The following is a 144,179-nucleotide window of genomic DNA, read 5'->3' on the forward strand; positions in this document are numbered from 1 at the left end:
TGAATACATTTCTGATTTTTTTCTTTCAATAACAGTCCTACTTCTATACCTCCTTACTTTCCAAAAAGAAATTAGGTACAGAAAACAGAAAAAAAATATATTTTAACATACACCCTTGACCTGCCCCTAACCCCTATCTCTACTGTCCACACAAAACATAATCCCCCCCTACTTTATAGTACAATTACATAATGACCCCTATGTTATACTATCCCACTATTGCCCCCAGTAAATAATGCCCCTCCAAATGTTACCCCACACTTATAATAACCACCATTTATAACATCCCTTTTTTGCTCAGAGGCTGACGCGAGGAGCCTTCAGATAGTTTAACCTGTATGATACTCAATCATTTTCTTTATGGTGAAGTAAAAATAGCAATAAAAGGTAAAAGTCTTGGGCTGCTCTGACGCCTTGTAAGAACTGGTAGTTCTGATTGCTGCCACTATGAGGCGCAGTGTGACTAGATACGATGCATGTGCGTCTACTGAAATAATACAGTATCGCCTCGTACCTGAGTAAATAAAACCTGAGTTTTATTTACGTGATGTAAATAAAAAATAAAAATGAATACATATAACTTTATCCTCAGTACTCTATAAATTACTCGGCTGTGATGCTGATGATAAATGTCCCGCTCCCCAACCATTTTATTGTAGCCTCTCCTGATAAATAGCTTCCCCAAAATGGCGATGTCTTTGTGTCTCTTCCGGGGGGAGGAGGGGTTTGTTGTTGTCGCGGAAATATGACGTAATACAAAGCGACTCCTCATCTGGCGGATTTATTGTATTCAACGGGCACAACGTGCGGCTTCAGCTTCTCTCCGCTGTGTGTGAACGGGAAGGGAGATGACGTCAGCGCTGGAGAATTACATCAACCGTATCCTGCTGTGGCCCGGGGTAGATGTTATCTGTGGGGGCTGGCGGGGTTTGTGGTGCTGTAGTATACTGGCCCTGCACTGGGGAAGCCCTGCTGCTCCTGCTATTAGACTGCTGTTGTAGTGTGCTTCAGTTTCCAGAAACACTTATTCACCTACTTACCTATGGATAAAAAAAAGCGGGGGATAAGTTGTCTTACACCTCTTTATTATATGTGCTGTTCTGGGGCGCCACCCTAGGCAGCGCAGATGGAAAGCGTTTAGCAGATGTAAAGTTAAAAAGGTCGGGGAAAACTGATTCATACAGGTAAAGGGGTATTCTCAGTTCATTGAATTCATCAGCCATATATACATAAATTTCTTCAGTTGGACGTTATTTTAAAAAAAATTACACTGTGAAGATTATTTCTTATAATTATACCCATGTTGTCCCTTTGAAATGGAGGAGAGCTGTCCTTGGATATGGCCACCGCTGCTGGAGTGATTGGTTAAAGCCTATTTGGCAAATGGACGACACTTGCTACTAGCCACTGCCAGAGGCGGCCAATCATGGTTAGTAGCTAGGGGCATCCACACGCCCGATTGACTGTTCGGCCTCGTGACCGAACCTGAACTGAAACTACGGGTCTGCTCATTTCTATTCATTACCAGAGGATGTCATGCATTAACATTACAGTACGGGTTGCGCAGCCAGACCTGAATTTAAACTACGGGTCCACTCATCTCTGGTAATGAATGCTAAATCTACGTGGTTAGGCACCTCAATATTACATACCTGGTCACTGCATGGAGAGTGTGGCAGTGGTCATATCCAAGGATAGCTATCTTGTTTCTAAGGGATAGTATGGGAAATTTATGGGAAATTATCTTTACAAAGGTAGATTTATTTTTAAAAACATGCATTTGAAAAAAATGTATAAATATGGCAGATGAATTTCATTGAATGTGAATGCTTACATGGGAAAGAATTGTGGACCACTTCTCTATCCTCATAAAATGCTCCTCGGCAAACTAAGGCCCCTTCCACACTTGCGTTGCAGATCACGTCAGAGTTTGATCAGGGTTTGGTCAGTGAAAAATGCACATTTTGCATCAGAGTGCAATCAATTTTCAGTCAGAGTTTGTTCAGTGTCTCAGTTTTTCACGCGCGTGTTTTTGATGCAATTTCAAAGAAAATGCGCATGAAATGGACTCAGGACTGAGCTCTATCTTTTCTATGGCAATTGATGCGTGATAAAACGCACTGCACTTGCATTGCACTTGCAAGTGTCTCAGAGTGCAATGCGTTTTTGATGCATCTCCATAGACTTATATGGTGCGTTTTTCACGCGCGTGACTTGCAAAAGTAGAGCATGCTGAGATTTAAACGTGTGTTAAAAAAACGCACGTGTGTGAAAAAAGATGCAAGTCTGAAAAGACCCATTGATTACAATGGGTCAGAGTGCAATGCAAGTTCTGTGCGTCAAAAGCACGTGCAGAAAACGCGTGTGAAAGGGGCCTAAGTCTCATCTTTTGATTCTTTCTGCGACAGAAAGATTTGGTCATTGGAGAGTAGTATTTAAGCCCAAATGCTCTTAAACATTGAGGCACTGTATGACGAGACAGATTCTTGCCCTATTCGGTGCTGAGCTGGCGAGCTATCCCAGCTTCAGTGTTGAAACGATTACCCATGGAGGCTATCTGCATTATCCTTTCCTCTCTTGCATTTGTCCTCTCTAACATTGTCTTTTGAGGGTGACCAGCATAACTTTATAAAAACACAAACTGGATTACTCTGTGAGTTCATGTTGGACCCTCATCTAGTATAAGATGCTCACACAGAGATCCTTATGGGGTTACATATTTTAATGAGGATTTTTAGGACTGTTCCCTTCATGTGCTGAATACACCCTTAACAGAACTTGCAGGAACGGTTGCAGTTATTACAGCTGATGGGAGGATGATCGTGGTAAGAAACTTTTAGATATTGTTTATAAAATTCACTTTTATTTAAAGGCAATTTTAAGGTAAAAAAATATATATTTTTTCTTATTGTATTTTTCACTTATCCATTGGACCCTTTCTCATAGCACTTGTTCCTGCCCTACTGACACATTAAATTAGTATACCTACTGAATTAAATCTGATGGACCATCAACACAGATAAAACACTTTTGAAATTATTTCTGCAATGGCTGTGTGATAACAGCCTTGGGACATGTTCACACTTTAGTAAGCAGCTCCTAGTGCCGGATTTATAGGTGACAGGTCCTCTTTAAGATTTATTTCCATCACTGGTACTGACCCGAAGAATAAAGGGGAGGTGTCAGTTGAAGCGAATAGTGGAAGTCGTTAAAGCAGAGTCCACAAGAAAATGGCGCAAAAGTTCTTAATATGTATGTTTCTCTGCATCTTGGAATTTTTTTCCCGTTTCCCAGAGTATGGCATGGAATATTAAATAATGTCACTAGGATGTACAATGTATCACACAGAAATAATTCATAGCGCTCAAATAAATAAATATAGGGATTTTTTTTAGAGGGGAGCAAAAGGCAAAAACAAAAAAGGCCATCGGTGGGAGGGGGTTAAGCTGATTTATGACAAAATGGTTCTGCCATTGTTACATGTTTTATTTTTCTCCTAGGGAACGCTGAAGGGTTTCGATCAGACTATTAATTTAATTTTGGATGAGAGTCATGAGCGAGTGTTCAGTTCTTCACAAGGCGTAGAACAAGTAGTACTGGGACTGTATATTGTAAGAGGAGACAATGTGTAAGTATGTCAGGTCTATGGACTATGAGTGAACCAGATTAGTGCAACTCGGGGAAATGAAAACTGACAAAATATCTGCTCCTCTAACATTTCATTTACAAACCACAACTGATGGCTTCAAATGGGTTTTTGGTAGGGTATGTAGGATGATGCTACTGGAAGATGCCCTCCTAGTACCCCACAGCAGGGTATAAAGGGTCTAGAATGTAACTAGTCATACCTTTGTATCTAATCATGTTTAGATATGCTGCAGTTTGGTCAATGTTTTCCCAGGTTTCTGTACTAAAGATAAATTCTATTGGTCTGGATGGATTGGGTTTGGCATCATGAATCTCCAAGCCCTATAATGATAAATGGGCCAATTGTAATTCCGCAACTAATCTTCTGCAATCCTAAACATGTTCCTCTGTTAAACTCAGAAAAACTATTGTTTGAGGATAGTACATATCTATCCCATAGAGCAGTGATGGCGAACCTTTTTAGAGACTGAGTGCCCAAACTACAACCAAAATCGACTTATTTGCCATGAAGTGCCAACATGGCATTTTAAGCAGTAACTTATTGCTACGTGTTCTTCCTCCTAAGGCTACCAATACAGTTGAAAGAAAGAGGGCACATAGCTGCTCTCCAGGGTCTCTCAGTACAGGAAGAATGTTGGGTCCAGCAGGATGACCTACAAAGATATTGCAGTTCCAAACAGCCAATAAAGTGTCACTTTAAAATAGCGCTGACTGCAGCATGTCTTAAGTTGCCTGGGACTGCAGGAAGATTTGGTGGATTCGGTCCTGTTTGGTGAACTCTGTCCTGTGGTGATGGTCTGAGTGCCCACAGAAAGGGCTCAGAGTGCAAACCTCTGGCACCCGTGCCATAGGTTCGCCACCACTGCCTTAGAGCCTTTGCTTCACCACAGCAGCCTGCGGCTAACCTACTAGTTCTTTTAAAAGTCCTTGGTGGGTATTGGATTACTTCAAGGTGCCTACCATTGTTGCCCATAGTGAAATTATCTGAACATGTTAGCCAATCTCTTACATATGTGTTGGTTAAAGCAAAGCAAACTTTCAAACATAGAAGTTTTTAGCAAATTTTTTTCTGTCGCTTATTGCCGTTGGAAGAGCTGAGTCAGCATCTTGGGCAGCTAAGGGAGGCTTGCAGTCCCCTGTTCTGATGATGGTAGGGGATCTTAGCAGTCGCATACCTACTTTCAGATGACGTATAAAAACTTCTGCCTAATTCTCTTATTTACTCTAATTAGCTATCTGGAGGTGTTTAACAGCTAGCAGAGGCTTTACCTTGTTCCCACAGGCTAATGCTTTCTGGTAACCACAGGAAACCGTATTGGACAGCTAGTGAGAAGAGGAGGCTTGTTGGGTGGAGGGGGATTATGGCTGTAGGAGAGGAGTGCAAGAAAATGGGAAACGGCTTCAGGTCAACAGATAACAAACATGCAGTCCTGGTGAAAGGGCTTTGGTAAAGGCATGGTAGTGTTATGGCAAGGGACCTTGAGTGATGGCACAAGCATGTGACTCATTACATGCTTAAAGGGGTATTCTCATCTGGGCATTCACATTCAGTTTGATAAATCTGCCATATATAACCATTTCTTCAATTAAATATTATTAAAAAAAATGTTCCTGTGTGAAGATAATTTCTCATAAATGTAGTCATTCTGTCCCTTAGAAACGAGATAGCTTCCTCGGATACGGCCACCTCTGCCTGAGAAATTGCACAAATAAACAAAAATGTTTTGTATATGAAATGTCCAGGAGTTACTGCAAGTCCCACAGCCGTCCTGTGGTAATGATCACTGAGTCCAGGAGGTCAGGCAGGGCTCTATAGCGCATGTCTGGCCACTGCTGCCAGAGTGCGGGGTGGTCGTAACCGAGGAAGCTGATCTCGTTTCTAAGGCACAACATGGCTACATTTATAGGAAATTATCTTCACACAGAAACGTTTTTTTTAATAACATCCAATTGAAGAAATGTTTATATATGGAAGATTAGTGAAACTGAATATGAATGCCTAGACGAGAATACCCCTTTAAGGTTGTCAAACTTGCCCTTAGCTGAAACTATTTTTTTGTCAGTAATTTTACAGTTACGCTTTAAGGGAAAACCTGAAGTAATACAAATCATTGTAGTAACAATGTTTAACTGTCTCCACAGGGCTGTTATTGGAGAGATTGATGAAGAGACAGATTCTGCGCTGGACTTAGGGAATATAAGAGCCGAACCTCTGAACTCAGTTGTAAATTGAAGAAATAACATATGTTTTGAGCTGTACATTTTCTTTTTTTTTTAATGAATTTGGATGAATATGATATTCAGTATCTTTTTATTAGGATTGTGTTCTACCCTACTATGTAAATTAAAATGTTTATACGTTTTTATGTTCTGTAATGCTTTTTTTTGTTTTCCTTTTAAGTTTCTTAAAACTAAAGGAAATGGGAAGTGCTGTTTGCACAATTTTTGTCACAGATTTTTAGTTGGGAAAATGGGTGGCAAAACTTTTACTATTGAAATAACCTGTGAATCCAGGGACACAAAGGGTTGATATTTGTGGACTGCCTTTGTAAAACTGACTTTAAAGGGCCTTCAATGAACAAAAGTTAGGCCCTATACATGGGATAGGGTGCAGTAGAAAACTGGTGAGTTGTACTTTGCACCACCTATTAGTTGCACCACAATATTGAATTTTCTGCCTCATGGGCTATTTTTGTCCAATCACACTCCCTAGATACTGAGCACCCCTTCCAACACCTCTTTTTCAGATGAGTTGGAAAACTGCCTGAATATGGTCTAAAACCTTCAATAAATGTGGCATTTCAAGTGCATATTACTAAATTTTTCTGGTGCATACAGATTGGTACATTCCCTGTGATCAGGTCTCTGTCACTAGTCCTGTCACAACTATCGGTTGGAGCAGCTCACAAGCATTCCATCCCAATCTTTATCTAGTCAATTCATACATTAATCATTCTAAAATGATCTTTTCTTTTATATGTAAATGAGGCTGGGCACATGGAGAGAGAAAGTGATGTCACCTGTTACTCCTCCCCCTGCTCATGTCTGTCTGTGCTGTATCTGCTGACATGCTGCATCCTCCTAATACACATGTGAGAGACACAGACATCAGCTACACAAGTACCTGACATGTTCTGCTATAACATGGCTGCCTGGAGCTGTTGTATCTCTCCTATACACACACAGGCTGCAGGGGGCGAGCCCACCTGTACCAGGAAGCCCATGGAGGAGAAATGACACCATTATACAGGCTGTCAGTCATGTGTATAGGAGTATCTCGTACACACAGACTGCAGGGGGCGCCAGCACATGGAAGAGCCGTGTGTGGCCGTGCCTCCTCATGAATAAGCTGGACAGCTGAATATTATAATGACTCATTGGACAACTCTCCGGTCATTTGCATACAGCTTTACTACCTGATTGCTTAAGTCTACAGAGATGTATAGGGACAATGCTTTCTAATGGCAGTTTATGAAAATATATTTAGTTTTGGGTGTTAATTTGCCTGACAGATTCTCTTTAAAGGTAATCTACCATTTTGTATTTATGCATTATGAACCAAACATACCTTGAGAATACTGTAGCTAAACTGATGCAGAAACATATCTTGTTTAATCCCTGAACTGAGTGGTTTGCTAAAAAGCTGGGAAAGCTGGGTGCAGGTTGGCTGCCGTAGAGAAACGCATTACTTCCACATGCACAGGAGCTATTGAATTGTCCAGACAAGACTAATAAACCTGAGCTGGATGACTCGTACACAGCAGCTGGGGGATGATGCAGCAATTGATTGCTTCTGCTGGGCAGGACAAGGCTGAAACAGTGCCTAATTAGGGTAAGAGGAGAGCGCTGGGACAGCCACAGGGCCTCATCATCATCTTATAATTGTTTTTGAGCAAAAACCACTCAGTTCTGGGATTATGTTTCTGCATCAGTGTAGCTACAGCATTTTAAGGTATATTTGGTTCATAATGCATAAAATCAAATGGTAAATTTCCTTTAAACGAACAGGAACAAGCAACACGCTTTGTGTTTATTGGGAAAAAACATGGGGGAGATTTAACAGTGCCTCTTCTGGCATAGAAGCACTGAAATTATTTTTGCGCCTATTCCACCTCCATGACAGGTGGGTGTGATGGGGTGCCACCGGTAGCAGAGTGGGTAGGCAATGGGTTTTCCAGCCCAATACCTGCATACTTTCTAAAAACCTGTGAACATTCAGTCGCAAGTATTTGGCTGGCGGATAAATCATGAGTCCGGAATGTGGCCTACAGCATATGCCGACATGCAAGTTGCCCCTTCCCAAACGTATGCGTCTAGGTCTAAACCCATCTGCAACCGGGAGAAGCTCCTCCTGCTGTGATTGAAATGCTGTATCCGTGGCCTGCAGGAGTAGCACTTATTCAGAAGGTCAGTTTCCACTTGTAGTGCACCATTCTGATGTTGAAGTAACAGAGCATCCAAGGGCTATGGTCTCTAAGGTCTAAGCAGGGAGGATCAGAAAATCCCAGGGGGCTGCACACTGCAGAATCAGGAAAATAGTCTTTGCAACGTTGATATGAGGCTTTCGGTCTGGGTCCACAGCAGCCGTAATCAGAACTTCACAGGGGTGAAGTGGTACATGGGCAAACCAAAGTATTTACAGGTGCTAGAGAATGGGTTAGATGGCCAAGATGGAGGAAGGGTGAACCTCTGAGATACTGCACATTTACTTCCTGGAGGAACAGAGGATCATCAAGGTTGTGCCCGCCTCAGCGACATAGGTGGTTGTAACTCAAGGCAGTAGGCAGACCTCCGAGAAAGGAATTTTGGTCTCCAATGAGCACAGGAGGGGTCCCTAGAGGGAAATAAGGAGGCTGATGTAGATTGCCACCCGTTGTGGCCCTCAGGATAAGAGTACCCGTGCAACACAGGTGTCTCGGGGGTAGGTGAGGGTCTACTCCAAATTATGGTGTAGTGTATGGGCTATTTTGGCTAATTTGTAAACGGGATGGCCGTGGATGCAAGTCTTTTGGCAGCAGTCCTGTAAGCAAGTGCCAAAATGTATTATTGTTAAAGACTTTGCACAGTTTGACAAGACTGTTTTATGTTACTCCAGCTTGTATGATGCTGTATGACAAGTTTGGTGTAGTAGAAGACAGTACTGTGTAGTTTACACTAGAAACTTGTGCCAAAGGTCTGCTGCATTTGTACAATTTTTGGCACAGAGACCTATGTCCACGAGGCCCCTTTTAATTGTACTTTAACAGTCCAAGCACAGTGGTTTAGGATGGTTTAACCACCTGCAGATGAGTCCTGGACTTCATCTCCTGCACATTAACACCTACACTCACCGGCCATTTTATTAGGTACACCTGTCCAACTGCTCGTTAACACTTAATTTCTAATCAGCCATTCACATGGCGGCAACTCAGTGCATTTAGGCATGTAGACATGGTCAAGACAATCTCCTGCAGTTCAAACCGAGCATCAGTATGGGGAAGAAAGGTGATTGAGTGCCTTTGAACGTGGCATGGTTGTTAGTGCCAGAAGGGCTGGTCTGAGTATTTCAGAAACTGCTGATCTACTGGGATTTTCACACACATCCATCTCTAGGGTTTACAGAGAATGGTCCGAAAAAGAAAAAACATCCAGTGAGCGGAAATGCCTTGTTGATGCCAGAGGTTAGAGGAGAATGGGCAGACTGGTTCGAACTGATAGAAAGGCAACAGTCGCCACCCGTTACAACCAAGGTAGGCAGAAGAGCATCTCTGAACACAGTACGTCAAACTTTGAGGCAGATGGGCTACAGCAGCAGAAGACCACACCGGGTGCCACTCCTTTCAGCTAAGAACAGGAAACTGAGGCTACAATTTGCACAAGCTCATCGAAATTGGACAGTAGAAGATTGGAAAAACGTTGCCTGGTCTGATGAGTCTCGATTTCTGCTGCGACATTCGGATGGTAGGGTCAGAATTTGGCGTCAACAACATGAAAGCATGGATCCATCCTGCCTTGTATAAACGGTTCAGGCTGGTGGTGGTGGTGTCATGGTGTGGGGAATATTTTCTTTGCACTCTTTGGGCCCCTTGGTACCAATTGAGCATCGTTGCAAAGCCACAGCCTACCTGAGTATTGTTGCTGACCATGTCCATTCCTTTATGACCACAATGTACCCAACATCTGATGGCTACTTTCAGCAGGATAATGCGCCATGTCATAAAGCTGGAATCATCTCAGACTGGTTTCTTGAACATGACAATGAGTTCACTGTACTCAAATGGCCTCCACAGTCACCAGATCTCAATCCAATAGAGCATCTTTGGGATGTGGTGGAATGGGAGATTCGCATCATGGATGTGCAGCCGACAAATCTGCGGCAACTGTGTGATGCCATCTTGTCAATATGGACCAAAATCTCTGAGGAATGCTTCCAGCACCTTGTTGAATCTATGCCACGCAGTTCTGAAGGCAAAAGGGGGTCCAACCCGTTACTAGCATGGTGTACCTAATAAAGTGGCCGGTGAGTGTATATACCTCCTTAATAAAGCAATAGATGGGAAGAAGGTTACCAAATGGTCCACAGTAGGAGGAAATACTGTATTTCTGGTTTAAGGGGGGGATGGGGGCCGTTTTCTTTCTAGCTGTTACATTGTTCAGATTTTTTAAAACATGCAAGAAGGGACAACAGTTTATTTAAATAATTTATTTGCTTCAATGTATACAGGGTTTTTCTTTAGTAGTAACTGAAAATAGAATAATTTCAGGTAAAACGGTATAGATAAAGTAAAGTATATAAAGTAAATATAGAAAGATTTTCTGTAGAACTGAATATGTACATTTTGTAAACATCATCCTAGTTACAGGAGAACTGGCATTAGATCTATATTAAAGTGGTTGCCCCTCAGTAAATGTCATCTTCATTGTATGGATCACAAAACAACTTTTAGGCTGTATATTCAAAGTTATAGTCATTGATTTGTTAAACTGTCCTAACTTCAACATGCTCTGCTTTTTAATGGAATGGATGCCCGGGTCCGCTAAAAAGTATTAAATTTAGTGCGGCTGTGGGCCCTTCGTTCGAAAGTGGACGGCGCATTTTCCACCATCATGGGTAAATATTGCCATACACTTTGAACACCAGGTGCCATTTCTATGCTCGATACAGTGATGATGACATTCAAAGTTCTTCTTGTGGTATTGAAACAGATTTTCCACTGTTTCCAAGGAAATAGGGATTTTGCTCTTGGAAAATCTGTGGCAAAATCCACCTTGTGGACTAACCCTTAAGTTACTTTTAGCAGGTTTAAAAATGACCCAATAATCTTATCAGCTATTACTGTTGCACATGTCCAGTTAGTGGTTATCCCTGATCTCCAGGACAACAATGTGCGAAAACTGGGCTGCATTACAACTCTATGTGTTTATTTATATGCAAGAACAAAATCTGGATCCTGACAAAGGATGGTATGTAAATGAGCTCTAAAACAGTGGCAGATACAGTCGCCATGAGTAGACAATGAAACTCCTAAATATATTTTTTTCTTCAATAAAAATTTCTAATTAATGTTTTGTTTGAAATTAAGCAAAAAAAAAAAAAAGTCTGCATTTCTTTTTTCCCTAGAAATTGCAGCACTTTCTTCCATGGCTTGCGTCTGGTACTTCAGTTCATCCTCATTCAACTAAAATGCAAGATCATTTCCATAGACTGGGTGAGCCGGAAGACGGGGGTCCAACTGCTAGTAGTCCCACCAAATATATACATGGGTCCTTTCTCCTCCATATGAATTGAGCAACAGCTTGAAAATGCACTCTGCTGCTCCATTCCACTCTATGGTTCTGCTGAAGATAGCTTGGTGCTGTACTTGACTGCTCTATGTCAGTCCTGTAAAACGTAAATAAAGCAGAAGTAAATCTGTTGCTTAAAAGGGTATTCTCGTCTGGGCATTCACATTCAGATTCATTAATCTGCCATGTATAAACATTTCTTCAATTAGAAGTTATTAAAAAATGTTCCTGTGTGAAGATAATTTCTCATATATGTAGTCATATGACCCCCTAGAAACAAGACTGTGTCCTTGGATACGGCGAAGGTTGCTGAGGTGATTGCACAAGGGAACAAAAAGCTTTGGAATATTAAATGTCCGGAAGTTACTGCAGGTCCCACAGCCGTCCTGTAGTAATGATCGTTGAAGCCAGGTGGTCAGGCAGGACTCTAGCGCAAGTCTGGCCACCGCTGCCAAAATGTGAGGTGGTCGTATCTGAGGAAGCCATCTCGTTTCTAAGGGACATCATGCCAAATTCATGAGAAATTATCTTCACACAGGAACATTTTTTTAATAACATCCAATTGAAGAAATGTTTACATATGGCAAATTAATTAAATTAATTGTAAATGCCCAGATGGGAAATACCCCTTTAATCAACATGTTGTATACTGGACACCCCTTCTCGTGATTGGTGGAGATCATGGCAGCCGGACCGCCACTTTTGAATGATATCTATCCTGCATATATGTTAAAACCCTGGTACTATCTTCCATAAATAAATATGATTCCTATTCATATGAAGAACTGCAGTAACGTTTTGGCAGCAAAATACATTTGCTCTGTACCAGTAACATAGAGGTATAGGATTGACTTTCAGACCATATTTTAGTGAATTGAAATTGAGGCAGTCTAAAATGAAGGTTATTGATAACAGAAAATCTTTTGTACCTTTTCTTGTTCAGCAGCAGCAGTATAGAAATCTTTACAAAAATACAATCTGAAGCTTTCTTGGCACTAACACTTTAAGTAAATACTGATACAAAGTGAATATAAAATGATGCGACGGGTCATGACGTACCTTAAATTAGAGGAATACATACAACAAATATGGACGCTCACAATATAAAATAAGCAGCATACACAGTACTTTGTTACATAAACATATCTGAATGATGTGGTCACAGGAATGGACAGAGAAGTTAAATAAATAAGACATGAATCTTGTGGCAAGTGCAAATTGCAAGATATCTATGGACACCGTAAAACTGCTTTACAAAATGAAGACTGACACATGTGATTTTTCACTTCAGGCATTTTGGGCATATCGATCCTACATACAGTATACACTATAGTTATGACATATCCTTTGCATATGCCTCTTCAACCATTTCAAGTAAACAATGTCAGTTTAAATCATGTAGTTTTTCTTCAGGACCTCTAGATATTGCTGTGTTGCTCTTGAAACTGGGTCTTGGTCTGCATTCAGGTTTCTGAGGGAACCAGCGATGGAGCCAACAGGGGAGATTCTCGGACTTCCAGCTTCCAGCTCAGCATTGGCTATAAAATCAGAATCAATAAATGGATTACACTATGTACCTCTATAATATGCCTCATGTAGGTAAAGCCTATCTTTGTAATTTTACAAGGGTGGATGTTAAAGTGGGAGTTAAAAATGATTACTGGTTGTAGCGTAGATTGAAGAACCTGATGCATCTTATGACCTACTGGTCACATCTCAAACAATACTTTCTCAGCTAACAAAGTTATATACAACAAGGATACACCTAAACGCTATCGATCTCACAACAGGTTACAGCTCCAGAACACAGTTCATTCTACTTTTCAGAGCCCATACAGTAATTTAAGCCATAAATTAGAAAATTGTGCAGAAATATTTGCACCGCAATTTCAACTCCTTTGTGCTTTGCAGTCTTGACCAACAGGACAGTTAAAGGGGTTGTGTCACCATAGCAAATGGCTGTAATTGGGTCCAATGCATTGTGACAAGTACTTTCACCATTTACACTTATTACAAAATCTGCAGCCTTACTGAGATAACTCCTCTTGTCCTAGTTGCTGGCGCCCCCTGGTGGTAGCTGTGTCCCGTCCTGATCTACAGCTGATCTGGCCGAGTCTGCCCACAAGGAGTCAGCAGCTGCTCTGCACTACAGATCACTCCATGGGCTCACAGCTCCTCTGCACACTGAGAGATCACCCGACACACTGCAGCCAATAGGAGGTGAGAGAGGAGGAGGGGCAGAGATTGTGCTGTGATGGCCACTGCTTACCAGCTCCACATGTGCTTCCAGCAGCAGATACAAGGTAACTGCAGCCAGACATGACTATCTGCTGCACAGAGGAGTCCCCCCTAACATGGATCATAGCAATGTAACAGCCCTCTCCTCCCTCCACCATTAGTCAGGTCACACAGGAGGCTGCAGAGATAACACAAGTAACAGGCTGAGCTCTGACCTCTCCTGATGCAGTCCTGCTCCTGTACTCTCCACCATTCACTGTCCCTCCATGCTACTCTGGTCTCCTGCAAAGGGGCCCCTGTCCCTGACTAGCAGGGAAGTAGCTAAAGATCAGTAACATGTGAGAAGCTGTCACCTATTTATCTATCCAAGTCCTGTTATCTATCACCTGTCATCTTGCTATCTATCACATATCCATCTATCTATCTCATATCCATCTATCTATCTCATATCCATCTATCTAGTGATTTAGTTGCTATTCCTTACAAAATATACAGAAAGAGATGCAATTAACAGCCCCAAAGTAAAATACAAAAGTTTATTAGTAAAAGTCATAAAAACAACTGAAAAGATCCATGTTAATGCACCTAATTGTGTACAATCAATGCATACAAGTAGAGCAAAACAATGTATTCTCACAGCATCATGGTCGGTCACACGGACAGTAAAGTATAAATATGTCGGAGGTCTAGAAAAATGCAGGGACGGCAAACTCCATGCGTATCCTCACTTCGAAGTGACTTCCTTAGGGGTAAGTGTCAATTTGGAGTGACGATACACGTGGGGTTTGCCTCCCCTGCACCCACCTAGACTTCCGCCATGCATGTCAGCCTGACCGGCCAGGATGCTGTGAGAATACATAGTACACGTGTAGTGTGCAGTGTCCTGTGTAGTGTGCAGGGGGCGCCAGATTCAGGATTTCTGGCGCACGTTCTTCATGAATCTGGTGCCCCCTGCACTGCTTTGACAGACTGCACCAACTTTTTTGGTGCACTTTTAACATGGGGCGTATGACACATTTCTATTGGACTTCTATTGGATCAGTAAATGCAGGGACTATTTGAGCACAGCAGGTGGAAGGAGACTCTGAAGGCTGATTGCTAGGCCCCTCCCACATCTGCTTCTGTGTGGAGCAGAATAGAGGCTGAACAAGCATCATAATAACAAATAGAAAGGTATCTTTTGAAATATTTTAACCTCTTTGACAGCTTTTTGTAGTCAATTGTTTCAAATTCACAACCACTTAAATGTTTTTGTCTGCTCCTCTAGTCAGAGATCAGCAGACTCAAACCATGAGAAATCCCTTCCATTGGGACAGTTATTGATATTTTGGCAATCCGGCACTGCCACGCTGTAACTGGGACTAACTCCTTGACCGTTTAACAGACATACAAGCCATGCCAGTGAGATTAATAGACAATGCTACCATTTAAACATGTTATTACCTGTAATAACAGGAAGAAGTTACCATAAGGAGACTAAAAAAAAAAAACAATCCCACATGAGGTCAGATGTTACTGTGTACCACATACCTTGATCCAATTCTTTTGCAATATTTTTTTCTAGTTCCTGCTGCATCTGGAACATAGAATAGGGATTAAATTAGTAAATGCCACATAAAATACCTTGATATATTATATGTATAATACAGTAAAATATGTCCCCCAACTACATGTACGAGCATGAATAGAGCTTTGTACATCCAGAGCAATGCCTATGTGTAATCCCTGCAGTATATTCTGCACATCTTACAAAGTCATTTTATGTGCTCTACTTCTCTACATGTATGTGTTAATGGTAAAGGGTAAGATTGCCATTACATTTACACTACATATTATTTTTTGTTCAGTAATAAAATAAAAGAAGGGTTGTGTCCATCATGAGACATGATAGACATACTTGTTATTGCTTCTGTGCCCCGAACTTTTTTGCTAAAAAAGTACATTGTCATCTGGTCCAGGGGTATCCTAAGACATCTTAGGCCCATTTCACACTTGCAACAGGAGGTTCTGTTAGGCTCACGCTAAATTGCGGAGTGTAACAGAAACTAAAAACAAAAAGGTAAAGCAAAGGTCTTCCATCCACCTTCCATTCCCCATAGACCTCACAATCTGCCTCCATTATTTACAGCACAACAAAGACAACTGACCTTAGTAAAGTAAGAATCCACTTGGTTTGCAGCCAGACTATTCCCGACTGTATTGAGTAAACCTCCACTAAGTCCCAGACTCCTGTTGAATGGCAAGCTGCTGCTAAGACGTGCAAGAGGACTCGTGTCCACAACAGGACTGGCAGCCATGCTTCCGTTTAGAAAAGTACTTGCAATTAATGACTTGTTCCTTTGCCTCTCATTAAGAAGTTTGCTGTTGGCTTCTGTAAGTCTCTCATTAGCTCTGTGAATAGATAGATGGTAAATGTTTGCTGGTGATAGTTCTCACTTGGCTTATCTTACATGTCCACAGATATTACTAACCTTTCTAGTTTGGATGTCAAAGACTTCCTGGCTTTCTGTTCTTCAGCAAATAACTCCTTAAATCTGTTTAGCTCCTGCTTAGTGGAGTCTCTCTCACTAGTGTTTTCCAGCTGAGTGTTCTTAAGCCTGTGAAGTTCAGATTCTAAGTCTTGGATTCTGTGCTCCATCTGACTCCTGATAGAAGCATCACTTTCAGCTCTCATTTGTTCTAGCTTGTCTTGTGAAGCTGCGTGTGCCTGGAAATAAAGAAAAAGTTACAATTACAACTCACTTTTAAAGGGTTGGAAAGGGGCATCTTCAATACAAACATCAAGACGATACCCAGAACAGTGAGTTCTGAGTTATGTTTGGCAGTGCTAAGGGAAAGGCTGTCACTGACCTTCATTTGAGAGATGTAATATACTTCATTAACAAATTATGCTTAGTTTGTAAAAAAAGAAAAATCAAGCTACCCACTTTCCCATAGAGATCCGTATTCCAGCCTGTGTCTATGGAGTCTGCATGAGCATCTAATGTAAGGTTAAACAGCTCTCAGAAGGGAGGATTAGCCCCTTTACTTTCAGCTTTATCTTTGAAAATAGTGCTCATAGCATACTACAACCAGGGAGAGAGCAGAAAAAGTAAACGCTTATAGCTGTGTAACAAACAGGAGAGAAAAGAGAGACCTGTCTTCATCCTTGTAGATTTGCCATAACAATGTAGAAGTGACATTGTAACTAACAGGCACATTGCAGTCATTCTCTTTACAAACTATGTAGAATTTCTTGATGAAGTATGTAACAGTAATCTTTACAACACTTCATCCCCCAACCCACACAGACAATATCAAAAATAATCTTAAATAATAGTTACTCTTTAAAGAAGACCAGTCACCAGAATTTTGCCCCTCGCTCCAGTAATACTTGCTGATAAAGGGTTAAAAGTCCTCCCTATATCGCCTAAAATTATCTGCCACTGAGGCAGTGTAGCTTAAAGGGGTTGGACACTTTTCAATAAATCTCTTCCATTAGACAGGTCTCTGTATATGGACCTGTGTGTTTCCCTCTACTGCACTCTGCATCTCCACACAACTTCCTGTTTCTCACTCCTTCAGCCGGTCTGTCATGGCAGCCCCCAGTGTGTCTATTTTCTCTCCCTCCGTCTCACTGACACACACAGGGAGGTGGGAGAGCAGGATGAGTCATCATCTCCTGCTGCAGGTCCCTCTGATTTATCAGTGTAGGATCTTTGATTACATGTCTATGCAGAGTGCACAGAACAGCAATAAAGCAAGCACCAGGGATGATGAATGAATTGGTGAGCATTCAGTAAGGCAGTAAAGGCACATAGGCAATTTATGTTAAAGTGTGGCCACCCCTTTTCATTACAGCATTTTTTTTCTCATATGCAAGTAAATAGACAAAATCAATTCTGGTCATGGTTTTTTCAGGCTGCCAGCCTCCTTCTGACTGACAGCTCTGTGTATCTTCAGATCCCAGCCTAGGAGCCCTCTCCCAATTCACCTCCTGTCCTTACCAGAATGTGGTCCCTTTCACTGAATGGTTAATTTAGCAATAAGTACAGTGTAGGAAACTGCAGATCTCACACACCCTGCGGTGGCAGGAGCCAAACTGGTGGGGCGGAGCCAACGTAGACCAGGACAGAAAATGTTTAGGGGGAGACTTTATTGATGGGAGGAGGCAGATTTAAGCTGGGACACCTGCACTGCACTTTACTCACCCCCCATGGTGTCTTCGTTGAAAAGGTTATTGTGCTTGTTCTTGAGCTATAGTGATCTGCAATACCAGAACCAAAAATAGCGAAGCCTTACCTGCAGAAAGAGATTGACTTCCTCCAGTTGATGTCGTAATTCTTGCCTGCCCCGTTCATCTACTTCCTTCTTATACAAGTCAAGGTAACTTTGACTCCTCTTGCTTGAGTCAATGCATCTTTTCAGTTCAGACAATTCCTCTTCTAGTTGTCTTTTGCCTCTTTCCAACTTCTCAATATTCTTGTATAATTTCTTGTTCGTAGAAACTTCTTCTTGCAGGTCACGGTTAGCAGATTCTAATTCTATATATCTGCGGGATTCCCTTTCCATTTGAGAAGACAGTTCTTCAATCTGTTTTGTTCAAGGAAGTTGTAAGACAAAGGTCAGATGAGAAAACAATGGTCATATGACTGTTTGTATCGTCAGTGTACAGTTTGACTGTTGATTCCCTTATAAGATGTAGTACAAAGTTTCTTATATTCACGAGAACTATTCATTAAAATAATATGTGTGTGTGTGTGTGTGTGTGTGTTTGGGGGGGGGGGGATTTCTTAGAGGGCATCTACCACCATGATGAATGACTATATGCAAATGAGCCTGAGGGGCTCTAGGCTCCATAGGTGTTAATGGAGCCTGGAGCCCTATTATTTCATACTGGCGATAGATGTCCTTTAAGTCTCAAAATCCGCCCCCCCCCCCCCGCACGCGTGGGTGCTCTGTGAGCCCTCTTCATATTTTTTAGCGCTCCATGACGTATCAATACATCATGGAGGGTTAAAGCTTTTGTTTTACAGTTAAACTGAATGTAAAAATCCTATTAGACTCCTAGCTTCAAAAATACAGAAAAAAAACACATTGGGACTGTTCATAGTTTTGGGGATTTGCGCCACTGGTATTTAGCAGGGGATTGTGTCGCATGCGATCGGATTGTTGGTTATCACGCGACAGAAATCAGTGGGAAGGCCATCGGACGATCTGACGTATTCGGACTGAGCGCAGGATTTAACTTTCAATTTGTGTCGCAAGACAATGCACTTACATACACCAGGAAGAAGAAGGTGAACTCCAGTGGACCTGATCAGGGAAGCGATCTTAGTGAATTGCGGCACAGTGCATTATCGTTGGACAATGCACTTTGGATGAACTCCAGCGGCCGGGTAAGTAAATTGTCTGATTTTTAAAGAATTTATTTGCAAATTATGGTTGAAAATAAGTATATGGTCAATCACAAAAGTACATATCAATACTTTGTTATATATTCTTTGCTGGCATTGACAGAGGTCTACATTTTCTCAAAGTTTTTACAAGTTTGGCACACATGGTTGCTGGTATGTTGGCCCTTTCCTTTATGCAGGTCTCCTCTAGACATCTAGTGATGTTTTGGGGCTGGCGCTGCACAACACAGACTTTCAACTCCCTCCAAAGGTTTTCTATGGGGTTGAGATCTGGAGACTGGCCAGGCCACTCCAAGACATTGAAATGCTTCTTACGATGCCACACCTTTGTTGCCCTGGCAGTGTACCTGGGATCATTGTCATGCTAAAAGATCCAGCCACCTTTTGTCTTCCATGCCATTGGTGATGGAAGGAGGTTTTTGCATTCAAAATTTATTTAGTTGATTTCTTCGCACCAAGCTGCCGCCAATGGCATATTCAGTCTTCCCAGCCTGGTGCAGGTCTACATTTTTGTTTGTGGTGTCAACAGCATTTTGGTCTTCACCATAATGAAGCTTGGACTGTGACTGCTTGAGGTTGTGGATAAGTGTCTTTTACACTGATAAGAAGTTCAAACAGGAGCGATTACTACAGGTGTTGAGTGGAGGACAGAGGGGCCTCTCAAATAAAAAGGTACAGGTCTGTGACAGCCACAAATCTTGCTTGTTTTTAGGTGACCAAATACTTATTTTCCACCATAATTTGCAAATAAATTCTTTGAAAATCAGACAATGGGGCAGATTTACTTACTAGGTCCTGATACGATCCCCGAGGTGCTTTCTCCGACGAGGATGAAGTCCAGCGTGATTCTTGATTCTTCAAGTTCGTGCATCCATTTTCCTTCATCTGTCGCTTCCCCGCCGGAGTTCATCTTCTTCCCGGTGTATGTGAGTGCATTGTCTTTCGACACAATTTGAATTGTAAATCCAGCGCGTTGTCCGAATCAGTCGGGTTGTCCGTCGGCCACGCACCCCCCCCCCCCCGGATTTGTGTCGCATGTAAGATTGCGCCAAAATCTGATTGCATGTGCCAAAAACTCCACTTAAATCTGGTGCAAATTGGAAATAGTTGGGAAACCCGTCCAAAATGCGCCGTTCGGACCCTCAGTAAATGTGCCCCAATGTGATATGATTTTGGATTTGTTTTCTCATTTTGTCTCATAGTCAAGCTCTATCTGTGTTGTCAACTACAGGAATCTCTCATCTTTTTAACGTGCACAATTGATGGCGGACTAAATACTTTTTTTTCCCCACTGTAAATACATGATAGATGCAGGCCCCACCTTTTGTTTCATTTGCAAAACATCACTGTCGGTTTCATAGTTTTTGGATCCTTCTTTCAAACCTCTCCTAGGTTCAGATCCTTCGTAGTCTTTTATTTTCTTCTTGGCAGTTTTTAAAAGTTTCTTTAGCCTGCTCGGAACATTGGAAGAAAGTTTTCTGTGTGATTAACCAAAATCTTTTAAAGCAACACATATAAACATGTACAAAGTCCAACTAAAATACACATTAGGAAAGTGTAACAAACAGTGTTCCAAGTCAGTCTGTTCATTTTCATCATTCATATTTTGGTCTCTTGTAATAAAGAATTGTTATCGCATACTCAGTCACTTCATGCTGCAGTTTATTATTCCTCTTCATTTCTTGGTCATATCTTTCTTCTATCGATTTTTTCTGATCTGCCAATCTCTTTAGTTTCTTTTTCTCAACTGTAAGCTTAATGAGACACATGAAATATGACAATACAGGACTAAATAAACAATGAAAAGCAAAGTGAAGACACTGGCAAGAACATAATATATATGTAAAGGACAAAGCCCAATGAAGTAATGACTTTGAATAAAAGCACAACACGGAATATGTATGTATCAAATGTTGGCGCTCGTGAACCCACGTATAAAAGCCTCCGCAAAAGTCTCTTAATGTATGGGCGACGAGGCCACCGGGCAAAACTATGCCATGTCCAAACTGGCATAGTTTTGCGTAAAAACTTTAGTTCATAGGATTTTTAAAATCACGCAGAAGCAGGAACGGTGGTGTGGCCACTCTAAAAATCACAAATTCATGCGATTCTTTCACTGCTTCTACGACAGAAAACTGGCGTAGAAGCAGTGATAAATCTAACACTTTGTTCCTATTTTGTTTTTCCCTGAAAAACCAAAGTAAGTTTGATTGTAAGAAAATTTTCACCCAGGTCTAGGTTTTTTCTGGGATCTCTGCATGCCATGTCATTGTAATTGCATATTCTAATATAAATATTTGTAATATATAATATACAGTATTATTTAATATTTAAATTAGAAGGGCTATAGATTACATATAAATAAGCTTTTAAGTGAATAACTTGTTGGACATCATCATTCTTACCTGGTCAGATAAATTAGCATTTAACCCTTCAAACTCTGCCAACCGAACACCTATTTGTGATCTTGATTTTAGCTCTGCCTCCCAAAGATTTTGGGAGTCATGTGCACTTTGAGACAAAGCAGATTGTTTATGCACCTAGAACATTAAAAAGAGACAGGCACTAAAATCATAATATTGAAATACAATGAACAGAGGGATGGGGAACTTTAGTCACAATCTAAAGCCTCTTAAATGAAGAAGTAAAGCACAATGAAAAGTAAAATTTGTTATATTTTAATTTACTTCTAATTACTTCTATCAGTTGTGATCAGCACTGACAAGAAATCCCAACTTACATTCTGGTTTAACTTTTCTTCTAAGCCGATTTTTGATGACTGCAAATTTGTTACCAAATCCTCCAGCCGATTACGTATCTGTACAATTTAAGTTAAAACACAACAAAAAAAACTTTATGGACTTAGTTTGAAGCAAATAGTTTTGGAATGTTCTTATATAATGTATGACATGTTTTGTGTGATGTAACCATGATTAAGAGTCTCCAGCCAATTTATTCCAGAATATTTCAGAATATCCACTTTTCAGTGCAAAGGATTCTGGCTGCAGGTAGTGTTCAATACAAACAAAATTAGTCAAGGAATCCAGCACTTTTTTAATTTTTAATGAATGAATAATTTTTTTTTACAGAGTGAATACTTCAATTCAACGGCAACGCGTTACAAATCAATAGCTCTTGGGATGTAAAACAACTATGCCTATTATCTTTGTTACCTATATCCAGCAGTTTCCTTGCTATACGACTCAGATTACCTTAGAGCTGCAATAGTGACAATGGTTGCAGCAGAGCTGGATATGTCCAAAACTGTGGATACAGAGGTCTCATGCACAGAATAGCGAGGTACAAGATCTCCCCTGTTCCCTATGAGCCCCTCCAACCCTGTCTTTAATTCTACAGAGAATTATCTGTCTTGTCTCTGCACCTCATGCTGTTCCTTTCCCCCAACTTGTCATCTGCAGTATCAGTTCTGTGCAGATAAGCTATTGACCCTTAGTGCACACACAGCACAGGCATAGATTGTGACTAAATGGATATAATGCTAAATTACTTTGAGAGAGAACACAAGGCATGATGGGATCTGTGGGCAAGCTAACTGGCCTCAGCTTGAGGGCATAAACAGACAGACATTAGTCTCTGCCCACTTCACCTCTGGTGAGAAAGATTTTTGTCAAACACTTTGATAACAGAAAATGCCATAACTATGAAAAGAAAAAGATGAGCATCATTCTGTTTGTTTTCAAAGGGGGAATCATTTATAACAATTTGGTAAAATAACTATAACTTTACAGTTACGTTTTAAAACAAACTAGTCAGAACTGGATGACTTACTGAAATGGATTCCAGTAGTTCTTTCTGAAGGCTTTCAATCTGCCCTGCTTGCTGCTTTGCAGTTGCTTCAATCCTGGCATTTTCAATTTCAAGTCTAAATAAAATTACAGCTTGAAAGTATAAATTAAGTGAAATATAACATTACAAGAAAAAAAAGGCATCTGGCTTAGCCTTACTTCTGAATGTGCTCTTCTAGCTGTTTAATCGCCTTCTCGGAATCAGTGGCAGAAGCTGAAAATTCCTGAACTTTTTGAATTGCACTGATCATTTCTCTCTCTTTATCATCTAAAGCATTTTTCAGCTGATGGTTACGCCTTTCGGACTGCACAAACTGGTCCTCAAGATCCTGCAGCTGCAAAAACACAAAAGAAAAGTCAGACATAAAAGCATAATAAAGAAAATCTTTCTTTTTAGAAAACGATTCAGATGTAAAAACCCATATTCCACACCTTAGTTCTGAACTTTTCCAGTTCTCTTTGTAATTGTTGCTTCTCCTCCTCAAGGTCATTTCGATAGCGAGTTATGACTTCAAGAGAGGCTTCAGACATCGACAGCTTCTTTAAAGCATCCGCAAGTTCCTGCTGAAGTTGTCTTATAGTGCTCTAAGAGGAAAACGGACCTGATGGTTTATTAAAAGAATACAACCACAAGCACTTACCCTACTAAACCCTCAGGTAGCGTATGAAATATCCTTTCTAAAATTCCCTCGTATGTTAAAGAGAGCCGGTCAGGAAAATTAACCCAGAAAACAAAATATATTTTTTATAAATTGCCTTTAAAAAGCATTGCCCCTAAACTTAAACAATCAGATTCTAAAGCTGTATGCAAATGATCTGAGATGAGTCCAATGAGTCATTATCATATTCAGCTGTCCAGCCTATTAATGAGTGTGAGGCCCAGCCACACACCCAGTGGTTGACTACAGCCTTGTATAATAATGCTGGCATTCACACCCTGCAGCCTGTGTGTGTATGAGATACTCAGATACAAATAACTGAAAGCCTGTATAATGATGTGACACTCCTGGTGCTGGCTCCTCTATGTGCTTCCAGTATTCATACAGAAATAATAGTATCAATAAGAGTTCTTTATTCCAACCAAATGCAATGTGCTTGACAAAGATCACAATGGGATCGAAACATTGCATTTGATTGGAATAAAGCACTCTTATTGAGTTTATACGTCCCTGTGCTGTGGTCTTCTTTGCTTTTATTGTGGTCTTCTTTGCCATTATGCACATTATATGTGCTTCCTGGTTCTGGCAGCCTCACCTCCTGCAGCCTGTGTGTGTATGAGATACAACTGCTCCAGGATGCAGCCAGGTACTTGTGTAGCTTATGTCTGAATCTCTCACACGTGTATAGGAGAAGAGAGATGTCAGGTACTTGTGTAGCTGATGTCTGTGTCTCTCACATGTGTATAGGAGAAGAGAGATGTCAGGTACTTGTGTAGCTGATGTCTGTGTCTCTCACATGTGTATAGGAGAAGAGAGATGTCAGGTACTTGTGTAGCTGATGTCTGTGTCTCTCACATGTGTATAGGAGAAGAGAGATGTCAGGTACTTGTGTAGCTGATGTCTGTGTCTCTCACATGTGTATAGGAGAAGAGAGATGTCAGGTACTTGCGTAGCTGATGTCTGTGTCTCTCACATGTGTATAGGAGAAGAGAGATGTCAGGTACTTGTGTAGCGGATGTCTGTGTCTCTCACATGTGTATAGGAGAAGAGAGATGTCAGGTACTTGCGTAGCTGATGTCTGTGTCTCTCACATGTGTATAGGAGAAGAGAGATGTCAGGTACTTGCGTAGCTGATGTCTGTGTCTCTCACATGTGTATAGGAGAAGAGAGATGTCAGGTACTTGCGTAGCTGATGTCTGTGTCTCTCACATGTGTATAGGAGAAGAGAGATGTCAGGTACTTGTGTAGCGGATGTCTGTGTCTCTCACATGTGTATAGGAGAAGAGAGATGTCAGGTACTTGTGTAGCTGATGTCTGTGTCTCTCACATGTGTATAGGAGAAGAGAGATGTCAGGTACTTGTGTAGCGGATGTCTGTGTCTCTCACATGTGTATAGGAGAAGAGAGATGTCAGGTACTTGTGTAGCTGATGTCTGTGTCTCTCACATGTGTATAGGAGAAGAGAGATGTCAGGTACTTGCGTAGCTGATGTCTGTGTCTCTCACATGTGTATAGGAGAAGAGAGATGTCAGGTACTTGTGTAGCGGATGTCTGTGTCTCTCACATGTGTATAGGAGAAGAGAGATGTCAGGTACTTGCGTAGCTGATGTCTGTGTCTCTCACATGTGTATAGGAGAAGAGAGATGTCAGGTACTTGTGTAGCGGATGTCTGTGTCTCTCACATGTGTATAGGAGAAGAGAGATGTCAGGTACTTGTGTAGCTGATGTCTGTGTCTCTCACATGTGTATAGGAGAAGAGAGATGTCAGGTACTTGCGTAGCTGATGTCTGTGTCTCTCACATGTGTATAGGAGAAGAGAGATGTCAGGTACTTGTGTAGCTGATGTCTGTGTCTCTCACATGTGTATAGGAGAAGAGAGATGTCAGGTACTTGTGTAGCTGATGTCTGTGTCTCTCACATGTGTATAGGAGAGAGAGATGTCAGGTACTTGTGTAGCTGATGTCTGTGTCTCTCACATGTGTATAGGAGAAGAGAGATGTCAGGTACTTGTGTAGCTGATGTCTGTCTCTCACATGTGTATAGGAGAAGAGAGATGTCAGGTACTTGTGTAGCTGATGTCTGTGTCTCTCACATGTGTATAGGAGAAGAGAGCCTATCAGGTACTTGTGTAGCTGATGTCTGTCTCACACGTGTATAGGAGAATACAGCATGTCAGGTACTTGTGTAGCGGATGTCTGTGTCTCTCACATGTGTATAGGAGAAGAGAGATGTCAGGTACTTGTGTAGCTGATGTCTGTCTCTCACATGTGTATAGGAGAAGAGAGATGTCAGGTACTTGTGTAGCTGATGTCTGTGTCTCTCACATGTGTATAGGAGAAGAGAGCCTATCAGGTACTTGTGTAGCTGATGTCTGTCTCACACGTGTATAGGAGAATACAGCATGTCAGGTACTTGTGTAGCGGATGTCTGTGTCTCTCACATGTGTATAGGAGAAGAGAGCCTATCAGGTACTTGTGTAGCTTATGTCTGAGGCTCTCACATGTCTATAGGAGAAGAGAGATGTCAGGTACTTGTGTAGCTGATGTCTGTGTCTCTAACATGTGTATAGGAGAAGAGAGATGTTAGGTACTTGTGTAGCGGATGTCTGTGTCTCACACGTGTATAGGAGAATACAGCATGTCAGGTACTTGTGTAGCTGATGTCTGAGTCTCTCACATGTGTATAGGAGAAGAGAGATGTCAGGTACTTGTGTAGCTGATGTCTGTGTCTCTCACATGTGTATAGGAGAAGAGAGATGTTAGGTACTTGTGTAGCTGATGTCTGTGTCTCTCACATGTGTATAGGAGAAGAGAGATGTCAGGTACTTGTGTAGCTGATGTCTGTGTCTCTCACATGTGTATAGGAGAAGAGTGCCTATCAGGTACTTGTGTAGCTGATGTCTGTGTCTCTCACATGTGTATAGGAGAAGAGAGATGTCAGGTACTTGTGTAGCTGATGTCTGTGTCTCTCACATGTGTATAGGAGAAGAGTGCCTATCAGGTACTTGTGTAGCTGATGTCTGTGTCTCTCACATGTGTATAGGAGAAGAGAGCCTATCAGGTACTTGTGTAGCTGATGTCTGTAGGCTCATTTACATAAAAGAAAAGATGATTTTAGAACAATTAATGTATGAATTAACTAGATAAAGGGTGGGATGGAATCCCTGTGAGCTGTTCTAAAAGGTAGCAGTGACAGAAATAGTTACACACCTAATGACAGATGTCCTTTAAATCTTGTCCGTTTACCTATAAAACATTACCCCTAAAGTAATATTTTAAAAAGTTGAGAAGAGTCATATCTTGAACTCTATAGTACTTTCATGCTATTGGTATCAAATTAACGGTTTCATGATTTTTCGTTTCCATTTTTTGCTTTCCATCTTCAAAAATCCATACATGAGGCATGAGGTCTTGGATTCTGTGTAACAAAATGTACTTTTCAGTGACGGTATTTATATTCTATGTCATCTGCTGGGAAGCGGGGATAAAAAATCTAAATGTGGTGAAATTGGGAGCTATTACTGGATTCACCGCTTGGAATAACCGTTTTTATAAATTGATAGATCAGGAAAGATTTCTAGTGTTTATTTTTAGGTTTATAAAAGGGGAGTTATTTTAACATCAATTTTTTTACTATTACTATTATTTTTCAAACCCCCTATAGTACTTTAACAATTTGCCACTGCCTCGGATCTTACAAAGACGTGAGGATGCTTGACGGTTAGCGATCATCAAAGCCAAGATGGTGGCACCCATGCAACACTGGATATTACCTGCCTCTGGCTTGTAAAGGGTTAACATCTGTGATCGAGCACTGATTGCGGGTGTCAACAGTGGGTCTGCTGCAGTATGCAGCAAACACCCACCCTGCTTGGAGAGAGCTTTCATTGCATCTGACTTGACGGTGTGCCATAATAGTGCGGAATGCATCGGGAAGGGGTTTATGGCTAACATTTTAAATTTTTGGCTAGTGACATGATTATTATTTCTTTGTTTAATAATAGCTTTATTTGCTACCTGTAAGACAGTGTTGCCATAAAATAAGATATTTGCCGCAAATTTTGATCTATCCCATGTCTGTTTTAGGGTAACTAGGTGTTACATATATTATTATTATATTATTATTTTTTTCATTTAAATATATTTGCTTTTATTTTTTACATTTTGACGCTTAAAAGGTCATAATACACTTTTGGGGATTCTTTTTCTTTTTCAATTATTTATTTTTTACATTCAACTTTTACAGTTACAGGTGAACAATGGCACAGCAACATTGACAACTGACAACGTTTTGGGCTGTGCTAGGATTAGGCAGTCCCCATAGCAGCCTCTAACTACTGGCATCCTGTGATCACGTGTTTCATCTTGTGGACCTGCTGCAGCCTTTACGTCTGCACAGTGCCCTATATCGAGCACTGTGTATGAAAGAAGTAGAAGGCAAAAGCAATAAGTACATGGGTCCCCTGCAGCAGGGGAACTGATATTCAGCTCCCCGAAGTCTAGGCTGTAAATGTGTTATATGGCGCAGGCTTTGGTTAAATATAAGAATCCCATAGATCACATTGCATCAGGCTTGTGGTTCTAATCTAATACAGGCAGTCCCCGGTTTAAGTACAAGATAGGTTCCTTAGGTGTATTCTTAAGTTGAATTTGTATGTAAGTCGAAACTATATATTTTCTAGTTGTAGCTCCAGACAAATTTTTTTTTGTCCCAAAGATAATTGTAGTTTCAACATTTTTTGCTGTCATGGGACCAAGGATTATCAATAAAGGTTCATTACAGACACCTTACAGCTGATCATTGCAGTCTGGGACTATAGTAAAGCATCCAGAGAGCTTCACCAGAGGTCACAGTGGGCAGAGGGGTCCGTCTTTAGGGTTCGTCTGTAAGTTGGGTGTCCTTAAGTAGGTGACCGCCTGTAATCCCTTTCTTCTATTAAACCATATGCCACATTTGAAACAATTCTTACCTCACGATCCACTTTTTCAGTTTCCAGCTTGTATATTTGTTCCCTTAGCTCATTGGATTTCGTAATCAAATCCTTGTTTCTCTCTTCAACTATGTGAACCTGTCTTTCTGTGTCGGCCCGTAGCTTGCTGAATATGTCGGTAAACCGGTCTTGGACATCACTAACAGCCCTTTCCTTTATGAGCCCCTTATTCTGCACGTCTTCTAGCTGCTGGCGAAGCTGCATATTCTCACTAGTAATCTGGGCCAGTCTTTCCTGCATTGATTCTTGCTTCACAGAGTTTTTGTTATTGTGGTCTTTCTCCACCTGGAGGGCTTGTTCAGTGTCTCTTATTTTGGACTGGGCTTGTGCCAGGTCCCTTTGTGCATTATCATAAAGAAGGGTTTTATCTTGAAGAGATAGCCGTGTTCTATGAAGCTCATTTTCTAAGCCATTTAACTTGGATTCTGCTCGGCTAAGCTGCTGGGACAAGGTGCTATGACTTTCACGCAAGTTGGACAACTCATGGGCTGATTTGTCTTTAGAGCGCAACCAATCATCACGCTCCCTTTGTAGTGTGCGCTCAGTATCCGTTTTTACAGCTTGACTCCTTTCAAGATCCTGTAAAGTAGAGTTTAAACGAGAACTTACTGCCTCCAATTCAGTCTCCAGCCTTTCTTTGCTGTGCTTCTCGAGTTCTATTTTCGAGCACATCTTGGCAGTCTCGGTCTTTAGGACATTGTACTGAATAACAGTCTGGGTTAATGTTTCCTCGTTCATTTTAAGGTCTTTTCTTAGGTCTTCAATTTTTTCTTTTAACATTTCGTTCTCATCCAAGTATCTACTCTCATCTTCTTGATAATGAGAACGCATGTTTTCAATTTCCACCTTAAGAGTACTCAATTCTTCCTGTAGTGTCAGGTTTCTCAGGGTTAAATCTTTCTCCTTCTCATTTGCTTCGGAAGACTGGTTGAGTATCTGCTGACAAAAGTAAATGACAAAATTCTGTCAGTTTTCTGTAGGATGCAGAACACTTGTAATAAGATTGCAGCGCATATCATGACACTTCTGCTGGTGTAAGCAAAACTGTGATTGCTGTTTTTTTGTATTCAGTTTGTACCTTTCATCTAATAACCATTTACATACAGCAATGTGTAACTTGGGATCTATTCATTCAAAGTAATGGTTTATAGGAATTATTGGTCACCAAATATTACCAGTTGTTATTATAAAGTAATATGAATAGCAGTCATAGGACATACAAAATGTAAAAATGCATCCTATAAGAGGAATGTAATATGTAAAACATATACAGGCAGTCCCCGGGTTGCGTACAAGATAGGTTTGTTCTTAAGTTGAGTTTGTATGTAAGTCAGAACTTTATATTTTATAATTGTAACCACAGCCAAAATTTATTTGGTCTCTGTGACAATTGGATTTTAAAAATGTTGGAATGTCATAAGAACCAGGATTAACAATAAAGCTTAATTACAGACATCTGTGATAACTGCTAAAGCTGTTTATTGTAGCCTAAGGCTAAAGTACAGTTAATTACCAACATCCAGAGGTCCGTTTGTAACTTGGGGTCGTCCGTAAGTCGGGTGTTCTTAAGTAGGGGACCGGCTGTATGATTTATTAGAGTATGCTCACACATCACAGGTTGGCAACAGTTTATCCGGAATAAATTGTCCAAGAGGATCGAAATAATAAATATCTGAGGCTGATAATAATTTTTGCTGCAGAGTTGCCATTACTGTACCAAAGATACACTGCTTTTCATTGGTAAATCTTCTCAATGCATAAATGTACCATTTACAAACTGGTAGCAAAAAAAAAAACAATTCCATACAATGCCTGTGAGTAGGATTTCTCTCAAATCCTAAATTTCCTCAATCCTAAATCTGAGATGTGTAAACATACCCTTATAAAACACTAGCACCACTCAACTGTCAAGTCCATAGTAAAGCATTTAGCGTTTTATTTTGTAGTTTTTCAACTAGATATAATTTAACACCAACAATGTACTTTACAGGGACATTTCATTCCATGGTAGCCGCTGGTAAATGTAGTCACAAAATGTTACATTACTATGAATTCTCTACTGCAGTGAGTAACTCGAAGTATTTGGAAAGCAAGTATATAACAATTTTTTTTTACATTTTCTAATATATAAAGAAAAAACTAGACAGTCACTTGACATCTATGTTTGTCAGGTTCTGTTCCTTCCTTTTTTTTTTTTGCAACCTTGAAGTCAAGAGGAACACAAGTTGAACAGAGACTTTCCGTTCACCTACCATTCTAAGTTTCTCCTAAAATGATGTGTGTAACGGAAACCCCTGAAGCAGCTGTGATCTGAGCCTTACAGATAAATTATACTTGAATTAACGGAAACCTACCATCAGAAATCTACCTATTAAGGTAGATCTAATGGGAAGTTCCCAGTGACATTCTAAACCCTAATCTATCTTTAGCTAATCCTTAAATATCTTTACACTAAACTACAGTTTAATTAAAATGCTTATTTCTGCCAGAGGCTACTAGAGCCCCCTTAGCCTCTGTGGTCCCTGCCTACCTGCTTGTCCCTGGCCCACTGCTGCCCTGCTTCTGCAAATTTGGCTCCTTTGGAGCTCTACGAATGCACAGCAGCTCTGGCTTTGAAGCCGACAGGGTTCCGCTATGCGTGTGCGCTCTGCATAGATATGAGTCTATGCAGAGACAGCTGCACCCAAAGGAGCCAAGGACGTGGAAGCAGGGCAGCAGCGTGCCGGGGACAAGAAGGTGGCAGAGATCACAGAGCCAGGATAGGCTACCCCACACCCCAATAGCCTCTGACAGAAATCTCCATATTAGTTAGATAAACTGTAGTTTACTGTAAAAAGTATTTTACGAATAGCTAAACATTGATTAGGGTTTAGAATACAAATGGGAAGCATCTGATCAAACTTAATAGGTAGATTTCTGATGATAGCTTTAAATGAACCTATTGATAAGTTGTTTATTAAAAATTGTTATTATTAATATATTCTCAGGTGGCTACAGTACCTCGTCATGTTTATTTTTTAGCTTTTTGGCTTCTTCTTCTTCATTCTTTTTCTTTAAGTTATTTAAAACACCTTCATTAAAAACTCGAGTGTTGAGTTCCTGTGTGTATAACCGTTGTGCTTCATTCCGTTCTTCTTCAACCTTTCAAATTAAGTAAAGAATTGGTTATATAACAATATGTAATGTGACAATTTTCAACACTTTAACCTCTTGATATGCACTCCACATTAAAGTTCTTCAGAGCTCGTCCTTGTACCTGTAGCCTGTTAATTGACGTGGAGCTCTTGTGCACCGACAATGCTTCTCTGTGCTGATTTAACTCTCAGTACCCATCATCAGATCAACAGTCATCAAAGGCCCAAGGTTGTGAACACCAAGTTTATTGTAAAAACAAACGTATGCTGCCTTTGAAGCTTGTTTATTATTCCTCAGATACCTGTATATACTTGATTATAAGGCGACCTGAGTATAAGCCGAGGTATCTAATGTTCACACAAAAAACTCGGAAAACCTATTGACTCGTGTATAAGCCTGTGATAATGCATAATGGATGCTGTGATAATGCATTGGTCACAGCCTCCAGCCAGTATAAAGCTGACCATCCTATATCCCCCAGTATATACCTGCCAGCCCCTGCCTCCCCAGTATATAGCCTGCAAGCCCCTGCCTCCCCCCAGTATATAGCCTGCCAGCCCCTGCAGTATATAGCTAGCCATCCCCTACAGTATATAGCTAGCCATCCCCTACAGTATATAGCTAGCCAGTACGTAGCCTGCCAGCCCCTGCACTACGTAGCCTGCCAGCCCCCGCACTACGTAGCCTGCCAGCCCCCGCACTACGTAGCCTGCCAGCCCCCGCAGTACGTAGCCTGCCAGCCCCCGCAGTACGTAGCCTGCCAGCCCCGCAGTACGTAGCCTGCCAATCCAGCCCAGTATTTAGCCGGCCAGCCCCCGCAGTACGTAGCCTGCCAATCCCGCCCAGTATATAGCCAGCCAGCCCCTGCGGTGTATGCCAAGCTTTTAATTAAAAAAAAAAAATTTGACACTGTACTCGCCTTTCCCACGCTCTCCGCAGGTCCTCTTCTAGCTTCGGATCCTTCCGCTCCTCTTCGACTCCTCACGCATGACCGACACACACAGTGACGTCAGCCTCATTGTTTCTGAGCCACTGGGATCGCGAGGGAACCCAATGAGGAGCCGAAGAGGCACCGGAGCATCGGAAGCAAGGTGAGCAGCAAAAAGGTGAGTAGAGTGTTAATTTTTTTTATTGACTCGAGAATAAGCCGAGTTAGGGTTTTTCAGCACAATTTTTGTGCTAAAAAAAACTCGGCTTATACTCAAGTATATAAGGTAGTTATCTGTCACAGAGGGAGAATGATCTTATCTGAGCTCCAGCAGCTACAAGGAGTGCACACACAAACTGACAGACAGAAAAAAGTAAAATTAAAAAATCCATTATCTGCCCACAGTATGGTTATCTGCTAAATATAGGCAGGAGTTCTCAATTTAGGCAATTTCAGATTTTTTAAATTAATAATTCTTTTTACAGTTTTAAATTTACTTAGATTAGTATCAATTAATTAGATCAGTTAATGACGTAATCATTTAATAACTGCATATACATCAATGAAATCTAATAGATCTATATGCATATATTTAATACCCATATATACAAATTCAATTTAATTCATTTCTTTCAGTTAACATATTCATTGGCCATAGCAATTAAATAATTGCTGCTCATTAGTTGATCTGTGGGGGAGATCTTGTACTTCACTATTCTGTATAGGAAACATATGTATCTCAGCACTGAGCACACTCAATTTTGCTACACACAGAGCACAGTCACATGACTTCCCCCTCCTTCCTCTTCTGTGAGCAGGGAGCAACTCCCCCGCTTTCACTCCGTATTTTGTTTGCAAATGTATGGTATAATATGGGCTACATTCACATGACGATGTGCCCGCCGTACCATAGCACGGCCTTGTGCAAGAGCCAGGCTAAACTGAAGAGTATAGCAAAGAAACTGCTGGATGTAGGTAATCAGGGTAATAGGCAAAGTTGTTCTACATCCAAAGAGCTTTTGACTTGTAAAAAAAAAAAAATGTTAAAGTTGTGCTTTGAACAAAAAATTGAATAAGTGACACCACTATACTCAAAATGCATTCCAAAAACGTCACGCAGCCTACGCCACTATTTAACTAAACAGCCATGTCCAAACAAGGTGTCCCCAAATGAATAATTTTGAAAATTGGGATAGGATCTAACAAAAACCTTAAAAATAATTTCTTCTACTAGGATGAGGACATAAAATGTCCCGTTTTAAAGTCTATAGACGCATATGGAAAGACAGATATCCAATAAATGCTGGAAGAGTCAATACCATGTCTCTGCAAAGCTTCACGTGCGCGACAATTACATTCCATGCACAGCCGAATCTCTACAAGCTCTGTAGGCGGTATCAAGTGGGCCGAGAGGGAGAGGTGATTACTGATCATCTAGTTTTTCAACAAAATCTGCACAAGTTTATAAATTGTTCTGTATAATTAGAAGTTCTCCCGCTATTCTTACTCTCAATTCTTAAGATGGTGGATAGGGACTAGCTGGTATCATGTCTCCTGTACACTGCACAGAGAAGGTAGAGGAGAATATTTGTTCTCCAACTCTTTGTTTTTACTCAGAAGCATCAGCAGGATCACTTGAGACATCATTATAGTGACGAACTGAGCAGCATTGAACACTCTATAAACTAAGGTTATGAGTGGGGTAGAAAATATCACACAGCAATTAAAGCCAAAAACTAACATCAAAGTTAACCTATATCCAAGATTTCCTTATGTCTTAAAAAATTTTATTAAAATACATACCGTATTTTTCGGCCTATAAAGCGCACTGGAGTATAAGGCGCACCTCTAATAAATGCCTTCTTAGACATCTAGGTTCATATATAAGGCGCACTGGAGTATAAGGCGCAGGATCAAATGCAGTACCTAAAAATGACCAGCAGGTGGCAGACCTGTGCACAGTTCAAGCCAGCTACACTTCCCGGGAAACTTGTCTTCAGCGTGTCAGAGAGCTCCGATCTCAGAGGTATGGGCTGCTGGGGGTTAATGCAGGGTGATGCAGCAGGGGTTAAGCGGTCTCCCTCTGCCCCTTCTCCTTCCCTCCTCAGCCAGGGTGTTATTCCTGTGGGGTTACCTGTGGCTCCTTCTCTTTCCCCTGTTACAGGGCTGTCAGGTATGGGGGATTGTTTACTGATGATGATGATGATGATTGCCTCGTGGTCGGCACTATGGCAGCTCCGGTCTCTCCGTACTAGGGGAGGGCAGGATGGGCACAATGTTACTTGTGGTGCCATGGCACTTCAGGAGCCAGGGACCCTGTATACTGTGTGGGAAGGTGCAGGAAATTTCTGGGGATGGAGCTATTAAACACTGGTAAATGTACAGTACATCTTGTCTGTAGTACATTTCTGTATAAGTTCATATATAAGGCGCACTGGCCTATAAGGCGCACCTTTGATTTCTGCGAAAATTAAATGATTTTTGGTGCGCCTTATAGGCCGAAAAATACGGTAATTTTGCTTAAATCTTTGAATTGACTCATGAAGTGCAAATCTCAGTATATATAATATATATATACACACACACACAGTTTCACAAAAACACAATACCTGTTTCATATTATTCTTCAGGTTCCTCATTTCAAGCTCTAAATTTCTTAAAGACAGTTCAAGATGTTGCTTTTCCTCCATCTCTTTGCAACACTGATCTTCCTTCTTTCTTAGTTGTTCTTTACTCTTATCATACAACATTTCTGCGCTCTTCCGTTTTTCTTCTTCTTGCTTAAGAGTAAGTCTAATACAAATATAAGGTATGTTAACTTTTGACTATACAAAGTAGCATACAGCATGTAAAAAACCAGGATACAGGCAGTCCCCGGGTTACATACAAGATAGGTTCTGTAGGTTTGTTCTTAAGTTGAGTTTGTATGTAAGTCGGAACCGTATACTTTATTATTGTAACCCCAGTCAAAAAATTTTTGGTCTCTGTGACAATTGGATTTTAAAAATGTTGGATTGTCATAAGAACCAGGATTAACAACAAAGCTTCACTACAGGCACTATTGATAACTGTTAAAAATGTTTATTGTAGCCTAGGACTAAAGTACAGTAAATTACTAAAATCCAGAGGCCCGTTTGTAACTAGGGGTTGTATGTAAGTCAGGTGTTCTTAAGTAGGGGACCGCTTGTATAAAGTCACACGTATTAAAGAACAATTATTATTTGAACGAAAACCTGACGGATTCGGAGAAACCGTCCTGGTGGACGTCGGAGGAACTGCTTTAGTGAATCGCCGGAAGACCCGAATGTACCACAGAGAGCGCGCCGCTGGATCGCAAATGGACCGGGTAAGTAAATCTGCCCCATTATTTTATGATGTAGAAGTTAAAGAGGAACTATTATGCAAATTAACCCACACAATATGAAGGTTTCATTAAAAACTATAATTAAAATGCATTGCCCTTGTAACTAAATTGTTCATTTCCATGGCTACAAACAAAAATCAGTTTGTAAACTGCATAGTCCTGCATAGTAAAAATGTTTTACTTGCATTGCCCTGCCCCCTTGTTGGTGATTGGCAGGCTATGATATTTTGCTGTAAGGAGAGCTCTGTTAGATCATTGGGCACTTAAAGTCAAGTGACCAGGATGACATCTTTTTGATTGATATTGACTTTGGACGATACAGATACAAGAAAACAGTGATAATAATAAAACTTTTCTTTTCTTAAAGAATAACCGTCATTTCAAAAAACTTTAGATATGTTGTAGGGCAGGCAATGTTAAACCCTTTTGCAATTGGATTAGTTAACTGAATCTTGCTCCTTCCTTTTGTATTCTGCAGCCTTCCCCCTGTTGTCAGTGATCTCTCATATGGCTGTTGCTAGGCACATTCTGTAATCACTGAGGAGCTGACTACAGAGGGCGATTGTACATGTGACACACCCCCTCTCTCTTCTTTCCCTGCTCTCAGCCGTTTACCTCATAGCTGTGCTCCAGCACTCCTGTGCTGACAGAAGCCCTAACTAATGTAGTAACCAAACACCTACACTCTTATCTCTCCCTCAACTTTCCCTACACTTGTATATAAACAAATAATCCACACAGACACAAGCTGCAGATCCATCACCGCACACTCCACAGCAGGAAATGGCAGGAGAGAATCTCCATGTCTTCAAGCTGTCCCCTCATGTACTGTGCTGAAGTTTTAGATAGATATTAGATAGATAGGATATACATAGGTAGATTGAATATGCATAGATGGATATGAGATAGATATGTATATATAGATATTAATAGATATATATGAGAAAGATATGAGATAGATAGATAGATATAAGAGAGATATGAGATTTAACTATATATTATAGTAGATGCATAAACACAATATTCTCACCTTACATTGTTCAAGTCACTTTCCCATTCTACCTTGTGATGCTCTAATAAAAACTTGAGCTCCCTATTCTCTTCCATAATTTGTTGCACTTCTTTTCTTTCTTTACGTAATTTCTTTACTTCTCGTGACAGAAGCGCACGCCGCCCTTTTTCTTTTTCTATTATTCGCTCATACTCATGAAGAATATTTTGAATTTTCAATGATTTCAAGGAATCTGAAAAATATATATAAAAATATTTATATGTTTCATAGTTTATACGGTTGAAAAAAAGACACTTGTCCATCAAGTTCAACCAAGGAAGGGAAGGGATTGGATGAGGAAGGGATTTAGGGGAAACAATTCTATATAACATAACCATCAATGTTATTTAGGTTTAAAAAGGCATCTAATGTATGTAAGGCTTCTTGTACATGGCTGGAGAATGGCGGAAGGGATGAGCGCTGCTCACCTCTCCCACCTCCATAGGGAGACTTGGTGCCCAGCCATACTTACAGGAGAAGATAGAGCACCACATGTGTGCTCACCGTACCGTGGCTAGGTGCCATAGGCATCTATGAGGACGGATATCCGTATGCAAATTGTGCGGACGGATATATGCCACACAGCTTTTGCATGGGGCCTATTGCACAGGTATGCCAAGTCTGCCAAATAAGGCCCGATTCATGCTTGCGAACAATGGCTTCTATAACACACGGTTTTAACAGAGATGAAAATCGGAATATAAATAGAAGATCCTATGTTCCCCTTAGACATTATTGTACATAATGTAACCTTCCATTACAATACCATTTTACAATTTATAGTGGAAAAAATGCAACCTGATGCACATTTTTTTCTGCTATTAATAACAGAATGGGGGTCATTTACTAAGGGCCCGATTTGCGTTTTCCCGACGTGTTACCCGAATATTTCCGATTTGCGCCGCTTGTACATGAATTGCCCCGGGTTTTTGGCGCACGCGATCGGATTGTGGCGCATCGGGGCCGGCATGCGCGCGACAGAAATCGGGGGGGCGTGGCCGAACGAAAACCCGACGTATTCGGAAAAACCGCCGCATTTAAAAACCGAAAATGTGTCGCTTGGGGAGCGCTCACCTTCACCTTCTATGGGATGGTGCATTCCGGGGCGTTAAGATTATTTTCGGCGCTGCAGCGCCACCTGGTGGACGGCGGAGGAACTACCATCTTAAATCCCAGCCGGACCCGAATCCTGTGCAGAGAACGCGCCGCTGGATCGCGAATGGGCCGGGTAAGTAAATGTGCCCCAATGTGTAACAGAACCGGCCCAACACAGGTATGAACCTGGCTTCACACAACTGGCAAATTAAACAATCAGATAGTAAGATTGCCGGTACAGTCTTCAAATTTCAATGTAACCTTTCACAGTAGATACATATTTATTAGTCTATGTCACCTTTCATCTAATAAACAAAAATATTGGTAACTTATTATAACATATTGGGCAAATCTTAAATTATGCCATTACAAAGATGAGAGTAATCAGTGAGCAGACACAAAGAACTAGTATTGGACATTGCCAAGCTGTGTATGCCTGCTTATAAGCACCTCTGTATGTCACTAGCCATACTATGGTAACAAAAAAAGTACCATGTTAAAAGAAAAATCTACTCATATTACTATATAAGCGACAATATAAAAGATACAGGCAGTCTCTGGGTTATGTAAAAAATGTAGGTTTGTTCTTAAATTAAATTTGTATGCAAGTTAGAACTGTATATTTTGTAATTGTAACTCCAGACAAATTTGTTTTGGTCCCTGTGACAATTGGATTTTAAAAATCTTGGATTGTCATAAGAACCAGGATTAATAATAAAGCTTCATTACAGACACCTATTATAGCTGTAGCTTAAGGCTAAATTACAGTAAACTACAAACATCCAGAGGTCCGTTTGTAACTAGGGGTCATCTTTAAATCAGGTCTTAAGTAGGGGACCACCTGTAATCCACTTCCATTGTTACAAATGACAATAACTAACTGGGCACAGTGCAAGATATTGAGCATTATTATACAGGTGATGTATAACTAAGGTCACTTTCACATGAGGACCAGGGCGTAACACACGTTCAACTGGAAAGGAGGAGCTGTGCGCAGCGCTCCCCATAGTGCCCGGTAATGCGTACGGGGAACGATAAAGCTTGCTCTAACTTTTTCCCACGACAGCACGGTGATAAGGTTGTTTAACGGCTGGATATGTCCCCAGAACGTCTATGTGAAAGGGCCCTACCCAAACATTACATAAAAAATGAATATGACTAAATGTTATGTGCATGTACTATTCATAGTTATTGTGAGTCAGATTGTCAATGTAATCTTCTACCGTCAAAATCCAGCATGATAAACCAGGGACACTTACTCATAGATCCACGCACTGTGACTATGGTAATCTTATATTTGTTATCCATAATAATAATTCAGCAAGTATAAGCTGAGGCCCCTAATTTTTACCACAAAACCTGGGAAAACCTATTGACTCGAGTATAAGCCGAGGGTGGGAAATGCATTGTCACAGCCTCCCCAGTATATAGGCTGCCGGACCCTGCCCCCCAGTATATCACCAGCACCCTGCCCCAGTATATCACCAGCACCCTGCCCCAGTATATAACCAGCAGTGGGGGAAGCTGGAAAGATGAGTTTTGATATTTTTTTTACTAGAGTATAAGCCGAGTTTGGGTTTTCAGCACATTTTTTTGTGCTGAAAAACTAGGCTTATACTCGAGTATATATAGTAATTTAAAATTATGCTCATTAACCTAAAGGGCCATAGGGGGTGTTAACCAGAGTTCCTCCATGCTGCAGCATCATAGCATTGTCTCATCCTGCATCCCCAGCACTTCCACCCTCCCTTGGCCTGATGTAATCCCACAATGTGGAACTTCTTCTGCTGCAGTGAGGGGAAAGTGCTCCTTGCAGAATAACGGCCAAGGAATCTGTAACACGGAGGGGTTTTGGTAACAACCCCAATTTTAAAAGTTGATTTTAGAAGGAAGGAGGCCATGGATAACACATATAAGAATATTACCGCAATCACTAGCGCAAGATAAAAAGAATGACTTGTATGATGTATACTGTACATCATTCTTAAGACCATGAATACCACAAAGACTAGTGGAAATCTTCATAAGAGATGTGTACTTTCTGTTTTGGTTAAAAAAAAAAACAATGCATATATTAAAACAGAAATACATTTTATAAGGTTTACAATTTTTTTCAATACCTTGGCCATCAAGGTTGAGCTGTTTTATCAGCAGCATGGCATCTTTGAAAGATGAATTAGGCATTTCAGAATCTTCAGTGGCAGTGTCAGAGGACTCAGAAAAGTCGGCTACATTCACTTTCATCTGTATGAATTAAACATGTGATTTTATATATGATACGCAATATATAATTCACAATTAAAAAGGTATTCCCATGAAAACACGTTTCTTAAATGTACTCAGGATAACTAAATAACACATTCTCCAATTCACTGTTATATCTGTGAAATGCTGTATTTTTGTTAATAAGTCCAACCTGTCTATCAGTCCTGGTGTACACAATTTCAATTGCCTCTAGACATGACACCAACTTCTGATATAGGGTCGGGGAAGCCATCTTGCTTTTCTATCTGATGGCCATGGAACTGAGATTCCTCTTTCGCTGCCTCCCTGCAGTCCAGGACGGAGCTCTCACACTGACACCAAACTCCTGCCGCTAGCAGCAGAATGAGTGTAAAGCTACGGACAGATAAGTTCTTTATCTGGGGAAGGGTAGGAAGGCATAGCAGATCTAATGTGTTGTGGAACAGCAGAGATGATGGAGAGATAACTATTTCATTGTGTGCATCTCAGATCTGTCTCATCTCTCTTTCTATGTGACAGATGCTAGTACAGTGTTAAGAAGGTAAATATATAAACCATGTACCCTGATAATCTAACACATTTTCAGCTCACAGAACTAGATGGATCATAATGTGTCTGCTTAGAGAGTCCCCGTCAACACTCTGGAATTTTGAACTGACCATCGCTGAGTGATAGTGACGTAAAGGGTTAAAAATGATCTTTATTGTGTTAACATCACTGGGAGATTGAAATTTTAGAATTTTCTTTCATGGGAAATCCCCTTTAAGGCCGTTTAGATGTCTTTATACATGTTCCACTGACGCCTCTATGTTTTTTATATGGCTGATTAATGTGAAATGTAAATGTGGACATGGGAATACCCCTTAAAGAAAAGGTGGGTGACAAGAACCAGTATTATATAGTTCAATCTTGTCAATGATCCGGTCTAAGAATAATGAATAGACCATTATCCAAATTATGATAATGTTACAATGTGTAATACACTACAAGGCAAACAAGTAAAATGTAATTTACCTTTGGCTTTTCTGCCCGTTTACCAGATGACCTAAAAGAAAAAGAACAATTAATATCTCTATTGGTCCTTTTGTGCTGAGATATTAACCAGTTCACGACCGCCCGCCATGTATTCACGGCAGCGGTCGGGTCGCGCTGCATGGAGAGGGCTCACGGGCTGAGCCCTCTCCATAGCCGGTAAGTCTTTGCTGCATATTGCAGCAAAGGCTTACCGGTAACACCTGCGATCGGTGCTAGCACCGATCGCGGGTGTTATCACAGTAATGGCTGCCGGCAGCCTCAAAAAGATAGGGGAGCGGCGATCCGTCTCCATGGTAACCCCTTCATTACAATGTGCTGATAGCACATTGTAATGAATGAGGAGGAAAATCCCAATATACTGCCATACTGTAGTATGGCAGTATATGATAGGATCGATCAGACAACCTAGGGTTAAAGTACCCTAGGGAGTCTGAAAAATAGTAAAAATTAAAAAAAAGTTAAAAAAAAAAAAATAATAATAAAAAAACTAAAATTTCAAATCACCCCCCTTTCCCTAGAACTGACATAAATATATATAAACAGTAAAAATCATAAACACATTAGGTATCGACACGTCCAAAAATGCCCGATCTATCAAAATATGATAACGGTTTTTCAATGCGTTTAACCCCGTAACGGAAAATAGCGCCCAAAATAAAAAATGGCACTTTTTTGCCATTTTGAAAAATATAAAAATATTTATAAAAAGTGATCAAAAGGTCGTACAGTCCTAAAAATGATATCATTGAAAATATTATCAAATTTCACAAAAAATGACACCACCCACAGCTCCGTACACCAAAGTATAAAAAAGTTATTAGCGCCAGAAGTTGGCAAAATGAAAAAAAAAATTTTTGTACAGGAGGTTTTAATTTTTGTAAATGTATGAAAACATTATAAAACCTATACAAATTTGGTATCCCCTTAATCGTACCGACCCAAAGAATAAAGTAGACATGTCATTTGGGGTGCTCAGTGAAAGACGTAATATACAAGAATATGGCGCAAATGCGTTTTTTCACCATTTTCACTGCATTTGGAATTTTTTTCCCGGTACATGGCATGAAATATTAAATACCACCATTTTGAAGTGTAATTTGTTACGCAGAAAATAAGCCATAACACAGCTCTGTACATGGAAAAATAAAAAAGTTACAGATTTTTGAATGTGGGGAGTGAAAAATGAAAACGCAAAATCGAAAAAGGGCCGCGGCGGGAAGGGGTTAAGGACCAGGCCCTTTCCTGTTTTTTCATGTCCATTTTTCACTCCCCACCTTCAAAAATCTATAACTTATTTATTTTTAAACGTAAAGAGCTGTCTGACGGCTTGTTTTCTGCGTAACAAATTGCACTCCATAGTGATGGTATTAAATATTCCATGCCATATACTCGGAAGCGGGAAAAAAATTGCAAATGCAGTGAAAATGGTGAAAAAACGCATTTGTGCCGTATTCTTGTGGGCTTGGATTTTACGGATTTCACTGTGCACCCCAAATGACATGTCTACTTTATTCTTTGGGTCGGTGCGATTACGGGGATACCAAATTTGTCTAGGTTTTATAATGTTTTCATACATTTAAAAAAATTAAAACCTCCTGTACAAAATTTTTTGGGGGAATTTTGCCATCTCCTGGGGCTAATAACTTTTTCATACTTTGGTGTATGGAGCTGTGGGTGGTGTTGTTTTTTGCGGATTTTGATGACGTTTACAATGTTATCATTTTTAGGACTGTACGACCTTTTGATCACTTTTTATAGAATTTAAAAAAAAAATTTTAAATGGCAAAAAAGTGCCATTTTCGACTTTGGGCGCGATTTTCCGTTACGGGGTTAAACGCAGTGAAAAACCGTTATCATATTTTGATAGATCGGGCATTTTCGGACGCGGCAATACCTAATGTGTTTATGATTTTTACTGTTTATTTATATTTATATCAATTCTAGGGAAAGGGGGTGATTTGAATTTTTAGGTTTTTTTATTTTAACTTTTTTTTTTATTTTTACTATTTTTCAGACTCCCTAGGGTACTTTAACCCTAGGTTGTCTGATCGATCCTATCATATACTGCCATACTACAGTATGGCAGTATATGGGGATTTTACTACTCATACATTACCATATGCTGACAGCACATGGTAATGAATGGGTTAACCCGAAGTAGCTTCGGGTCTTCGTGAGACCCGAAGTTACCATAGCGACTGATCGCCGCTCCCCGATGACGTCACGGGGAGAGACGATCCACGGAAAGATGGCGGCGCATGTCTTTTTGAAGCCGCCGGCACCTTTGCCGGTGGCGATCAGCGGTAAAACACCCGCAATCGGTGCCGGCACCGATCACGGGTGTTACCGGTAAGCCTTTACTGCAATATGCAGCAAAGACTTACCGGCTATGGAGAGGGCTCGGCCCGCGAGCCCTCTCCATGTACCGGGACCCGACATGTGACGTACTATTACGTCACATGTCGGTAAGGGGTTAACCGGTTAAAGCTAGATATATACTGTTTATATACATATTCCTCTGGAGACAAGGTGCAAATAGACTTAGTACATGTAGGTTACCAGAGAGATTTAGGTCATGAATGCATATCTTCTGATTGTTGCAGTAGGCCTAGACACTACTAAACAGCTTGAAAGTAGCTAATGTCTAAATCCCTGTGCTATGAATGTCAAGCTCTCCAGGGAAGTGGGGAAAGAGACAGAAACAAGCAAAGGATCAATTTCCTGAAATCCCAGCATCTTTGGACAGAAAGGTCCAGTGAAGAATAACAAAGCAGATCATAAAAATGTGTTTTAAAAGTCTTAACACAAAAACACTTTCTGAGCCCTGGAAGCCACATTACAAGTTGCATGTTTGTTGTATGTTGAGACCTGTTGAAATTTGTGCCACAAATTTGTGTCCAGGAATTTCAACTTAGGAATACAATCTTTTGGTTGTCCCATCTAAAGTTTTTTTTCATGATATGGAAGCTCTCCATATTTATCCAATAAACTGCTGCATGCAGCTCAATAAGTACAAGCCACCACTCAGTGGAAGTAAGTAGCCACCATTTGTTGTGTTGCCTGGAGCTCTTCTTGACAGCAGGGAAGAATAATCTGACTTTTTTCAAAGTGTAAAACTGCCTTATTGCGCCCATCTGCTTTCATAGGTGTAATACTTTACCTCCCATCCTCCTCTTGGGAGATTTCACTTAGGCTACTGTCATCAAATACATCCAGCATACTGCCATTCACCAAGCGATTTTCTTTCCTATAAAATACTTTATCATCAGCTTGGCTGGACATAGACCTTTCCACTTCATTATTGCTAAAAGATAATAAAGAAGATGCTCAGTGAATTGGTTACGCAACTACATAACAGTATTTTGCATACAAGCATACACTGTACAGGCGGTCCCCTACTTAAGAACACTCGACTTACATACGACCCCTAGTTACAAATGGACCTCTGGATGTTGGTAATTTGCTGTACTTTAGTCCTAGGCTACAATAATCAGCTATAACAGTTATCACAGGTGTCTGCAATGAAGCTTTATTGTTAATCCTGGTTCTTATGACAACCCAACATTTTTAAAATCCAATTGTCACAGAGACCAAAAAAGTTCTCGCTGGGATTACAATGATAAAATATACAGTTCCGACTTACATACAAACTCAACTTAAGAACAAACCTTCAGACCCTATCTTGTATGTAACCCGGGGACTGCCTGTACTACCCTGTTTCCCCTAAAATAAGACAACCCCCAAAAATAAGACCTAGTTGTTCAAGCTTAGAAATATAAGGCCTTTTTTGACTAAGACCTAGTGGCAGACATTGCAGCAGCTCCCCCCACGCCATACATTAATATTAGTAAATCTTTTAGATGCTGCAGAAGGTTCTGACATGAGGAAGAATTCATGGAATGAAATCACTGGCTGTTGTGCTACAAATGTGATATCAGCAGCCACCAGGATAAGAAGAGGATCATTTATAGAAAAAGCGTTTGCTAAACATGAGAGACTGGGGCCAATGCTTGTAATAGAAGTAAAAGAAGGAGTCACAAGAAATACAGCATGAAATTCAGAGTTTGGAGAGTTATAACGTTGTTAGATAAACCATAAATATAAATTCTTGTTCATGGAAAAATAAGACATCCCCTGAAAATAAGGCCTAGAGCCTCTTTAGGAGCAAAAATTAATATAAGACACAGTCTTATTTTCATGGAAACAGAAGCTATGTAGTAACAGAAGTATATTTACTCGTTATGCTGAATATTAGGCCCAGCACGTAGACTTGGCTTTTTGCTTGCATCTTCTAACTTCACAGATTCTACGGTTTTACTCAAATTAGTTCCTTTTTCTCCCCCAACCTACAAAGAGCAAATGTGATCAGTGAGTTCTATGGTTGTAAACATAAATGAACAAATGGATAAAAGAAAGAAACAGACATGAAGCAAATCGCATAACGATGGATCTCCACATTTATGAGATTAATGAAAATGATCACACAACAGAAGCCTCATCAATGAGAAGAAGGTGAGAAGAAGTAATGAATCATGAGCAGGGCGCAGTACACACTGAGGATGGAAGCGCACACCACAGCCAAAGGACAGTACAATGATTATCCGCTTTTAAGAATTAGCGACAGATATACTGAAGACAAGATTGCACCCAAAGTTCACAATGTAGACTCCTATGAAACCTTCTTCTATAGGACAAGAGAAACAAAGATTAAAGTTCATTTACTCTCAGAGAGAAGCAGAGACATAGGGTCGGAAGACTGCAATCCTCTACCTCTTTCTGTAGTTGTTCTCTCTCTCTTGTCAAATTCAGGAATACCATTTGTAGCATTCCTACCTCGTTCTTAAATCTCCTCATCTCTTGATCCAGTTGCCTGTCTAGATTCTTGTTAGGATCTTCATAGACAAAGTCTTTAGAGACATCTTCACCTTTCTGCTGAGGCTGGCTATCATTTATAAACTGGTTCAATATACTTGCATGCTTCCCTGAGGGCTCATTGCTTTCAGCATGCATATTGCCTAATATTTCATAGCTTGGATTTGAGATGTTTTCTATTACGTTTTCAGAAGTGTATGACAATTTATTTCCCAGCTGCTTCTGCACAGGAGGAATGGAGTCAGAAAACTTATATGATGGTTGATTGTCTTTTTTAACTGAAGTAGAAGGCTCATTTTTAACAGTGTGACACTCTTGAGATCCAATCTCCATCTTGTTGTGATGCTGGAAAGAATAATGGTTTTCAGAACTTTTGTTCTCCTGAATAACTATGCAGCTTACATTTTTAGGCTCCGTCCCTAATGTGGGTGTATCAGAGGATAAAGTTTGCCTCTCCTTTGAGAAATGACCATGTACATTTTCCGATCCAGAGAAACTCTGTTCTTGGCTTTTATTGCTCTTTGAAGAAGTCTTTTTCTTTTTACTCCTTTCCCCAAACCTCTGTTTCAGCTCTGCAGTAATGTCTTTAAAATGTGATTTTATCTCTTTCTTCTCATTGTCAACCCAAAGATTCTCATACTTTTCCTCCCAAGGGAGATCGGATTCAGATGAAGATTCCTGATTGTCAAGATTTTTTGCTAAAGTTCGATTTTCAAGCTGCTGTTGTGCGATCACTTCATTAGTTTCATTTACCATATCATCTTTTCTTAGGCTGAACTTCATTACCATATGCTCAGTCTCCATTTTCCATAGAAATACAAGAGAAATTTAGGTAGGACATTCAAAAGTTACAGAACACCAGATTTTGAATGTGTTAAAGACATAACAAAAAACCTTCAGTATATGGTTTATTAGTACTGAGAATGATAACACTTCCAAATACATAAGACTGGATGGTAACTCTTACTCAAGTAATAATCCTTTACTCTATGGGGTCAATTTTTTTGGAACTCGTGGTGAACTCAGGAATTGCTAGTGTGACATAAAGCTATGATTATATTATGTTATTTACCACACTATGGACATTGCCACCTATCAGCCACACTTACATGGTCCTAAAAATTGGCCTAAAATAACTGCTTCCAGAACCATAGTTTTAGGGTTGAATATTGCATGTTGTTTCTTACTGGAAAGTACACTTGTATGGGTATTTTGGGGCTTCTGTCAGTCCACATTGGGGGAGGTACTTTTCACCTAAATACATGTCTCTCAACCATTCTCTTTATATACTGATAGCTGCAGAATTCTTCTATATGTGCAGCTTATATTCATTTCTTGGATGATGTCCCATTTGTGCCCAATTTTGGTATGAAACTGTAAAAATCGAAATTTGCTCCATATTCGTGAACTTTTTCTTACTCAAAATGTTAAAAGAAGATGTAAACCAATGGCATAAACAAGGTCACTTATGACAGACATAAATGCTAATTTATTTATAAAAAAAAAAAAACACAACTTACCGATGTAACATTCAAGTCTTTGGCCACCTGGTTTCCATTTGATAAAGCTGTCAAAAAAGCAAAACTTGGCTTAAGATACATTTACATGAAAACATTTAACCAAGTTAATAAATATCATACAGAATTCTCCGATTAGTAAACATGTTAATAGGCCATAAAATCCTGGCCTCATGAAAGAGGACTAGGTTTCACTATGAAATGCTGCTACACTGTTGTTTTCCCAAACTAACCGAGCATGCAGAGTGCATTGGGTGGCTTCACTGTCTTTTCCCCACCTGCCCCTGATCGATTGACAGGTCTCGCCATGTAAGAAAATAGGTGGAGACCTGTCAACCCAAACTGGTTGCGAAGAAACAAAGTGGACTAATGATAACCTATCTATGAGTAGTTTGCATCAATTATAAATGATGATCATTTATTTTTGATCATTTATGTCCATTTCACAATTACACTGGACTTTGATTACGAGTTGGGATCATATGGACAATGTGTATAATGCCCTTTATAATTAAAGTCTTATTAGATCAAATTACACATGGTGCACATATGTCAGATTTGACAGTGATGTATCGATTCTATCTATTATATTAGGAAATTCATAAATATAAAATATTCCAGCCAAATTGTTAAGTATTTCAGACCTTGTTACCCTTTGGTCCCTGCACACAAACTTGCTTAGTCTGTGGAAACGGGCCTATGTGCTGGTCAGAATACACAGATAGCAAAGATAATTTTAGATGCAAGTATTTATGTCCAAATAATATTGTCTAAATTACTAAATTACATTTAAAACAAAATAACTTTATTCATATTCTATTAAAACAGAATTTTAATAGAATATGAATAAAGTTATTTTGTTTAAAATGTCCTCAGTTTACAGGCAGTAATTCAGAATACACCATTTCCAAAAGTTCTTAAAATTTTCAGTCTCTTTCTATTCATAGAAAATCAGTTTTTGAGAAATCACAACCTATGAATTTCTGTACACATGGGAGCGGATAAATATAAAGATTGCAGATATTACAAGGATCATACCAGTTTTGCTATTTTGGGTCTCCAGATCCCTGGGGCCATTTTGGGAATTATTCTGCCTTGAATGTAGGTAATCTTCAGTTTTCTCTTCAGGTACTGAATGCAGAAACGCTTGATGTGAAGCAGCAGTATCCTTTGGTATAACTTTATTACTATGTGTTTTTGGAGAGGAGTTTTCAAGCAGTTTATGGCGAGGAGAACTGTTTGCTACACATTTATATGAATGGCTGGTGGAGTCCCAGTCTGAAGCATCTATAAAACAGAAGGTGGAAAGAATATAAGTAAACTAAAGGAAGGGAAAATGCTATGTCCAAGGTAATGCAACATATTTTATACATGTTTTGCTGCTTAGAATTTCTATACCTATAAAATTGACAAATTATTACCTTCAATATCATCTGCATCATCCAGCCCCAAGTCTGCCATTAGATCTATTAATGAAAAATAAAGAAATTAAAAATATGTTTAGAAATGACAGACTTGTTCCTGCATGAACAGTTCAGTTACTTGCATTTGGGCTACCTGGCTTATTTCTTTCACTTGTAATGTTGAACTTGTTTGAAGTCGAATCTTTATTAGTTTCCAAAACAGGGCTCTGTAGAAAAAAATAATACAACAGCGATATGAAAAAAAATAGTAACAGCTATTAACAGTATAGTTAATAAAAATACATCATACATGGTTCTACAGTGAGACTTGCATACATTGAAATATGTCTCAGTGAAAAAGCGGATATTTAAGGACATATAACAGTTTTCTGGCATACAGAAAACATTATCTCCTTTACACTACCTCCATGCCAACGAGGCTTAAAGGGGGCACGATTGGCGGCAGAGAGGGTGCTCCTGCCCTGCAAACTCGCTACAGCCAGTGAATGTTCAAGCAGAATATTTGTTAGATAAAAGGGCAAGTCTACGCCTGGCCCTGCGTACTGTAGACGGCAAAGCCTGTGTAGGAGAGAGAGAGTTTTATTGGAATATTCTAGAGAATTTGGTTGTTCTTGGAATCAACCCACTAGGCATTTGGGAGGATTCTTCCAGAGACTTCTATTAGGATGATGATGATGACGGAGTGAAAAGGCCAAAAAACACAGCTGCAGACAATGGTAGGGGATGTAAACATCTGGTGTTATGAAAGAACATTGTATACTCCAAAACATACTGTTAGGCTGTTTAGATTGTGAGCCCCATTGGGGACAGGGACCGATTTGACATGCTTTGTGCAGCGCTGCGTAATCTGTGTGCGCTGTATAAATAAAGAATTATTATTATATTATTATTTATATTGGGCTGTGTTATTAGTCTCAGTGTAACAGTGTCCACCCTGCGGTCACCCTGTGACCTGAGCGAGCCTACTTGAATCTTTATTGTTGAACCTTGAGTCTCTGCGACTGCATATAGTCACTGGTGGGTAAGTGAATCAGCACTCACACAGGCGAGAAACAAGTTCTATCATTCATATACACCACCTCAACTATGACAGCCCTGACAGCAGATACATCAAGAGGCCGGAGCCTCCCAATGTATCCAGGGCTAGATGGTTGGGATTTTATCATGTATTGTGCACGAGCAACAGCAGAGAAATGTCCCCCATTGTAACTACATGTGCTGTTGATACCTTCTTCGCTTCCAGTAATTTGACAGCTGAACTGTTGTCAGAAGCGTCTATGGAGAATACAAAAATGTATTAATTTACCTAATAACCTTCAGTAAACATGCAAAGCCATCAAGCACAGAAAAATAAGTCTTAACAATAAGCATAGAAAGTGTTAGTACTGCAGAAATCCAGGAGATGTTATTTCTGCAGAAATGCAAATGATTGGGCTTTTTACAGGAATGCCATACCCCTTTGCCTAAAGTGCCAGCCCTGATCTTGTACCTTACAGCTTCTGGATTGTTTTGAAAAAGGGCAATAATACACATCTGGTAAAGGAATAAAAATGAACATCTTAGAAAAAGCCTATTAAAATAACATGCCATACAGTACAGCAGCTCCTATTCCTGCGTGAGTTTGTATCCAGGGCAGTCATTTTCAATTGTCGGTGTATTAGTGGGGCTCACCCACTGATAACAAACAGGATGCAAACAATAGTCCACGGGAACATTGTTTGCATCCAGTATGCCCATGTTTTGTGCAGGAGGCGGTACATAGTACTGCAATGGACACAGGAATGAGTCCTGTACTGATCTATTGCATTTTTGCCATCTTAATGAATAAAGGGCTCAACTAAGTTAAGGACAACCTTTTTGGTGAATTTTGCCCTACTGTAAAAGGGGCTACAATAGGAAGGGTGCTGCAATAGCCAGTTGTATTAACCCCTTAAGGACGGAGGGTTTTTCGCCTCATTTCTCGCTCTCCAACTTCAAAAATCCATAACTTTTTCATTTTTCCGTGTACAGAGCTATGTGAGGGCTTATTTTGTGCGTAACAAATTTTACTTTCCCGTAATGTTATTTATTTTAACATGCCATGTACTGCAAAGCTGAAAAAAAATTCCAAATGTGGAAAAATTGAAAAAAAACCGCACGTGCGTCACGTTCTTGTGGGCTCAGTTTTTACGACTTTCACTCTTCGCTCCAAATAACATGCCTACTTTATTCTTTGGTTCGGTGCGATCGCGGTGATACCAAATTTATATAGGTTTTATTGTGTTTTAATACATTTTCAAAAATTAAACGAATGTGTACAAAAAAGAAAAAAAATTTTTTGCCATCTTCTGACGCTAATAACTTTTTCATACTTTGGCGCACGGAGATGTGTGAGGGGTCATTTTTTGCGAAATGAGGCGACGTTTTCATTGCTACCATTTTGAGGTCTGTGCGACATTTTGATCATTTTTTATTTCATTTTTTATGTTATGTAAAAAGGTGTAAAAGTCGCATTTCGGACATTTGGGCGCCATTTCCCGCCTCGGAGGTCACCGCCGGCCGTAACCGTTTTTATATTTTGATAGATCGGGCATTTTGGGACGCGGCAATACCTAATATGTCTGTGATTTTTACTGTTTGTTATGTTTTATATCCGTTCTAGGGAAAGGGGGGTGATTTGAACTTTTAATATTTTATTAATTTTTTTTATTTTTTAAACTTTTTTTTTTCTTTTTTTTTTCACTATCTTTTAGACCATCTAGGGTACATTAACCCTAGATAGTCAGATCGCTGCTACCATATACTGCAATACTTCTGTATTGCAATATATGGCATTTTTGCAGCACATTCATTACAATGAGCCACTGGCTCATTGTAACGAATATGCAGCTGCCAGATAGCCTCGTGTCAAAAGAAGACACGAGGCTACCATGGCAACTGATCGCCGCCCCCCGATGACGTTCGGGGGCGTGGCGATCGAAAAAAAGATGGCGGCGCCCACGCGCCGCCGTCTTTTAAACGCCGCCGGCGACTTTGCCGGCGGCGTTTAGGGGGTTAATAGCCGCGATCGGTGCAAGCACCGACCGCGGTTATTAGCGGTGGGGGTTTTGTGCAAAATGCAAAAACCCCCACCTCTGTATGAAGAGGACTCAGCCCGTGAGCCCTCTTCATACATCCCTTATACCTCTGCGCCGTAGAGCTACGGCGCAGAGCGTTAAGGGGTTAAAGGAAATCTAACATCAAAATCAAGCAAGGACACATACCCATAGATCAACAGTGGTAATATTCTTATATTTGTTATCTAATGTCTCCTTCTTCAACTTTTAAAATTATGGTAGTGAGCCTGAGGGGCTACCCTAGCCCCTCTATGATCTGTCTTCACAGGCTGTTAGACTGTCTCCTCCCCATGCTCCATTAGCACTTCCCCTACCTTCTGCCTGATGTAATCTCACTGCAGCAGTTTCAGCACACTGCAGGAGGGGGAAGTACTCATGCCCACTACAGGAACCTGTGAATCTGCAGCACGGATATATTATGAATAAATAACATATGTATGTATGTATGTATATATATCATAGAAATTACCACAGTCACAGTGCCTGGATCTATGATTAAGTGTCCCTGATTTATCAGGTATGATTTTGATGGTAGATTCCCTTTAAAGCCATAACCGGGCAGTGAGAAGTAAATAGCTGATCTCCTGAGATCCGATCAATCCATGTTTTCCCAGTACTTTAATTTAAAGCTAAATTGGATCACAGGAGATAAGAAATGTAAGGAGGGTCCAGCAGTTATTTATTCTATACTCGTATTCTAGGTTATTCTAAGCTTTCATTATAATACAGGTCAAATATTGATAGGGTATTACCTTCATGTGATTCTTCTGAGATGCACTGCATATGGGTCTGAACAGAAGGTGGAGCTACATCACTAGCAGATTGCTTTCTTGGGCTCTCTGATGCAGACTAAATAACAAAAAGTTATAGTCAAAACATACAATTAATAAATCTTCAGTTCTCACTTTTGTATTTTTAATAGGAAATTGTAGGGTTTATTTACACCGACAATCTTTTGGACTGTAAAAATCCGTTGTTTTCATCTGTGTTTATGTCCGTCTCTGTGACACCCTGTAAGTGTTATGTGGATATCCAGCACAGAAAGCATTGTCTGACATAATTCTCTGTGTCTTTTGCGCAATTTATTGTATTGGAACACGGCTCATACAACTGAACTGCACAGGGTATTCTTTGCACCATACTGGATTGTTACGATTTCCACAAAACTATCCTCTACCACTGGGATTCTAGGAAAACATTTCTAGGAGAAAGTTCCTATTCTCTAGCAACCAAACTACCTAAACACCGACTGATGCCGGAGTGATACTATCCAGTTTCATCACCATAAAGTAAATTGCAAAATGGGAAAAAGTAGTGCACATAACTACAAGGTGGCAAGTCTGTATGATAACAATTGAAATGGCATTAAGGCAGTGCCACTGACCAACAATAATAATAATAATAAAATATTCATTATCCGGTTTCAAAACAAAACATCTGAATATCAAACCCTTTAATTGTTGTCTTTAGAATTATTTGTATAATGCAAAGATTACTAGCACTTGTTTGCCTGAATTTATGACTATTATATAAAAATCTCCCATACATAATTTTAAAATAATTTTAGGCCATGTAATGGTGGGAGACTATGTACAACTGTTACAATCCTACCTCGGAGTCCCAAGGAGATTCAACATCATCATCTTCAAATCCAAGTTCTGTCATTAATGCAACTATAGATTTAAAACAGACATATAATTTGTCAGAATTACCCACAAGGTGCATAATTTATAAGAAGGTTAAGAATTTAACTCCTAATGTAACTGCTGTAAATTTACAGTAGATTTGCATTTTACAGTTTACAGATTAGCGCTAATCATTTAGGTACCTTAACACTAAGTTGTCATGGGCTGACGGTTTACAATAAGCAATATACATAGAAGATACAACAATCTTTCAGTTTCATCATGCGAATTATCATATACAAACACAAACCTTTTCTGCCAATGCCATCTCCACTAGCTTGTACCTTCTCTATATGAGCAGTATCTGCCCTAAGGGGCTTTTTAGCACTTTTATCATCAACTTCATCGTCAGAAAAAGACTCATCCTGAAAAAGAAAATAGCGATTCGTAATAAAAAATTTGAATGTCAGATTAAATAAAACTTAATAAATGAAAATTTGCATTGAAAAGACACACATACAAGCACGTCATAGGCAGAAGGATAGGATGATATCAATTAATATGTTTTGGAATACCAAGTAAGACCTAAAAGGGATTTGATATCGATGACCGATTCATAGAACTGATGAGGGTCCAACCACATCAGTTGTCATAGAAAGCGTCTGGCACTGAGACCACCCAACGGATAGTGCCACAGGCAGATAAATATGTGGTGTGTCCAAGTACTACAACTCCATTTAAGTTTATGAAAGATGAGCTCCAATATTCAAATATAAAAGGACATAGAAAATAATATAGAATGCCGAGTGTCTATACAGTTTTAAGATTAAACACAAAAACATTATCACAAAGGATAGTGTAAGACTAGAAGAGACAGCACAGAGGGAAAAAAGTCTAATCTATTACCTACTGAAAGGAAAGTACAAACTACTTCTCTAGAGAAATGTCTACGTTCAGCGTTTACTCACATGCTTCCCGACTACCCTTGTATCTGAGCCTTCCACACCCGCTGTATTGATCATACTAACATCAGAATCTAACTGTTCAATGAGATCACTGGAATTCTGAAAAGTGTCATTCTGTCTTTGATCATGAACATCTTCACTGTTTGTTACACGGTCTACAGCAATGCATGTTTCCTTATTACAGTCTTCTCTTGTGTTGGTAAAAGTAACCTGTTTATGGCTTTGTACATTTGACTTCAAACAGCTTTTTAACATGGTCACTTCGCTTTGCATTGGGGATGTTTCATTTTCATCATCTTCTTCTTCAAGTGACCCCAATATTAGAGACACTGGAACCTCATGAGTATCTGGACAATCTAACTCAATAACACTGCCACATCCAGAAGTACATGCAGCACCTTCAGGTACATGGGCAGCTTCATTCTGAGAGTCTTTTATACCAGATTCACCATCTTGGCCCACATGTTTGTCACATTCTGAACTCTCTCTATGACTTTGAGATACTTCATCTGCATTATCATCATCTTGCTCCTCTTGCTCTTCCTCCTCTTCTTCATCTTCAACTTCACAGTCTTCTTCCTCCTCTTCTTCATCTTCATTCTCTTCAACTTCACAGTCTTCTTCCTCCTCTTCTTCATCTTCATTCTCTTCAACTTCACAGTCTTCTTCCTCCTCACCTTCATCATTCTCTTCAACTTCACAGTCTTCTTCCTCCTCCTCCTCACAGTCTTTAGCTTCTTTTTCATCTTCGTCCTCAACTTGTTCATCATCATCTTCACAGTTTTCATCATCATTTTGCACTTCTTCATCCTCATGTTGTTTCTTTGTAGAGTCTAAATTACCTTCCGAGATTGTTTTTTTCCTGACTTGGGTCTCTGATTTGTCTTTCCCTTGTGAATTTAAATAGTCCACAAGCAGGCACAAGAAAAGCAAAATAAGACAAATTAATTACAGCAGTTAATACACATTTTACCTTATGTACTCCGATGAGGGGGGCAGAAGCCGGCTGGGAAGGTTTTGTAAGAGAGCCAGATTTAATGGACTCAGGAAGAGGAAAGGAGTGGGCCTGAGGGAAGGGCTTAGGAGGGGACTGAATGTTTGAACCTTCATCTTCACTATCATGAACAGAGTCTTCTTCACTATATGAGTTACTCTCCAGAGTAAAGCCTTTAGGCTGTACTGAGGTAAAACTAGCCTTCTCTATAACTACATCAAAAGAAACAAACACAAGTCAGTTACACACTACAAATTTCAAAGGAAGTTACTTGCAAATAAGTGGCCAAGTACTTACTGTTCTTCTTTGTATGTAGGAGTTGCTTTAAACTTGGTTTTTCAGTCTTCTGTTAAAAAAAAAGAAAAGTTAAGAAATTTTTTTTTTAAATACGTGCAGGGAGCACCAGATTACTGAAGACTGAGCGGCAGTATTTAATAATCCAGAGCACTCAGCACATTACTGAGGCAAACTGCAGTAGTGATAAATGTGGGCCTATGTCCCTCACAATGACTTGCATCTCCTTGTTATCCCTTCAGCAGTGTATGTGTGCACTATCCTAGAAAGCTTTTGAGGCACTGAGCTAAGATGGTATCTTTGATAGGTTTAATAATAATAATTCTATATTTATATAGCGCTGCACAGAGCTTGCAAAATCGATCCCTGTCCCCACGGGGTTCACAATCTAATCGACCTGGAGTGTGCAAGGAAACCGGAGGACCCAGAGGAAACCCACGCCAACACGGAGAGAACATAAAAACTCTTTGCAGATATTGACCTGGGTGGAACTTGAACCCAGGACCACAGCACTGCAAGGCTGTAAAGCTATCCACGGAGCCACCATGCTGCCCACATTCTCTACTTTCCTTCTCTACTTCTCCATTCACATCCCTGATGACTGAAGGTGTGATTACGCAGGTCTTGAGGTACAGTGACTGCTGTCCGCTGCATGTTTAGGGCAGAACTTGTGTTTACTTGTGTGATGGTGGTCATTTTAATTACCTTTAACACTGAAACATTAACATTAAAGGGACTCTTTCATTAGCTTCTACACTACTAAATGATCAGTCCCCTCATTTATGCTATGACATATACCTTCTAGAATCCCCTCTTTTATATTAAAACTCACCCATTTAGCTATTAAAAAAAAAAAATCACTCCATAGTCATGAGGTGAGAAGAAACCATTTTAACCATAGTCCATGCAACTATTAATTGAGAATAAAACCAATACCTTTGGACTAAAATCTAAGTCATCTTCATCAGAAGTAGGCCAAGAATCAGGTTCTTCAGAGGGACGGCTAAAAAAAGAAAAGCCGAAAACAAAAAAGTATATACATATTTTCTTGGGAAACTGCATATAGGATTCTCACAATGCACCAAATAAAATGATACATGATAAAAGGCAGTCATCAAAAAAAGAATTACGCGTCCTATAGATATGTAAACTTCAGTAACTACAGAGACTGTGTAGCTGATGTACACCCCCACTTGACACTTTATTGGAGACAACCATCTCTGTTGGCCCTTTAGTAGTATTTTGATCTGCCACCCTCAAAAAAAAAAAAAAGATACTATAATACTATATGGTGTTTTTGAATCATTATTAGGCATATGTAAATATTATTAGCTTACTAGTGTGAGGATCTGTATGTGATGGCACAAATGAATGACCAGGGCTGCGGAGTCCGAGTCGAAAAGTCAGAGACAATTTTGGTGGAGTCAGAGTTGTGATTTGCTATAAATGGCAGTTTTCCTGATCTAAGGATTTAGGCCAGGGGTGAGCAACATTTATTGGTCCAAGGGCCATTCTATCATACTGCTCAACTTTAAGGGGAAGCATTAGTAACCAGCAACCTAGAAGCACCAACAACCACAGTACAGCGCAAAATACCAACCCAGAAATTATTACTGCCACAGCAAAGCAATAAATACCATTGCAATTCTGCAATTCTCATAGCAGATCACACATAGCGCGAGAAGCGGAGACGTCACCGGCTTACTGAACACTGTGTAGGCGTGCCAGTCGGACCGGGGCGTGAATAAATTACTGGCGGAGCATTCAGTGCACCACTGGCTAAAACATACTGAGAGAAGATTACAGAAGATGGGTATGGGATGGGGAAATGAAAAAGTGGCAAATCAGACATGGTGCGTGGTGTGTAGCCATCTAAACATCAAAGGCTGCATGTGAGGTGCATAAAGTATCTAACCTAGACTGAACTACACAAAATTTTGAGGTTTGTACTAGCAGCATCAATAACCTAAAAATTTAAAAAGATATGTAAAAGATATATGTATTATCTATACATGCTTATACCTGGATTCAGACTCAGCTTGAGAAAGGTCATCAGCTCCTGGGCAAACAAAAAGAAAATAAAAGCAATTATTCAAGGGTTTACATGAATGACCAACTATTGCCCCAAAGAGATTATATGAGCTAGGGGCACACTTGCCAGGAACTCCACTCTGGCTCACTGGAGGGGTCCTGGGCACTCAGCCCCAATGCCACTTCACATTGCCAATAACATTATTTTTATTTCCCATAAAGATCTTCTAAAATTCTTTTTGATTCATTGCTTAATTGAGTTATGCAAAACATGTAAAAGTGGATGGTTTCCTCACTAAATATCAGTGAATATATTTACAATATTTATTGGTGATGTCTTGTATAATATTATAAAGACTACGTCCTAGAGAGAGAGGAGGTGCACACAGTGTACACATGTCCTATCTTTTCCCCATGTACGGAGCAGTACAGTACCGCACCATACCAATCCATGCGCTCATTGCCGGCCTTTGGGAACGTATATAAGGCCACCAGCCTGCGGCCATATATATGGGTCCCCCAACAGCCGTGTGAATGCAGCCTAAGATGGTCTCTTTTAACATGTTTTATGTGTCCATGGGAACCAATAAACTAGTAGGGGGAGAAAGAAAAAAAAAGTGCAGCACAAGCTTACTGTCAGTCAGGATCTGAGTAATAAGAGCTAATGCGCTTACTAACCTAACCTTATAATCCACTATTTCCAAATGTCAGCACATTTTCATTGGAGTCACTTTGCATTAAAAATCTAAATGAAAAGGCACACCCCCAAGTGCAGCAAATAAATGTGGCTTTTTGTCTCCATACTTGCTGGTATAAACTGTATTTCAGAGTTGTGCTTTTATAAAGCTGTCTCTTTACTCCTTTTGTACATGTAAACATTATCCTAGGACATCTCACTGAACCCATGGATGAAGAAAACAGGCTTTTCACATTCATGTCACATAGAAATACAGGTTAGTACAAATGCAAATACTCTATAAAAGCACAACTTCTATGCTACATGGCCCAAAGAAGTTTTAGTGCAGCTGGAGGGAGCCTTTGATAACAATTCCAACAATATCTATATCATGCTGCTGGCTTGTTCCTAGATTGAGATATATCAGCTCCACTTATAAAATCCTCTTCAACTTCTCCTGAAGTGGTCGGGCACTTCCTGGTTGTGATATCAGCTAAGGGCACCGAGAACAGAGCAGCTTCCCTCACTTTCCATGATGTTGAGCTCTCTTCTCTACCACTAGAAGCTCATATTGATATTCTGTGCATACTAGATTATTGAACTGAGCAGCTGCAGTAGAAAAGGTGCACCTTGTGTGGGAACATAAGAGCAGAGTGTACACTGGCCAGAGTAGACATGAGGAGCTGCTTCCTGTAATTACTGAGCAGTGACGACGACCACACTACATAGCCCCATCCCTTAACCATTTGCTGACCCTCAAGTCTGTAGAGTTGTACCCTGTGGATGGTCTTTAGCAACCAAAATGCTTGGCAGAAGGTAGAAAGACAGAGAATCAAAAAGCAGAGGATTAGCAAACAAACAGCTGCAATAAGGAAGTGAAGGTATATTGGAAAAATGTTAGTTTTATATTGCAGCTATACAAAAAATGTAATTGAACTCTATGGGGGAGAATTAGAAGGACTTATACAACAGTTTGTTTGAGAAAAAGCCCTGTAATAACCGCAATTACTTGCGAACTGGCTGGCAGCGGAGTGGCTCTCACTAAAGCCTGCAAACCATTGCATGTTATAGCTCAATTCTATGTGATGTAGAGTTTGGCACAGAATTGTATGCCAGCACTAGTCACCCCTCAGATACACTAGAATACTGACACAATGATCTCTTACAATTCAGAAAACAAAATGAAGCCGAAAAGATCACTGTACAGAGGATAATACACAACATTTATTATGCCGACATACTAATTAACTACTACTGGTTTTTATCTCCTATTACAAATGCTAATATATGTAATCATAACAACCACAAAGATAAAGGGCTGGCAACACTAATAAATATATATCAAAACAAATAAAACACATCCAAACTGAAATAAAAAGAGTTGTGTACTCAAAACCGACATGCTCCACAATTAAAAATATTTAAAATGATTAACAATACATAGAACAACACACGATGGACTGCCACTAACAAATTATATATATATATATATATATATATATATATATATATATATATATATATATATATATATATATATACACACATATATATTACACATGAAATTCAATAATCATATACACAGATGATAACAATTCCACCATCCAAAAGGTGACAAGAGTCATTTAACTTGAAATAACATATTTCCAAACCGTAATATGTAAAGACAGGCAGAAACGGTAGTCCAAGGCCCATGCGTATTGATAGAATACCCATCCCATTGCAGCAAGGATTGCAAATACATGTGCAGATGCCTTTCTGTACAATTTGTTTTAAAGGGAACCGGTCACCACATTTTCACAAAAACAGCTAGTGACAGGTTCCCATAGATCCCTATGAACTTATTGACACCCTTTTTTAGCAAAAAATTGTCTCCCTCACATTGCTGTAAAATCAACTTTATGTTATATTACCTGTCATCAGAGGGGGTGTGTCCTGCTCAACAGGCCTCTCCCATCTACTTCTCCCCATGCCTTATGCCTATTCACTAATCAGGACTTCATGTCATGTGACCAGGGTGAGGTCATCCAAGGTTCTTTACCCTTCACATTTGCAAAATGTACCCCATGTATATATCTGATCACATGATATCCCAGCATGCCTCCATGGATACATGGGGAGAAGTAGAAGTCCACAGAGGCATGCTGTGATATCATGTGATCAGATACATACATGGGGTAGATATGTCAACTTTTAGGGGGAAAAGGACCTTAGATGACATCACCCTGTTCATACGACGTACATGTAACAATAGGCACTGTGTAAATAATTTGACACAATATTTCCTATAATTAAAGAAAGCTTTATATGTCTCCCAAGTACTGGTTCCGTACAGCAGTGAGACCTGTCAATAAGAACCACGTAGACAGGGCAGTTCCTGAGATTTGAAGAGTCATAGAGCTGTCAGCCAAAATTAGGGCTCATGGTTCACTAGCAGCCTGGGAGAAAACATTCACATCTTGCCAAGCATGCCAATTTGCATATTAGAAAAATGTCTAATTAAGGTACAGTGCCTCACTGGCAGCTAATTTTAGGTGATATGGGGAGGACTAGTAACCCTTTACCAGAAGGCATTCTGGCTTTGGAGGTAAAATTCTGCTGTCATGTCTACTTTAAAGGGAACCTGTCACCACATTTTCACATAAACAGACAGTGACAGGTTTCTATAGAGCCCTATTAACTGACACCTTTCTGTTAGCTAAAAATTGTTTACCTTACATCCGCATAAATCACCTTTTATCTTATATAACCTGGCATCAAAAGGGGCGCGTCCTGCTCATCCGGCCTATCCCATCTACTCCTCCTTATGCCTCATTACTGGTTACAGTCCATGTCATGTGAACAGGGTACATCATCTTGGGTCTTTTAGCCTGTTAACAATAGCAAAGTGTACCCCATGCATGTATGTATCTGACCACATGAAGTCACAGTAGCCTCCATGAACTTCTACTCCTCTATATCCTCCATGGAGGCTGCTGTTATTTCATGTGATCACATATATTGGGTACAGTTTGCTATTGTTAGAAGGCTAAAGGACCTGCGCTAATGTCACTCTGGTCACATGACATGAAGATAACACAAAGCACCTTGTAAAAAATTGATACAATATTTACTATAAGTTAATAGAGGTTTAAATGTCTGTATTGGAATATTAGCAGATACTCCCTCAGTACAAGGAGGCAGGACAGTGATTTGCAGAGACAGAGGTGTCAGTCACAATAAGGGGTTGTGGTTCACTGCCAGCCTGGGAGAAAGTCGAGTCGGAGCCAGCAGATAAGAGTCAGTAAAATGTAAGTAATTAAGGTACAGTGCTTCACTGGCAGCTAATTTTAGGTGATATGGGGAGGACTTGTAACCCTTTGTCAGCAGGCATTGTTAGTCAGGGTGGTCAAAAGCTTTAAACATATAAAAGTATATGTTATAAATACTTGTTAGACATGGTTCCCACCTTCTCTTAAACAATTGTCCACTGACCCATTCCCATGGCTGGGCAAAATAAAGTGTTGGCCACACATGTAGCAGTGTTTGCCCAATTTTCATTCAAGTCTATAGGGGTGCCAAAAATAGCCAAGTAAATAGACTCTGTGCTCCCACGGACATAAATGCAGAGTGGCTGCACAGCAGACCCCCATTTTCAAGAGAGGTGCAGGTCCGAGCGGTCTGACCCACATCTATCATGCATATCCTGTGTATGTCAAGCACTATGCAAATACATACTCCTTAAAGTGCAAGACTCCTAAACCCCATGGTAAAAAAATAGGGCGCCATTACCTTCTTTATCTGTGGCTGGACTCCCCAGTGTAAATCCACCACCCACTGTTTTCTCTGGCCTGCCAAACATTGATATGCCCTTCTTCTTGCTAGGTCCACAATAGGGGGATATGTTATGCTTGGTCTTTGAGCTATGTTCAAAAATCAGCTGTGAACATCTGCAAAAGAAAAAACAGACAAAAAAGAAACATAAAAAGAGTAAAATATATTTAAATCTGTGTTACATATAAATAAATAAAGGATTGAAGGAACAATAAAAGATAAATACTTGATACCAGCATAACTATAATTAATCAATAATGAATTCAATTAATTTCACAACTGGTTAACAGCGTATTAATAAGTAATACAGAGTTATAGAATGTTGCAAGAACAACTAATTTTTTAATTATTAATATACCGTAGTCACTCCCCAAGATGCACGTAAGCGACACTTCTGCCACAACAACAAAATAGCAATGTAATGTGAGCGTATTAGACTTACGCATGATGGCCATCATTCACAGCGTAATCGTCTGCAGTCCAACCAGTCAGATCTTTTATGGAACTATCGGCATTGTTTTGGAGCAAGTACTTCACTAAACTGATGTGACCATTGCTTGCTGCAATCATTAAAGATGTCCTGGAATAAAGATTGTCAATTGTCATCTTTACAACTTATCAAAATCCTTAAAGGGGATGCAAGTTCTGGTCTAGCCATTTCCACACACCCTAATGGTATCAGTGGCTGCAGGATCATTTTCCATCTATAATGGCCAGAGTAAGGAAATCTCACTATGATCAGCTCCAGGAGATTCACAGCAACTGGACACCAAACAACAAAAAATAACTTTTAACCATGCTCTGTTTCTTAGATAAAGTCAAGAAGGCGTGGATGCTCAACTAGTCAAGCTCCCTCGGCCTTCTCACAGCTGTTCAGACTGCTAACCCCGTCCCACAGGGCTAAATTCACTGTATTCTCCTTGCAACTTATCTTGCATGTGATATTGGTGCAACATGTGAAGCTACCACAGATTTGTTTATTCTAAGTCACTTTTTATGTCCATCTTGTCGGGTATATTTTTACCTTCCACTGCTGTCCCTTGAATTTATATCGGCTCCTTCTTTGACTAAGAGCTCAACCATTTCTTGATGATTTTCAGTCACAGCAAGAATAAGTGGTGTACAGCCATCCTTGGAGAAAGAAATGTACAGATTTATGAAGGCACAGAACATACAGACAATCAGGACTATGGAAACTTTCATTTAGAGACATGAATGTCAACTTCATTCATTTACGATTGGTATGAGTTTACAAACATTGTGAAGGTTGAGGTTCAGGTTGTCCCACAATACACAGGCTATTATGGTCCAATTGTTAAGGAAAGCCATCCCCAAGTCCCTCATTAATGACTAGAACGGGACCCTCCACTTTACTGGGGTCACCATATTCCAACACTACGACTATACACTTGTCATGAGAAGAAAATCTATTTAGGAAGATTCAAAACCTATAGCAGTGATGGCCAACCTTTTAGAGTGCCCAAACTTCAACCAAAAGCCACTTATTTATTGCAAAGTGCCAGCGCACCAATTTAAGCAATAATGTATTTCTCCTTGTTCTTTGACAACTTTCAATTGTGGAGCCTCCTAAGGACACCAACGCAGTTGAAAAGAGGAAGGAAAATTCGTCTATCATTGTAGGAAGATTCTGCAGGAAGATTCTTTGAGTTCTGTCTGGTGAACTTCATTCTGGGGTGATGGCCCGGGTGCTCACAGAAAGGGCCCCGAGTGCCACAGGTTCGCCACCACTGACCTATAGTTTTCTCAGGAGTGTAATGATATAATGCTACACTGTACATACAATAATTTGACTTCCCAAACTAATGTAACACAATGATCACCTTATTTACTGCATTGATGTTGGCACCATGTTCCAGCAGCTGAATGGCTATAGACATTGATGGAATAAGGGCAGCAAGATGAAGCGCAGCATTTTCATTGACATCCACAATATTAGGATCAGCTTGATGTTCTAGCAAAACTGTTGCACATGTTTCGTGTTGACACTGTATAGCCTGATAACAGAAAACAACAGCATTTAGAAATTTCAAGACACATAATAGGAAGTGAACTATCCCGAGATCAATTCACACCTTCATTAGTGGAGATCGATTATCATTATCACAGACATTTAATTTTGCCTTGTTTTCCACTAACAGCTTCACCACGTCCTGATGTCCATTTGCACAAGAAAGATGCAAAGGTGTCCTAAAAAAACAGAATAGATACCGTAATTAAGTTTGGAAAATAAAAATGAGAAGATGTGAAGCAAAATTATTTAAAGCGGCTGGACATGGCCATTCTCTTTCATGAACAGCACCACACATGTCTATAAGTTGGATGTTGTACTGCACCTCAGGTCCATTCACTGGTTCATTGCTGGTTTCTGATGCATGCGGAATTACGCTACATGTGAAGTTACCCTTACTCTCACTGCTTAGCATATGAACTCTGCAGCGACACCCAGAAGAGTTGAGCATAGTGAATTAATATCATTTCACCTGGTCAATTTTAACAGAAGATCGCAACTCATGTCCACCCTGAACAGGTGCAAGGCTATGAAAACCTACATGTGCTTAGCAATACCAGATAACATAGGTATTGGTTTGGAATATGGATCTAGGGATTGCAACCTATGATAGCACAGAGATGGACCAGAAAGTCTTGTCACCAGACATATTACTTGCGTTATCTAAATAAAGAAATAGAATAGTAAACCTTTTATTCATGAACAAAGAAAAATTAAAGTTATACTTTTTTGGTTATTGGTATCGGTTTTATGGAGGCACAAAAGCATATTCAAGCTATTGTACAGAAGACATGTACCAGCACAGATGACTGAAAGACAATCAGGGTGGAGGGTTCTTATGTCAGAGTGCTGCTCCTGACACGCATTAGGTTTCTATAACAACCATGTTACATGGCTCTGCACACCAGAAGGAGAACACAAGCAAAAGATGAGGTATCTGGAGCAGATCAATCAACAAGATGATGATTTATCACATCAGATTAATATCAACATATTGTGTTACACATCGTCTATACTTGACTCTCCTAAGAGATTTTGGCGACATAATATCTTCATTCTCTAGAGTTTTTCTGAGGGCATTAATTGAATGATCTAGGTCTTCGGTCTGGAAGATGTGTCTGGAGTCCTCGGTTGTAGTGGAGTCCTGAGAGCAGCCTTGGTCCTCAGTCACAACTGAACATGACAGTGTCATTGTCCTCGTCTTCAGATTGTCGATTTTAATTCAAGTCTTGGTTTCTTACATGGAGATGTTTTAATGGCTGCTACAGAAGAAACAACTTTCTCTTAGGCTACATTCACACAGGCGTTGCCCGCCGTACCGTAGCACGGCAGGCACACCGCAGCGCGCAGGGAGAGGAGGAGGTGAGCGCTGCTCACCCCGCCCCTCTCCATAGGAACATATGGCGCACGGCGCCGTAAAACGGGAAAAGGTAGAACATGTACTATCTTTTCCCAGGCTATGGAGCGGTACGGTGCCGCACGTGTACTGCACTATACCGCTCCTGTACGGTGCCTTGAGCCCATACATCCCCCATACATGTGTGTGAATGTAGCCTTATATGAAAGATTTTAACTCATCCATGAAAGACTTTTTCTTCCCTCATGAAGTTATCAATACAAACTTTACATATCGGGCATTGAATGGAAACAAATGTTACATTTCTTTGCCGTTTTACTCTTCAGATTTCTCTGCTTTTTCGGGTTTCTCAAGCCTGCTAGCATTTTCCCCTTTATCCTCCTTGCCTTTCGCCTTAGACCCCTGGTCTTTTTCCTAGAAAGTCAAATGAGGATACTAAACCTGGTGTTCACAGCATAATCAATAGTGCATAGAACAACCCACCAACACCCACTTACAGAGACTGGCAGATGGAGGGGGCCCAGATCTGCCTTATTAGCGATGGTTGCCTGGATTGTCCCAGAGGAAAGAGACACCATATAAAGTATATAAAGACTCCGATCAGAGTGACAGACCCATTTAAATAACTTTACAGGGAGCCAATCCCCCTAAAGATGAGGCTCACAATGGAGTCTCTGCTCTCAGTGATGCTCCGGGTCTTGGAGCAAAAATCTACCACTTCCTTTACCCTCTATAAAGCACCCCCAGCACTTCTAACCTGTCCACTGGCTCCTCTCTCCTACCCCTCCTAATTGAGTCAGCCAGGTCTTGAAGCAGCCAGAAGTAGAGGGGTGGGGTATGAGGTAGCTCCAGTTGGATTACAATAGTTTAATGGGTTGGAGTTTGGAGGTGCTCTGGTTAGGAGCACTGGAGCCCTTCAACGTAATTCCCATAAGAACTAAAGTCTATTTTAACAAATCTATTACAAAGGTATTAAACTGCACTGGTGGTTAAATGAGGTGGTAGATTTCCTATAAAGGGAACCTGTCATCAAGAAAAGGCACAAAAAGCCTTGCTCATCCAACCACATGCCTTTGTTGAAAAGTGCAGTATAGCAATCCCAGCTCAAATCTGCTTCCTTCCACACGTAAAATCAGTCCCCCAATTTTTCCTGCCTTTGCCTATGTTGTTATTCTGGGGTGGGAGAAATAGTGACAAGATATGCAGTTTCCTACACAGTGCTCACTGCTAAATACAACATGCAGTGAGAGGGACAGCATTCTGGTAAGGACAGGAAGTGGACAAGGAGAGAACTTCCTGTCTGCTCAGGCTGAAATCAGAAGAGTCACTGAGCTGTCAATCAAAAGAACGAGGCAGGGTTCATTGGCATCCTGGAGAAACATCACTCTTCTATTCAGAATTTGACTCATTGTATACTCATTTACATAGTGGCAGATAATTTTAGGTTATATGGGGAGGACTTTTAACCCTATTTCAGTAGGTATTAATGGTGTAAGGGTATTCTTTAAAGGTAGTCTTTTACATCCTCCAAGTGTTAAAATTGCCATGCAGCAAAGAAATGACCTATCATTCCCAACATACATTTACGGTATTGTTTTTTAGCCATTATGCAGTTTCTGAGAAATTCTCATTTTAATCTGTATGCTAATGAGGCAGTTGGTGCAAACAGACCATATTCACCACCCAGAGCACTACTATTCCATATAGTATATGGATTCGGAAAAAAAAATAATCAGGAATTGCTCAGAAACACAGATAACTAAAGTTATGTTGGAAATCATGGTACATTGTTGCGCTATCTACTTCCAGACGATTATAGCACTTGGGGGGACCTCTATTTAAGGTCCAAAATTGAAAATAAAGAAGTTTTCCCGGATAAAAACATTAGAATAAGCTCCCTATAAATGATATGTGACATACTATTACATCATATTATCATTAAAGGATGTTTAGTAAGGGCTCTCCAGCTGAGCCCTCTCCACACAGAGCAGATGCCATATTATACAGAACACAACTGCAACTATTAATATATCTCTTTGATTGTATTGACCCAAAGAATAAAGGGGATGTCTCATATGGACAGCACAAGGAAACCTGCAGAATCAAAATCTAAAAGAAAAACACAGTTGGATTTTGGAATAAGTACCCATCTGTTCAAGCATGGGTATTATTGTCAGATTCTGTACCACATTTGATGATGGTTTTAGGGCCAACATTAGGGCACTACCATTGGCGCTTCTATGAGGAACCAGCAGTAAGGAGGAGTGCCCTGCACCAAACTTGATGTGCTGTGATCAAAAAACTATAGGTTTGTTTCACCTACTTCTTTAAAAATTGATTATGAGGGTGTTGCAGTGTAATAAGAATTACAGAAATTACTTTTCATCTACTAGAGTATAGTGAAAAAACCTAATGGCCAATCCTAGGTATATGACATATAGCGGATGTATGAAGCTTTCAGAATGCAGCTTACTGGAATGTAAGAATAACAGTGAGGATCTGTTCTGGGACAAGACAAGCTAGGGCAGAAAAACTGGCACCCTGGACAATAGAGGAGAGTGGTTACCACAGAAATGTATACACTGGAGATGCAGGGGAAGTGTCATTAGTGACACCCTGTAGCCCCATCCTGACAAGATTGCAAACTAATCACATTACAGACTTATCTGCAGATTTATGGGTCTGACCCATTTCTCTCACTCCAGAGTAATGAAGGTGTTACTACAGCGATAGCAATGTAGGAGTGTAACCCATGCAACAGTGTAACGCCCCGCTTCCTCCCACAGCGGAGGCCCACGACGCCCCGCTTCCTCCCACAGCGGAGGCCCACGACGCCCCGCTTCCTCCCACAGCGGAGGCCCACGACGCCCCGCTTCCTCCCACAGCGGAGGCCCACGACGCCCCGCTTCCTCCCACAGCGGAGGCCCACGACGCCCCGCTTCCTCCCACAGCGGAGGCCCACGACGCCCCGCTTTCTCCCACAGCGGAGGCCCACGACGCCCCGCTTTCTCCCACAGCGGAGGTCCATGACGCCCCGCTTCCTCCCACAGCGGAGGTCCATGACAGCCAGCTTCCTTTGATGGCTCCCCGGTTCCTCCAGCATCAGCACTTCTGGAGGTCTGATTATTTTCATGCTGCCCTGACACTGGTGGTCCAAGATGCCCAGATGCCCCGGCACTAGATGTCCACAGTGCCTGGAGGTATGTGGTGCCATGCTGTCCTAATGCCCCAGCACTTGTAGTCTGTGATTCTATGCTGTCCTGGCACCCACACACTAGAGGTCTGTGGTGCCACGCTACCCTGGCACTATAGGTCCTACGTTGCACTCCATTTATGAGACAGACAATCTATGAAGTATGTTGTTCACTATAATGTCAGACAGATCCCAAGTTCTTCGGTAATAACTAGAGAACACATGAGTCACATTGGCCCCATACGTGTGACTGGGCATGCTGGAGCTTGTGGTTCTTATGCTATGGACCCCCACTACTGACCTGTTCTCCTTGTCCGCCTGGTTGATGTCCTGCTTGTGCAGCAGCTGCCTGATCTTGGCCACGTCTCCGGAGGAGGCAGCTCGCTGGAACTTGCTGAGGTCCTTCTCCTTGAGCTCATAGCCAGCAGACAGCACGCTGCCGGTGTCCGAGGTGCTGGAGGGGGGGCCGCTCTTCTTCTTCCTCCCGAAGCCGAATATCTTCTTCATCTTCCCGATCACTGGGCGGCTACAGCACGGGAAAGTGCCGGGGGCAGGACGCCGCTGCTCCGCTTACAGGCAGCCAAGTGCACGGGAGCCTTCCATGGCCAGCTATCACAACAACACCCATACACTCCGCCGTCACCATCCAGCCAGCAGTTACTAAGCCCCGCCCCGCAGCGTCGCTCGGTTACTATAGGCAAGGACCAATCTGGATAAGGGACACAGCGCGCAGCAGAGCTCCGCCCACTGGAGAGTCCCTGAGCTACAGTACAACAGTATACACTGAGGGGACGGAGCTTGGAGAGGTCACGTGACTGGTCTCTTCCGGGTGCAGAACGCATGCACGGTAGCAACTGTCTTACTGTAGTGTATTGGAGGATGTTACATTGTGGTAGTTGTTAACTCCTTAAGGACCAAACAATTTTACTTAAGGCTCAGTCCCATTTTTTGGATTCTGACTTGCGTCTCTTTATATGGTTATAACTTTTGAACACTGTTACTTATCAAAGCGATTCTGAGATTGTTTTTTCCCCACACGTTGTACTTCATTTGAGAGGTAAATTTTGGCTGATGAGTTTTGCATTTATTTACAAAAAACTGAAAAAATGATGAATTTTTGATTTTTTTTTTTTTGAAATTCAAAATCATTTCGTTTTCAGGCGGATAGATTTACCACCTAAATAAGTACTGAATAACATTTCCCATATGTCTCCTTTACATTTTCTTAATTTTTGAAATGTCTGGATAATTTATTTTGATGTTGCGCGGCTTACAAATGGAATATCGGTTTTTCATGTTTTCAGAATTGACTATTTTGCGGATAAATACAGTTTTGAATGAAATTTTACATATTTAACATCAAAACCCCCTATATAACCAACCCATTTTCAGATCTGCACTCCTCAAACTATCAGACACAGCTTTTAGGAAGATTGTTAACCCCTTGAGATCTTCACAAGTTTTCTGTGTGAGGAGCAAAAGGAGGGTGAACTCTTGTTTCTTCCATCTCGGCCGAGCACTTAATGACAGGAAACGCTAAAACGCCGTCAAGCGGGGCCGCTCCCAGATAACCCGTGCAGGACGCCAAGATGGAGCCAATGATGGTCTCCGGCCTTTACTTCCATACGTTATAAATAAATGTTTCTTTTTTTTTTTTATTAAAAAAAAAAGGGTTTTGCAGCCAGATCTTGTTGCAGTGAGCTCAGCAGAGTTTTGTGGCAGATAACCTTTAAAAAAAGCATCAGAAAAGCGAGTGTGGGAGCTTGGTGGCGAGTGTGCATTGATCCGAAGTGTGTGCAGTGTCTTGAGTGTGACTTACGTTTAAGGGAAGGAGTACTTTTTGGATCCAGTAACAGATAGATAAGTGCATCTACATTTTTATTTCCTGATATTCATTGTGTGAGTTTTATTGCAACCAAGTAGATCTGAGGCCGCGGTCACACGTACCACTAGGCGCCCGTCATAACGCAACTCTAGTGCACAGGGGGAGGTCCTGGGCCCGAACGCACATGCGTTTCCAGGGAAACGCATGCAATTGTTAAGCCGATCGCATGCGTTTCTCTGGAAACGCATGTGCGTTCGGACCCAGGACCTCCCCCTGTGCGCTAGCGTCGCGTTATGAACGGATGTCTAGCGGTACGTGTGACCGCGGCCTGAAGGTATTTTACTTGCATAATCTGTATATTGTGTGGGGGGTATAGGGAGGCATTCACCTTGCTTATCTAGACAGTATAGTCACAGGTGCTGCCTAATTAATAGTGGGGTGTGGCTATCTAATTAGCAGCCTTCATATACTTCTGTGGTCAGTTTGTTTGGTGGTTTGCAGCCAGATCTTGTTGCAGTGAGCTCAGCAGAGGTTTGTGGCAGATAACCTTTAAAAAAAAAAGCATCAGAAAAGCGAGTGTGGGAGCTTGGTGGCGAGTGTGCATTGATCCGAAGTGTGTGCAGTGTCTTGAGTGTGACTTAGGTTTGAGGGACTTTAGCAGGTAACTGCTGTATTTTGTGTTACTTTGACTGTAAATTCTTCTTTCCTTCTTTCTGTGCATATTTCTATTGTAATCCCCATTAGAACAATGGACTCCATAAGTGGCATTGCTACACAGTGTACATCCTGTGTCATGTATGCTTTCCTTGAACAGCCGTTCGAGGAGGAATACTGCTGTGTGGGATGTGTGTAAATTGCTCATCTGGAAGCCCAGATTCTGGATCTAAATGAGCAAGTTTCAAGGCTGCGGGCAATTGACAATATGGAGCAAAGTTTGCTGCTCCTGGAGCACAAACTCTCTGGGGAAGATGGGTGTGGGGAGGGAAGTATGGAGGTGCAGAGTGAGGGGGCAGCTAATTGGGTAACATGTAGAGGGAAGAGTTGTAGGGAGTCTAGTCCTGATCTGGTGCACCCCAATAAGTTTGCCAGGCTGGCGGATGAGGGGGATATCAGCTCTGGGGTAGCAATGCTGCAGCAAGACATGGCCTCTAGCAACCAGGGGACTGTCTGCTCCAGTAAGAATGGTAATGGGAGCACAGGCAAGGTCAGACAGGTGCTGGTAGTGGGAGATTCCATTATTAGGGGAACAGACAGGGCAATCTGTCACAAAGACCATGCATACAGAACAGTGTGTTGTTTGCCGGGTGCTCGGGTTCGGCATGTTGCGGATCGGGTTGACAGATTACTGGGAGGGGCTGGTGAGGAAGCAGCGGTCATGGTCCACATTGGCACTAATGACAAAGTAAGAGGTAGGTGGAAGGTCCTTAAAAAATGATTTCAGGGATTTAGGCCATAAGCTCAGGGCAAGGACCTCAAAGGTAGTTTTCTCCGAAATACAGCCTGTACCAGTGCCACACCAGAAAAGCAGCGGGAGATCAGGGAGGTAAATAAGTGGCTCAAAAGTTGGTGTAGGAAGGAGGGTTTTGGGTTCATGGAGAACTGGGCTGACTTCTCTGTCGGCTACAGGCTCTACAGTAGGGATGGGCTGCACCTCAATGGGGAGGGTGCAACTGTTTTGGGGGAAAAAATGGCTAGAAGGTTGGAGGAGTGTTTAAACTAGAGACCTGGGGGGAGGGCAACTACACTTGTGCGGGGCAAATAGACAGTGTAGATAGAGAGCTGGGAAGAGTCATAGTCCATAGTCATAGTCCATGGGGGCTGGAATGAGATTGGGGAATAAGAACAAAAGGAATACGGACAGGGAAAACCATATAACGTGTATGTACACAAATGCCAGGAGTCTCACAAACAAAATGGAGGAACTGGAACTCTTGATGTTGGAGCGGAAATATGATATAGTGGGTATCAGCGAGACATGGTTGGACAGTAGCTATGACTGGGCTGTTACTATAGATGGTTATAGTCTTTTTAGAAAGGATCGTATAAATAAAAAAGGGGGAGGGGTTTGTATGTGAATTCTTGCCTCAAGCCTGTCTTGCGAGATGACATCAGTAACGCAAATGCAAACGTGGAGTCCCTATGGGTGGAGATAAGGGGAGGGAAAAAGAATAATAAAATATTACTAGGGGTTTGTTAAAAGGCTCCAAATATAATGGAGGCAGCAGAGGAAATGCTGATAAGTGAAATGGATGCAGCTTCAAAGCATGGTGAAGTACTTATCATGGGGGACTTCAATTACCCAGATATTGACTGGGGGGCAGAAACCTGCAGGTCCTTCAAAGGTAGCAGGTTCTTGTCAACTACAAAAGACAATTACCTCTCGCAGCTAGTCATGGAGCCAACAAGAGGGGGGGGGGGGCACTGCTGGACCTTATCCTAACCAACAGACCTGATAGGGTATCAAAACTACAGGTTGGGGGGAACCTGGGGAATAGTGATCATAATATCATTGATTTTGTATTACGCTTTACTAAGAACGTTAGGGAAGGGGCAACCAACACTCTAAACTTTAGGAGCTAAGGGAACTTTCAGCAACTAAGGGAAGACCTTAAAGGCATAGAGTGGGATAATGTTCTCTCCCCCCCCCCCAAAAAAATGGGACTTTTTCTCATATATTCTGAAAAAGTCCTGTGAGAAACACATACCTTATGGGAAAAAGCATAAGAGGAACAAGAAAAAGCCTATGTGGCTAACTAGTCTTGTAAGGAAAGCAATAAGCGAGAAAGATAAGGCGTTTAAGGTGCTAAAACGTGAAGGTAGTGATGAGGCAATACAGGATTATAGAGAAAAATAAATCCTGTAAAAAGCAGATAAAGGCCACAAAAATACAGACTGAGAGAAATATTGCCAGGGAGAGCAAAAATAATCCCAAATTATTTTTCAAGTATATAAATAAGAAACTAAAAACAGAGTGTGGGTCCCCTTAGAAATAACATGGGGGTCATGGTGGAAGGAGATGAGGAAAGGGCCAATCTACTGAATGTCGCCTTCTCAACTGTCTTTACCCGGGAAAATCCCCTGGTGGAAGACACAATGAGGAATAATGTAAATTCTTTTTGGAATGTCAACAGTTTAACCCAGGAACAGGTACGGCGCCGCTTCGCAACCACTAAGATAGATAAATCACTGGGGCCAGATGGCATACACCCCCGGGTTCTGCATGAACTATGTACGGTGATAGACAGACCGTTATTTTTAATATTTGAAGATTCACTGAGGACTGGTTATGTTCCACAGGAATGGCGCATAGCAAATGTGGTACCAATATACAAAAAAGGATCAAATAGCGATCCTGGAAACTACAGACCCGTGAGTCTAACTGCTGTGGTGGGTAAAATATTTGAGGGGCTTGTTAGAGATGCTATCCTATAGAGATGCTAATATTGTGTACAGTTTTGGGCACCAGTGTACAAAAAGGATATAGTAGAGCAGTGGCGTAACTAGGAATGAGTGGGCCCCATAGCAAACTTTTGGCTGGGCCCCCCCCCCCCCACCTCGCCGATGACCACGGCACCTTTTCCCATTCCCTGCCCATTTTGAACATATATAAGGGTTTTTATATTGTAAGTATACAGAGTAACTAACACAGGAATAACACATAAGGCATTTATAGTTTAACATATTTTATCACTTACCTGAAACCCAAAGCACCGTGTTTCCATCACTTCTTGCTTGATATAAATTTTAACTTTAAAACATCTAGGAAGCACCTAAGCACAAAAATGATAGTGGTTAATCTTGCATTAAGCTATATAACTATTTGTAATTATAGAATGGTATAAAATTTATTAAAAATTTGTGTCTTATCTTATATGTAATTCGTCAAAACTTACTTGGACACGAAGTATCATATTCAACTAGTTTGCATCTTCTGAAAAGATATGTTGTTTTTTTCGAACATATTAACTATATGAAAAACTCGCCAACCTGAAAAAAAAATATAAATAATCCAAATTCTGTTCATGTTTCTCCAATCAGCATTGATTATAAAATAAATTTCAAGTTTTCTAACTTACATTAACAAAACCAGAACTTTCAACGGATGATCAACCTAGGGAAATCAACAAAAATAATATTTATTAGAGGTTTTACTTTAGCTGTATTCATTGTTAAAGGAGTAGGCAAGCAAATCACAAGTTCTGCTTGTTCACTCCATAACCATAAACTTTCTGACAGATTTACCAAGCTGTCTGAAAGTCAGAATATTTCTAGTTGTCCATTGCAACCAATCAAGGCTCCCCTTTAAAATATACATGAGCACTGGCAAAATGAAAGCTGAGCTGTGATTGGTTAACATGGGCAACTAGAAAGATTCTGACTTTCAGACAGCTTGATAAATCTGCCCCAAAGTGTCATCACAGTTAAAAAAAAAAGAGACTTAGACTTCTTTCTACTCTATATAGCCCCAATGGAGCAGCAAGAGCCTGAAGTCTTTGTGACATACTGTCACTATTGTACCAGACCTAAGGGCAGGATATACAGTGTAACCTTTACATACAGACCATAATTCTTGTTCACTTTTTTTTTTAATTTTTAGCATGTTTTTCATATATTGCAATATATAACCTGTAAGAAGACCAACCCTGGAAGATCAGTTTTCAATGTAATTTTGGCCTGTCATCTAAGAAAAACAGTTGTGCTAAACCCCTATATCAGTGGTCCTCAACCTTTGTAATGCTGTGACCCCGCAATACAATTACTCATGTTGCGGTGACCCCAAACCATGCGATTTGCAGTAAAAACACAATAAAATCGTGGCTCCGAAGGCTTTAGACCCCTGTGTTTTGCTCGTTCGACCCCTGCTGGGGTCACGACCCACAGGTTGAGAACCACTGCCCTATATGATCAGCACCCCCCTTTGGGCTATCATCTGAACAAGGTTTCACTGCGTATATTCATTCCTGGCATAGTACAAAAATTGACAATAAGTGTCACTTAAAACAAAGCATGCATGGAACTGTTTTAGTAAAACTTTTTGTTAGTTGAACAGAAAACTTTTAAACTGTTAGTAGTTAAACAACTTTCCAACTCCCCAACTTCCCATAACTTTACACTTACACAGAAGAGAATTTCTTAGAACACACGCCTGCGCACCTTGACTTCAGCAAAGGTGTCCACAATGCTGTCTATGTCTAGTTTCCTAGCTCTCTCATTTTCTATGCTCAGAACCGCAAGCCCGGAAAGCCTTTGTTCAGACATGGTGCTCCGCAAGTAGTTTTTTATTAATTTAAGCTTAGAAAAAGATCTTTCAGCAGCAGCTACTGTCACAGGTAGTGTTAAGAAAAGTAGCAAGGCTACACACACGTCCGGTAGTGTAGAAGAAAGGGCACTGTTGTCTACCAGAAGGAGGTGAGCCAGATCACTGATAGAGGATGACTTCTGAATGTCTTCCTCTAATGCAGACCGAAAATTCAGCAGTTGAGCAGGAAAACTGGATGATAAATCTTCCTGGTAGATTTCTTGGAGTTTTGATGCAGCTTGGAAAAGAACATCATCAGACGCAGATGAAAGCATTGCAGGCTGAATAATATTAAAACGACCAAGAACCTTGTCCATTCCCATAAATCTGTTTAGAAGCTGAGATGTTACTATATCTAAACATGGAAAAAAAACTGTAACTTGAAAATGTTTTTCTGAATCATTTAACCTCTCATCAACTGCCCATTCGTCAAAATGACGCTTGACTTTTGGGATCCGTTTCTTTTCAAACTGCGATGAAATGCCCCACTGCTGTGCAAGCGAAACTGCAATTTGTTTTGTTTCCTCAAACTGATTCCTGTATTGCCCAAGACTGTCAGCAATGTTCTTAATCAATCTTGAAGCTTCAGACAAATCAGTGTTTTTTGCTTGCAAGACTTTAGAAACAGTATTAACTTTTTCCAAAATTGTTGTCTGCAGAACAATTAAAAATATGAATTGAAAAGACTCTATTTTTTTTTTTAACGATGCAGCCTCCTCTCTTTCTTTTGTTTTTGAAGAGGTAAGGACAATCTTTGATAGTGCTTGCAATACATTAACAAAACTAAAACGTAAAGCAAGCAAGGATTCATAGCGTGAGGCCCAACGTGTAGGGCACAACTTCTTCAATGTCAAGGTGGATTTAGTTGAGAATGAACAAAGAGTTTCCCATCGTTTTATGCTGTCAGCAAAAAATGTGTATAAATTCTGTACTACATCAAAAAAACCTGCAACTTCCTTGATATTGGCCATTGCATCTTGTAGAACTAAGTTAAGATTGTGTGCTGCACAGTGTACATAAAGAGCATTTGGTTCTTTTTCTGCAATCCTCGCTTGCACTCCAGAGTATATGCCACTCATGGTTGCAGCTCCATCGTACCCTTGGCCACGACACTTATTTAATTTCAAGCCTTTGCTCTCTATACAGGCAATAATATCCTTCTCTATTCCTGCAGCACTCTGATCTTTTACAGCATAAAAACCTAAAAATACTTCATGTATTTTCACGCTGGTTGCTCTTCCATTCTCTGCTCTGTCAACAGACACGTACCGGAAAACCTGGCTCAACTGATCAACCTTTGATATGTCCTGTGTAGTATCCATTATAATAGAGTAAAACTGTGCCTGTTGAATGTCTGAGACTATTTCTTTTTGGACTTGTCCCGCAAGAATTTGGATGATCTCGTTCTGGATTTTTGGGCTCAGATATTTTATGGATCTTTGGGGCATTTCAATTAGTTCATGAAGAACTGGATCATAATCTGCTAAAAGTTGTATTATGGAGAGGAAGTTTCCATTATTAATTTCCCCCAAATTTTCTCGATGACCACGAAATGGAAGATTGGCCATTGCCATAGTTAATGTCACATTAACAATCCTTTGTAGGGCTTGCCTCCAAAAGTTCTTCTCTCTCCTCATTTGCTTTTCAGTTTCCTCATCTATTGTGCCCTTCTTCCTCCATTGGTCATATACGACACAGGAATCAACATGAGCATTTGAGCTTTCATGAGATTGTATTTTTGTGGTTAAGCTCTTCCATTTATTGATGCCTTTTGCCCAAGCTGGTTCAAAACCCTGCTTTTTGCGATCCCCAAACAGCCAGCATGGCTCACAGTACACAGCATTCAGCTTGGGAGAATAACACAACCATGTGACAGGAAGTTTAAGGCCAGTTTGTGTGATTCGATCATAATATTTTTCTGAAAAGCATCTTTTATCTTTGTCATTGTCTCTAGGGAACGGGCCAGGGGGTCTGCATGGGCCCTGGGAAATAATGAATCTTTTAACGTTTGGGTCAGCAATCGTTACAGGATAATTAGCCCTATCGGTGACATACTCAGAAGCAGTAGCACTTTCTAATATGCTGCTGGTAGATGTGCTCGCAGTTTGACTGGTAGCAGTGGAATTGATTGGCTCATTTGAGGTGGGAGCAATTGCTTGTATTTGGCTCATATCTCTACCACACTCATCCTCAATACTTTCTTCACTACTAGTCTGGGCACACCCCTCCACCTCGGTTGTTGTAACATTTGGAAGTGGAAAATTTTCTGCACTTGTCTCCTCTACATCTGCTATAGATGTACTACTGCTTTCACCCACAGGTTTAGGGGCGGCAAAAAAGCTACTTATTTTCTGCATTTTTTGACTCTTCAAGTTCTCTTCCTTTCTTTTTTTACGCTTTTGAGCGCCACTGAGATGGTGATAAGTTGACATAGTGAAGAGATATGTGTGTCCTGTCAGCAAAACAGAGTTCCAGATATATATTGGTCTTTAATATATGTGATTCTTTACAATCTAAGACTGAGCCTTTTGCTGTTTAACAGATCAACTGTTTTGATGTGGGATTATATATGTTTTAGGCTGAGTTGTAGATGCAAACAATGTATTTAACCACAATAAAGTAGTATCTGCATGTACAAACCAGTTTTCAGACCGATGTGCACATTACATGGTGCAGCTAAACATAGGACGTCCATTATTTAAAGGAAATCTACGATCAGGATCATGGATTATAAACCAAATACACTTACTTACTGGTGTCCCCTTTATCGAGGTCTGCTCTTCTTTTAACTTCCTATTCCATAGATTAAGAAAATATGCTTTAAAAATATGCAAATGAGCCTGAGCGGCTCCAGGCTACATTAAAGGAAATCTACCACCAGGATAAAGATATGTAAACCAACTACACTGACATACTGGTGAGTGCCCCCTCTGCTAGGTTCTGCTTTTCTTTTAGCTTCTTAGGACCTTGTTTTTACAACAAAAAGGTTTCACAAATTATGCAAATGAGCCTCTGGGACTCCAGACTCTATAGCTGTCAATGGAGCTTGGAGCCCCAAAGGCTCATCTGCATCATTTTTAAAACTTCTTTTTCTTTAAAACAAAGGCATACGTAGCTACAAGAAGAGCGGATCCTGCCAGAGGGGGCGCATACCAGTATGTCAATGTGCTTGGTTTACAATCCTTCATCCTATTGGTAGATGTCCTTTAACTTCTATGGCTCATTTAGAAGCCTTCAAAGGCATAAAAAGCTTGTAAGTGTACTTGGTTTATAATCCATAATCCTGATGGTAGATACTTTAAATATTAATCTTCTATCCCAAGATCATGCTAATAAATACTGAAGTGGCTAGATCAACCCTACTTTTTACAACGTAGTGAGATATTTCCAAACAGGCAGCCCTCAATTTAAGAACACCTGACTTATAAATGAGTTCTCTGGCCACTGTGACCTCTGGTGAAGCTCTCTGGCAATTTACTTGAACTTTAGCCCCAGACTGCAATTATAGGTTGTAAGGTGTCTGTAATGAAGCATTATTGTTAATCCTTATTCCCTTGTCAACCATGAATTTTTCAAATCCTATTGTTATAGGAAACTAAAGTTACACTAAATATACGAGTTCTGACTTGTATACAAATTCAATGTAAAGGTGTTTTCCCATGATTGAAAGTTAGGCTATATTAGTGCTGAGACCCCTGCAGATCGCGAAAATGAAGGTGCCCACCGATCTCCATAGCGATTGTTCAAGCAGAACAGTCATGCGTGGCCGTCTGCTCCGTTAATCTGACAGAGCAAGGAGGGATCCGACGGACCCCTCGTTTTCGAGATCTGTGGGGGTCTCAGCACGGAGACCCCCACTGTTTAGCAAGTTAGGCCCTATCCTGTGGATAGGGCCTTACTTTCCTTCATGGGAGAACCCCTTTAAAAACCTAAAGATTAGATCTTGTATGTAACCTGGGGACTGACTATAAATGCAATCAGCACAACATCCAAAGATATAACTTTTACCTGTATTTGATTCCTACAGTATATTCAAACTGTAAAAGAAATATAGAAAGCACAAAGCTGTCAATAAAACTACCGATTCAAAACACAGTTTTAACTACTTATTTCATGAACAACACCAAACCATTATCAGGAACACCTGCACATTGCACACATGGTGGGGTAGTCCCTGCATTGGCTGGGTGGTCTTTGGGCTGCTCACTACCAGCACTGGTTGAGGACAAATACATAGGGGCAGGTTTATCAAGCTGCCTGAAAGTCAGAATATCTCTAGTTGCCCATGGTAACAAATCACAGCTCCCCTTTAAAATATTCATGAGCACTAGTAAAATGAAAGCTGAGATGTGATTGGTTGCCATGAGCAACTACAAATATTCTGACTTTCAGACAGCTTGATAAATCTGCCCCATAGTGTTAATACATAGTTTTAAAGTAAGCCATACTCACTTTTGTCCAGATCCTTCTATCTCTATAGATTGTAGGATACGTAGCTTTACTCTTCTCCTTTTCTCTTCAAGTTTTGATCACTGTTTGGCCTTCACACTTCACGTAATGCTCTTCACAATAAAATCTAGGAAAGTAGAAAAAAAGAAAATGGCTCTGAGCAAATGGGTGTTTAATATTCATAGTCTACCATAAGGATAACTCATTTTTAAAAATCAGCATAGAATAGACAGATGCGTTTAAGCTGATGACTAATAGTAATTCTTTCCATATGCATATGCAGTGACTATTTGGCCGGGTCAACGTACGGGCCTGTTTCCACTGGTTGATAGTGTACATGAACTCTTTCACATCAGAACAGAGTCCATGTGCTCCATCTAACGCATGCTCATCTCCCTATGGCTAAATAGGAGTCCATGCAATATAGTGAACAATAGTCCTGAAACATGGGGCTCCTGTGTGCCAAAAAGCAAAGGGGTTACTAATGTTCATTGGTCGATATTTGAAAGTAAACTAATGAACTCTAAAAGCTTAACACAGATTATTGAAGAGTAACAGTATGCATATACTGGCGGTCCCCTACTTAAGGACACCCGACTTACAGACAACCCCTAGTTACAGACGGACCCCTCTGCCCTCTGGTGAAGCTCTCTGGATGTTACTATAGTCCGAGACTGCAATGATCAGCTGTACGGTGTCTGTAATGAAGCTTTATTGATAATCCTTGGTCCCATTACAGCAAAAAATTTTGAAACTCCACTGGGGCAAAAATATAATTTTGTCTGGAGTGACAATTGTAAAATATACAGTTCCGACTTGTACTTAACCCGGGGACTGCCCATATACTTCTTTTTATTAACCTTTTTTAGAAAATGCTTTTCAGATCTGTAAATGCTGTATACTTTGCCTTATTAAAGGAAACCTACCACTTGTAGTGGCAGGTTTCCGATGGAAATACCGGGCACCAGCTCAGGGTGAGCTCAGGGTGAGCTGGTGCCGGAGCTTATTTTAGTTAGTGTTTTAAACCGCGGTATCGCGGTTTAAAACACTTTTTAAATGTTATAGCCGGCGCAGGCAGGTACGCGCTCGGCGCTTACCGTGCACGCAGCTCTCATTCACTTCCTATGTAGCCGCGTGCACGGTAAGCGCCGAGCGCGTACCTGCCTGCGCCGGCTATAACGTTTAAAAAGTGTTTTAAACCGCGGTTTAAAACACTAACTAAAATAAGCTCAGGCACCAGCTCACCCTGAGCTCACCCTGAGCTGGTGCCCGGTATTTCCATCAGAAACCTGCCACTACAAGTGGTAGGTTTCCTTTAAGTGGAGAACTTTAGTTATGTGGATAGTTTGTTTTAATAAAATGGTTGACAAGGGTGCGTCGGGGAGGTTTTATTTTAATAAAAAATATTTCCTAAAAAATGTTGTTTTTTTTTAACTCAAAACTTGCCTTAGTAATGGTCCTGGACTGTGGCCTTGTGTTAGCTGGTAAAGGCTGATATTAACCCCCTTATCATTACCCAGGTACCCACTGCCAACAGAGGTGCTGTAAAGAGCTGGATACAATCCAGTACCTGACCGTCTACAGATGATCCGGTACTAAGGCGGTTGCAGGCTGGTATTGGGCTCTGCCCAAAAACAGTGGGTGCTCAAATTCAAATAATATCAAGGTGCTGCAGCTGTATTGTATCTGGCTGGTTATAGAAAATGAGTCTCCATACCCTTTTTGTAAAACAAGTTTAAAAAAAAAAAAATGACGTGGGGTTCCCCCTCATTTTCATAACCAGCCAGATACAATACAGCAGCAGCACCCTGACATTACTGGGGTGTGAGTGCCCATTGATATAGGGCCATCACAGCCCAATAATACCAGCCTGCAGCCGCCCCAGCACCTGACCATCTATAGATGGTCAAGTTCTGGATTGTACCGAGCTCTTCCTGGCACCCCTGGTGGCGGTGGGTACCAGGGTAATGATTAGGGGGTTACTGTTAAGCCTTTTTTACCGGCTAACACTAGGCCCCGCTCCTAGTAATGGGCGCCGTCTATTAGACAGCACCATTACTAAGGCAAGTTTTGAGTAGAAAAAAAAACACACAAAGAAATATATTTTATTAAAATAAAAACTCCCCAACAAACCCTTGTTAACCATTTTATTAAAAAACATAATCCAGGTCATTGATGTAGTCCACCGAATCAAGCGAAGTATGAAACAGCGTACCCAGATCTGAAAAATAGAAATACAGAAAATGCATCAAATAATTATTTATATATATATATATATATATATATAATTAATATATATATATATATATATATATATATATATATATATATATATATATATATATATACATATACATATACATACATATACATACATATATATATATATATTTAAATATATGTTATTAGTGAGGGGGGACACCTCACTAAAAACACGCCCAGCAGTGGCCTCCCCTCACTAATGACATGTCCCAGCTTTACTAATAAAAAAGTCCCTAGCGGCCTCCCTTTCCTAATAAAAAGTTCCTAGGGCCTCCCTTTCCTAATAAAAAGTTCCTAGGGCCTCCCTTAACTAATAAAAAAGCCCCTATGGCCTCTCTTAACTAATAAAAAAGCTCCTAGGGCCTCCCTTAACTAATAAAAAAGCCACTGGGGCCTCCCTTGACTAATAAAAAAGCCCCTGGGGCCTCCCTTAACTAATAAAAAAGCCCCTGGGGCCTCCCTTAACTAATAAAGAAGCCCCTAGGGCCTCCCTTGACTAATAAAAAAGCCCCTGGGGCCTCCCTTGACTAATAAAAAATCCCCTAGGGCCTCCCTTGACTAATAAAAAATCCCCTAGGGCCTCCCTTGACTAATAAAAAAGCCCCTGGGGCCTCCCTTAACTAATAAAGAAGCCCCTAGGGCCTCCCTTGACTAATAAAAAAGCCCCTGGGGCCTCCCTTGACTAATAAAAAAGCCCCTGGGGCCTCCCTTGACTAATAAAAAATCCCCTAGGGCCTCCCTTCTCTAATAAAAAATCCCCTAGGGCCTCCCTTCTCTAATAAAAAATCCCCTAGGGCCTCCCTTCTCTAATAAAAAATCCCCTAGGGCCTCCCTTGACTAATAAAAAAGCCCCTATGGCCTCCCTTAACTAATAAAAAAGCTCCTAGGGCCTCCCTTCTCTAATAAAAAATCCCCTAGGGCCTCCCTTCTCTAATAAAAAATCCCCTAGGGCCTCCCTTCTCTAATAAAAAATCCCCTAGGGCCTCCCTTAACTAATAAAAAAGCACCTAGGGCCTCCCTTCTCTAATAAAAAATCCCCTAGGGCCTCCCTTAACTAATAAAAAAGCTCCTAGGGCCTCCCTTCTCTAATAAAAAATCCCCTAGGGCCTCCCTTCTCTAATAAAAAATCCCATAGGGCCTCCCTTCTCTAATAAAAAATCCCCTAGGGCCTCCCTTAACTAATAAAAAAGCCCCTATGGCCTCCCTTCTCTAATAAAAAATCCCCTATGGCCTCCCTTCTCTAATAAAAAAGCCCCTGGGGCCTCCCTTGACTAATAAAAAATCCCCTAGGGCCTCCCTTGACTAATAAAAAATCCCCTAGGGCCTCCCTTGACTAATAAAAAAGCCCCTAGGGCCTCCCTTAACTAATAAAGAAGCCCCTAGGGCCTCCCTTGACTAATAAAAAAGCCCCTGGGGCCTCCCTTGACTAATAAAAAAGCCCCTGGGGCCTCCCTTGACTAATAAAAAATCCCCTAGGGCCTCCCTTCTCTAATAAAAAATCCCCTAGGGCCTCCCTTGACTAATAAAAAATCCCCTAGGGCCTCCCTTGACTAATAAAAAAGCCCCTATGGCCTCCCTTCTCTAATAAAAAATCCCCTAGGGCCTCCCTTAACTAATAAAAAAGCTCCTATGGCCTCCCTTAACTGATAAAAAATCCCCTAGGGCCTCCCTTAACTAATAAAAAATCCCCTAGTGCCTCCCTTAACTAATAAAAAAGCCCCTATGGCCTCCCTTCTCTAATAAAAAATCCCCTAGGGCCTCCCTTAACTAATAAAAAAGCCCCTATGGCCTCCCTTGACTAATAAAAAAGCTCCTAGGGCCTCCCTTCTCTAATAAAAAAATCCCCTAGGGCCTCCCTTCTCTAATAAAAAAATCCCCTAGGGCCTCCCTTGACTAATAAAAAAGCTCCTAGGGCCTCCCTTCTCTAATAAAAAAATCCCCTAGGGCCTCCCTTCTCTAATAAAAAATCCCCTAGGGCCTCCCTTAACTAATAAAAAAGCCCCTATGGCCTCCCTTAACTGATAAAAAATCCCCTAGGGCCTCCCTTAACTAATAAAAAATCCCCTAGGGCCTCCCTTAACTAATAAAAAAGCTCCTATGGCCTCCCTTAACTGATAAAAAATCCCCTAGGGCCTCCCTTAACTAATAAAAAATACCCTAGGGCCTCCCTTAACTAATAAAAAATACCCTAGGGCCTCCCTTAACTAATAAAAAAGCTTTCCCTATACAAATAATAAACATATACTTACCCACCGGTCGGTGATGTCTTCTTCCCTTTACCTTCACCTCACGGGAGAAAATGGCGGCTCGGCTCCTCCAGGTTGCACCGCGCGCCTCTAGTCACGTGACTTACGCGACCTGACGTCAGGTCGCGTCAGTCACGTGACATGGGCCGCGCGGTGCAACCTGAAGGAGAACAGGTGGGCGGATCGCCGACGCAGGACTGGTAAGTAGTGGGGCAGAAACAGGGGCGGGCGCAGGGAGGGACAGATACAGAGGAGCGGGCGCAGTCACAGATACACAGGGGCGGGCGCAGGGACAGATACACAGGGGCGGGCGCAGGGACAGATACACAGGGGCGGGGAGGGGCCTTATCGTGCCGGATAGCAGGGCCCGGGCCTCGGTCGGACCGGGTCGGTAATGCTGCGCAGCAGACATCGGGATGTGCCGCCCCACGGGCCCCTGAAGCTCCCGGGCCCCGTAGCAACCGCTACGGCTGCTACGGCGGTAGTTCCGCCACTGTAGTAGAGCTGGAACGGGTGCAGAAGAGAGCAACCAGGATTATTAGGGGAATAGGGGGATTGGAATACACTGACAGATTAAAAAAACTGTGATTATTCAGTTTAGAAAAAAGACGACTGAGGGGAGACCTCATTACATTGTACAAATACCTGTACGGACAGTACAAGGATCTCTCGAAAGATCTTTTTATACCTAGGCCTGTGACCAGGACAAGGGGGCATCCTCTACGCCTAGAGGAGAGGCGATTTTACCATCACCATAGACAAAGGTTCTTTACTGTAAGAGCAGTGAGACTATGGAACTCTCTGCCGCAGGAGGTTGTTATGGCGGACTCTATGTACATGTTCAAGAGAGGCCTGGATACCTTTCTGGAGAGAAAAAATATCACGGGTTATAGGGATAAAACATTTAATTCTTAAAGGTTGGACTTGCGTCTTTTTCCAGCCTTATATACTATGATAGTAATTACATCAAAATGGAGGTGAAATTTAGAATTGTCAAATTGTGTCGGTTATACATTCATTTAGCCCTAAAATTGACACATTTCCAAAAGATAAAGAGAAAACCCACCATACAATTTGTTCTACAATTTCTCCCGAGTGCAGAGACCCCACCCCAGAGACCCCCCCCCCCATGTGGCCGTTAATTGTTTTATGGGCGCACAGCGAGGCGCAGAAAGGAACCTGCAGCTTCCAGGATTTTAGTTTCCACAATGGTCCCTTTTGTAGGATATAAAATTTTAGTTTTTTCGTTATTGGGGCCATGTGACAGCATTTTTTTTGCAGGATGAGATGCTTTTTCCAGTGTTACCATTTTGGGGTTGTTATCCCCTATTTTTGAAAATTTTGAAATATTTTTTTGAGGGCAGGAGTAGAAAAGCATCAATTCTGTACTGGATTTTTAACTTCACGGTATGGTATAATAATCATGTTATCTTTATTTTATGGGTCATACAATACATGAATATTTTTTCTTACATTTTACTAAATTTGCCAAATAAAACCTAATGTGGGGAAAAAATCTATCATTTTTGCATTGCCGTCTTCCAAGTGGCCAAACATTTTTACTTTTTTGGCTACGGAACGGGTTGATGGCTTATTTTTTGCGGGACATGTTGTACTTTGCAACAGTATCATTCTGGAGTACATATGTTTTTTGATCACTTTTTATTGCATTTATTTGGGGATTCAATTGTTAAAAATCATAATTTTTGTCGGGTTTTTAACTTTTTATTTAACGGCTTTCATCATGCGGGTTCAATAATTATTTACTTTTATTCAACGGATTGTCACGAACGGGGTGATATTTTATATGTGGTGGTGGTTTGACACAGCGCTATTAGCATGAAACAGCCTGTTACCTTTTGGACCTTGGCGACCTTACATGTCTGCTTGCCTGCACGCTAAATAAAGATTGTGGATTGTATCAGTGAGTGCCGTCCTGTCCTTGGATTTGAATGTTATTTATGTGGGGTTTGTGTTCTGATTTAGACTTTTTAGCGTTATGTCTCTCTATATGGGGCATATGGGCATTTTTATTGATTTCCTACTTTATTTTTTATTGAATAGCCTTTATTACTTTTTTACTATTTCCACCATGGGACATGAACAAGCAATCATCTGATTGCTTGTTCATGATAAAACTCTGCAATACTGATGTATTGCAGGGTATTAGCAGTATCAGCCTATGCTGACACTCTGCCTGTAAGATGACATCACAGACGCCATCTTTCAGGCAGTGCCTGAAGGCAGCTCTGGGGTCCAGATTCGACCTCAGAGTTGCCATAGCAATGATTGGCGCCCCCCAAAAACTGCGTGCTGGGGGTGTATCGCGGGGGAAACCATGGCATTTAACGTGTCTTACACTGGGGTGTCGGCTATTAGTTATATTTGCTATAGATTTGTAAAAGTGCGCCACTGCCACAGTGTTACATATCTTGTAATGCAATGACAATTGCTATGGAGGTTTTCATGGCAACTGATCGTCGCTCCCCAATGAAGTCACGGGGAGTCATGGTCAAAAGCAGTAGCTTCGCCAGCGGCAATCAAAGGGTCAGCACCCGCAATCGTGTTATCGGTTGGTGTTTGCTGCAACATGCAGCAAACACCAGGTCTGTATGAAGAGGGCTCAGCACATGATACCTCTCCATACATCCTTAACAGCTCCATGGGTTACATATCCATAATGGAGTGTGTTAAGAGTCTAAAAAGAACCTGTCAGGGTGATTTGGGACAGTAAAAGTCCCATAAGTCCTCATAGCCACATAAAAATCAACAAACACACATACTTACCTTATTCTGGAGCTCTGGCACCTGTGCAGTGATGCAACAAAGCCGCTATAATAATTTTGGCTGAGTACTTGTGCGGCTGCACAAGAAAAGTATGATAGAGAGACTTGCAGACAACCAGGTAGCATCAACGTCTGTCTGACAGCGGAGCGTGAGGTGCTCTCTGGAGAGGTCGTCCAAAGCACCTCAGACTCATTTGCAAATTTTTGGAAATGGATCTCGTACCTCTCGGGGTGCTTGTCCTTCCCAGCGCTCCCTCGTCCGAGTTCCTGGCTCTACTTGGGGTCTCCAGTGCTGGGCTGCCCCTTTTTTGTGGCGCATCGGTCGCCATACGACTCCTGCGGGGGTCCGCAGCGGCCGGCGCATCATCCGCTTGTACGCGCGATGCCCCACTTCCGGTGACCGGAAGTGACGTCGCAGAGACCTCAGCGCAGGAAGTGGGGCAGCCTGGGAGACGGGCTGCCACTGATGACGTCAGACGCCGGAAGGTGAGTATTTAGACGCTCGCAGTGTAGTTTCACTTCTGCTGAGGTCTGGACAACATGGCGGATGTGGCTGAGACACGATCCCTGACCCTGGGTTCTGTGAGTAAAATGTGGGAAGCTGTGGGAATGTGTGGGATTTATTCCCTGTCTATTGCCATCTTTTGGGGTCTCTTGTTGGGGTCTTTATTGATTTAGCCCTCCCTATCTTCTTAATTACAGGAGAGAGATCTCCCTAAAGAGAGAGAGAGAGACAAACCCAAAGAGAAGGAGCCAGATAAGGATAGGCCCAAAAAGGCTCCTTCCAAGCGTTGCCAAATTTGTAATGCGAAATTAGATGCCTCATACAAGAAAAGCCTGTGTAAAGAATGCTTAGACAGGATCCTTAAGGAAGAAAAGCCCTCTTTCTTGGATGAGTTAAGGACTATTATGAGGGAAGAAATTAAGGCCTCTAAAGGTCCCCCCTTTAAGAGACCCCGAGTTAGTCCTGAATTTGTAGAGGATGATGAACAGCCTTCATGCTCATATGAGATAGTCAGAAGACCAGGATGTTTTTTCACAACCTCAGGTGGTTAATGACCCAAAGTTTTTGTTTGCCAATGAAGACTTGGATAGTTTAATAAAGGCCCTAAGGGATACTTTAAGAATTGAGGATAAAGTAGAAGAGAAATCCATGGTGGATGAATTGTTTGGGGGACTGAGACAGAAGAAAACGAGGGTATTCCCTGTTATAGAAAACCTGAAGGGTCTTGTTGTTGATGAGTGGAGAGAGCCAGAAAAACGGTTAAATGTCCCTAAAGACTTAAAAAATCGCTTACTGTTTGACCCAGAAGAGACCAAATTGTGGGAGAACGTACCCAAAGTAGACATTCCTATTACCAAAGTTGTAAAAAAGACGGATTTGCCGTTTGAGGACTCCACGCAACTTAAAGATGCTATGGACAGGAAATCGGATTGTCTACTTAAAAAGCTTTGGGAGTCTTCTATGACTACAATCAAAACAAACATTGCTGCAACCTCAGTATCCCGCACTCTCCTATTTTGGTTACGGGGTTTGGAAGACCATCTCAGGGAAGGCACTCCTAGAGAGGAAATTCTAGACTCTCTGCCATTGCTTAAATCTGCCACTGCCTTTTTAGCTGATGCCTCAGCAGAGTCTATTCGCTTTGCCTCAAGAGATGCAGCCCTCTCAAATGCTACCAGAAGGGCGCTCTGGTTAAAACAATGGTCGGGGGACATTCGTTCTAAAGCGAAACTTTGCAGCCTTCCTTTTTCAGGTGAATTCTTGTTTGGATCTGAGCTGGATGAGATTCTTGACAAAGCTGCGGATAAGAAGAAAGGTTTTCCTGAACCCAAACCTACACCAAAAAAGCAGTTTTTTGGTGGCTTTAGAACAAACAAGGACCAGCCAAAGAATAAAGGAAGACCCTCCTGGAGACAGAGCTCCTGGAGTAGTTCTAGGGGAGGAAGGAATAAGCCTTTTCTATTCAGTTCCTCGAACAAACAAGAAAAGAAGCAATGACGCCAGGGTGGGGGGGAAGGTTAAAGAACTTTCTCCCCCAGTGGAAGAACATAACGAACAACAGGTGGGTGACTTCCATTATCCAAGATGGTTACCGTATAGAATTTATGTCTTCTCCTCCTCATCGGTTTTTTCTGTCCAGGCAATCCTCAGGAAGTCTGACACATCATCTCTGGGAGCAAGTATCTACCCTGCAGAATCTGGAAGTGGTTTGTCCAGTTCCCCCAGAAGAAAGAGGTACGGGTCATTACTCCCCCCTTTTCCTAATAAAGAAGCCAAATGGGTCTTACAGGTTGTTCATAAATTTAAAATTCTTGAACAAGTGGGTGACATATGTCAAGTTCAAGATGGAGTCCATAAAATCTACCACTCCCTTAATAAACCGCAATGTATTTTTGTGTACCCTGGATCTCAAGGATGCATACCTGGACTCTCAGGGTACTTTCCGTTCATCCTTCCCAAGATTCCAGACCTCCTGCACCAGGGACCAGTCTTACACCAGAACCCGGGGTTCCTTAATCTATCAGCCTGGATCCTGAAAGCGCCTTCCTGAACACAAAAGGACTTTCCTTTAAGGTAATAAAGACTTTGAGGAATAGTAGGAAGCCTGTGACCCATGCTATATATCTTAAGATATGGAAAAAATGTTGTGCCTGGTCTAAAGACCAACCTAACCAAAATTCTCCTAATGTCTGTCAGGTTCTTGATTTCCTGCAGGAGGGTTTCGACAAAGGATTACGGCCTAGTACCCTGAGAGTCCAGGTGTCAGCTTTAAGTGCATATTTTGACACAGCTCTTGCGGAACACAGGTGGGTAAAGAGATTCTTTCAGGCCTGTACCCGCTTAAGACCTACCGTAAGGGAATCTTCCCCTCAGTGGGACCTTTCCTTGGTCTTAGATGCGTTAACCTCAGACCCCCCTGAACCCAATGATTCAAATAATATACGTTTTTTAACGCAAAAGACAGCATTTCTAGTTGCCATCACATCCGCTAGAAGGTTAGGGGAACTCCAGGCCTTATCGATTTGTGAACCTTATCTATCCATCTCTGAGGATAGAATTACTCTCAGACTTGATAGAAATTTTCTACCTAAAGTTGTTTCTAACTTTTACAGGAGTCAGGAGATCATATTGCCTTCCTTCTGCCGCCAGCCTAAGAATGCTACGGAGGAAAAATGGCATTTCCTAGACGTAAGACGTTCAGTTCTTAGATACTTAGAGGTCTCAAATCCCTGGAGGAAGGACTCAAACCTTTTTGTTCAATTTACAGGAAAAAATAAGGGGAGAAAGGCCTCTAAGTCGACTATTGGTCGGTGGATCACAAACACGATCAGGGAATGCTACAGTCTTAAAGGTGTTCCTGTTCCTATGAAGTTAAGGGCTCACTCTACTCGAGCAGTCTCCACATCTTGGGCTGAGAGAGGGGGAGCCTCCATTGATGAAATTTGCAAAGCAGCCACTTGGAGTTCAAATTCCACCTTTGTTAATCATTATCGTCTGAATATAGCCAAAAGATCTGGCCTTCGGCCGTAAAGGCCTACAAGCCGTGGTCCCTCCCTAACTGGGGATAATTTGGTATGTCTCCAGGGGGCCGTCATGGGGGATGAAATGGAAAAAAGGAATTAGTCCTCACCGGTAATTCGATTTCCATAAGTCCACCATGACGGCCCTATTATTTCCCTCCCTTGTGTTGTTGGTTTCTTTTGTAAATACTGTATGTGCATATAACATACTAAATAAAACTGAGTTGAAGCCTATACCGGTGTAGTTATTTGATAAACACTGGTGGGAGGTTGGGGGAGGGCCTTTTAATACTCTCAATTTCCTGTCCCTACAGAGGAAGGGGAAGCAACCTCCAGGGGGCCGTCATGGTGGACTTATGGAAATCGAATTACCGGTGAGGACTAATTCCTTTTTTTTATTATTGTAGATCCTGACAAACATTTTTTTGCCCCGGAGTTTCATAATTGTTTTGCTGTAATGGGACCAAGGATTATCAATAAAACTTCATTGCAGAGACTTTACAGCTGATTATTGCAGTCTGGGACTATAGTAAAGCTTCCAGGTAGCTTCACCAAAGGTCACAGTGGGCAGAGGGGTCTGTCTTTAACTAGGGGTCATCTGTAAGTCGGTTATCCTTAGAGGACCACCTGTAACTTGGTTATTGTATCATAATGGTTATAAAAAGCCTTATTATTACTGTAAATTTAATATGCCTGATGTATTTGGGATTCAGAGTTATGGAAATTGAGTAATCGGAGGCTTGTTTTTTAAACTCTTTGCTAGTGTTGTGATCTAAATTTTTTGTGTTAATAAATATTTTTTAAATATTTCATGACACTTTTCTTTTTGTCATATTTATGGTTGATTTACAATGGGTCTATCCAGATAAATGGTCATGTTGAGGTAGTGCTTATCCCTTTTTCACGTTATTAAATATCAAATTAAGTCTCCAGGGTTCGCGTGTTTTGATTGTTTTTGCATGTGGATTTCCAGATTTTTGTGTATTGAGGATCTGTAAGTGTTGATCTTAAATCCACTTCCCATTTGTTAATGTTGGGTAGCTGTGTCTTATATGTAGAGTCAATCAAGCCAGAGTAAATCTCTGAGATAAGGATAAAATAACTAAGTTCAAAATATTTATAGCGTGAAGAGGCCAAAGTCATTATGTAAAGTTTCAAAGGTGAATATGCCTTCAAGAGATGGGAAGTAGTATATTCTCTGCAGACCAATGTCCATCCAAAATCTGAAAGCCCGAGGGATTCCATACCAGAAGAGAATAAGGTAGTATGCCACTGAAAGGAGGAGGGTCATATGTAGGGGTATGAGAAAATGAGAGCATCTCAAATTCAGAGAGAATACCTAAACAGAGATACTAATAAGTGGACAGCATAGGGATTTGATCCATAAAAGGGCACCTAAATGGGCCAGGGCTTACCCGCAAGGCTGCCAGAGAAAAGAGGAGGGTCCTGTTTAGAGTGTAGTAAAGCTACCACCTCGCAGCCTAGTATTACCTTGAGAATATATCCTCTCCATAAGAATAAATATGTCTTGGGACCTAAACAAGTATATGGTAGTACTTTGAAAGAAATTACAATTTAGGGGAATTAATTCAGCATATTCAGGAAATGTGGTAACATCCAGATTCTTCCAACATCAGACACTACTTTACATAAAGAATAAGAATACCTAATTATTACAGTTGTCCCTATGACCTATGAAAAGAAAGAGGACTGTAGTTGATGTATCAACTCTGTGGGAAGAATCAGATTCTTTGCTTTAGATTTAGATTCGTGGACAGGTAGGACACAGACCTAAACTTGGACTCTGAAAGGGATTTTTGGAATGAGGTCAGAGGGGATTAAAGTAACAGCAGCTAAAACTGTGGGACATACAGAGTCTAGTGTAATATCACTATTAAGGGTCTTACAAGAACTGTTTATTCTTCCGATGTCAGAAGTCCCAGGTCTAACAATTCATAATCCTATTATACCTTTCCTGAAGCAGAGTGTAATAGAGAAGCAGTATGTTCGCAATGTAAACAGATATACAGGTGGTCCCCTACTTAAGGACACCCGACTTACAGACGACCCCTAGTTACAGACAGCTCTGTCCACTGTGACCTCTGGTGAAGCTCTCTGGATACTTTACTATAGTATCAGACTGCAATGATCAGCTGTAAGGTTTCTGTAATGAAGCTTTACTGACAATCTTTGGTCCCATTACAGCAAAAAATTTTGAACTCCGATTGTCACCGAGGCAAAAAAAAAATTTTGTCTGGAACTACAATTATAAAATATACAGTTTCAACTTACATAAAAATTCAACTTCAGTACAAACCAAAGGAATCTATCTTGTAAGTAACCTGGGACTGCCTGTATATATAAGTGTCTGGTCTTTAAGCATCCTTAAGCGTCCTTAAAAAATTCCAAATGGGGTGGACACTGTGACATTTTCTAGCAGATATACCAAATTACAGATATACCATATATACCAAATTTATATAGTTTTAATAAAATTGCAAATAAAAATGTCTATACAATGTTAAATTCTGACAGCAGTAACTTTCTAATATTTCAGCACATGAAGTTGTACATGGTGTAATTATTTGTAGGATAAGTTTTCATCTATACTTCATTGAGGATTGTGTGATCTTATGATCACTTTCTATTCAAATCTTTATTATTGGACAAATTTGCAAAAAAGTTTTCTCCATTTGGTTGCATAATTTTGCCTCATTATTTTTCACATTTTTGGGATGTGGGGACACTTGACATGTCTATGGTTTTAAAATGTGTTTATATATCTAATGAAGGAAGGTGTGAATTTTCCTTCTTATATTTTTTTTAGACTACGAGATCTCTGCATACACCAATGATGACAATGGTGTTTATTTACATCATCATGCATGAAGGTTTAAGGGGCTTCAATACTTATAATACCTGGGATTATGCATTGGGACAGGGTCAACATAACAGAAAAGGATGTGGAAGCTTATCCCCTGTGCTAGTTGTCTGCAGCATTTTGTCCCTTTCCATCTTTTGCAAGTTTTCAGGTCAGTCTTGATAATGTGAGGAACAAATATAAAGACCTACATTGCCCTTTGAGTTTTTCTCAATGCCAAATCAGTTGCAATGTACAGTAAGAGCAAAGTGCTGTAGATTTTTTGTGCAGAAAATCTTATCAATCTACAGCAGCGTTGGTTTTTTAAGCCAGTTAGGTTCAATTCCGCAAAATACTTTGTGAACAATAGGAAATCAACAGCGGACTTTTAGACTGCTTTCACATGAATGTGTGCTATACCCAGGCCGGGAACTGGATGGAGGCAGAGGGATGTGCGCTACTCACCCCTCCCCTCTCCAAAGGAAGCAGTGCCGCATAGCCATACTTGCGGCCAAAGATAGAGCATGCTTTATATTTTTTAGCACGGTATGGTGAGACACATTGTGCTCGCTGTACCGCGGCTGTGCACCATAGTTGTCTATGGGGGTGTATATACAGCCTCAAATTGTGCGGGTGGATGCATGTCCTCACATTTGTGTGATAGGGGCCCTACTCTTGGCCAGGTACACCAGTAGGAGTTTCCCATAGGTGGAAACTCTTTTTAGAGGTTCAACTGCAGTTAGAATATTGGGAATCACTATAGGGCCAATAGCTATTAGGAGCACATACTTACATATAAGCTTGTTTAGTAACAAAGCCTTTATCTACAGACGGAGCTTGCGTTCTCACTGGGACCAACGTGTATCTTTGTAAGGGCTCTTTAACATTTGTGTTTTTCTTCACATCAGAAATTTGTCCTGAAGAGCATTTAGGCTTATAAACACATACATATTTGTTTTTCTGTTGTCAGTGAACACCAAATGGACAGGTTTTACATTTTTATCTACTGATCAGTGGGAAAAAATGAAACTTGAAAAAGCCCATTGAAAAGAATTGGTTCAATAAGGCATCAGTAAAAAATCCACTGATGTGAAAGAAAAACGCCTATGTGAATCTGCCCTAAGAGAAGTATTTGGTAGAGCTGGTTGTTCTTAGTGGAGCTGCCTTGGCGCACTAATAAGTGTCTTATTACTGTTTCTGAAATGCACTGTTTCTTCTTATGAGCAAAAACTTCTTTTTAATTATTACGTTAGACATATCCCTCCACCTCTGAAATTGAAGGGGAGTGTAAGGTATTCATGTTTGCATTGTGCAAAGAGAGCTGTACAAGTTCAGTGAACAAATTACTTCTATTGTGCCACAGTCTTCTATAAAATAAAAGAACTGCTAGAATATGTGTTGTAATTCATTGTTAACAGAGCGGTTACAACCTACTGCTAGAGAGAAGTGCATGTATAATTTGCTGCTTCCTGATTTATTCGGCACAAAAACAAAATATTCAATTTAGCCCAGAGTTGGCCGTATCTGCTATCAGCCTAAATATTCATTATATAGGAACTGGGATGTAAAATCATGACCCCTTTCAGGAGGGTTAATTCACAAACACCCACATTAAATTCTGTTGTTTAAGGGGCATTCCAGGAGTAAGCATAATTCATATACAAGTGGGTACTCAAAATATAAGCTAATGTGTAATTAGTTGTTTTATAAAATTTTGCTCCCCTTAGCAGAAAATGCTGGTGACATACACTCTAATGAAGAGTTAAAATGCTACTGGCCCTTTAATCAGTCCGTTAATTTCCTCCACGCGGTCCGTTGCAGAGCATACACAGGACAGAAGATGGCCGCTGGTCACATGTCCACATCACATGTCCTGCACCTGCCTGGGCAGGTCATGTGATCAACGCTATGTTTGGCTGTAGTGGGTTGGTTGCAGTGCATCCAGTATGGCCAGTGTTGTGGTGATGTGCAGGGATGGCAGTTACGCATCATAACTATGGTAACAGAGCAAGAAAATGTGTTAGATCATCACCAGGAGGAGTTACTGAGAACTAAAGGATCATGGAACTTGTAGTATCCAGTGGCGGCCATCTTAGTGATAACTCCACCTACTTTAGAGAGGCCACAAATTTTGTAAATCATAAAATCAAACTATTTAAGCTCCGTTTTGTGACTAATGACATTGAGTATTGTTGTATTCATTTATTTATATCATCATGGGTTTTTGTGTCAGACGATCATATTCCCGGAATACCCCTTTAATGTTCAGCAAAAACCCCAGAGAGATCTATTGATGTTTGCACTTGCAGCTATACTATACATTGCAAGTGTACATCAGCCAAAGATAAACCATGTTTACTAGGTTTGTGAGGCACACCTAAATAAATGATATGCCAAAAAAAGCATATGATTGGTATATAAACCTATAAATATGTTGGATATTGATAACCAAAGGTAGGTTATTAATATTTTCCGGCCAACGACGTGTCTAACATTCCCTCACATGGTGGCACCTTAGTGGCCAAAGAAGTATCTGATATGCCCTGGCTTCTAAGAGTCATAACTTTGGACTGGTGAAATCTAGAATCAAAATTCTGATATCTAAAAACTGAGAATCTCCTTTTTTATATGACAAGAGATGTTAATGGTTAAAGTGAAATTTGGGTGAAAGTTGGGTTACTAAGTGTGTAAAATAATATAGCTGTGTGATTCTCTGTAAAAATACACATGTGAGGTATGTCTGAACTCCTCACACCGTACTGTTTTTCTTTTTATAAGTATATTGTATTTGTATATATTTTGTATTTTCCTGTAATTTTTGCATTTTATCACAGTTTGTTGCAAAGTTGCATGAATGTGGCCATGTGCATTAATTGTAAAGTTATATTTTTAAACATGGTAGGCTGTGCCTTAATTTGCGCGTCATATATCTTTTGACACATTTTTGGGTTATAACTAGAGATGAGCGAACATGCTCGTCCGAGCTTGATGCTCGTTCGAGCATTAGCGTACTCGAAACTGCTCGTTGCTCGGACGAATACTTCGCCCGCTCGAGAAAATGGCAGCTCCCGCCGTTTTGCTTTTTGGCGGCCAGAAACAGAGCCAATCACAAGCCAGGAGACTCTGCACTCCACCCAGCATGACGTGGTACCCTTACACGTCGATAGCAGTGGTTGGCTGGCCAGATCAGGTGACCCTGGGATAGACTAGCCGCTGCCCGCGCTGCTCGGATCATTCTGTGTCTGGATGCCGCTAGGGAGAGAGCTGCTGCTGGTCAGGGAAAGCGTTAGGGTGTTCTATTAGCTTACTGTTAGGCAGGAGTGATTCTCCAAGAACCCAACAGCCCTTCTTAGGGCTACAATAACGTTCTACTTTTTTTATTTTTTATTTGCATCTAGTACCATTTTGTGAGGAATTAGCAGGGGGACTTGCTACCGTTGTGTTTAAACACCAAAGTGGGAAAATTTAGTAGGGGTTGGATTTCAATTAGGCACAGTCTGCCATTTGTCCTTTTTTATTTTACGTTTATTTTGTTTAATAACTCAGCGTCATCTCATCTGGCATAGTAGTGTGCTTTCATACTTGGCTAGAAAATAGCCATAGGAGAATCCAAACGGCTTACGCCTACAGTAGCGTTATATATTTGATTTCTGGTTGATCTGCTGGTGGCTGTACTTGCTGCAGTGCATCTAGTAGCCAATTGTGAGCAATTTGTAGTGAGACTTGCGACCGCTGTGTTTTGCGCTTAGTGACGCACATATCCATTGCAAAGACCGAAGTGGGAAAATTTAGTAGGGGTTGGATTTCAATTAGGCACAGTCTGCCATTTGTCCTTTTTTATTTTACGTTTATTTTGTTTAATAACTCAGCGTCATCTCATCTGGCATAGTAGTGTGCTTTCATACTTGGCTAGAAAATAGCCATAGGAGAATCCAAACGGCTTACGCCTACAGTAGCGTTATATATTTGATTTCTGGTTGATCTGCTGGTGGCTGTACTTGCTGCAGTGCGTCTAGTAGCCAATTGTGAGCAATTTGTAGTGAGACTTGCGACCGCTGTGTTTTGCGCTTAGTGACGCACATATCCATTGCAAAGACCGAAGTGGGAAAATTTAGTAGGGGTTGGATTTCAATTAGGCACAGTCTGCCATTTGTCCTTTTTTATTTTACGTTTATTTTGTTTAATAACTCAGCGTCATCTCATCTGGCATAGTAGTGTGCTTTCATACTTGGCTAGAAAATAGCCATAGGAGAATCCAAACGGCTTACGCCTACAGTAGCGTTATATATTTGATTTCTGGTTGATCTGCTGGTGGCTGTACTTGCTGCAGTGCATCTAGTAGCCAATTGTGAGCAATTTGTAGTGAGACTTGCGACCGCTGTGTTTTGCGCTTAGTGACGCACATATCCATTGCAAAGACCGAAGTGGGAAATTTTAGTAGGGGTTGGATTTCAATTAGGCACAGTCTGCCATTTGTCCTTTTTTATTTTACGTTTATTTTGTTTAATAACTCAGTGTCATCTCATCTGGCATAGTAGTGTGCTTTCATACTTGGCTAGAAAATAGCCATAGCAATAGGATAGCATCGTTTGGTTTTAAAAACTCAAAAACACAAAAAAAAAAAAAAAGCACAAAAAAAAGTTAAAAAAAAATTAAAGCTATAACTCTCATTTTAAAAATGTTTAACCCGAGGGCTAGGGGTAGAGGACGAGGGCGGGGACGTGGGCGTCCAACTACTGCAGGGGTCAGAGGCCGTGGTCCTGGCCGGGGTGAGACACCACCTGCTTATGAGGGAGCAGGGGAACGCCGCAGAGCTACACTCCCTAGGTTCATGTCTGAAGTTACTGGGACTCGTGGTAGAGCACTGTTGAGGCCAGAACAGTGCGAACAGGTGATGTCGTGGATTGCTGACAATGCTTCGAGCAATTTGTCCACCAGTCAGTCTTCCACGCAGTCCACCCATGTCACCGAAATCGCCACTCCTCCAGCTCCTGCACCTCAGCCTCCTCCCCCCCAGTCTGCCCCCTCCCAGGAAAATTTGGCATTTGAACCGGCATACTCTGAGGAACTGTTTTCTGGACCCTTCCCACAGTCACAAACCACTTGTCCGGTTGCTGCTGAGCAATTTTCCGATGCCCAGGTTTTCCACCAGTCACAGTCTGTGGGTGATGATGACCTTCTTGACGTAGTGGAAGTGTGTAAAGAGGTGTCCGACGATGAGGAGACACGGTTGTCAGACAGTGGGGAAGTTGTTGTCAGGGCAGGAAGTCCGAGGGGGGAGCAGACTGAGGTTTCGGAGGATGATGAGGTGACAGACCCAAGCTGGGTTGAGAGGCCGGGTGAACACAGTGCTTCTGAGACGGAGGAGAGTCCTCGACCAGAACAGGTTGGAAGAGGCAGTGGTGGGGCCAGACGGAGAGGCAGGGCCAGAGCTGGTGCATCAGCGCCAAATGTGTCAACTAGTGAAGCTCCCGTGGCGAGGGCTCTTGCGGCGAGGGCTAGATCTTCAGAAGTCTGGAGGTTCTTTAAGGAAACACCGGATGACCGACGGACTGTGGTGTGCAACATTAGCCAAACCAGGCTCAGCAGGGGTTCCACCACTACTAGCTTAACTACCACCAGTATGCGCAGGCATATGAATGCTAAACACCCCACTCAGTGGCAACAAGCCCGTTCACCTCCGGCCGTGCACACCACTGCTCCTTCCCCTGTGTCAGCTGATAGTCAGCCCCCTGCCCAGGACCCTGCCACAAAAACCCCATCGTCGCCTCCACGATCCTCCACAGCATCCACCAGCGTTCAGCTCTCCATACCCCAGACGCTGGAGCGGAAACGCAAATATAGTGCAACCCACCCGCACGCCCAAGCCCTTAATGTGCACATCTCCAGATTGCTTAGCCTGGAGATGCTGCCCTATAGGCTAGTAGAGACCGAGGCCTTTCGCAACCTCATGGCGGCGGCCGCCCCTCGGTATTCGGTCCCCAGCTGCCACTACTTTTCCCGATGTGCCGTCCCAGCCCTGCACCAGCACGTGTCAGACAACATCACCCGTGCCCTGACCAACGCCGTTTCTGACAAGGTCCACCTGACCACGGACACGTGGACGAGTGCTGCCGGGCAGGGCCACTATATATCGCTGACGGCACATTGGGTTAACTTGGTGGAGGCTGGGACCGAGTCTGACCCTGGGGCTGGTCATATACTGCCGACGCCGAGGATTGCGGGGCCTACCTCGGTCCAGGTGTTTCAGGCCTACTATGCCTCCTCCTCCTCCCACCCCTCCTCCACCTCCTCCTCCGAACTACCATCCGTGGGCACGGCGCCATCAGTCGGTAGCTCTAGGCACAGCAGCAGTGCCGTTGCTAAGCGACAGCAGGCGGTGCTCAAACTGCTGAGCCTAGGCGATAAAAGGCACACCGCCCAAGAGCTATTACAGGGCATCACGGCGCAGACTGATCTGTGGCTGGCACCGCTGAACCTGAAGCCAGGCATGGTTGTGTGTGACAACGGCCGTAACCTGGTGGCGGCTCTGCAACTCGGCAGACTGACACATGTGCCATGCCAGGCCCATGTGTTAAATCTGATAGTTCAGCGTTTCCTCAAGACATACCCCAATCTGTCTGATTTGCTCACGAAGGTGCGCCGCATCTGTGCGCATTTCAGGAAGTCCAGCACAGATGCTGCCACTCTCAGGGCAGCGCAGCGCCGCCTCCAACTGCCCGCTCACCGACTGTCCCACGAGGTGGAATTCAACACTGACCATGTTATCCAGAGTTTACCAGCAGCGCCGAGCCATTGTAGACTGCCAGATGTCAACTTCCACCAGAACTGGTAGTCAGGTCAGTCAGCTTCCTCAAGTCTACAATGAGGAGTGGACGTGGATGTCTGATATCTGTCAGGTGCTGAGTAACTTTGAGGAGTCAACACAGATGGTCAGTGGCGATGCCGCCATCATCAGCCTCACCATCCCGCTGCTTGGCCTGTTGAAAAACTCTCTGATCAGCATGAAGTCGGAAGCTTTGCGCTCCTCACAAGAGACGGGGGAAGAAGATTCCCTTGTTGATAGCCAAAGCACCCTTAGGTCTGTTTCACAGCGCATATCGGAGGAGGTGGAGGAGGATGAGGAGGAAGAGGAGGAGAATGTTGGCGAGACACAAGAGGGGACCATTGTTGAGTCCTTCACTGTTCAGCGTGTATGGGCAGAAGAAGAGGAGTTGGAGGAGTTGGAGGAGGAGGAAATGGACAGTCAGGCCAGTGAGGGGAGTGAATTCTTACGCGTTGGTACTCTGGCGCATATGGCAGATTTCATGCTAGGCTGCCTATCCCGTGACCCTCGCGTTCAAAGAATTTATTCCAGCACCGATTACTGGGTGTTCACTCTCCTGGACCCACGGTACAAGCAAAATCTTTCCACTCTCATCCCTGGAGAGGAAAGGAGTGTGAGAATGCATGAATACCAGCAGGCCCTGGTTCACAAGCTGAAACAGTATTTCCCTTCTGACAGCGCTAGCGGCAGAGTGCGTAGTTCTGCGGGACAAGTAGCGAGGGAGAGTAGGCGAGCAGGCAGCTTGTCCAGCACTGGCAAGGGTACGCTTTACAAGGCTTTTGCCAGCTTTATGTCACCCCAGCAAGACACTGTCACCTGTCCCCAGTCTCGGCAGAGTAGGGCTGATCTTTACAGAAAGATGGTGAGGGAGTACGTAGCTGACCATACCATCGTCCTAAATGATCACACAGCTCCCTACAACTACTGGGTTTCAAAGCTGGACATGTGGCACGAACTGGCGCTGTACGCCTTGGAGGTTCTTGCCTGCCCTGCCGCTAGCGTCTTGTCCGAGCGGGTTTTCAGTGCAGCTGGTGGCATCATCACCGATAAGCGTACACGCCTGTCGACTGACAGCGCTGACAGGCTGACGCTTATTAAGATGAATAAAGCCTGGATTTCTCCTAATTTCCAATCTCCACCAGGTGAAGGAAGCTCAACCTGAATAATTTATCCACTCCTCCTCCTCCTCATTTTCCTCCTTCTCCTCCTCTTTGTACAGTAAAGCAGAGGAAACTGGCTATTTTTTGACAGGGCCCACTGGCTCTAGCTATAGTACTTTATGCATTTAATTTTTATGGAGGGCCACCGACCCGGTCCTCTGTTTTAAACAATTTTTGGGAGTGCCACATACAGGCACTCAATCTATTCCATTTATCTGGAGGGCCACCTACCTGCTCCTCTGGTTTGAAAACTTTTTTGGACTGCCACATACAGGCACTCAATCTATTCCATTTTTCTGGAGGGCCACCTACCTGCTCCTCTGGTTTGAAAACTTTTTTGGACTGCCACATACAGGCACTCAATCTATTCCATTTTACTGGAGGGCCACCTACCTGCTCCTCTGGTTTGAAAACTTTTTTGGACTGCCACATACAGGCACTCAATCTATTCCATTTTTATGGAGGGCCACCTACCTGCTCCTCTGGTTTGAAAACTTTTTTGGACTGCCACATACAGGCACTCAATCTATTCCATTTTTATGGAGGGCCACCTACCTGCTCCTCTGGTTTGAAAACTTTTTTGGACTGCCACATACAGGCACTCAATCTATTCCATTTTACTGGAGGGCCACCTACCTGCTCCTCTGGTTTGAAAACTTTTTTGGACTGCCACATACAGGCACTCAATCTATTCCATTTTTATGGAGGGCCACCTACCTGCTCCTCTGGTTTGAAAACTTTTTTGGACTGCCACATACAGGCACTCAATCTATTCCATTTTTATGGAGGGCCACCTACCTGCTCCTCTGGTTTGAAAACTTTTTTGGACTGCCACATACAGGCACTATCCAAATTGAATTGTCTCCATAGCAGCCTCCACACGTTGTCTCCATTGCTACCTCCAAAAGTCGTCCATATAGCTGCCTCCATACATCGTCCCTTTATCAAACGAGGTGTGTCAGGCCGAAATTTGGGTTGTTTTCATGGATTCCACATCAAAGTTGTTAACTTTGTCGCCACCCTGCTGTGTTATCCACAAAATACACTGGCAAACTTTTACCATTTACGGATATTATTTCAGCGCTTCTTGCGCATCTGTTTACATTCCCCTCACCCGCCATATCCTAAACTTATAAGAACGCTACTACACTTGATCTTATACAAAAGGTTCTTAGAAGTGCTGTTTGGGGAGTAGCCTAGAGACAGGGGCTTGGATTGGCGAAAGCTCGCCTGGCAGCGGAGCGCCAGCTCCATGCCAAGATCCAACTAACATAGTTTTAACTGCAGCACCTTTAATCTACTACTAGTTCACTGCCTCCATACATGGTCCCCTTATCAAACGAGCTGTGTCAGGCAGAATTTTGGATTGTTTTCATGGCTTCCATGTTAACTTTGTCGCCACCCTGCTGTGTAATCCACAAAATATACTGGCAAACTTTTATCATGTACCGATATTATTTGAGCGCTTCTTGCTCACCTCCTTTGGTCCCTCTCTGCCACCCATTGGTTTGAAGCCTGAGTCCATTTAGGGTATGTCGCCATGACACTCTCTAGCCTGCCACTGCTGCCGCTGCCTCTGCATGCCGTCCCCTATAGTGTCATGGTCAATTATTGCATGTTTTAGATGCTATCTAGCCTCATTCGGTCACTCTGTCATGGCCATGCTGTTCCCCATAATTTTGGCATAATGGTGCGATTAAGCAGCCTCAGAGGCATCCATGCATGCTGCCCCTGCTGTTTCCTGTCCATTTCCGTGGTGTTTCCATCCTTTTCTGAGGTTCCCAGGTGTTTGGCCAAGCTTCCCTGTGCAGAGCCTTGGTCCCCTTGAAAAATGCTCGAGTCTCCCATTGACTTCAATGGGGCTCGTTACTCGAAACGAGCACTCGAGCATCGGGAAAAGTTCGTCTCGAATAACGAGTACCCAAGCATTTTAGTGCTCGCTCATCTCTAGTTATAACCAAATTTTGTATGCCTTTTGCTGTATTGCGGTTTAAAACACTTTTTAAACTTTATAGCCGGCACAGGGAGGTACGCGCTCGGCGCTTACCATGCGCGCGGCTCTCCTTCACTTCCTATGTAGCCGCGCGCACAGTTGCGCACATGGTAAGCGCCGAGCGCGTACCTCACTGCGCCGGCTATAAAGTTTAAAAACCGTTTAAACCGCGATACAGCAGTTTAAAACACTAACAAAAATAAGCTCCGTGTTTTCTTCTTAAACCTGCCACTTCAAGTGGTAGGTTTCCTTTAAGAGTTGTAACACAAATAATTTTCTGCTTGGGGCTCACTTTTTGCCATGAAATTAAAATTTTATGCATTTTTTTAATAAAATTTCACAGTTGGAATCAAAATTGAATGAACGTGCCTATGTCTATAAAATCCTTAATGCAATTTTAAAAATGGGACAAATGGCTGCTTTCAGAAAATATTTGGTTTTTGGGGTTTAGGATAAGCCTTCATGCTGTAATTTCTATTTAAATTGTACATTTCAAAATGGTAAAAATTGTTCTGTCCAATAAAGCGAGGACATTTCCAAAAACGTCTGGCAAGGAAAGGGTTAAAGGCAATGGCTTACATCTGGCCACTTTTCCTGTTTTTTTCGATTAAGCCGTTGTGCCAGGACAGCTAGGTATATGAACCTCCCCTTGTTTGGTTTACAAAACAGATGTTTCCATGACGTCCCCCATGACGGCCCACCTGGAGGATTACCCCTTGACCTCTGCAGGGACAGGAAGAAGAGAGGTTAAATGTCCCTCCCCCTGCATCCCTCGCCAGTGTTCTTCCTGTCCCTACACAGGCAGGGGGAAGAGAGGGTCTCTCTCCTTCTCATCTCCTTAGGGGGGTGGGAGTGGAGGGGGACGCCTTTAAGAGGCGCGGTACCTGGTACTAAGATCCTCTCCTCTCCTGGCCTCGATCGATGATCTTCCTGGCTGACGACGTGGAGAGGTATTTGGTGCAATCCCTGCGGTCCTGCGACGATCTACGGCAGCACCACATGTTCCGGCTACCGATGGTGAAACGCAGCCGCGTTCCACCAATCCCGATGACGACTTCCGGTTATGTGATGACGACTTCCGATGACTTCCGATGACGGTTTTGCGTTCCACTGGGCCGGATGACGACTTCCAGTCCGCGCGTCGCACCGGAAGTGACGCGATCCTTCACGTCATTGGCGTTCGGGAGTCAGGAGCGTGGAGCGGTGAGTTTAAAAAGCAGAGAGTCTACTAGAGACCTCTCTTGCTTCTGAGACGACTGCAGGTGGTTTTTTTGCAGATCTGAGTGTGTCACAGGAGCAGGTTAGTGAAACGCATGGTGGCAGATTGCTTATCTTTATCACCGCTCCACTTACACCTCTACCTCCTCCCTTGTCCACAGGCAGTATGGACCCAGTCCCCCTTCCTCAGACATCTGTAAGTAAGGGGGTCTGGAGGGTGGAACGTGGAGGGGGGGCCCTGTATATATACATCCCCTATGCTTCCTCGTGTTTTTTCTTCTCACATTCAGGAGAGAAAGGATAAAGAGAAGAAAGAGGATAAAAAAGAGGAAAAGAAGGAAGACAAGTCAAAGACTAAGACCCTTCCATCTCGTAGATGCAACATGTGTTATAATAAACTTCCAGAACCTTATAAAAAACCGCTATGCAGAGACTGCCTTGACAGCATAATGCGGGAGGAAAAAGCGTCCTTCATGGACGAGATGAGATCCATGTTTAAATCTGAAGTAAAGAGCACAGTTGCATCCCTCTTTTCTGAAGGAATTCCTCCTAAAAGGTTCAAACCCTCTGAACCTAATCCGGAGGAGATGGATTCAGACCCTGACAGGGCTTCCTGTTCCTACCAAGGCGGTGAGGAAGAACAGCTAGACAGCCAGGAACAAAAAAATGACACTAGATTCCTTTTTTCTATGGATAGCCTGGACACCTTACTAAGGGCGGTCCGAGAAACACTAAACATTGAAGATCCTGTGGCGATAAAGTCCGTACAGGACGAACTCTTTGGTTGCTTAAGAGCCAAAAAGAAGAGGGTTTTTCCAGTCAATAATGTGCTGGAGGACCTTATCCGGGAAGAATGGAAAGATCCAGAAAAACGGCTATCAGTGGCCAGAGATTTCAGGAATCGGCTCGTGTTCGACGAGGAGAAATAAAAAAACTGGAATTCAATTCCAAAAGTAGACATCCAGGTTACAAAGATGGTAAAAAAGACCGACCTCCCCTTTGAGGATGCGACCCAACTTAAAGACCCCATGGATCACAAATCTGACAGTGTCTTAAAGAAAACCTGGGAATCGGCAATGCTGAATCTGAAGGCAAATGTCGCAACCACATCTATCGCCAGAACAATGACCTGCTGGCTAAACGGGTTAGAGAACCAAATTATTAGCGGAACCTCAAGAGAGAAGCTTCGGGAGTCTCTCCCACTTCTAAAATTAGCAACCACCTTCATTGCAGATGCATCTGGGGAATGCGTCAGATTTTCCGCCAAAGAAGGAGCACTCTCTAACGTCGCCCGCAGAGCCCTCTGGCTCAAGCAGTGGTCAGGAGACTTCCGATCTAAATCCAACTTATGTGGCATACCTTTTACCGGCGAGTTCCTATTTGGTCCAGAACTGGACACGATCCTGGAGAAAGCCGCAGATAGGAAAAAGGGCTTTCCAGAACCTAGACAGAAAAGGCATTCATTTCGCGATTCCCGTGACAAAATTCCATCCTATCGCGGAAAAGGCAAACAAGGCAGATGGAACTATACAAAAGGGGGTAGAGGCAGAGGTTACAATCCCTTCCAGAGTACCCAACCCTGCCCGAAAACAATGACGCCAGGGTGGGGGGAAGACTAGCTCTTTTCCCCTCTCAGTGGGAGCAAAGCATAAAGAATGCCTGGATTCTACAAGTCATACGCGACGGCTACAAGATCGAGTTGAATACCCCGCCTCCTCAAACATTTACGACAACAAAAACATCCTCTCAGCAAATGCTTCTGCTCATGTGGGAAGAGGTTCAATCTCTACTACTCAAAAATGTAATTTCTCCTGTACCTCCCCACCATCAAAAGAAAGGGTTCTACTCTCCACTCTTCTTAGTTCAGAAACCGAACGGAGCCTACAGGATGATCATAAACTTAAAGAATCTAAATACCCATATCAAATACAGAAGATTCAAGATGGAGTCCCTAAAATCCACAACACCATTAATCCCCAAGGGGGCAGCTCTATGCACTATAGACTTAAAAGACGCGTATTACCACGTCCCAATCCATCCCATCTCTCAAAAATTCCTGAGATTTGCCATCCGGTCCCCAGAAAACCAGGTAAGACAATTCAGAGCTCTACCATTCGGGATCTCCTCAGCTCCCAGACTGTTCACAAAAATTATGGCAGAGGTGGTAGCGGTCCTAAGACAAAAGAACATACTACTGATCCCCTACTTAGACGATCTCCTTCTAGTCTCCAGCTCAGAAGAAATTCTGTTATCCCAGAGAGACACGACATTAGCAATCCTAAAAAACCTAGGCTGGATTATAAATTTCGAAAAATCAAATCTCCAACCAAGTACCAAGCAAAAATTTCTGGGAATTCTGCTGGACTCAGTACATCAACACTCTCTCCTTCCAGAAGAGAAGATCAAGAATCTTACCTTACAGGTATCACTGTTCCAAAGCAGACAGAAGTGCTCAATCAGAGAGGCTATGAAGCTCCTGGGCCTTCTCACGTCCTGTATAGCCGGTGTTCCCTGGGCTCAAAATCATATGAGAGATCTTCAGAATTGGATTCTTTCATCCTGGGACAAGAATCTAAATCATCTGGAAAGAAAAACCAACATTCCCCTATGGGTAAAAAGTTCTCTAAATTGGTGGAAGACAGCGGAAAATCTCTCCAGGGGCCTAAAATGGAACAATTGGCCAGTAACATCCATCTTAACAGATGCAAGCAAGACAGGTTGGGGAGCAAAACTTCCAGGAAAACTGGTTCAAGGTCAATGGTCCCAGTCCTTTCCCTGACAGCATTCCATCTAAAGGGGTCAGAAAACAAAGAGGCAGATTTCCTGAGCCGATACACTCTGGATCCCCACGAGTGGTGCCTAAACAAAGAAGTTTTCTCCCATTTAACCCAGAAATGGGGAATACCGCAAATAGATCTATTTGCCACCAGAGAAAACAAAAAAGCAGACCATTACTTCGCCCTACAGAAGAATACCCCAGACTACTTTCTAGATGCCTTCTGCCACAGTTGGCACTCAAGACTAGCCTATGCCTTCCCTCCACTTCCTCTGATCTCAAGGACGGTGCAAAAAATAAGACAAGAAGACCTCAAGATTATCTTGATAGTCCACTTCTGGCCAAAAAGAAGCTGGTTCCCAGCACTGAAGAATTTGGCATTGGAAGAACCAGTTATTCTCCCTCAAAGGAAGGATCTCATATATCAGGGGTCTGTTCATCATCCCAATCCAGAATCACTCCATCTATCAGCCTGGATCCTGAGAAACAGATGCTGAAGGCTAAGGGTCTCTCAGAAGAAGTCATTGCAACATTACAGGCAAGTAGGAAGCCAGTTACTTCAGCAATCTACCACAAAATCTGGAAAAGATTTGTATCCTTTTGCCATCCTGAAATCCCTAATCTGTCTTCTCCTAACACACAGCAGATATTGGAGTTTCTTCAAGCTGGGTTGACCAAAGGCCTAAAGACCAGCACACTAAAGGTTCAAGTCTCAGCCCTCAGCGTCTTCTTCGACGTCTCTCTGGCTGACCATAGGTGGGTAAGACGGTTTCTTAGAGCATCCACTAGACTAAGTCCTAAATGTCCTATCAGGACCCCTCCCTGGGACTTATCAATAGTTCTGAATGGCCTTATACAGGGCCCCTTCGAGCCTCTAGAGGACGCAAGTGTAAAAAATATCACCTTAAAAACTGCCTTTCTTGTTGCCATAACAACAGCTAGAAGGTTAGGAGAAATTCAAGCACTCTCCGTTAATGAACCTTACCTAAAAATTACGGACGATAGAATATCCTTGATGCTTGATCCAAATTTCCTGCCCAAAGTAGCAACAGATTTCCATCGTAACCAGGAAATTATTCTTCCCTCCTTTTGCCAAAAACCAAAAACTTCGGGAGAAGCTAAATGGCATACTTTAGATGTGAGAAGAATAGTGCTACACTATCTCGAAATAACTAATAACTGGCGGAAAGACTCAAACTTGTTTCTTCAGTTCCAGGGCAAGAACAGAGGGAGAAAAGCGTCAAAGATCACCATCGCCCGCTGGATTAGACAGACTATCAGGGACTGTTATACTATCCAGAGCTTAGAAGCTCCTACAAATCTTAAAGCCCATTCTACCAGGGCAGTAGCCACTTCCTGGGCAGAGCGAGCAGGAGCTTCCCTGGACCAAATCTGTAAAGCCGCAACCTGGTCCAGTTCCACAACCTTTGCGAAACACTACAGACTGGACTTACATTCTGCCATGGACTTATCATTTGGTAGAAAAGTTCTACAAACAGTAGTCCCTCCCTAAAAAAATTCCTTTTTGTTATCTGGTACATCTCCAGGTGGGCCGTCATGGGGGACGTCATGGAAAGCGAGAATTAGACTCACCGGTAATTCGTTTTCCATCTAGTCCACCATGACGGCCTGGAATTTTTTCCCAACCCTTACAAATGATGGTTTTTTATTGTATGTGGAGTAACATGCTAATAAAACCTCTTGCATCCTTCCTTGGTGTAATTATTTGGTAGAACACTGGCGAGGGCTGCAGGGGGAGGGACATTTAACCTCTCTTCTTCCTGTCCCTGCAGAGGTCAAGGGGTAATCCTCCAGGTGGGCCGTCATGGTGGACTAGATGGAAAACGAATTGCCGGTGAGTCTAATTCTCGCTTTTTGGCTTCAGATTTCAGTAGTTTATAATAGTTTATTTTACATAACTCCATAGCTGTTAATTGAGCCTGGAGGCCTATGGGCTCATTTGCATATTTTTTAAAGCCTTTCTTGCAAAAACAAAGATATAGGAAGCTAAAAGAAGAGCAGATCCTGCTGGAGGGGGCACACAGCAGCATGTAAGTGTGCTTAGTTTACAATGCTTAATCCTAGTGCTAGATTCCATGGGAAATGAGCTAAATGAGGAGGGATGAGCTAAAGCTTTGAATAAATTTGCTTTTGTTGGCTTATTTGTGTAAAGTAAATGTACTTTCTCCAGCAAAATAATTAGTTACCTGATTGATTTTCAGTTCATATCTTAGGACACATTGTTTGATGGATTAACTTAAAGGGGTTGTCCAATTTCAGCCAATAAACGGTACTGATTTTAAAATAATGTAACATCTGTGTAGGTGTCACCCTCTTATCTTTGCACTATGTTTCACTCTGACATTGCTAATGTGAACAGTGGTTTATTCATGCTGGCTACCTTGAATTAATTTTTTTGGTAAAGACTCAACAAGTGGGACACAATTGTGTAGTGGAATGAAATTTATTGGATATATGACACTTTTGTAAAAACTAATAAACTGAAATCTGAAGCGTGCAATATTATCTGCCCCACTTAAGTTAATATTTTGTAGCGCCACCTTTTGCTGCGATTACAGCTACAAGACACTTGGGGTATGTCTCTTTTAGTTTTGCACATCCAGAGACTGAAATTCTTGCCCATTCTTCCTTGGAAAACAGCTCAAGCTCAGTGAGGTTGGATGAAGAGCGTTTGTGAACTGCAGTTTTCAACTCTTTCCACAGATTCTCTCGATTAGATTCAAGTCTGGACTTTGACTTGGCCATTCTAACACCTGGATACGTATATTTGTGAACCATTCCATTGTAGATTTTGCTTTATGTTTGGGATCATTGTCTTGTTGGAAGATAAATATCTGTCCTATAATGGTCCTGTGATTGGCTCCATCCATCTTCCCATCAATTTGAACCATCTTTCCTGTCCCTGCGGAAGAACTGAGGAACAGATTTACCTGTCTGCATTCCAGCAATGGCTCCTCTGGTCCGGTGTTCTCATCCCCGCCTCCTAGGGCATGCAAGCGCTGACTCTGTGAGATTTAAAGGGCCAGTGTGCTGCTTATTGGTGCTGCCGGTCGCCTGACCTGATAAGTAGCCAGCCTCTTCCTCTGACCCTTGCCAGATCTTTGTGCCTCATAGGCTTACAAAAAAGCGTTCCGGTTGCGATTCCTGTTTATTATCCGCTGTGACCTTCTGCTACTTTCCTGACCTCGATTCCTTGCCGTCTGTCTTTACCTTCTGCTACGTCCCGAACTCCAATCCTATACCACCTGTCCTAATCTTCTGCCTATCCACGACTCCGAATTTTGCCTGCCGATTCTGTACCTTCCCTTGGCCACCACTGCAAGCAAAGTCACATGCTTTGCGGCGGGCTCTGGTGAATAACGGGTGTCACTTAGACTCCAATTTGTGCAGGTGGTTTATACCCAGTGTTCCCTGCACATCGAATTAATGCTTACACATTTCACCACAGAACGGTATAAGCTTGGCATTCGGGATCAGTCTTCTCTCTGGGAAAGCGCTGGCATGGGCTGCTCCTCTCTGGGACAGGAATGACCCAGTCAAGGCTAATCTCACCATATTCCTTGCTGAATTACGGTCCATCTTTGAGGAACCAGCCAGGGCATCTTCTGCTGAAACCGCTATTACTGAATCTACGTCAAGGGGACTTGTCAGTCTGCAACTACTAGGTTCAATTCCGCACCCTGGCCTCCAAGATTTCTTGGAATGATATTTAAGAAAGGACTGTCAAGCCATATTAAAAAAGCTGCCCTCCTTGTCTGCTGCAGAGGCGGCCATGCAGGTGGATAAAGCTTGTCTGACACCCAGAGAGTGCTCCAGACGACGACAGGAGAATCTATGTCTCTACTGTGCTAGCCCAAAGCACTTGGTCAAGCTACAGTCTTCCTAGATTCCCGCTCTGAATAAAACCTTGTGGATGCTGCCCTGGTCTTGAGAAACCGCTGGTCATCTCGTCCTTCAGTGGGCAGAATCTTTGCGACCCGGTCCAGTACCGTACCGAACCCCTGTGCCTGCAAATTGGAGCATTACACAAGGACAGACTCGTCATATGTGCTACTTTGGTCTACATCTTCTGTTGGTTACAACGTACCATCCTGTACTGTACTGGGGACCAGAATGGCAGTTGTGCGGTTTTGGTGGTACCTCATCCCATATCCACCACAGCTTCTCCAGTATCCTTCAAGCCTCTGGTGTGTCTCCCTGCTTCATATATTGACTTTGTGGATGTCACCGCACCGTCCTTACGATTGCCCTATAGACCTGTTGCCGGGTACATCTCCTCCATGGGGTCAGGTGTACCGACTTTTAGTGCCTGAAACTGCAGCTGTGTTGGCCTATGTGAAGGAGAATCTGCAGAAGGGGTTCATAGGCAAGTCCTATCTCATGCCGGTGCTGGTTTCTTCTTTGTGGCCAAGATGAATGGTTCACTCGGTCCCTGTATAGACTATCTTGGTCTAAACAAAATTACAGTGGAAACCGCTACCCATTGCTTCTGATCACGGAACTCTTCGACTGCCTACGTGGAGCCAAGGTCTTTACCAAATTAGACCTATGTGGGGCATATAACCTCATCCACGAAGGTGACGATTGGAAGACCGCCTTCAATACTCGTGATGGACACTTTGAGTATCTCATCATGACGTTTGGACTCTGTAACGCACCAGCCAAGGTTCTGGCCATAAAGCTTGCCTTGGAGGAGTGACGTTATCTTCTGGAAGGAGCTCATCTGATCTGTATCTATATCACAAGAACCTCCTATGCCTCTAGACTGCTCATTGTCGTTGATCCCTCTTCTTCTCTCACTTTATCTTTCCTGATTCATTTCCGTCTAGCAGAGAAGAATGTCAAAACTGATGCCCTCTCTCGGGCCTTCGATGTAATTGGAAAAGAACTTGCTCCTCGATATATCGTTCCTTCTGAACAATTTGTTGTCGCCGCTCATCTGGATCTACGTCAGATTCCTCCTGGTAAGATCTATCTCAGACCTGTTCTCTGAAAGAGGATATTAAATTGGGGACATTGCTTTCAGGAGGCTGAGCACCTGTCGCTCTCATCTCTCATTTCTACTGTTGGCCAGGTCTGGTCAAGGCTCTATGAGACTTTGTGAGTTCCTGGACTTCCTGTGCCCGAAATAAGTCATCACATCTCAAGCCAGCAGGTCTGCTTCTGCCTATACCCAACTGTCCATGGACTTATGTAGCCATGGACTTTGTTACGGATCTTCCGCCATGGTCTGGTAATACTGTCATCTGGGTGGTCACAGACCGCTTCAGTAAAATGTGACCCTTCGTTCCTCTGCCGGGTCTGCTGTCAACTCCTCGTCTTGCCCACTTGTTCTTTCTCCACATCTTCTGGCTTCATGGACCTCCTCTGTACATTACCTCGGACCGAGGGGTCCAGTTTGTTTCCAGGTTCTGGCGTTCCTTGTGCAACCAACTACAAGTTAAGCCGGAATTCTCCTCTGCCTATCATCCTCAGACAAATGGGCAAGTGAAGAGAGTCAACCAGACTCTGGGCTTCTATCTACAGTACTTTGTCTCTGCTCGACAGGACAACTGATCCATCCGCTACCTATGACTTTCTAGACTCTGAATCAGAGTGCCAGTCCCTTTTTTTATTGTTTTTGGACAACATCTACGCCCACCTCTCCCTCTGTTCGTGCCTTCTATTGTTCCTGCTGTGGAAGAGCTGGTATAAGACCTCAAGTTCATCTGGGAGCAAACTCTTCAGTCTCTACTTCAGCAAGTCCAACCCGCTCTGGGGCAGGCTCTGGTGAATACCAGGTGCCACTTAGACACCGCTCCCGGGTCGGCTTACATAATCGCGTGGGGTGGTTCAGTGGGTCCACCACCTCTGACGCTGAAAGCTGTATTGCTTTTACGCCAAACATATAGTTTGGCATTATGGCTAAGAAGTTCTATTTTGGTTTTATCTGCCCAGCACCTTCTTCCACATGTTTGGTGTGCCTCTATAGGGACTTGTGGCAAACTTTAAATAAGACCTTTTACAGATATCCTGGAGAAATGGCTTTTTTATTGCCACTCTTCTATAAAGGCCAGATTTGTGCAGTACATAACTGATGTCCTATGGATAGACTCTCCCACCTCAGCTGTAGACCTCTGAAGTTCATCCGCAGTGATCATGGGCCTCTAAGCTGCATCTCTGATCAGTCTTCTCCTTGTTTGAGATGAACGTTTAGAGGGACAGCCGGGTCCTGGTAGATTTGCAGTGGTCTGATACTCCTTCCGATTCAATATGATCGCTTGCACAGTGCTCTTTGGGATGTTAAAAGTTCCTGAAAACATTTTGCATCCAAATCCGGCTTTAAACTTCTCCACTACAGTATCACGAACCTGCCTGCTGTGTTCCTCGGTCTTCATGATGCTCTCTGGGTTTTGAAAAGAACCCTGATACTATCACAGAGCAGGTGTATTTATACGGAGACTTGATTACACACAGGTGGATTATATAAAGTAAAGGTTCCGAATAATATTGAACACCCCACTCTTCAGTTTATTATGTTTTACAAAAGTTTAAAATATCCAATAAATGTTGTTCCACTTCAGTTGTGTCCCACCTGTTGTTGATTCTTTGCCAAAAAAAATTTCAATTTTATATCTTTATGTTTGAAGCCTGAAATGTGGTAAAAGGTAGAAAAGTTTAAGGGGCCGAATACTTTTGCAAGGCACTGTATTTAACCATTTAAAGCCTCTACCCTTCTCTCTGTGTTTCCATTTTATACTCTATCTTAATTTGTTCCAAAGAATTTTTTATTTTTCTGTTTTCAGATAAGAATGATGGCTTTTCATTTTCGGAACAAATTGTATTTCCTAGTGGCCATATTCTATATATGGGGGAATGCATATGGAAACTGGAAAAAAATCATATTCCAATTGTTGTGAAATTGACTAAAATTTCGATTGCACCATTTCCTTACTGGTTTTGTTTGAACAGCATTCACTGTTAACGCCACGTGAAATTTCAAGACAAGTGTAATGCATATTTCAGCCTATTGGTGTCATGGTTGCACCATATATTTAGATGTTTCAGCTGTCTATTACTGAAACACAGAAGAAGCTGCAGTCACCTTAAGTCCCCTGTGCACAATGTACAGACATTAAATTCAGTTTTTTGTAGCCTGGCTCACAATGCCACCAAAATACTGTAAGTGCTTTAAATTGTTACAAGAACAAACACTATCTAGTACAGCTGATGTGCATATTTGTATGTCAGCTGTTTGTAACAATTCTTCCATTTCTTAGTAACAGAGCATTTAATTGAGAAAGATGTGCATGAATATACCATTAAGCTATATTTATTATTTTATATAACATGACCTTATAGCCACTCTCTGTGTAACAAAATTTTAAATATTTAGATGAATTGTTTACAGGATATATTGTAGAATATGTCGACATATGTCTTTGACAGAAAACTGTTTAATTCTACTGCACTTCTGAATTTATGCAAACCCGATTTAAGCAAATGGAACAACATTTTAAAAAGGTTGCAACAAATCTGTTGGATGTATGATAACACACAAATCATAAAGGGTATAGGAATCGTTACGAGGAAAGATTAGAAGAATTAGAATGATATAGTCTTGAGAAGAGACAGCAGAAAGTTGTGTCGTGGAAAGTTGTTCCTGGTTAAATCACATCAGAAGACAAGGGGGCAATTTTTTCTGTCTGGTGAAAACAAGGTTTAATCTCAAGACTTTAATCTAAAGACAGGACTTCTTTACTGTCAGAACTGTGAATCTGTGGAATAGCCTGCCTCAGGAGCTGGTCAAAGCAGGGACAGCAGAGAGCTTCAAAAAGGTTGTCTTTTTACATCAATATAACATTGATGGTTATAATGATATTATAATATAGAACTGTGTTGCCTTACATCCCTTTCAATCATTCCCTTCCCTTGCCTTCCTTGGTAAAACTTGATAGATGTATGTCTTTTTTATAAATATATATCTGTGTAACTAGGAATATTTACTATTGCCAATTTCTCAGATGGATAGGTTGGCTTTAAGGCAGGTTATCCATCAGAAATATGTGCTGAGGCATGTCTCCATATGATTTTATGTTTGAAGCTGTTGGGGGACATGCTGCTTTTGTTCAGCTATCTTTATAAGACAAAACCATTATGGAAAGATTGGTTTCTCTTCTGAGTTTTGGTTCAGCTTCTAATTTTAACTTAAAAACACAGACAAAAGTATACATGTTTAATATTTTTCATTGTCTAAGATTTACTCCAGACTTTGGTTTATCTCAACAGATTAGATATACTGAAGTATGAATGAGGCCATGATTATAATCACAAAATATTCCCGTTTTCTCAGAGCACAGAGTGAATTCTATTTGGGGAGAAAAGCGTATGGAAAGGAGAACTTTTACTTTCACCCAGTAAACCCAATATACTAAAATAAATACTTGGATTAGATTTTCGGGTATTCTGACTGCTGGCACACACAGCATTTGATAAAGACACTGTGGGGTGCTGATACATTGCTTATATACTTGTGGTAAATTAATTTTTTGAGATAATAATTATTTATATAGCACAATCAAATTCTGTAGTACATTAGAGATTTTGGGGAACATATACATGTAAAATAAGACGTTACAGAGTAATAACAGTCATATGAAACAATAGGAATGAGGGCCCTATCCGCAAGAGCTTAGTGTGTTTTTATAATGGGCGTGTAAGGCTGGCTTCCTCATGGAGATTTTTACTTGCACATTTTAAAGTTTTATACGTTCCCATGACGGTCGTGTGCATGTGCCCTTACTCTGTTAGCTGCTTGCCAGGGCTCAGTTGGGTGTCAAGGAAAGCTGGGTGGTGTCATTGTCTAGGCGCTGTTTGTTTTCCCAATAGGAGACAGCCACCCAGCAACAGCTAAAGGGTGCAAGTAGCAAGCCACCTAATTCCGCCTTGAAGTAATTGAATACTATGCATATAATCACAGCTTCAGGTCCGCCCTGATTGGTGTGGTGCTTCCTATCAGCTAAAGCTCCACCCACTAAGGGGTTTTCTCAGAATTGTTCAGGCGGCTTCACGGAAAGATGTGTTCCCAGGTAGAGCAGCAAAATCTGTGGAAAGTTACCACATAGAGAGAAATTGAGCCGAGCCCCAATCTACACTTAATGGATGATACAGATATGTATAGCGTTAAACATATTTAATAATAAAACAATGTATTTCAAAGTGTAACATTACACAAAATATTGTTCTCATGTGACATAAAAAAATATACAATATATATGATATATGTTTAGATCTCATGCTGGCATAAAAAGGGGTTAGAGAGGCACTGAAGGGCCCAAGTGCACATTACTCCCCAAGAATGGTTTTGAACAGAAAAAATGGATAAAAAAATTGATAAAAAATATAAAATATATTTAACAAATGGAGGTATTTCCGTGGAGAACGCCAATTATGGATGGTTGTCGATGTAGTTGTTAGCATCCAGTTACATACAAGCGTGAAGCTGATCCGGACTGATGGCAGTCTATATCTATCGTTTGCTTATATGGAACTAGTGCCTGGCATTTAGAAACTTGTACAGGCGCTAGTTCCATATAAGCAAACGATACATATAGACTGCCATCAGTCCGGATCAGATTCACACAACTCCTAACGAGGCTTTAGGTCAGTGATGGGCAATTTTTTGAGCTGGGCGTGTCAAAATTCGCCAAAAAATCGAGCAAAACTCGGGTGGTGTGTCACCTTGACAAAAAAAAAACATAATTTTGTGATATTTATAGTTTAAATAACAAATATGTATATTATTTAACCCTAGGAATGTGTGATTGATACTACCATGTACCGCCATACTACAATATGGAAGTATTTGGGGATTTTCCACATCATCTATTACTATGTGCAAATCGCACATTGTAATAGATCGGCTACAATCAGACACGTGTGGAATTGCTTAGTAACCTGCAAACTTTCAGTCATGAAAGTTCACAGGTTATAGCGAGGGCGCAGGCGCTGCTGTCTGCATTTTCTTCATGCCCCCTTGGCATGGAGAAGGTGTGAGGAGCAAATTAATCACAATGTCTAGCGATTTGCAAGGTGTTGCGATTATTTCAGAGCTTGTACGTCACAAAACTGACACACAAGCCCTGATGTCTTCTATCATACAGTGCACTGACCTTACTCACTGTATGATGGGAGTGGTTGTCCTCCTTGGTCCCTGCTGTGAAGCTGGTCAGTGTAGAGGTGGCAGCTGCTGGGACATCACACAAGGCAGCAGCGATGTGGCCTCTGACTGGGCTGTGGAGGGGGAGGGTGGCAGCAATCGGGAACAGCAGAGGAGTCTCCATGTGTTTATGGCCGGGTCACCTCTCCTGCTGTGCCCTGTGATGACACCCGAGGCACAGCTCACACAGGGGGAGGAAAAGTAGGGGAAACAACTACTAGCTGCAGAGGAGTCTCCTATGGCCGGGTCACCTCTCCTGCTGTGCCCCGGGATGATACAGAGACACAAGCTCACACAGGGAGAGGAAGAGGAGGAGGAGAGGGGAGGGGGACATAGACTAGCTGCAGAGGAGTCTCCTCGGTGTATGGCCAGGTCACCTCCCCTGCTGTGCCCCGTGCTGATACCTGAAGACACAAGGCACAGCTCACACAGGGGAGGAGAAGGGGGGAGTGCTGGGAGCTCAGTGCAATCTCACAGCCTCCCGCTACAGCACCTGGGCGTGTACATGAAACTCAACTCTCTGGTGGGCGCGTGTCAGTGAAAATGGCTACGCGTGTCAGCACTGACATGCGTGTCATAGGTTCGCCATCACTGCTTTAGGTGGTGAGAGACCCTGCACCTCAGATAACGAGACTGCAGGCGGTGAGAGACCCTGCTCCTCAGATAACAAGGCTGCAGGTGGTGAGAGATCCTGCACCTCAGATAACAAGGCTTTAGGTGGTGAGAGACCCTGCTCCTCAGATAACGAGACTGCAGGCGGTGAGAGACCCTGCTCCTCAGATAACAAGGCTTTAGGTGGTGAGAGACCCTGCTCCTCAGATAACAAGGCTTTAGGTGGTGAGAGACCCTGCTCCTCAGATAACAAGGCTTTAGGTGGTGAGAGACCCTGCTCCTCAGATAACAAGGCTGCAGGTGGTGAGAGACCCTGCACCTCAGATAACGAGACTGCAGGCGGTGAGAGACCCTGCTCCTCAGATAACAAGGCTTTAGGTGGTGAGAGACCCTGCACCTCAGATAATGAGACTGCAGCTAGTGAGACAGAGCCCCCACTTCTCATAATGACAATAAACCTCAGTAGGCCCCTTTTCAGTGAACATGGCGGCATTAAAAATTAAACTAAACTAAAACAGTCTCCTGTTCCCTAGTTTATGATACCAAACAGCCTCTTAATTGTTGTTTTATTTTTTGTTATAAGCACCCTTCACTCCAATTAATTCCTTATGTACAGCCTTATGTGGCCCCCCAGCATCTCTGGGCCCTGGCACTTGCCCAGTGCTGGTCCCAACCCTGACTGCAGGTGATGTGACAGACCCTGCATATCTGATAATTGGTGACAGCCGCTAACTAGACAGATCCTGCATGTATGGAAGTAAGAGTAAGGGAATCAAGAACCTGTCTGAGAATATGTAACAATGCCCTCCTAGTTATAGGTGACTACACCTTGTGAGACATACCATACACTTTCCATCATATGTGAGTACAATGGGATGTGACAGGCCCTTAACAGAGTTAACTTAGCTATCATGGGAAGAATCTTTTGACATCCTGGAAAGCCATAAGGATGCACTTTGTGAAAAGAGCATTTGCTCCACTGTCAGTTGACAATGTAAAACACCTCAGATGTTTAGTTAAGTTTGTTAACTAAAATAACTGACTAAGCCTGACCCTTGTCAGATCTTACAGTAGAAGATCTTTAACTTAATTCCTAAAATTCCTGCCACACAACTGCCAAACTTATAAGTGGGCAGCAAAGAAAATGACAAATGTCCAGAGTGGCTTTATACATAAAAGCCTACCTTCTGTTATAACTATATTGGGTCTTGTTCACATCTGCATCATTCCTTGTGTTTTTGCAGGTTGCACCTCACAAGAAGCCAGATCAGTGTCCATCATTAGAGATGATGGTCTATATTGACATGCCCAACATGGCCTTGGTGCCATAATGATTTTTATGTTGAAAGTGTAATGTTTACCCATTAGTATTTATATATATATTGCACTTGCACTTTTTTCTGCAATATATTTCCTGGGTTTCAATCGGGCTACATGGCAATATAGTCTATTTTGGAGTACCATCACTGATGTTTTTAATATGTGTGTTATTCATTTCTATTTTTATGTCTTTTTTTCTTACTAAAGTATTGATTTTATTGGACCTGAATACTCTTGATTCTTTTTTGGTTTTATATTTCTATGCAAAGAGTTGGTCATACAGATTTATAGAAGGGACACATGTGTCAGCCTATCTATATATAACATGTGCCTGTAATAATTGGTTGAGTAATTAGGTTATTATGTATCCTAAATAATATTGATAATATCACCCCTTGAAAGACACAAGTGACAGTTTAAAGTTTCTCTTTTATTGTGCATAAAAATGACACTGTAGTTATATATATATACAGGCAGTCCCCTACTTAAGAACACTCGACTTACATACGACCCCTAGTTACAAACGGACCATTGGATATTGGTAATTTATTGTACTTTAGTCCTAGGCTACAATAAACAGCTGAAACAGTTATCAAAGGAGTCTGTAATGAAGCTTTATTGTTAATCCTGATTCTTATGACAACCCAACATTTTTAAAATCCAATTGTCACAGAGACCAAAAAAGTTCTGGCTGGGATTACAATGATAAAATATACAGTTCCGACTTACATACAAACTCAACTTAAGAACAAACCTACAGACCCCATCTTGTATGTAACCCGGGGACTGCCTGTAATATATATTTATATACGCACACATAAATGGAGGACTGTAATACATTTAATTATAAATTGTTCATTTCTGACCAATAAATACATTCCAAAAACTGGTACTTTCCAAAATGTAATATTTAAATTATGGTTCAAAGAACTGTACAGGAGTTCAAAATTGATGACTTCATCAATTTTGATGACTGCAGGACGGTGAATTTATCCAGTAAGTGTAAAAATGTCCTTGCATTAACTGGCAAAAGCACAGAACTATATGTTATTTTATTTCTAGTTATATCCCCTAGATTGCAAGTTATTCCAAAATCCCCTTTGAGAAGCGTGTCAAGTATCACCTTCAGTTTATCAAGCTTCAGCTGAAGTGCAGAGTAATAGCCATAGCTGGCTCCTACAGAACTAGAGATTCTGTAGTTTGCAGAACTACAATGCAATGACCCACATTTATTAAGTGTTTCAGTTTTCTGTCTGACTTTGCACTAGAAAGAATGTGCAAACTACATGCACATGTATTTATAAAGTGTCTGCACAAGTTTTGTCTGACAAGACACAGAAAGTCAGATTGCACGGCGCACTTGTGTCTGCACCACAATTCTGCAGCATGAACACAGTGCCCCAAAAAATAGGGGCGCCAGATTCATCGAGAACATCCTCCACAATTCATGAATCAGGCAAAGCCATAGAGTAACCATATATGTACAGGCACATGCAATATATAAAAAGATATATTCACCTACCCATAACTATATACACATACAAACACATATACATATATAAATAGTATATATATATACCCAACTATACACACTTCACTATATACAATTATATACACCTCACTATATTATACACTCATGCATATACCTATGTATTTACACATATATACACCTCACTATATACTGTACATTGTAATATAACACACATACAGCTCTGGATAAAGATACCAGTGCAAAATTTTCAGTTCCACCAATTTTCTCTTTGTTGGTATATTTTTGAGTAAAATGTACATCGTTCTTTTATTATATAAACTACTGACAACATGTCTCGGAAATTCCAAGATAAAAAGTTTGTATTTATTTGCAGAAAATGAGAAATTGTCAAAATAATAAAAAAGAAGCAGTGTTGTCAGGCCTCAAATAATGCAAAGAAAACAACTTCATATTCATTTAGAAACAACAATAACGTTTTAACTCAGGAAAAGTTCAGAAATTAATATTTGGTGGAATAACCATGATTTTTAATCACATCTTTCACGTGTCTTGGCATGCTTTCCACCAGTCTATCACACTGCTTTTGGGTGATCTTATGCCACTTCTGGCACAAAAATTTCAGTAGTTCTTGTTTTGTTTGATGGCTTGTGACTATCCATCTTGGTTATATTCCAAAGGTTTTCAAGGGTCTTGATGTGGTGCTCCTTCATCCCCACAGTGTTTGACTTTGTTGTGTGGCATGGCCACCATCATGGGGGTTTAGTGGGACTGTGTTCAAGGCCCCCCATTTCCTATGAAAAGGGGGGCCCGAGGAGCTCACAGTACCCACTAAACTCCCCATTCCCAGGCCCTATATGAAAAAATGAAAAATCTATGCTCACCTTTCGGCTTCTTTTCCCCGGTCCCACGGCTCTGTTTTCTACTCTTTCAGCCCGGACACATCAGTATGATGCAGTGGTGTTGCGGCCGCGTGACGCCATATTGTATACGTTGTGTGCGCCACGTCATAGTGATGCACGCGGGCCGGAAGAACAAAGATGGAGCCGCAGGGCCAGGGAGAAGAAGCCAAAAGGTGAGTATAGACTTTTTTTTTTCAAGAGGAAGGGGCGGCATCTGGCGGGACATTCAATTTATTCTGAGGGTAAATATACCCAAGATGTTGATATAACCTTTTGCCTGGAATTATGATGGGGCTCAGTAGTGTAACCGTACTGTGTGAATTTCACACCTAGTTTGGGAACTTGCTAAGGATTGACTGAGAATTGTAAAGGCTGTGAGATGAAATATTAATAAATCCCCAGTGAATTACTATATTTTTGACTACACGCCTCGTGTAATTTATTAAGGGGTATAGTGAACATTTTTTGCTTTTCAAAAATTCATGTTAAATGGATTATGCATAAAGAAACTGCAATGTTTCTGTAATTCCCCTTTCAGTGCCTAGCATTTCTTGCTTCTAGAACCACTTTCTCTCACTGGTACCTTATGCCTGTGTGGAGCGTGGACAGCAAAAATATATTTTTATGGTAATTTTATTTTGTTGCAAGCATGTTGTCATGGCTCCTTCTATTTTTACGGACTGTTCCAAAAACTTCTGTTGCAGCAGAATTTAGAGGAACCCTGGGAAAGCTGCAACTGCAGTGTCTAAGGGGTTATATGTCCAGTATCTGAGCCCTTCCGATTGCTGGTGTTATAGCAGACATGAGCCATGGCCAAAGCAAACTGCCAACAATACCCACTCAGCCAAGGGTACAGCCTCTTTCACAACTCTTCACAGCCATTTGGCATGGAGATGGCATAAAAAGGGAAATAGGTGCAATTCCTGGCACAAACTCAAAAAGGATTCACCAAATATATTGATAAATTTACTTGCCTTGAAAAATGTCTAAATGTCTCATCTAATTGCAGCACACTGCTGGTTAAGACTGGCGACCAAGATAGCTTTTTATTGATAAATTTAATCAGTAAACTTATGGAAATGGGAACATTATGGCAATTTAATTGTAAAACACAAGTGTTTCCTTGCTGGATTTGTTCTTTGCTACTATGATTCACAAATACTGATCAGACCAATCATTTGTTTTTTTTTTTAAAAATCAGATCATTTTTATTAGTTACGCCAACACATTTTCCGTTTACAACAATGAGAATAAAACTTGACAACACCTTCCCTTTCTATACCCTCCCTCCCCTATATCCCTCCCATTTCTCGGTACAACAATACAGAAGACTGTTTCAGGATATGTCAATGTAATGATAAGTCTTTCTTAAGAATTGGATATTTACAGAGATATACCATGGAATTCCTTTTTATCCTTCTATTCTTCCCATAGACATACAGCACTCACACACAGGAATATTTACTGATGTCTTCAGTCGTATTTTATACAATCCAAGAGGACAGATGGAGATATTAGAAACCTAGAGGGGTGACCTGGTGTAGCAATCCAGGGACCCCATACAGTCTCAAACTATTTCATGGCTTTTCTTTTTTTTATATACTCCTTTTTCTAACCTTATTACATCATTAAGGCGTTCTTTAGAGCTCTTTGATAGTGGGAGGGATTGGCTGTATCCACTTGTCTTCTATTAGCTTCCGGGCCTGATAAAGAATGCGAGATATACCTATAATGTCAATCGTAATAGTCATATCGTCTTCCAATAGCCCCAGCAAGCATACTTGTGGGGTTGTTGCCAGACGTATTGAGTATACCTTAAAAATAAGATCCAACACCTGCTGCCAATATTCTCCCAACCTGGAACATTCCAAAGCATATGCATAAGGTGTGTATCGGGCATGTTACACTTCGGACAGTTAGAATCTGGTCTGGCCCCAATCTTTGCTAGATTAGCAAGATTGGCGTTTTATAAGCTCTGTGTAATAACAGCAAATTTGAGAATCGCTTGCTTTCACTAAGGGAGAGCACTGGTGTTAGGGAAAGGATAGTATCCTATTGATCATCGGAGATTGGTCCAATGTCTCCCTCCTATTTAGACCTGCTCGGGAATGCAACACCCTTAAGAAATTTGTCCTGCAATGCTCCATATAAAAGGGAAATTAGCCCTTTAGAAGAACCCGAGAAGCAATAGTGTCTCTAATACTCCTAGCCTCTGTATTTCCATGTTTAGACTCTGTTTTTGGGAGTCGTATGCGTGCCGTAACTGTAGATATCTAAAAAAGGCAGTGTGTGGTATTTGATACGTCTCTCTAAGAGCATCAAAGCTTCTTAGCTCCAGACCAATCATTTGTAATCTGATGTCAGTCTAAACATTATATCATTATTTAAATCAGACTTATTTATAATCTTATCATGTACAACCTATCTAAAATGTATTATAGCTGACACCACATTTGCTGACTGTTTACTAAATAATTTTATTATTATTATTTCAGTACACCATGTTACTGTCTGAACTGGAATAATGGAATGCCAGAAAGCTTTGGATATCTGTCATAAATGCATTTCACAAAACAAACAAGTGAGGGGGAAGCAGACTGGAGAACATCCATGATTTTATGTGATGCAGCTGTACAAAATTATATTGCATTGTGTAATTATGATAAAAATAATCGATATTTTGATGGAAGTTGGACAAGCACATTTCAAGTAATTCAGTGCTTTATCTGTATAAAAATGTCAATTTTGAAGAGATTTCATATTGTACTAGGCGCAATATTATATTCAGAAAACACAAAATTGTTTTAGCATTAATTGGACTATGTTTATAGCAAGCAGGCATGAAGGGGTTAACTAGTCAAAATTAAAACTTAATGTATGTGCATAACATGGTCCATTTTACTTCAGTAATGTGTCTTCCCTGTCAATTCTGTGAACATGTCTAGATGGTTATTTGGTCATTTGACTTCTTGTCCTGATCATGGCACCGTGTTGTCACTCATGGGTAGAATCCTGGTTCTGATTGGATGGATAACTCCCCTTTGATGTAGAGAAGTTGATAGGGGTAAAAGAGGGATAGAAATAGATCAGCTTATTTGTGCTTACATAATTTCTCCAGATAGGTTTGGCAAAAGGTGAACTGGAAAAAGAGACCCATCAACATGCTATGGCTGTGGCTGTGGTATTCCGGGTGCTCGATCTGCAGAAAAGGCAGAGGATGAACATATATACCTTCCAACTTTTGGGGACTCCTAAAAAGAGAAAAAAGGATGCTAAGCACACTAATCCTCGTCCCCATTGTGCCCACAAAATATATTACTGGCTCCCACATAATATAATGTCTTACTTAGCGGCCCCTACTTTGTATAATGTCTTTTTCCTGAACCTCCACAATATATAATGCCACTTTTTCTCCAACCCCCTCCTTATAATGCTCCCTTTTATGTTGGCCCCCCTGTAGTTCTCCTTCTTATACCTCCTTTTGTTACCTCATTTATGTAGCTTCCTCATTTATGCCCCAGTATGCCTCTTAATTTATAAATCCCCAATTTTTGTAGCCCCCTTTCAGTGTACTCCTCTATTGGTGTTCATTAAAAAAGCAGGTACTCAATTTTTCCCATTCCCCATAGTAGCTCTCCCCTACGGTCTTCCCTACCACAGTTGTACGCAGTTGACAAGGACTTACCTCATGTCTTCTTACATGTCAGGACAGTTTCAAAAATCCAAATTGGATGCTGCAGACTTGCTAGATTTTTTTTTTTGACTGGACTGCACAAGCTGAGAGGAAAGAGGGATTAGACAACCTGGGTCATTTAAATTATAGTCTCTGCATGTAAACAATCTGCAGGCAAATGAACAGTTTGTGTTGGAATCTTAATAAGAACTAAATGACTATTTTCTTTTCAGGAAAGGCTAAACATTCTCTTTAGCATGTATGTGTGATTTTGAACTTTTTCCATAAAAACCCATTGAAACCTCCTAAGAATGCAGTCAGTGATAGCCTGGAGGATCAATATTTTTGTTTTGCATTCAATTCCTAATGATTTTATATTATTTATGCTAAGCTATGTTGCTGCTTCAGGATAAATATGATTTTATGATTCTATAGGGTGGCATGGTGGCTGAGTGAGTAGCACTTCTGCCTTGCAGTGCTGGGGTCCTGGGTTCGATTCCCACCCAGGTCAACATCTGCAAAGAGTTTGTATGATCTCTCCGTGTTTGCGTGGGCTTTCTCAGGGTACTCCGGTTTCCTCCCACACTCCAAAACATACTGTTAGGTTGTTTAGATTGTGAGCCCCTTGGGGACAGGGAACAATTTGTCATGCTTTGTGCAGCGCTGCATAATCTGTGTGCGCTATATAAATAAAGAGTTGTTATTATTATATATTTAATGGTGAGAGAGAGGAAAGCTGCACATGCCCCAGATCATTTAAGCTATTAACCCCTTTAGGACGCAGCCATTTTGTAGCTTAAGGCTCAGCCCGATTTTTTTTTTTTTGGATTCTGACTTGCGTCGCTTTATATGGTTATAACTTCTGAACACTGTTACTTATCTAAATGATTCTGAGATTGTTTTTTTTCCCCACATGTTGTACTTCATTTAAGTGGTAAATTTTGGATGATACCTTTTTTGCGTTTATTTACAAAAAAAAAAAATTATGAATTTTTAAAAAAAATTTGCCATTTTCGAAGTTCGAAATGATTGCGTTTTCAGGCAGATAGATTTACCACCTAAATAAATAAATTGCTGAATAACATTTCCCATTTGTCTACTTTACATTTTCATAATTTTTTAAATGTCTGGATAATTTATTTTGATGTCACACTGCTTACAAATCGAATAGCAATTTTCCGGATTTTCAGAATTTACTATTTCGGGGATAAATACAGTTTTGAATGAAATTTTACATATTTAGCATCAAAACCCCCTATATAATCAACCCATTTTCAAATCTGCAACCCTCAAACTATCAGAAACAGCTTTTACGAAGATTGTTAACCCCTTGAGATCTTCATAGTAATTGGATCAAAATGGAGGTAAAATTTCGAATGGTCAAATTGTGACGGTTATACGTTCATTTAGCCCTAAAATTTACACATTTCCAAAAGATAAAAAAAAAACCCACCATAAAATTTGTTCTATAATTTCTCCTAAGTACAGAGACCCTCCTCATGTGGCCGTGACTTGTTTTATGGTCACACAGCGAGGCGCAGAAGGGAAGGAGAGCCCTGCAGCTGCCAGGTTTTTAGTTTCCTCATTGGCCCCTTTTGTAGGCTATAACATTTTTGCTTTTTCCTTATTGGGGCCATGTGATGGCATTTTTTTTTTTTTGTGGGATGAGATGCTTTTTCCAGTGTTACCATTTTGGGGTTCGTATACCCTATTGTTGAAAATTTAGGAACTTTTTTTGAGGGCAGGAGTAGAAAAGCATCAATTCTGTACTGGATTTTTTAACTTTTTTTTGGTGTTCACAGTTTAGCCTAATAATTATGTTATCTTTATTCTGTGGGTCGATACGATTATGGGAATACCAGACTTGAATATTTTTTAACTAAATTTGTTAAATAAAACCCTAATGTGGGGAAAAATCTATCATTTTTGTATTGCTGTCTTCCAAATGGCATAACATTGTTACTTTTTTGGCTACGGAGCTGGTTGATGGCTTGTTTTTTGCGGGACATGTACTTTGCACCAGTATCATTCTGGAGTACATTTTGTTTTTTATTATCACTTATATAGCATTTTGTGGGATTGAATAGGTAAAAATCATAATTTTTGGAGGGTTTATAACATCTTTTTTTACGGCGTTTATTGTGCGGGTTCGATAATTATTTACTGTTATTCTACAGGTTGTTATGGACGTGGTGATACTATATATGTGGGGTTTGTGTTATGATTTAGACTTTTTTTGAGTTATATGTCTCTTTATATGTTTTTGGGCTTTTGATGTCATAGATGCCATCTTACCGGCAGTTCTTGCATGCAACACTGGGGTCCAGATCGGACCCCAGTGATGCCACAGCAATGATCGGTGCCCCCCAAAAATGGTTCGGGGGGACGATCGTGGGGTTAATACCCCCGAGAGGTATGTTAGATGCCGCGGTCAACGCGACGATCGCGGTTGTTACATTGGGGTGCCGGCTATGTGTTATAGTCGTCACCCCATGTTTCCTGATGCCAGTTCGGCTCAGATCTTATCGGACGCTGAGCGTGAACCGGCTAAGCTTTTTGTTTATGTCCTGCATTTGAAGTATGCCAACAATATTGATGTGGAGCGTCTACCAGTCCCCATACTAACCAGATCTGCAGTCAGGATCTGTGCTAAACAGTGTGTGGAGATGGAAGCAGATAGCTCACTGCACCATTATAGAAACTTAGGTTTATTTTTATTTCTCCAATGGGAGCTGAGCTGCAATGATGGCGTCTTGCCACTACGAAGTGCAAATCTGATCAGTACAGAGCTGATCAGTAATACAGCATTGATCAAACATGTGTTAAGGCAATTGTTTACAAATCTGGCTTGATTTTGTGTAGCATCTCTACCAAGATTTTCCATTTAAGAGATGTTAGGGAAATCAACATACTTCTTTATTAAAAAAAAGTTTTGTTCCTTTAAAATGAAAAGTAGGACTGTGGAGTCGGTAAGCCAAAATTCTGACACCGACTCCATCTCCACCAAAATGGTCAACAGCCCTGATTTCCTGGTCACTCCAGCACTACTAACATTCTTCCCAGTACCTTAATCGTCTGATCTGTAGCAGAGGAGCTTCATCACTGAGCATTAACATTAAGTGCAACCACATTCATCTCAACTAAAAGCCTAGAAGTGGAGTGCGCAACCTGCACTGACAGGCCACATGTGACGTGTCAAGCCATGAGTTGCGGTCCATAACATTCGGAGTCTAATGAGCACTTCCATAACTGATGGAAGCATTCATTGGTGCAGAATGCTGGGTAGAAGTCCTCGCTGCTCCCAGGTTCTCTTCTGCTGCTCTGCTTTGAGTCCTCGCTGCTTCCGGGTCCTCTCCTGCGGTAACACTCTGTGGCCTGACTCTTGACACTGGTTGTATGTGATAGGTTAAGGACCTAAAGAGGAACAGCCCTAGGAGCAGGAGAGGACCCAGACATTGTAAGCCCTCACTGAACTTACTGTTCTGCTCTCAGATCCTCTTCTACTCCTGCCACAGTTCTGCTTTGGGTCGGATGCTGGCACATACAAACAGCACGGGACACAGAGCGGCACATGGAGGAAAGAAGAAGCTGCAGGGTGGTGCAGGGAGCAGAAGCGGAGCCAGGAAAGGAGAGCATTTATTAATTTTTATGTATTTTCAGTATTATTAGCTTTATACTCTGTGGGTCTCCAGTATTAGAAGTTTTATGCTTTAGAGGTCTCTAGTATTATTATCTGCTAAGTGATCTCCAGTATTTTCTGCTCTTGTTGTTTCCAGTATTTGTATTGGTCTGCCCTCAGGGACACCAGTATTTTTACTGGGACCAGAGTCTAAGTGGTACTCGCCAGAGCCTGCCGCAAAGCAGGTTGGACTTGTTGTGGCGTGGTACCACTAGGTTGTTCCACATGCGCATCTTTGTCCACAGTGGTGGCCAAGGCAAAGTACAGAATCGTAAGGCAAACTCGTGGTTGGGAACAGGCAGCACAGTCGAGACAGGCAGCACAGGAACAGAGTCGGGAACGTAGTGGAAGGTCTGGACAGGCAGCACAGGTTTGGAGTCAATAACGGAACTGGGGTCACAACAGGGATTCAGAAACGCAGAAATTTGCATGGAATATCTTTCTCAAAGGCACTAGGCACAAAGATCTATCGGGGAATGCTGGGAGAGGCTTTTTATTCACATCCTGGAAATGGCCAGCACCAATCAGCAGTGTGCTGGCCCTTTAAATCTTCCAGTGCCGGCGAGTGTGCCCTAGGCACGGATGCACCTGCAATGGGTCGCAGGAGGTCTTCAGTATTATTAGTCTGCTATGGGTCTCCAGTACTTGTCTGCTCTGGGGGTCTCCAGTATTTTTCTGTTCTTGGGAGTCTCCTGTATTTGTTTTTGTTAAGGGGGTCTCTAGTATTATTTGTCTGCTCTGGGGGTCTTTAGTATAATTTGTCTGCTCTGGGGTCTGCTCTTTTATTGATTGCTGTACTGTGGTATTTATAATTTCTGTTGTGGCATTTTGTGCTATAATGTGGTTGTAGGCGTATCTAGGGTGCTGGTTACTGATGTATCTCTTTAAAGTTGAGTGATATGACAATATGGCCCTTGGACCAATTAATGCTGTTCACCTTTGTCCTAAATCCTTAGTTTAGGAATAGAATAGGCATTGAAAGGAAATTTAATAATTTTTTATAATTTATTGTATGTTTGTGGAATTGGAGTTTGTATTGAGACTACAACACCACGAAAAATGTCACCAAATCCGACTCAAACTCCAAATCCACAGCTCTGACAAAAAGTGCCGTCTTCTCGAGTCAGAAAATCTATTTTCTTATGTTCATATTTATTTTTTTCATGTAGATTGATTTTTTTTTTCACTTCTTTACATTTTCTTAACTGTTTTGAGTCCAACCAGGGTACTGGTTGGATATATACATCTATTCATATGATTATGTAACACTATATAACTGCTATTGTAAATGCATAGAGACCTTTACTAAACAGTCCGGGGGCCCTTTATTTCAACAGAGTAACAAGATTTCTTAGTCAACCCTGGTTATGATATTGCCATCTCCTCTGCTCCTCCTCTCCTATAGCTAGAGCGCACGGCCCCTTTGGTTTGTGGCAGGAATTCTGGCTATTTCTTTGATATGGGCATTTTCAGTGTCATGTGGCTGTCAATTGGCTGCCGAATTGGGTATTGAATTTTAGTTGATCAGTGAATTCATTCATGGTAATGTTGCCTCTTGAGAGTGACTTATTCTTAAACAAATCTTCATTATAGAGTATAATGATGTAATTATTTATAATGAGCTCTTTATAATTCATTTTACATGAGTATAATTTACAGTATTCATAAATAAGGCACTCTTACAGCCATATAATCTTTCAGGCAATTGGTCTTCAGGAATTAAAATAGAAGGTAGATAAACTAGTGGACAGCAGTTGTTATAATAGTTGTTTACCTTAAATGTAATTTGGGCTCTTTCCCTTGTGTCTAATTGCCATTACAATCAGTAGGCAGTAGTACATATAATGAGATTCTTGAGAATATCTCCTCAGAGCGTTGCTACAGATACTAATATTTATTGAATCCCCCTTCACAGTTCCAAATGCTGCCTTCAGCTCCATGACAACAGAGTGAAAGTTTTACTCAGACGTAATCCCTGTTGAGTGGAATAATGAATAAATTATTGCTGTAAGCAGAAATGAAAATAGAGATTTAAAAAAGCATCATCTTTGTTGATGTTATTAATATTGTAATTTTCTGCAACCCCAAGCTTGTGCATTTGTTCCAATAAAGCTGACTTCGATGTCTGATTTATTTAATACATGTTCCCTGAAACTGTTTGCGCTACATTGTACAGTAGATGACCTGAAAAACCTTTTATATGTGTAATTTAATGTTATGCGCTGCACTTGAAACCCACAAGTGTATAAAATACATTTCTTTGTAGAACAATAGGAAGCAAAAGAGCTTTTCAAAAAATGTATATTATTAAGGATCCACATGAGTATACCTGAAGTGTCGTTTGAAGCCTTGGGAAATGTGTTTTCTGAAAATGGCTTAACAGGATGACAGACAATCATTCTTTGAAAAATGTAGACTAATTAGACAATGTCTCTTTGTCATACTCAGCGACAATTTTCAGGAAAAAATATTTTAAGACTGGAATATTGTCATTTTATAGTCCGCCTACAGAATTTCTGAAAAAATATTCAAGCTCTTTGAGAATATTAAAGTGAATTTAACCACAACTACATCAGATAGCATTAGTTTATGACATATATTCATATTTTTTGGACTATAAGATGCACCTTACTATAAGACACACTCAAGATTTAGTCATCCAAAAAAGTAAATTACATTTACTAACTTGAACACATTGAGCACTGCTATACAAACACACATGAACACACACAGTACTCCTATATACACACAAGAACACACACAGTACTGCTATCTATACACACATAGCAACACACCCCGCAATGCTATACACACACAGGAACATGGTTGAGCGCCAGGAATAACCTTGCATGTTTATGACTTTTGCTGTTTATATATTTTGATATCAGTTCTAAGGAAAGGGTGTGATTTGAACTTTCAGGTTTTCACATTTTTTTTTTTTTTATTTTTACTAATTTTTGACCTCCAAGAGTACTTTAACCCTTGGGTGCCTGATTGCATCTACCATATACTCCAATACTGTAACAACCTCCTACACCAGAGAGTTCCATAGTCTCACTGCTCTTACAGTAAAGAATTCCAGACTATGTTGATGGTAGAATCGCCTCTCCTCTAGACGTAGAGGATGCCCCCTTGTCCTGGTCACAGGCTTAGGTATAGAAAGATCTTTGGAGAGTTCCTTGTACTGCCCCTCAGTCGTCTTTTTTCTAAACTGAATAATCCCAAATTTGCTAATCTGTCATTATAATCTAATCCCCCCATTCCCCTTATAATATTGGTTGCTCTCCTCTGCACCTGTTCCAGTTCTACTATGTCCTTTTTATACATTGGTACCCAAAACTGTACACAATATTCCATGTGTGGTCTGACCGGTGATTTATATAAGGGCAAAACTCTCTTGAGACATTACTCTCTTGATACATCCTTGATACATCCCATAATTGTATTTGCTTTAGCAGGAGCCGCCTGTCTCCTCCTTACGTTTACCATCCACCAATACTTTTTCAGCTCCGGCTTTACCAAATAATTGACTGTTTAGAACATACTTTTTATGCTTTTATACTTTTTGTTTCCATGGTCCAAGTGCATAACTTTACATTTATCTACATTAAACCTTCAATCATTTTCCCACCCACTCCTCAAGCTTCCACAAATCCCTCTGTAATGCTAGACTATTGACCTCAGTATTAATTACTTTACACATCATCTGCAAATATTGAAACTTTACTGTGTAAAGGTCAATAATACAAATATTAAAAAGAAGTGGCCACAATACTGACCCATGTGGCACTCCACAGGTAACTTCAACCCAATCTGAGAATGAGCCATTATTGACAAACCTCTTTTTTCTATCACTAAGCCAATTACTTACCCAAATACAAGGATTTTCCCCTAGTCCCAGCAGTCTCATTTATGTACCAACCTTTTATGCGGTACTGTGACAAATGCCTTTGAAAAGTCCAGATATACAACATCCACAGCGTCCCCTGATCCAGTCTGGAACTTACTTCCTTGTAGAAGCCAATCAGATTAGTCTGACAGGACCGATCTCTCATAAACCCATGCTGACGCTGGGTTATAAGGTTATGTACAGTGAGATACTCCAGGATAGCATCTCTTTCAAATATTTTCCCCACAACAGAAGTTAGATTCACAGGTCTGCAGTTTCCAGGATCACATTTTGATCCTTTTTTGTATATTGTGCCACATTTGCTATGCGCCAGTCCTGTAGAACATAACTAGTCCTCAGTCCTTCAAATATTAAAAATACTGGTCTGTATATAGTATATAGTGGTACACATGCAGGATTTAAATGCCTCTGCCATTTACATGGTTTACACCTGCTTTTGGTTCCAACAAACCCCAACCTGGTGCAGAAAGGGTTCAGCCCGTGAGCCCTCTCTGTTCAACCGCTCTCAGCATGCGCATTAATAGTATCAGGAAGGGGTAAAGACCTTGCAGTAATCAGTCACATGGTTCTGACATCACTCTAGGTCCAGCAGTAATACTGTTGGGGCGGACAGAAGAGGGAGAGCAGTGCAGAAACTCTGTTTTCTAAGGGATCATGTAAAATGCTTCATCAACACTTCACCCAATCTCCAGGACAGTGCTCAGGAGGTCTGGAAGTGCTGGATACACCTGATCTTCAAACTATAAGATGCAAGCACTTTTAAGCAATAATCTTTTTTGCTAAAAGTTGCATCTTATAGTCCAAAAATATGGTATATCAATTTTATTAATTTAAAGGAAACCTACCACCACGGATCTACCTTAAAAGGGCTAGCGTCACGTCCTATAGGTGCACTTACCACCCAATCTACCTTTATAGGTAGATCTGTGGTGGTAGGTTTCCATCAAAGAGTTTGTCCATACCCAAAGAAAAGTTTGCTGGAAATAGTAAATAGATTACAAAAAATGAATTCACCTTATAAAAATTTTCCATTCGACTGGCATGAGATCTCAACATCTAATGAGGCTCCATTTGTGCTGCTACTAATAGAGAGACAACATGTGTTTATATTAACTGCCCAGAAAGGCATTTTCTACTGCAGTGACCTTAAAAAAGATGACCTGGAGATGTTATCAAGAACTAAGCTGCAGTCACTGGAGCTGAGGACTTTTAAAAGGTTAGGTTTCTGTAACAAGTAAGGCGGACTGGCAAGAGAAGAGATGCAGATGAGAAACGAGGAGAGTGGTAGATTAGTCGACCAGCAGAGCATATTAAAGAATATGTACTGTATATATCTTTGTGTGTTTGTATATAACTACAATATACAAACACATATATTTATGTATAGATATTCTTTGTGTGTATAGCATTCCTAAGTGGGAGCAATAAAAACCTTTTTTAAACAATCCATAAACATTCAGATTACTGCCTGATTAATTGAGAACGGTCTCCTGTTTTACACCTGATAGATGGTTAGATTATAATATTTATTTCATAGTGTATAACAGGTTGATTACTAAAAAGGGAATGACTGCAATGGCAATGTTCATGATTCATGCCTTATTTGACTTATGCCAGAAGAAATTTATCATATACATATTTTAAAGATATGCAAATTTAAACTATTATGCAATTATATAGAACATATTTTTGCAGACTATTGACATAAACCAGTCACAGGACCTTTATCCAATTCACATACATTTTGGTCTTCAATTATTTGCCTCAGTTATTTTTAACCAAAACCAGAACCAGTTCAACAAACAAAACAGGTGCAAGTACTTCATGGCATTTCGCTTTGGCTCAAAATATGCGTAATCTGTGTGTGCTATATAAATAAAGAATTATGATTATTATTAAAATAACTGATGGAAAAATTGAGATGTAAACTGGCCCTAACATACATTACTGCTCAAAAGTTTGGGGTCACACAGAGAATTTATGTTTTCATGAAAAAATATAATCCAGACATTGACAAGGTTTGATATATTTTTTTTATTGAAATAATCATTTTCTCTTTCATACTTTTTTCATACTTTGTTTTCATCAAAGAATACTTCCTTTGCGGCAATTACAGCATTCTAGCTGTTAATTTGCTGAAGTAATCTGGAGATATTTCATCCCTTGCTTCCAGAAGCCCCTCCCACAAGTTGGATTAGCTTAATGGCCATGTTTTGCTTACCATACGCTTATGCTGCTCCCAAAACAGCTCAATGGGGTTGAGATCTGGTGACTGGGCGGCTACCTGCTTCTTCCCTAAAATGTTCATGCATAATTTGGAGGTAAGCTTTTGGTCATTGTCCTGTTGTAGGATGAAATTGGCTCCAATCAAGGGCTATTCACAGGGTATGGCATGCTATTGCAAAATTGAATGATAGCCTTCCTTATTCAAAATCCCTTTGAGCTTGTACAAATCTCCCACTTTACCAGCACCAAAGGAGTCCCAGACCATTGCAATACCTCCACCATGCTTGACAGATGGCATCTCTTCTGTTGATCTGCTTCTCACAAATTTTTTGTGTGATCTAAACACCTCAAGCTTAGATTTGTCTGCCCATAACACTGTTTTTTAATCTTCCTTTGTCCAATGTCTCTGTTCTTTTGCCCATATTAATATTTTCCTTTTATTATCCAGTCTTAGATATGGCTTTTTATTTGCCACACTGCCCTGAAGGCCAGCATCCTGGAGTTGACTCTTCACTGTAGAGGTTGACACTGGTGTTTGATGGGTACTTTTTAATGAATCTTTGATTCATTTAAAGTTAGCTTCATTGAAAGACAATGTGCTTTTTTTTTCCAAAAATAAGGACATTTCTAAGTGACCCCAAACTTTTGAACGGTATTGTATATGCTAAATGTTAATAACAATGTTATATCAACCCAACCATATCTAGGATAATAAAGGACTGTCACACTAGAGAGTGTAGATCAGCCTAAAATCACCCGCAACCCCTGTCAAAAAAAAAAAGTGTTGCTTGACACACACTTACATGCACCAGGAATAGGATGGTGAACTCCGGTGGACCTCGGCGCAGCATCGACACCTGGTGTACATCGGGCGCATGACCTTAGTGAATCGCCGGAAGACCCAAATCCTCGTGGGAGAGCGCGCCGCTGCATCGTGACAGGACCGGGTAAGTAAATGTGCCCCAGTATATATAATGGACACCTCAGCAGCCGACTGTTTCCCTCATACATAACTCAAACCACATCTAAACACATACTGAATTCAAAATAATACTCCCAATTCTGAAAAGCAGCTGTCAATCAAAAGTCTGAGAAGCCTGAGACCTGATCTCATTCATGTCACGGGTGCGCTTGCGACCAATCTCCCGGGTCGCAGACGCACCTGTGCCCCTCTCCACTGCTGCAGACCCCCGGCGATCCACTCACCTCACCACGCTCCAGCGAAGACAACGGCAATGCGGCGTGTGCATCAGCTACAAGAAATTAATTAAAATTTTTTCATGACAATTTAGAGGGTTCTGACAAGGACATTATGATCCCAAGGGTAGGTTCTAAAGTATGGATTAGATTTGGTATTATGGTTGCATTTATTCAAGAAATGCAGTTCAAATATACATCTTTTAAAAAAGATTACTGGCCCCTTAAATTAATCGATTTAGTAATTGCCTTAATTTAATTCCTAATTTGAAGCCAGTGATAAGATACCTAATAGGACCACAAGCATATGGGATTGATGAGCACTGTTTATTACTGTGCAGCATGACACAGTGTGACATTGTCAGTACAGATTGGACAGTGTTAGGGTCATATCCAATTGTTGATTTAATTACTCAATTTCAGAAGTTACTCAAAGCAGATTGTTGAAAAAAGCTCCATAACTATTTTTAATGGGGAAATTTAGGAATTGAAATGCATTGATCAACATTGGTTGACATTATTTGGAAGCATGCTATTTCGGAAAGTGAATGTTCAACTTTAAAGTAAGGCTGGTCTCACTAAATCTGTGTAGTGGATTCGTACTGGCGTGTTTATTGTGTGTTCATTGCATCCACAGGATAGGGCCTAACTTGTAGGGCCTAACCCCCACAGATCACAAAAACGAGGGGTGAATGGGGTCTCACGTACCTTTGCCGGACCAGTGGAGCAGACGGCCATGCATACCGTTCTGCTCCATTAATCTCTATGGAGCTGAAGTAGATCGCGGAGCGCAGCACTGAGACCCCCACTGATCAGCATGTTAGGCCCTATCCTGTGTCAGTGGGAAAACCCCTTTAATAAAATGATGTTGAACCATAAAGTAAAGGTCTGTTCACAAGCATAATTTCCATTGTTTTCTTCCACTCAGGAGAATAACAGAAACTAAATACTAATAAAAGAAATTAAAATAGCTTGAACTATTTTCTCATTATAAATACACAGACAATGAACAGTGGTGTAAACCAGCCTTTATCTTTGCAAACAGGAGAATATCAGTTTTACAATGTTATATTAATTATGCTATATCATGATTTATGAACTATTGAAATACTAGTACAACCATTGATGCTTTAAATAGACTAACCCTTTAAATAGACTAACTGACACTTAGAAATGGCTGTAGTATCTATCACGCTGTCACTGCAGTAATCAATGCATTTAGCATTTTACAGAGAATTCAGTAAAGCACTTGGCTATGACATGAATAAGAGCAAGCATCTGCAGTTTTAGGTGTGATATGCCCATGACCTCTAATCTTAGTACCAAATGAAAAATTGTGCCATATTACTCTTACTTTTAAACACATATATATATATATATATCTTTCATAGTATTTTATCTCTTTCATGGTGCTTAGGGCACCAGAAAAGACAAAAAAAAATCTCACAATAAAATGTGCGCACAATAGCAGTCTCTTAGGTCCTGCCTCATGCAGGGTGTTAAATGTTATATTACTGGTGCAAACTGTGAGCACTTAAGGACATCTACACTAATGCGCATATGTTTAATTTTTATGTGAAACACAATTTAGTAACATACAGATTTAGTCAGATTTATTAAACAACTATCACTTCATCATTATTAGAACAGCAATTTCCAGCCAATTAAGAAGTCAGTGGGAGATACAATAGATAATTAGACTTTCAAATAAGTTAATTGAAATGCAAAGCACTAACATAAAATAGAGGTTGTTGGAAGTGAGGCTGCTATTTCTGGAACTGTGACCTACATCAAGTATTAGCAGACAAACCCTTATCAATACAGCCAAAATCAGGCTTATGTGACCAGATGATTCTTCAATTTTCATTTTGCTACAACATTCTCCGCTTTTACTAGTTAGATAAAGGTGTCTCTTGTAGACCAGCATAAAATGCAATCTAGATTTCACTAGTTTGTATTGAGCCATGATTCTTCATGCACAGAGCCATATCTTTCAATCTCAGTTTATTGCAACCCTGGCGCATCAAAATAACAAAAACATGAGGTAAAGTGAATTGCTGAACTGCATTGGCAAAATCCTTCTCCAAGAAGGACCTCTTGTCATACTGGTATGCAATTGAACTTTTACACAAAATGTCCACCTGGTACTATCCACCAGGTATAATTATATGATAAAGTGTTCAGCATTTTTCCCAGTTCTCAAATTTTATCTTTCTTAGCAATGATAACAGGTACTGTTTAAGAAACTGCTATTTCTACCAATACTAAGTATATGTTAATTGTAGAGTAAGGAGTAGTACCTTCTTCTCCTTGCTGTCAGGCTAACTCTTCAAACTAAGAATCGGATGCTTTTCCACTTCCTAGCATACTTTTATTTGGCCATACAGAGACACTGGTGGTCAATGTGTTCTGCTTTCTTTCCAAATTTTTTGTAGAACTTCAGTAGCTACAGCAGCTAAGATAGATGCATTGACAATTGATCAATAGGTGGGAAACTCAGACGTTTAATTGTTCTGCTTTATGGGTTTTTCAGGCGTCATAATAAGGAATTCGAGAGGAGCCAGCCTCCTGAGTGACTAACAACCCTGTCATCCCACCAAACAGCAGAAGACCCAGCTCCCACCAGAACCAATGCCCAGGCTACCGAGTGACAAGTACTCCCGGCAATGAGTCCAACTGGTGGCTCCTCACTTCAGCAGGATGGTCATTGTGTCTGCCGACGTAGAGAAGGGTCTCTGCCACCAGCCTTGAGACTAGCTCGCGGGGGGAACACACCATTAGCGGTTGCGGTGTGGGCTACAGGTTGACGACCTATAGTGTACATGGCCGCAGTGGGGTCTGCTGACATCTGGGGACAATCACCAGCTCCAGCGATGTAGCATACACTCATCGGCCACTTTATTAGGTACACCATGCTAGTAACGGGTTGGTCCCCCTTTTGCCTTCAGATCTGCCTCAATTCTTCGTGGAATAGATTCAACAAGGTGCTGGAAGCATTCCTCAGAGATTTTGGTCCATATTGACATGATGGCATCACACAGTTGCCGCAGATTTGTCGGCTGCACATCCATGATGCGAATCTCCCGTTCCACCACATCCCAAAGATGCTCTATTGGATTGAGATCTGGTGACTGTGGAGGCCATTTGAGTACAGTGAACTCATTGTCATGTTCAAGAAACCAGTCTGAGATGATTCCAGCTTTATGACATGGCGCTTTATCCTGCTGAAAGTAGCCATCAAATGTTGGGTACATTGTGGTCATAAAGGGATGGACATGGTCAGCAACAATACTCAGGTAGGCTGTGGCGTTGCAACGATGATCAATTGGTACCAAGGGGCCCAAAGAGTGCCAAGAAAATATTCCCCACACCATGACACCACCACCACCAGCCTGAACCGTTGATACAAGGCAGGATGGATCCATGCTTTCATGTTGTTGACGCCAAATTCTGACCCTACCATCCGAATTTCACAGCAGAAATCGAGACTCATCAGACCAGGCAACGTTTTTCCAATCTTCTACTGTCCAATTTCGATGAGCTGGGGCAAATTGTAGCCTCAGTTTCCTGTTCTTAGCTGAAAGGAATGGCACCCGGTGTGGTCTTCTGCTGCTGTAGCCCATCTGCCTCAAAATTTGACATACTGTGCATTCAGAGATGCTCTGCTGCCTACCTTGGTTGTAACGGGTTGCGATTTGAGTCACTGTTGCCTTTCTATCAGCTCGAACCAGTCTGCCCATTCTCCTCTGACCTCTGGTATCAACAAGGCATTTCCGCCCACAGAACTGCCGCTCACTGGATGTTTTTTCTTTTTCAGACCTTTCTCTGTAAACCCTATAGATGGTTGTGCGTGAAAATCCCAGTAGATCAGCAGTTTCTGAAATACTCAGACCAGCCGTTCTGGCACCAACAACCATGCCACGTTCAAAGGCGCTCAAATCACCTTTCTTCCCCATACTGATGCTCGGTTTGAACTGCAGGAGATTGTCTTGACCATGTCTACATGCCTAAATGCACTGAGTTGCCGCCATGTGATTGGCTGATTTAGAAATTAAGTGTTAACGAGAAGTTGGACAGGTGTGCCTAATAAAGTGGCCGGTGAGTGTAAATACATATATATATGCCATGGAAATTGCAACAGTAAGGCTTCCAATGTCAATGTATCAACAATGGACGTGAGAGGATATGCTGTATGCAGTGGCTCTTGATTGTCAGCCAGGCAGCTTAATGTGCCAGGACCATGTTGTCCCAAGAGCAATGAACTGTGCCCATCCCAGCCAATGCTGATCTCACCATTACCCTAGAACACTGTAAGTAAGCTGTAAGTCACCACAAGTATTGTCTCTAGTTAAGTAAATGACAAGCAAATGAAAGTAGTCTGTTGTGTATGTAACCATATACAACTGTACTTGTATCCCTATCTGTTTGCAACAATATGCCTGAGCATTGTGTCCCAAAGAATCCCCCCATGGGGATCAATAAGGTAATATTGTATTGTCAGAAATATTTTCTCTGTATTCATAGCTACTTGTCTCTTGTAGGTCTTGCTGGCTATTTAACTTTGTTCCTTTATTTGGTGGTTGTTTCTCATTTTGGGAATTGGTTGATACTTGTGCACCACACTATCCTGAGTCCCATCCATCTTCTGTCTACATTCTTTCTCATTTGGGAGATGTTTATCTGTTTCTATAAAATCAATAAGATTACAGATGAAGTAAATGGCAAATGTTTACTTTATATATACCTCCACCAAAACATAATTGAGCTCATCGAAGGCAACCAAAAGGACTTTGAAATTATAACTTTGTTTTCCACTTAAAAAAGGATAATAACTCTAATAAGATCCTATTAAGGAACAACAAAAAACACTAATATAATTTTCAGAATGACTTTCAGTTAAAGTTCCGGAAAATATAAGTCAGCCCCTGGCTGGTTATTTTCGACACATTCTTCAGATGTTTAAATAAGGGACTAGATTCTAAAAATTATTATATTTCATGATGGAGTTAATTTTACGGAATTGAAGCTATACAAACCTAGTATGCAGTTTTTCAGAATCTGGAGTTGAAATACAGCTGGTACTCTGTAGGATCTGTATGATATTCTCAAAAGAAAAGAAATCTGTTCTATCAACTGCATTTCAAGTCTAGAGCTTAACTATAATCTGATTTCAATAACGGGATAATAGACTGAAGTGAATCAGGTACCATGGGCATTTTTGATTTCCATCATGTCTGAAGATGAGTGCCAGGAATAGCATTTCAGTTTTCTGTTGTGTGCTACTAGAGATGAGACAGGTGGCATATTGTATGTGCTCTCTCATGGGGTAAGGGATAAAACAATATGATAAAAGAAGCCAGTAGTCAGCAGTGAGTAGTGCAGTGGGAGCATAATGTCTTCCAAGAACATGCCAGATGATACAGCACGGAGGCGTGAGAGGAGACAATAATGAATCCAGTATATATTGAGAGTGACTTTTAGATGTGTTTCAGACAAATAGTTAACAGGAGAAATTTTGGATATAATTTTAAAGACAAAGACATAGGACATAGACAAATACACCCACATTTTAAATAACAGGTTGTACACTAACATCCTCCGAATATTATATGTTAGTTAAAGAAAAATAACAAACTCTGCTTTGCTGCGTCAGCTTAATATTGTCAAAGGAGACCCTTTGGCTGTGTAAAGACATTTCTATTTATTATGAGGTTTGAAGCTCATTCAATAATATTGTATAAATAGTTTTGGCTCATACAATCACCAACAGACCTTCTTACAGTTGTAAAGCAAATTAAGGCTCAACTTTCCCAGCCTTCCAGTTCCTAACTGGACATAGCCCGCTGGAAAGTATACTTTAGCCTTGATTTGCTTAGAATCGATATAGTATTTGTACTTCATCCGAGTAGTATACTATATTATTATTGTTCTACAAATACCAGTTGAAATTGAACAAGAAAAAAGTTTTGTACTGTTTTAAACCCCATGCACACGACCATTGGGGGGACATATGTATGGCAGCAAGCTGGTGGCCGTACATATGTCCCCCATAGACAGCTATAGCGCACAGGCTCGGTACGGCGAGCGTTCCTAGCTGTAGCCACAAAAAGATAGAGCCTGCTCTCTTTGGCAGTATGTACGGCCGTGCGGCTAGTATTTTCTATGGAAAATACGTCCTCTCCCATTCACCGATGTGCTCACGTTCGTGTGTATGCAGCCTAAGCCAGTTGAATAAAATTGCTGTTGATTTTGATAGGTCAATCAAATTAACCTTCTTGAACCCTTTTTAAGAAAAAAAATGCTTTACGAATCATGCAAATGAGCCTGAGGGAATCCAGGCTCCATTAACACCAATGGAGCCTGGAGCCCCTCAGGATCATTTGCATAATTTTAAAAGCCTTTAAAAAAAACAGGCAATATGTAGCTGAAAGAAGAGCAGATACAACAAGAGGATGCACACACTATTATGTCAGTGTGTTTGGTTTGAGTG

The 144,179-nt window shown here is 41.3% G+C and overlaps 2 protein-coding genes and 1 long non-coding RNA gene across 8 annotated transcripts; 1 reads left to right on the forward strand and 2 right to left on the reverse strand.

Moving 5' to 3' along the window:
* The first annotated feature begins 697 nt into the window (after nucleotides 1-697).
* On the forward strand, nucleotides 698-6,014 carry LSM8 (LSM8 homolog, U6 small nuclear RNA associated). The gene is made up of 4 exons (XM_072146969.1): nucleotides 698-879; nucleotides 2,785-2,825; nucleotides 3,501-3,628; nucleotides 5,791-6,014. The coding sequence occupies exons 1-4, from the start codon at nucleotides 849-851 to the stop codon at nucleotides 5,879-5,881; spliced, it is 291 nt and encodes a 96-aa protein (XP_072003070.1). The 5' UTR covers nucleotides 698-848; the 3' UTR covers nucleotides 5,882-6,014.
* Nucleotides 6,015-10,336: 4,322 nt separating this feature from the next.
* On the reverse strand, nucleotides 10,337-70,041 carry ANKRD26 (ankyrin repeat domain containing 26). Of its 6 annotated transcripts, none has more exons than XM_072146971.1 (40): nucleotides 69,539-70,040; nucleotides 64,752-64,866; nucleotides 64,500-64,673; nucleotides 63,683-63,789; nucleotides 63,101-63,238; nucleotides 62,617-62,774; nucleotides 58,161-58,197; nucleotides 57,075-57,141; nucleotides 56,142-56,190; nucleotides 54,854-55,740; nucleotides 54,196-54,310; nucleotides 53,872-53,933; nucleotides 53,013-53,109; nucleotides 50,621-50,698; nucleotides 50,394-50,440; nucleotides 49,299-49,371; nucleotides 49,163-49,207; nucleotides 48,780-49,028; nucleotides 47,745-47,791; nucleotides 46,186-47,022; nucleotides 45,589-45,698; nucleotides 44,513-44,656; nucleotides 41,332-41,362; nucleotides 40,194-40,317; nucleotides 36,958-37,171; nucleotides 35,173-35,356; nucleotides 31,501-31,641; nucleotides 28,480-29,436; nucleotides 23,285-23,437; nucleotides 23,012-23,187; nucleotides 22,836-22,929; nucleotides 21,787-21,864; nucleotides 21,452-21,586; nucleotides 20,688-20,800; nucleotides 20,368-20,497; nucleotides 17,932-18,222; nucleotides 16,122-16,357; nucleotides 15,798-16,041; nucleotides 15,181-15,226; nucleotides 10,337-12,950 (listed from the first exon to the last, which is right to left on the reverse strand). In XM_072146971.1, exons 1-40 carry the CDS (start codon nucleotides 69,742-69,744, stop codon nucleotides 12,802-12,804), a joined length of 7,338 nt encoding a protein of 2,445 aa, XP_072003072.1. In that variant the 5' UTR covers nucleotides 69,745-70,040; the 3' UTR covers nucleotides 10,337-12,801. The 6 variants fall into 6 exon arrangements, with proteins under 6 accessions (XP_072003072.1, XP_072003071.1, XP_072003075.1 ...); XM_072146970.1 differs by having other exon boundaries at nucleotides 28,480-29,439; XM_072146974.1 differs by lacking the exon at nucleotides 54,854-55,740 and adding an exon at nucleotides 55,824-56,056 and having other exon boundaries at nucleotides 28,480-29,439; nucleotides 69,539-70,039.
* Nucleotides 70,042-74,757: 4,716 nt separating this feature from the next.
* On the reverse strand, nucleotides 74,758-80,939 carry LOC140129059 (uncharacterized). The gene is made up of 5 exons (XR_011855282.1): nucleotides 80,814-80,939; nucleotides 80,370-80,398; nucleotides 75,139-75,173; nucleotides 74,956-75,049; nucleotides 74,758-74,832 (listed from the first exon to the last, which is right to left on the reverse strand). It is a non-coding gene; the product is annotated as an uncharacterized lncRNA (long non-coding RNA).
* Nucleotides 80,940-144,179: the final 63,240 nt, after the last annotated feature.

The sequence above is a fragment of the Engystomops pustulosus genome, chromosome 4 (genome assembly GCF_040894005.1).
Source record: "Engystomops pustulosus chromosome 4, aEngPut4.maternal, whole genome shotgun sequence".
Taxonomy (NCBI): domain Eukaryota; kingdom Metazoa; phylum Chordata; class Amphibia; order Anura; family Leptodactylidae; genus Engystomops; species Engystomops pustulosus.

What these genes read in the sequence shown, in the direction of transcription:
- LSM8 (XM_072146969.1), top strand. Translation starts at nt 849, where the DNA reads ATGACGTCAGCGCTGGAGAATTACATCAACC. An exon ending in GCTGGAGAATTACATCAACC is followed by an intron (nt 880 to 2,784) that starts GTATCCTGCTGT and finishes CAGAACTTGCAG; the next exon opens with GAACGGTTGCAGTTATTACA. An exon ending in ATTGTAAGAGGAGACAATGT is followed by an intron (nt 3,629 to 5,790) that starts GTAAGTATGTCA and finishes CTGTCTCCACAG; the next exon opens with GGCTGTTATTGGAGAGATTG.
- ANKRD26 (XM_072146970.1), bottom strand. Translation starts at nt 69,744, where the DNA reads ATGAAGAAGATATTCGGCTTCGGGAGGAAGAAGAAGAGCGGCCCCCCC. An exon ending in CCTACATACAAAGAAGAACA is followed by an intron (nt 55,741 to 56,141) that starts GTAAGTACTTGG and finishes TAAATTCACAAG; the next exon opens with GGAAAGACAAATCAGAGACC. An exon ending in CTGGCACTTTAGGCAAAGGG is followed by an intron (nt 50,441 to 50,620) that starts GTATGGCATTCC and finishes TATTCTCCATAG; the next exon opens with ACGCTTCTGACAACAGTTCA.